General features: G+C 43.6%; 1 protein-coding gene across 1 annotated transcript; it reads right to left on the reverse strand.

The window, feature by feature from the left end:
- Window positions 1-3412: 3412 nt before the first annotated feature.
- MUC5AC (mucin 5AC, oligomeric mucus/gel-forming) lies at window positions 3413-90036 on the reverse strand. The gene is made up of 49 exons (XM_084851325.1): window positions 89928-90036; window positions 86268-86399; window positions 80196-80267; window positions 78389-78650; window positions 78085-78199; window positions 76476-76566; window positions 75532-75641; window positions 75099-75315; window positions 74274-74399; window positions 70724-70841; window positions 67858-67996; window positions 67185-67295; window positions 65776-65845; window positions 63601-63738; window positions 63334-63498; window positions 62199-62293; window positions 61230-61356; window positions 59811-60063; window positions 59089-59141; window positions 56849-56949; window positions 55868-56019; window positions 55628-55766; window positions 55411-55524; window positions 54135-54317; window positions 51733-51972; window positions 49692-49848; window positions 47341-47469; window positions 46087-46237; window positions 43330-43376; window positions 43012-43230; window positions 30354-39944; window positions 29878-30089; window positions 23950-24121; window positions 23539-23789; window positions 22184-22367; window positions 21439-21643; window positions 19800-19978; window positions 19050-19119; window positions 18449-18549; window positions 17181-17212; window positions 15675-15855; window positions 15213-15317; window positions 14095-14135; window positions 12459-12581; window positions 12229-12327; window positions 10431-10562; window positions 8291-8339; window positions 7420-7534; window positions 3413-4726 (listed from the first exon to the last, which is right to left on the reverse strand). Exons 1-49 carry the CDS (start codon window positions 89998-90000, stop codon window positions 4477-4479), a joined length of 16191 nt encoding a protein of 5396 aa, XP_084707451.1. The 5' UTR covers window positions 90001-90036; the 3' UTR covers window positions 3413-4476.
- Between the last annotated feature and the right edge of the window lie 54143 nt (window positions 90037-144179).

Here is a 144179-nt window from a genome sequence, read left to right on the forward strand (position 1 = left end):
CACAGTGAGATCAAAGCCTTAGAGGGATCCTTAACACCTGCCACCCTGAAACTCTAAACCAGACCCCTTCAGTCTCCTCAGCTACTCATTATTTCTGGGCATCTCTCCAATAATTATGCATACATAATATGCAATTGACCACTTATCATTATTTGCCCTTTGTGCTAAGATTTCTGCCACCACCACCACTGCACCTGACATCATGAGAAAAGCTGTGGCTGAGTGGCTTAAGTCTCCCCATAGAAATCAATGAGCCACAGGCTTTCTGCATAAATCCAGTGCGCACGCACACACACGCACACACTACCTATAGGAACAATTATTGTTTCTGTTAAGCCTTGGTGGCTAGCTGAGCCTCCTGGATCTGGGTAGAGGGCTGTTCCCTTTTGTGCAGGTGAAGGTGGGCTGGTTTTGCCTTCAGAATTGGGCAAGTTGGTTTTCTCCTCCTTGTTCTCCACCTGCCAAATCACTGGGGAATGATAGATAAATCCTGGAATAGAATAAAGCCCACATGCTTTCTTTTCATTTCAGTGGGAGCAGGGGAACTGAAGTAAGGGCCATTCAAAAGTCCTGCTTTCAAGTGTGTAAGGCAGGACTCAACAGTTCAAAATTTAGCATTATTCATATTTCAGATGAGCAGAAAGCATATGTCTAGGTAACTGGAAACACAGAGCGCTAAAGGTCTGGATCTTGACAATTTATTTCCCAGGATGGAGAAATAATTGTAACATGTGCAACTGATTATCCTAGCTTTCCCTTTGCTTGAGTATGTGGTTAGGGGTAAAAAGTAATGGAGGGACAAGTACAAGCATACCTCAGCCAGAGGATTTCTCAGTGAAGGATTATGATATACACTTAATTGCAGCACCATTGTGAATGAGATGCCAGGTGTTGGTCCATGTGACCCAAAGGGCTATGGGGAAGGTGACTTCCCAATCAGGACAAAAGGTAGATAAGGAAGTCCCAAGAAAAGACAGTATTCTGTTCAGTGGTATTTCCCCAGAAAAAAATTGTAACAGCCCAATCCTGTGCTTGTTTACTCAGATATATGTTTTCCTGAGTTCAATGGGTGTTAAGTAAGTATGCCCAGGATTGGAAACTGCAACATCACTTTTGTTCCTACTAGAGGTGCTGCTTCTAAGTAGCAACTAACAAAGGCAAAAGATTGCTTGGAGGAGAGCAGCAAGTTATCTGCCTCACCCTTCCTGCTCCCTGCACATTGTCATGTCTGTAACACAGGCATATGCTTTAAAAGACAAAGATAGCCATGTTGGTCCATACAGGGTGAGCCCTAGGAATAGGATAAAGAGCGCCCTGGGTGAGGAGTGCCGTTAGTCTCCCCCACCTGCTGTAGGCAATTTTGCAGGGTCACCCAGAGGATTTATGGGGCCTGGTGCAGGTGTGATGTCCATCGAGAACGACATTGCTCAAAACCTTGATTTCTCTGCCACTGTCCTACAGTTTGCACATGCCAAAGTTCGAAAAGCCACATTCTTATGCAACACAGCAGAACTATCACAGGTTTTACTGATCATATATATATATATATTTGTAGCCATTCCTATCTTTCGGTAAGCATTCTTTATTTTAGAATATCCATTATTTGTATCTTTAAAAATAATAAAATAATAGTTATAAATAAAAAAGGTATTCAGCTGACCTCTTGCAGCTTTTGGCTTTATTTTATTATTATTTAGATAGTGCTTATAGTGTTTATAGTATTTGAAATGCTAAATGCTTGGTATCGTTGCCTCAAAGAAAAGCTGTGTTCCACTGATTTTTACCTAGCACAAATGATATCAGAGTGGAAACTGAAAAAGAAACATCCTTTAAAGCTAACTGAAGGAAGATCATTTTTGTAGTTAGTGCCCAAACAACCTGTGGAACCTTGAAAGAAAGGTTACAGACCCTTGCTTTGTGCCACCCTAGCTCACTGCAGACAGTACACTGAGCTCAGCTTGGCGCCCCCCTAAGCTCGGTGCCCCAGGTGACTGCCCAGCTCCCCCACCCCTAAAGCTGGTCCTGGATGCATAAGGAAAAAAATTCCAGAGTCTGGGTGGTATTCCATTGGACACTAATGCTAATACAAACGATGTTGCTCTAGTGCAGGGGTGGGCAACTTGTGGTCCTCCAAATGCTTTCATCTACAACAACTCTGCACAGCCCTAGCCAGCAATAGTGAGGGATGATGGGAGCTGTATGTCAAAACAGCTGGAGGGCCACAAGTTGCCCACCCTGCACTAGAATAAGGGACCTCTAGTGGAACGCCAATAGTGTTAGCCCACACAATGGGATTCCCCGGAAAACCCTTCAGTCCTGCTAACGCTATTGGTGTTGCATTGGAGGACCCTTATGCTAGCACAACATAATTTACGTTAGTGTTAGTGTCCAACTGGATACTGCCCTCTGTCACCTTTAGCAGGACCAGCCAAAATGCCACAAATGTTATGTGCTCATTATCCAATGACATGGTTGTTCTAAATATGGGCCTCTTATTCTCCTGTAATTCCCAGGAGTGCTAACAACTTGGCAGAACAGAAGTGGGTTTCATTACTGAGGGCCAAACTACACAGTACACCAATGGGAGCTTTTCCCCTAAGCGTAGGAACAGCGTGGGGGTGAGTGATTTTCATCCAGAGCATGGTGGGGTTTTCAATGACACCCCCCCTTTGCACCTGCTATTAAACAGAAAGAAAGAAAAACCATTGCCGTGCTTCCAAATTTAGCATAACGTGTAGTTTGGCCCTAAGAACATGATAAGGGTTACTTTTCATTTCTGCCTTCCCTAGCAATGATCTCTCTGTTCCTGAAAGGATATATAGTACTTATCAGAGATTCACTCAAAGCTATTTAAGAAGAATAGTCATGATGCACTACGTGGCTTCTTACACACCAAGCTCAGAACAGCATAATTCTAAAAGAAAAGAAAGGCCCGAGGAACTGCAAAGCATATTACCAGCCTTTCTAGAAACAACTTCAAGCCACTATAGTTCAAGAATGCTGATGTTTCCCCCGCTGGGTGCTTCCTTCCACAATGATGGTAACTGGATGGAAGCAAAACCAGCAAACTTCATGAGTCATAAACGAGGTGTGTGTGTGTGTGTGTGGGGGGGAGTTGGCTTTGTGCAATAGTTGCTGTTCCCTTTGTGCTGATCTGCCTAGTTACATTTGGACTAGCAGCAGTCTGCATGGGCCCAACTGATGTCTTCTGTACTGTTGTGACACTCTAAACATTACTTGTAAAAGCACTACAACTGCTGGAGGAAACCGAAGACTTGACTTCTCCTCTTTGGGGTGCTTTTCTAGTAAAGTTGAATAACACACTGAATTGGCACAGTGTGCATTACCAAAAGAAGGCACACAATTCACAAAGGAGGCACAGAGTACCTAAACAGATGAAAAGACACAACAGCTGCAAAATGCTAAAATTTTATTAATCAGTGTAACTGTTCTTCTAAAGAAACAAATACAAATTGTAAAAGGTGGAGTTATCCCTCAACCAGGCATTAGTTGACAGACCGTATAAATTCAGAAGAAAATAGCCCCCGAAGTCTATTTTCCAGAAACAAATAAATAGTGGTACAACATTAAAAAAAACACACACCTCACTGTGCTAGAACAAAATTTATATTATTTTTATTACTTTGGTTTACAAAAGTTCTTCATACGACCCTTTGGCAAATATATCTCTATCTATATTCATTCTGTAAACAGTTATTAAAAAATTAAGATCCTCATACAATTACTATGCTGATGATATCATGTAAACAGAGAGTCCTCTTCAGCAGCAGCAGCAGACAAACTTCGTCAGGTTTTTCTTTATGCACAAGAATAAATCTACAAATAATCCCCTAGTATTATAGCCCCATATCTTTGGAAAGAGTGAAATCTGTAGAAGAAGTGATTTGCAATGACAACTAGGGAGAACAACTTGGGAAAGTGAAAGCTACATTTGCAATTGTGGTAAAGAGGAACAGACAGCCTTGCCAAATGAGAATGGAATGGAATGGAACGGGACTCTGTGAGTAGCTATCCTGCTCCAAAACCATGTCTAACTTGGGCCAACTGGTGGTGAAGACTCTTGTGCCTATATCAGAAATGTTACTATCCATAGAAGGCTTGGTTGATGTTGCAGTTGTAACTTCACAGGAGAAAAAAATCAAGCCAAAGGCCTTTTACCTCCCCACCTTCAAGGCTTATGCCATGGGCTTCTCCCCCTTCAGTTATATTTGCAACTGGATAGGGTAGTCTCACTCAAGCCTAAAAGTGACACAGACAGAATTCCCTATCGTTTGGCATCCCAAAGAAAAGAAAAACAGCCTTTTCTGCCAAGAGTAGATAGAGAGAATATTCATTCGTATTCACAACGCTGTTTTGGATACGTTTCTATCTAAAACAACAACATTTATTTTAATTTGTCTTCAGTTTATTCTTGGTCATTTCCTAAAATGTCTCAGCCTGTCCTTGCTGCTGCCGTTATATCTGCCCTTGCTGCTGCTCTTCCTGTTGGGGCTCCTCTGGCTGTTGCTGCTGTTGCTGCTGGGCTGGTGTAGGCGTGGGCCTCGAAACACATTCCTTGCTCACACAATCACATTCTTCAACATAGATATAAGAATAATCTATGGTGGAGCCATCAGGGCACGTCAGGGCCACATGCTTCCTGCTAGTCTTGCTTTCCAGACAGCACGAGCAGTTGTGATCTATTGCATTACCCTCATAAGAATATCTGAGAAGAAGAGACAAAGAAAGGTTTCGACTAGCTGATGCAGGATCAAGTGTGACACTCACACCCACTGCTGGGGATGGATGAATCTGTCAAATTCGATTCCATTCAGTGTCTCATTTTTCCTGCATTAAGTTTGTTCCGTCCTGTTTCCACATCAGTTTGTGAATTCATATGTATTTTCAGGCACATTTATTTAAATGTACAACTTTTTGTACACACTTTTGTAAATATACTCATACTTTTGCAAGTGATTTTCTCTAATATGATGATGATAATATAATCTTTGTAAACTACCAGAGAGCTTCGGCTATTGGGCGGTATAGAAATGTAATAAAATAATAATAATAACAACAACAACAACAACAACAACATAATTTTGTTCTCACTTTCCTTCAATATACTCATTCTTTGTGCACATTTTTTTGATTTGGAAACTGCTGCAAAAATGCGAGAAAGTGCAAATATGAACTGCATTCCAGTTCATGTGTAGGGTTGAGAAGCACAATTTGATACTTTTGCATTAAAATGCAAAACCAACACATTTCTCATCCTTCCCTACCCAAACAGTTCATCAAAGTTTTGTCTGTACTGGAAACAATCAGTTTGACTATTTATTTGTTTAGGCAATCATATGCCACCATTCAGTTAAATTTTAACTGTTAAAAAAAAGTCTCCCAGGTAGGGATGGTGGAGAATTCCGCCACAGACTCCAGTGAGGCTAGATTCTAAAGAAATCCCCAGAGTCTGTGGCTGAACGGACCACTCCCCCCCCCCCGCAAAATTCTCCCTGGACGGACCCTACCTGCCGCTGGCCAGTCCGGTCCATCCGCAGCTGTCCGCTGCTCAGGTCTGCGGCCACAAATGGCATCCGGCATAGCGGATGCCATTTGCGTCCCTGCTTTATCCCTGATAGGCTACAAAGATATTTACGTAGCCTATCATGGAAAAGAGCAGGGACGCAAATAGCGTCTGCTACGCCATTTGCGTTGCTACCCTTTTCGTGATAGGCTATGTAAATATTTATGTAGCCTATCACGGCAAAGAGCAGGGACGCAAATCAGATTGCCTCCCCCCCCACGGATGCCCCGGATCAGAACGGTATGTGGCTTTCTTACACCCCTACTTCCAGGGTGGCTCACATATTGAAAGTGTAATCCTATGCTTGTTTGTTTAAAAGGATGCCCTGCTGTGTTCAATGGGATGTGCCCCCATATAAGCAAGCATAGGATTTCAGCCTCAAAAAGTAAAACAGGTACAGTTCTTCAGGAGCACAGAAAATATGCCAGATGTGGTGCTTTGGCTTCCTGAGAATTTTGTTCCCCCCAAAGCAGGTTTGAAAGTGTATGGGCATTGCCTCCTGAAATCTCAGAAGCCACAGAGGTGGCTAAAAGATGTCCACTGGCCTAGGATCAGGACTCATTGCCCATCGCTATGACTAGCAAACCCAGAGTAAATTATGTAAAATAGTAAAAAACACAGAGTAAATTAATGGAAAGTTAGATACATTACGCATACTTGTTCAATTTGCATAATATATACACCTTGCAGCACTCAGATTTTCTTGCTACAGGATTTTAATAATTATTTTAGTGCACAGCTCACAGAACCCTGATGATGGGGAAGTGGGTTTTCATGGTCAATACAGGACTATTTTGGGGACAGCCAAGAGGTTCTGTCCTAATCTTTTCAGCCTAGGCTAGCCTTCCCCAGCCTGCCTGGTGCCCTCCAGATGTTTTGGGCTATACAACTCCCAGGATTCCTGACCACTGGTTATGCTGGCTGGGGCTGATGGGAGTTGAAGTCCAAAATATCTGAAGGGCACCAGGTTGAGGAAGGCTAATCTAGGCTAACCCCACCCTCTAAATCAAACTGGGATGATCCAGATCAGGGCTAAAACAGAAACTCATAGATGTTAGAAGGTTGAAGGCAGTTGACATGCTTAGCCTACAGATGAGAAGACTAAGGAGAAGATATGTTGGTAGCTTTCAAGTACTTAAAAAGGATGTCGGAAGATGGGGGTAGGGTCCACTTAGGACAGGTAAAGAAACAGCTTTGTGATCCAGCAAGGGCAGCTTACATATGCAAGCAAAAATTGCTGTTTATAGAAAACAACAACAAAATCTATAGGGTAGCGGAGTGTCATCTGCCATGAAAGGGAAAGGGAGATCATGAATTTATGGGACTCTGGCTAGTGGCCTTAGATTATAAGAGGGAGACCTAGGTTCTTGAAGAGATTTAAGGACATTCTGGCCAGGCAACTGGAAAGGATGTTTCAGATATAGGCTCTTTAAGGCAAGGGATTGAACTCAGTGACCTTTGGAGTACCTTGCAACTCCATTTTCTGCGAGCAAAAATGTCCTAAAAAATCTGATCTTGTATAAATACTCTTCATTTACATTCCATAACTTTTGAAGGATTGCTTCACAATTCTTTTGAGCACAACCATCTTGCATTTAAAAAAAATACAAAGTGCTAAGGTTATACCATTCAGACCAACAGATATTCAGGGTCTAAAATGGACTGTTCTGCCTGCCCTGACAACACATTTTCCCATGTCCTGCTAATCTGGAATTCAACTGAATGATTACTGGGCTGTTTACTAGATGCCAGCCATTAGAAACAAATAGGACTTAAGAGATCGTAAGTGAAAGTTACGTACTGGGGGAGTGAGCAATATTCTTTCTGCTACTTACATCGAAATGCTGCCACATGTGCCTTCACAATACATTAACTCAACAGATGAAGATGTTTCACAGCCCTTGTATTTGATGACTCTTGAGATGGGTTTTGGTTCACAGATGTTGAGCTCTGCGAGGGGGGAAACAATTAAAGAACAGCATCAGTGTGTGGTCACAAACGTTATGTAATAGAAAGCCAGGAAGGTAAGATGGTGTGTGCGTGTGCACGTGTGTGTGCGCATGGACACATGCATACATGTATGAAGAGGCAGGAAGAGAGGAACGGTAGGTCCATCTATTTTAATCAGAACCAGATCATCTGTGCTTCTGGATGCTTTGGGATGTAAGGAAGAGATGAAAGGGCACGTTAATGTTTGTCTTCTTTGAGCACAGTTGGGGAAACAGTGGCCCTCCAGATGATGTGGGACTACAAGTCCTATCAGCCCTAACTACAGGCCATGCTGGCTGGGGCTGATGGGAATTTGCATCTGACAACATCTGGAAGGCCAAAGGTTCCCCACCCCTGTTTTGGAGTATATTGATGGAAGATCTACTCTGATGCCACTGGCATCTAAAGACAATATGTTCAGGAAGCCGGGGGGGGGGGGGGCTTATTCTATTTGTATGTTGATTGGTATCCATCAGACATGAGGGACAAAGAAGCTCTACATTTCAACACAAGGACTTCTCTTTTCACATTAATTATTAGTTTCATGCTTGCACCTATGCTACAAAGGCACAGTGTTTACACATCCTCTCTGCTCAGGTTACTTACTTGCCCACTTCCTACTACACCAATGTAGCTAATATGGCTGAAGAGTGAAGACACACACTAGTACATTGTGTGGATATTTGGGAGCTTTTTTTCTTCTTCTTCATAACTTACCAGCTGTGCATGTCTCGCAGCAGCCATCATTTACCACTTTCCCACCATGCTAGAAAGGGGGAAAAAGTTTAGAATTTTATTGACAGATGCTACAACAGTCACTTTCCCCTAAACAAAGACAACTTCTTTATGCCAGTGACAGATTCACACTGGAATCAGAACTCTCCAATTGAGTGCAGGCAAAAGCAGGAAAACGAGACTTGACCGCACAGATCCAAAGAACATTTCCCAAAATAAATGCACTGCTATCATTTGTTATTATTTAATAGATTTATATAATGCTTACCATATTTAAAAATATCTTCTATAAATAAGAAGTATAAATATTAAGTATAAATAAATACCTTCTATAAATATTAAGTATGATAAGAATAAGTACAATAACAATATTAAGTACTATAACAATAAGTATATTGTTTCACTACATGAGTACTTCCACTAGCTCTGTTAAGAATATCTAGCGATTCACCCTTTCCCTCACTGAAGTTGGGTGGCAACTCAAGCCAATTATTTCTCATTATTTGTACAGATTTCAATGAGTCTTTAGTGAGAAGCCTTTGGAAGGAACAGTTTGTGGATTGCAGAGTTTGAGGATTGCCTAGAGTTAAATTCAAGTGGCAAGCAATAGACTTAACGCAGGGATGCAAACAATTGCTAATATCTAAGTTGCAAACAATTGCTAATATCACAGTGCCATTATACAAATCTTTGGTACAACCACACTTGGAATATTGTGTACAGTTCTGAACACTGCACCTAAAAAAGGATATTATAGCACTGGAGAAGGTGCAGAAAAGGGCAACCAAATGATCAAGGTGAGTGAGCAGAGACATGATAGAGATGTACAAAATTATGCATGGTGTGGAGAAAGTGTATAAGGAGACATTTCCTTTCTCTCTCTTTCATAATACTAGAAACTAATGGGGCATCCCATGAAACTGAGTGGTGGGGAGTCAGGACAAATAAAAGAAAGTACTTCATCACACAGCGCACAGTTAAACTATGGAATTCACTACCACAAGATGTGGTGATGGAAAAAGGCTAGTAAGGGGAGACCCACCTGAAAGAGGTGTATAAAATTTTGCATGTGTGGAGAATGTGGATAGGGAGACATTTTTCTCCCTCTCTTATAATACTAGAACCTGGGGTCATCCCATGGGAGATGGGTGGTAGATTCAGGACAGATAAAAGAAAGTACTTCATCACACAGGGCACAGTTAAACTATGGAATTTGCTACCACAAGATGTGGTGATGGCCACCAATCTGGATGGCTTTAAAAGGGGGTTAGACAAATTCCTCAAGGATAAAGCTAATAATGCCTACTAGTCCTGAGGGCTGTATGCTGCCTCCAGTATTGAAGGCAGTATGCCTGTGTACATCAGTTGTTGGGGATCATGAGTGGGGTGATGCTATTGCCCCCATGTCCTGCTTGTGGGCTTCCCACAGGCCGCTGGTTGGCTACTGCGTGAACAGAAGGATGGACTAGATGGGCTTTTGGTATGATCCACCATGACTCTCCCTATGTTCTTAAATTGTTAAGGGATTTTAAAACATGGAACATTTGCCTGTCTTCTAAAAGCTAACTTGAAAGGAGAGAGAGTTGGAGGTCTGAGTATGTCAGTGAGAGGGAAGATCGTGTTCTGACTGGTGTGTTCTAGTCTAATTGAGAGGTTCCACAGCTCAAGCCTACCTGGAAATCAGTCACTGGTTTGAGAGTTGCTGCGTCAGTATGTGGCTGCTGGCTGGTAATAGGAACGAAGGCAGTGGTGAGTATGTGGCCAGGCTGTATGCAAAGCAGCATATGTGGGAGGAAGAGAAACTTGTTTGCTGCCTTCTTCAGCTACCAGGGACCAGGATAAGCCAGATCTTTGTTTAAATATTGAGGCTTGGACCCAGACTAAGTTAGTTGAACTTGGATGCCATCAAAACCAATGGGACAAGTTAGTCATAGGTTAAGACTCATTGCTTTCAAGAGGAACCAGCTTAGTCTGGATCCAACCCACTGTGTATGGTAATAATTGTAAACTAGCTAATGAAGGCCAAGTGTGATTCATTTTTGTTTAAGATAAACTCTGCTTTCACTGGGTAGCTAATCAAACAAACAGACACAAAGACCTGTGATTGTTCAGGTATACTTACAGCTGTACAGTCAGTTGAGTTAAAATCAAGGCAGGTTATCTTGATAGTGACAAGTTGATACTGGCCGTCTTCAGTACGGTCACATTGATAGGAGGTACAGTTGTCTCCTGGTTGGTGCCAGGTTTGTCCTTGCTGAAAACAGTCACAGTTTCATTGATATTAATAGAAGCTCACATGCTGTTTTGCTGTCCTCTAGTCTAAAGGCTTTCGTTTGCATCACCAAGACCAGCCGTCCCCCACCTGGTGCCCTCTAGATGAGTTGGACTACAACTCACATCATTCCCAAGCCAGCATGGCCATTGGCTGGCTGGAGGATGATGGGAGTTGTAGTCCAACACAACTGGAGGGCACCAGGTAGGGGAAGGCTGACCAAGACAATATAGTCTGGGTGAAAAAGCCAGGAAAGTTTTTGGCAAGTTACTATTGAAAAGTTAGTGCGGAAAAAAAAAAGTCTTCATTAAGACTACATGGAAGAGAAAGAGAATACTCTTTTCCCTACAGTCTGTTATGTCTGTTATGCTCACAGCTATACGATACACTTATCTCCACTCAGCTCTGTTGAACTACCATGATCAAACTATAACAGAGAATGTCCTTTGCTTTTGCCACCAGTGTTGAGTGTGCATGTTGCACAGTGTGAAATTGGTTCAAACTGAGATCCTTCTTTTGTTGTTTTCTGGTCTCTGGTTGCTCAAAAGCACAAACATGCGCACAAACATGCACACAAACATGCACGCACGCACGCACACACACAGACACACACACAGGCCCTCCACCTCCTCTTCGATCTGTCTGGTCCCTTCACAATTTGCATTGCAAGACAGCTTGGTATCACTTCACCAAACAATACAGTTTCCATTGGCTTCACTGTCACAAGAATTTGGGCTTATGAAATTTCCACTTACACATGCTGAGGCAGCATTTTGCCCTCTAACCCAAATGATGGTATCTCAAAGAGAGCAGCAGGTTATATGCTAACATATCTGAAGGCAGAACCTGATGACATGTGGCACCTACACCATATTTTTTACAATTCTCCTTGGGGTGGGATGGTCCAGAGCTCTTTGGCAGAGCCTGTGCTTTGCATACAAAAGGCCCCAGGTTCAACTGCTGGCATCTCTCAAGGATCACAGGTTGCAGGATGGGGAAGGACCCCTACCTGAGATTTTGGGGAGCCCCTATCAATTTCAGTAGGCAATACTGGCAGACATGGATTAATATTCTGATAAGGCAGTCTCATATTACCTACACAGCATCATCTAGTTTCACAAGCAAAAAAATGGACAGGTCGTGACCCTCAAAGGGAATTTATACCATAGGAAGGGCAACAGAGAGGCAAGGGTAACAAAAGGGGATTGTGAGCATTTATGCCAGGGGTGGGCAACTTTCAGGAGTCTGGAGGCCAATTTCACCACCTAGAACCCACTGGGGGGCACACCTTGCCATTGAATTTGCTGCCAACATTCGGCAGTTCAGTGGCGCAGCAGCAAAAAAGGGCTGGTTTTTCTTCTTTGCTGCTGCACAGCCAGATTTTGGTGACAAGCCGTGGCTTGCATTCCCTAAACGCCAAGGAAAATTGGCCCTTTGGGGCTGCCACAAAAAAAGGGTAGTGGGGGCCACAAAAAAGAACAAAGGGCTGCATGTGGGGCACATGTTACCCATCCCTGACTTATGCAGAACTATTATACATTAGGTTAACATTTATACCCTTTTTTGATCTAGCACAAGACACATGAATGTGATGAAACATGAACCTGGCACACATGAAATATGATGGTGTTCACAAAACATTAGTTACCTTGATAACCTGGAAATCCTTGGGGCCTAGCTTCAGAACACAAGCTACTGGGACGCAATGGCCACAGCATTGTCCAGGTATTTCTTTAAATTCCTGGCCCTGTTTGAGAGAACATGGAAAGAAATTCAGGAGATCAAGCATGGTTTTTTTTGTTTTTTTCAGAAGGTAAAATAGCTGGGTGGGCAAACAGATGAAAAGCAGACAAATCACAGAAAGCGTGTGTTACTCACCACTGGGCAACTTCTGTCACATACTTGTGACACACATACCACCACATTTGATTTGCTTTCTGGATCTTCTGCATCAGAGCATCTGCATGATTCACAGAAGCCTCTTGGAATGACTGATCCAGGCTAAAGGGTAAAGGAGAAACAGTAGTAAATAATTCTAACCTGATTTCATAAATCAGAAATATCATAAATTTTCTGATGGTGTGCTTCTATGGAAGTGATTTTTAAAAATCACTCAGGAGATCTGAAAGCCCAAATTAGAGTTTAACATTTTGCATAAAGAGAAGTAGAAAGTGAATCCTCTTCATCCCAAGCATCTGAGGAATCCAAGGGAAGCCAAATGAATTTTGATAAATCAGCAAAATGTCTTAGAGGGCTTCAGCACATCCCTAGGTGATATCTCCAGATGTTGCATAAGGTGAAATTTGAAGGTCCTTCCTTGGGCAAATCACCAGAGGAATTTCAAGGGCAGTCAAAGGAAGCTTGCTTTTAAAAAAAAGTACCAACATTTCTTGCTGGTGAGGTGAACTGCAAAATCACAATCCAAATATTTTATTTTTGACCAGAAAAAAGTTTGGACACAAAAATGATAACCTAAACGACTGTTAGTATTGGTGGATGTTATTAAATGATGTCATTCTTGCATGCTTCACTTGTTTTTCAGCCAGAATGTCCAAGGTCTAGCAACATGTTTTAAATGTACAAAGCAAAGATACATACTCAGGATCTTGTCACAGAAGTTACGGTTCTTTTGTATTGAATCCTGAGTATGCAGGTTCCTGAATATGCTTAGAACCAAAGAACTGAGTTGCTTCATCTAGCTCAGCCAAGTGGATGCTTGCAAGCATCTCAGCAACCAGCAGCTGCTAGGAGACTCACCCTAAATTGGCCACCCTTCCTTCCTTCCTTCCTTCCTTCCTTCCTTCCTTCCTTCCTTCCTTCCTTCCCTCCTTCCTTTATTTATTACATTTATATCCCGCCTTTTTTCCTCCCAGGTGAATCCTCCTTCTCTCCATTTTAGCCTCACAACAACAACCCTGTGAGGTAGGCTGGGCTGAGAGTCTGTGACTGGCCCAAAGTCATCCAGTGAGCTTCATGGCTGACTGGAGACTAGAACCCGGGTCTCCTGACTCCTAGTCCAACATTCTAGCCACTACACCACACTGGCTCTCACTTATGGGCTAAGCCCTCCCTTCTTCCCACCCCTAATGCATCAATGTTTGCATAAAGGGGCTGTGCTTCTCCCTGGGTTGTAGAATGGATTAGGCATTGCTAATTTGAGATGAAAATAATGAATGGTTTTTAGTCCATTCCCTTAGTTTTAATCAGCTGACAACCGATATATAGTAAATAGCACCGTCCATCACTACAGGTGGCATTCTGAGGATACTGAATCCTCTCTTGGACGGATAAAACACTTCTGTTGGGCTAGAGAGCTTACAATGCATCCTTTCAATCCAGTGAAGATATGCAGGGTGCTTAGGGTAACATCATCATCTTTGAAAGCCTTTTGTGAGGAGTGGGGTGGGGCGGGGTGGGGCAGGGGAGGCTTTGCTTAAAACACACATACACACACATTTTAAATCTGTGTCAATCAACTGATTGGTGCTTCTAGCATTCATCATTATGTACTTACTTTGTAGAGGGTCTCATTGACAACACAGCCTGCCAATTTCTCTGTGAGACAGAAAGTAAAATTTATATGATAAATCTTCACATTTTCTCTTGAGTGATCAGAACAGAATAAGAAGGGAACACAAGCATAAAGTACTGATGCAATCTGCTAATAAAGGGTTGGATCCAGATTTGGATCCAGATTTCAACTGGATCAACTGTGCTGGTGGAAGTGGCTTTTCCCACACCCTTCTTCCCGTGGCAGCCCCTTCAGCCCTCGGAAAATGCTACTCAAAGAGTCAAGAGATTTTGATGAATGTGGGGGGAGGGATCCCCCAAAATCAAGTGGAGGGACCTTCTGTGAGTGGAGCCCTTCCTTGCATGGTCTGATCCTGGATCCAACCCAAAATCTTTGTGGTTTTGAGAGGGTGCCGTGGGTCCTCATAATAAAACTGGTTCGGAATGCTTGACAAATTTGATATTTGCGAATACCAAACTGAACTGGCCTGACTGAACACACCTCGTGGACTAATGTGCAGATCAGAATTTAATTATCTGCCAGATTTCACACTTCTCTGTGAACTGCAAAACAGTTCACAGCAGCATAAAACATTTAAAAGTTTGTGTTTTTTGAGAGGAAATATGTTTTGAAATGTGTGTTTTGACATCTTTAAATGTACATTTTCATGAGGATTTAATTAAAAAAATAAGGTGGAAATTGAGTGGAACAGATTTATGAGTGAACACATGTGAAAGTGATGTGTACCAGGAATACACTGATTCACCCATTCCTATCATGTACTATTATGAATCTTGCTAGAATCATGCATGCAAGCAGCAAGGGAATTTCTTGAGGATCAATCAGTTCACTACAGTCTTCTAGCAAACCTCACATTATAAAATTTGCAGAAAAAATAAACTTGGTTACAAAATACCCTCTCCCAAAATACTCTCACAAAAATTTTCTGACCCTTTGGGTTTACCTAATAAAGGCATTACACTAATATGGGTCTAACACCAGATATGGTATACACAACAAATCAAGTATGTTCTACTTTAGAGCTAGCCCCATGTTCTTACTCCAAGAGCAAGACATTTCTGTGAGATTTCATGGTTCTCTATGTATGGCTCAGTTCTTACCACAAGTGGTGTTTATACAGCAACCTCCTGGCAGGTTTTGTTGTTTTAATTCATATCCTACTGGGCAGGTCTCAGTGGATCTGGGACAGAAAGTAGTGTTGCACACTGTATAATGTAAGACAAAAAGGAGAAAAAAAAGCGCCACGAATGACATTAAACTCAGGATTTCATATTAACAAAAGAATCTGCAGGGAGTTTCCCAACATTCTAATTTTGTCCAATGAAACATCAGCATCAGCTTCTGATCTTGTACAGAATGGTAAGATTACCTACTGCAGCTCCGATTCCTAGTAGTACTGTTGTAGCATGGACAGATTAACTATGTCACTAGATTATAGGGGCCTCAGCCAAACTGGAGCATCTACTGTAGTGTAATTAATGGGAGTTTCCCAAGGTGAAAAAGGTGCCTGTTTTGGAAAGGTTTGTTTAATTTATTTCAAACATGCATAGGATTGCACTTACCACATTTTGTATGAGGACAGCATTTGTCTTCAGGTGTTATTACTGAGACAGGTACAAATCCTTCAAATGGACAGTGCATTGGGGTAGGTGACACATGACATGGCTTTGGTTTACACTGCACTATAAGAGAATATTTCTCACAAGTACACTCCTGGCAGTTGCTGATCCAGGTTTCTCCAGGCTGTGAAAAGAGTTATTTAAATGAATATACATTTTATGCTTCAGACATTCCACTATATGGTGGTGGGAACAGGTCTTGCACTTTCTGTCTTGTTTGTTGTGCACTTCTTAGTTCCAAAGAAGAGGGCTCACGCATCTCCCCTCGAAGGAGAGATGCATGACATCCAGAAATGGAGATACCTCACAGCTCTCTACAGGGGAAGGTGCAATTCCCGTTTCAGATTCCTCGCTCACGATGAAACATGCAAAACAACTCTGTATATGAGGGAAGGACACTTAATGAAAAGAGAACTGTAGTCAAGTCTCTGAATATGACCACCCTTTTCAAATAAACGTATTTGTTCCCCAAAATTTGTTTTGGTCTGAAGATACATTAGACTAATCATCATGTGATGATGCACAGCATGATGTGTACGTATCTTTATGACTTGGAGGATCCTTCGGAAGGCAAGTGAAGTAGGTCCAGCTTGTGCATGTTAGTTCCATGTAAACCCCATGCAGATGTTAGCCTGCAACATGAGTAGGGCTAAAGTGGGGACTGGACATGTGGGAGAACAAATGCCCTGCTCCCAAACATCTCTGCACCTTTGGCCATGGCATAGACCTTCATGTGTTGAGCATGAAGGTCTGTATAGGGTTTTGTAAGCTCATTCAGCTGAACATGATTACACAGCTCCCACAATCAGGAGCTCTGATAAGACAGAGTTCCCAATCGTGGGAGCTATGTAACCCCTATCCAGACCATCACACCCAATGTACAAAGATCTATGAGGCAGCCGGGGGCACATGGAAACTTGGGGGTGGGTTGTGCATGCTCACTTTAGCCCAAGGTGTGGTATTGGTGAACACCTGCATAGACCTATAGTTGCAACTGCAACCAGTTAGAATGCTCTCTGTGTATAAGCAATGCAGTTTTGAGCCAGTACAGATGGCTCTGTGATAGCCTTTAAGACTGTAATACCTTACTGAGTCTTTCTATACCTTACATATTGCCAGATTCCAAAAGTTGTTCAAGCAACACTTTAAAAAATAAATTTGAAGTCCAAATATCAGGGAAGGAAGGTTATATTCTAATGCCTCTTGGCTTCCAAATCAGCAGTTTCAGATCAACATCCTACCTGTGCTATGCATACTTCTCATTTATGTGCTGTATACCAGTGCATAAGTGGATTCTGCTGCTGCTGATAGCTGTTAGTGGCACAAAGGCAGCAACCTTTCCTCCCAAAGTTGTAAAAGCCTTTAAAAGGCTGCATTTTCATAAAGCTCCCTCAACCCTCTCAGCTCACGCATCGACATTTTATGAAATATAGTAGTTTTGATACTTACTGCTTTGGGCAGCCCATCTGGTCCTGTACAACCTGAAAGAAATGTAAGAATTGAGATTTTGCACTGATGTCATTAAGGAGCTCTGGAGCTAATTTAGCTTGCTGAAAGCAAAGAACAGGCCATTGACTACGGGAGCGCTGTGAGATCTAGCATAGTTATCTATGTCTTCTGAGACAAAGGGTAGTGGAAGCATTAGAAGCTGTCTAGTCTGAACTATTCAAGGAAGTTGCAGCAAATACCAGTAGCTATGTTCAAAGGTTTCATGTGTAATTAGCAATGGAAGTTCTTCATTCCATAAGGACTCCAATACTTTGCCTACTGAAATGTGTGGAAAGGCTACTGTATGTTGACCACACAGTATTCTCCATGTAAGAGAACACTTTAGAGAATGCTCCATGAAAGAAAATCCCACTGCTTTGAACAGCACCCTTTCTTCTGCATGCTTTTCTTTGGTTCATCTTGCATATCATTCACAATTAACGTTACAAAAAATATCCCACTTCGAAACTCAAATGCACTCTTTAGCACCCTATGCCTTATCCAGCAGCTTATTTTAATTGTTTTGTTATGCAGGGCAGTAACTGAAGTCAAATATCCTTTATCCAAATATAATACTGGGAACATTACTTAGCTGATCATTGCAGTTCATTAGGGATGTCCATCACTGAGATATCCAGCCCTTTTTGGCTCAGTGGACTCCCACCAAGCACAAGCTCAGCTCACATTTGTGGGTCAAGCCACAGGGGTTTTCCTGGAATGCAGGGGCTTAATTTTTTTTTTGCATAAATAGAAATGTGCACAAATTGCAGCTGCAATCTGTGCAAATTATGCAAATTATGACTGAAATTTGCATATTTTATTTGCAAATAAAATATGCAAATTGTGGCTGAAATTTACGCACATTTCTATTTACGCAATTAAAAAAACAAACAAATGGAAAATCCACAAACTGGCACAACTTTATGCAGATTGAGTCGGGCCAGCTCATGGGGAAACAAGCTGAAGTCTGGGGGCTAAGCTGATGAAAGCGGGGTGAGCTCCATCCCCCAGACAGATTCCTCCAACATCCTTACTGTTAATGAATAACTCTTGGAGTTCTTGGTTACTGGAAATCACTGTCCCTTTGGTTTCTAAGGCTGTTTACATCTTACTGTTGCGACTTAGATCAAGGTGACCGAGACTGCAGCCTAACTGGTGAGCTGTTCAAGAATTCTCCATGCAGCGTTTAGTGCAGTAACATTTTCTGACCAAAAAATATGAATGCTTACCACACTCAGAGACACAGATATCCCTGTAGGTGTTAAAGAGCTTAGTTCCGTTACGGCAGAAGCAACCTTCAGTTATTCCACTGCTATTATGCAGAACATCACTACAATGAAAAAGAAGCATCGTTAGAGTAGTACAACACCATTGCAACATGAACATCCAGTTTGTGTCTTAGTTTTCACCATCCTAATCAAGGCTAAAAGGAGAGGGAGACCGACAGAGTTGAATGCTGTTAGCAGACGTCTGTGAGAAATTAGAAAAATTCAGTCACCAAGTAAACTTTGTTATGGTGAATAACATAATAATACTATTAGATAGTTTCACCTTATTTATGTATCGTATTTATAGCTCCATGCTTCCTTGAAGTGGCCCAAGCCAATGTAAATACACTTAGTTATGCCATTTTACCCTTGCAATTGCCCTATGAGGGAGATGAGGTAGCCTTGATGAGAGATGATGACTAATCCAAAATCATAGAGTAAGTTTTATGGCAGAGCAGGGATTTGAACTCATGTTCAAATCCAGCATAATACCCAAAACATTGCATTGGATATAACTAGTAGAATAAAATAGACTAAAACAGCTTTCCTGATCTTTCCTTACCTCTTATCACACGTGGGAGGGTTGAGAGGGCCACATGGGTCATATACTTGGTCTGTAGGACAGTTGTATGCTATAAGTGGGTAGAAAAATGAAGCAATGTAAAAAATAAAATAAAGATGTATTTCCATACACCTAACATTTATAGCTAGCTTCTGTATGACCCTTCCCTCATTTTTCTCTCTCTCCTGTTATTGACAAAGTCACTAATCACATGGGGAGAACAGGCCTGCCAGTGTTCATCTGTATGTGCTAATTTGTTCAAATTTGCTTATATGCTAAGAAGAGGAAAAAATAACAGGAAGCAATCAGAAAAAGGCAACAACAAAAATTCCTGCCAAGTGGCAACCACAGGGAAAACTGTTAGCTGACATATCCTGTTATTGTACGTGCTTCTCCTCACGTAATAGTTTTTATTAAATATGCTTCCTACCCTGATGGTACATGGCTGTAATTATGAAGAAAGAACTTCATAGTTAAAGCAACCAGAAGTCTCTTCTAATGGCCCAGGCTCTAGATACCATTTGCACAGACTAAGACCTCATAAAATCAAATGTCTATTTGAAAAGGTTATCAGCCTTGAGAATGTCCTCTCTGTGATGCTCCGCATTGCATCACAGACAAACAAAATCTTCTGCTTGGTATTTCCATATTTTATTAATTAAACTCACAATTGACAGATGTGAGGTATTTCACAAATTACCATGTTATTTGTGAATCAACTGCGGCATTGATTGACCCTCCTGTACTTACGGCATGTGCCATTGGTCTTTGCCCTCCAGTTGATACAAATGCCTTCAGAAGCACAGAGAGATGCATATGTCTCTAATGCAGAACACTGCAGGGAGGTATTTTTCATGTGGCAAGCATCAAACCCGCAACCTTGGTAGTAGGACTCTGGGGCGATGGTCCCATGGCACTCAGAGAAGACACTGTAAAGGTACCAGAAACACTTGATGGGAAAATACATTTTTGAAAACGTATACAGCCTCCTTCTCATTTGATAGGCATTTCCTTGAGATCGCTGCATATTTTAAATGGACACAAAATGAAAGGGAAAGACCAGGGGTTGGAATGTGGAAATTCTCAGAATTCTCTGGATTGAGTGCTTATCGTGTAGAATATTACTAGAGTAAAAGTCAGCTTCTACTAACTTAAAATTCAACTGTTTGAAAAATATGTCTTGAGAGCATGCTAAAGAATTGCGGGTTGTATCCAATTGTGCCCTTCCACTCACAGAAGGCTCTTCAATCCAGCAGAGGCATCTGTCAATGGAAAGGGGAGAAAGCAATTTTCACTGATTCCTCCTTACCTCTGCAGCCCCCTGCTCCAATTTCTTGCTATTATTATTATTATCCACCTTTTTTCCTCTTGCGAAGAATGCAAGGCAGCTTTACATGGTCCCTCTTCTCTCCATTTTATCCTCACAACAATACTGTGAGGTAGGTTAGGGTGAGAGCGAGTGACTGACCCATGGTCACCCAGTGAGCTTCATGGCCAAGTGGGGAATAGAACCCAGATCTCCTGAGTCCCAGTCCAGCACTCTAACCACTATACCACACTGACTCTCACCTGCTCCAGAGGGTCAGGGGACGCTTGGGAACAGCATGGGAGGTTGCACAGGGGACTGCAGGATTGCCTCCCTCCCCCTTTCATTCATGGAAGCCTCTGCTGGAGCAAGAAGCTTTTAATGCACAACACAAATGTGCCTTTAATGCACATTAAATTGACTGAGTGGAAAGACTCTTAAGAGTCTAAAGGAAAATGGACTGTACTGTGGTTATGTTATACCACATTTTCACAAACCAAGTTTCTAATAACAACAACAGGAATATTACAATCATAGCAATAGTAAATAGGTTTTTTGGTAATATATCAGACTTCTGACTTTCTCCCACCTAGTTCTGTGTTTGTGGGTTTGATATGCAGATCTGAAGAAATGAGAAGCTAGATGTGTTACACCCTCACCCTACCCCATGTATTGGACAATTTGGACTGAAGGCCTTTGACGTTAGAGGTCAAAGTGTTCAGAGCATGAAGTGAAGTACCTTTTATATCATTCTGCTTTCATGCAATGCAATCCTATGCATGTTTGCTTGGAAGTAAGTCCCACTGTGTTCACTGGGGCTTACTCCAAGAAAACGTGCATAGGATTGCCATTTTGGACTCCCTTGTGTTGACAGCATAGAATTCATAGCTGCACAGATCTGAGGCCATGCAACTTTAGTACTCCTTTATACATCATGTCCCACTATGTCCTCATATTAGGATTAAACCTTTCAATTAAAAAAAGAAAGAAACGCAGAATGTTCTCTTCCACTTCTACAGGATAACCATTATCATTATATTCTCTAGGGAATAAAGAGGAAATTAAAATAGTTTTCCAGCTTACTGGCTTGTGATCATCTTGCAAAGAGGGGTATCTTTACAGCCTTCTGGAATTGGTGTGGGTGTACTAGGTGGAGTTGTTGGTAGTGGTCCTCTGCAGTAGTCTTTCTTGTCATCAGGAACTCTCCAATGGGTGGCCATGTGTGTACAACTAGTTATCTTGCCACTTGGTAAGCGACAGTCATCTCTTCTATTGTTTGTGCAGGTGCCTAGATGAAACAAAATGGAATGAGAACACAAGGCATTATTTATTTCATTTCATTTCATTTCATTTCATTTCTATACCCCCCAATAGCCGAAGCTCTCTGGGTGGTTCACAAAAATTAAAACCAAACAACATAAAACCAAAGGCATGAGACTTTTACATCCATGAGAAACTATGCTGGACTTTACATTCAGATCAAATACAATGTTGGAATCACTGGAATCCAGACCATTTTAACAATTTTATTGAGAACTGATGGGAGAGTCACTTTTCCTTGGAAGCAGAAGCCAGATCTATCTCATGCTGCTGTACTTTTCAAATTCTACATCCATGCTCAGGATGTCCAGGATGTGGATGAAAAATCATAGATGGGATTTTGAGAAGGCAGTCAAAGGCACACCAAAAAACAGACGCGCTTTTTGAAAACAACAGAAGTGAAAATGAAATGAAAAAGATTGTTTTGGCTCAGTTTTAATTTGGTAATTGGTTGCAAAGGCTGGACGGAACAAGATGGGTTTTGATGGGATGAAAGCATCTTTCTTACCACATTGTCCTTCGGTGTTGTTGCCAAATTTGCTATATGGAAGCCTTATTGAGAAGATTAAGCCACTGAAGGAGATGGTAGCCTCAATCTCAGGAATCTTAACTACCATATTGATGCCAGTCATGAAGATATAAATGCCGTCTTTCTGGAAACCTGGGTTGACGGTCTTACCGTTGAAATAGATCTGCATATGGGATTAACTTTGCATCAATGAAGGATTCTTTTTGATTTGGTGTGCTTTTAAAAAAGTAATTCATCTGACCATTTTTATACACAATTTATCTATTTAGAAATATATTTCACTTACTTCATAAAAATAAACTCAAAGTACATTACTTGATTGTACATGAAAAGTGTTCTGTGTGCCGATTTCCCCTTCTAATGGTAGCCCCTTGTGCCTCATGGAATTCCACTGCAGAGAGTCTCCTGATCTTCTGGGATAACTTTTAGAAGGGCATGGGAGACTTGTTGGGAAGAGCAAGGTTCAAAATCCCACTGAATCCCAGCTGTGCTGTTTAATACGTACATTGTTGCTTCTAATATCTGATGCTCGGTTTTTTTCACAATATGAGCTGATCACCCTTTCTTTGCTTCCTTGTGTCACCAACCAAAGCAAACTGAGTGAGTAGCACATAATCATTATCATCTTGGTGTCTCAGTCAGCATGTAACCTTCGAAAGCTCTTAAGCATACCTAATTGTTCTCCCCTGTGTCTTGTCTCAGGTCTCCCTTTACTCCCTAAAGAAAACATGTTTGGCTCCTTCAGTGTTTTTTTAATCCTATATATATTGGGTTGAATCCAGAGATCCACCCATCGATGGGCAATTGTCCATACTGTTGTCTCCCTGCTAGCCCACCAGAGTGCCTTGGAAATGCAGAGGAGCTGTCTCTGCCCATTTTTGCACAAACCCTTCCTTCTCCCTCAGCCTCCTGCACCATAATTCACCCTAATTAGCAGAGTCCCCGACCCTCCGGAGGGCATTTTTAGGGATTGGGGGTGCTGGCAGGGAGAGGAGGGGGCAGCAAAATTAGTTTCTACCCACCCCCATATAGATCGCTGGATCCAACCCCCTGAATTTGCTAGAAATTAGTATACTAAGGATGCAATCCTATGCATGTTTAACAGAAAAGGCCTTCAACTCCCAGCATTTCCCAGCCAGCCTGGCTGGGGAATGCTGGGAGCTGAAGGCCTTTTCTCTGTCTAAACATGCATAGGATTGCACCCTAACAGTGCAACCCTGTACAGGTCTGTCCAAAAGTAAGCCCCACAGAGTTCAATGGTATTTACTCCCAGTTAAGTGAGTACAGAATTGTAGCCTAAGAGAAACATTTCAAACATTTGACATAATTTTTACCTCGTTAGCTTCCACTCCATTAACGCGCTGGCGGGTTAGCACTATTACGGAAGATTTGTAGTAAGTAATAATAGATTGAGGACAGGAAAGTTTATCTTCTGAATCACAGTAGTAATTATCAATAAGAACTCGGAAGTCGTCATATTTAGGTATAATCTGCTGTACGAGCACATAAGTGCAGTTGTCCAGGAAGGTGTAGTAGACTCCATCAAAGGTGATATAGTGAGGATCTCCCCAGCCACTACATACACCTAATAAATTAGGGGGGAAAAGCTAGACTGAGAATTTTTACTTAGAAAGAACAATTAATCAAATAATAATACCGTTGAGGTCATGGTTGCACAATGAAAAACTGATATGTATATGATGTTATTGCCACAAGTGCCATTATGAAGATTCATTTTCACTTACATTGACATTCATAGTGGTAACAACAGCCATCTTCACTGTACACCTTTATTGGTGGATACCCATTTTCACAAACAAGATGCTTCACTGGTGGACACTCCACTTTTCTTACAGCAATTTTGTTGTTTCCCTCACATGTTTCTACAACGCAGTTTGTTGTCCATGTCTCTCCTTTCTGCAAAACAGAAATGTGTTTTTGCCATTGAAGCTTTCTGTAAGGCCTGACTTAGCTTTATACACACTTTCAGTTCGATTATAATATGGCAAATAGTGTTACGACTTTAAGGAGCAAAGAGTTTCCTACTAATAAGCACTTGGCTTTTGGGTCCCTGCTTATTTACGCCATACATTTTATAACAGTTAATCAGATTTTTCCTGGCACCTAGTTTCTTCAAAACAATCTAAGCAGAGGCAAAGGCTAATCATGAAAGCTTTCAGACTATATGAAGGTATTTTGCGTAAGTAATGATTAGTTATAGGCAGCCTGACAGAGATGCACAAGGTGCATTTAGGACCAATGATTTGACTCAGTATAAGGCAGTTTCCTGTGTTGCTATCCTGTTCACCCTGCTATTTCTCATTAGGTGTTCAGTGCTGTACTTAACATAAAAAGGGTATCTAGTCCATAGACCTTTCCACATATTGGTACATAAGACAGTAATTAAAACAAACAATAAAATAGGAATAAATTAAGAAATGAAAAGTAAACAGAACAGAGTATATACATACACAAAAGGTTTCATCAGAAACTAAACACAAATACACACAACATAAAATCAGCAACCATCTTTATATTATAAACATTCCCCATATCATTTACCTCCCAATAACAATTACAATTAGCCATTAATTAATTGTGATCTCATCTTAATAGCCACAGCAAAATATTTGGCAGTTTGTTCTATTTCAGTCTTATTTATGCAGCCACCAAATATGAAACATAAAATCCTTCCAAGCAGTTAAATAAGTGGTGGGGTTATAAAATGGGCCCTAATATCAATCTTAAAACTACATTCCGATAAATCATATTCCACTATTTCAACCTGTCCTGACTGACAAAGGCACAACATTTCAATTTTTTAATGCAAAACTTTGCACTTGAAATTTGAATGTGAATTTTCACCTCAGAATTCAAATTTCAGTGCCTAAGAATTGTTGCCATCTTTTAGTTATTTTGGTGTTGGCAGCAAACAAATACGAAGTCTGGTAAGCTTTCAGCTATCAAATATTATCCAACACTATATTGCATACTACCTATCAAATATTATCAGATATTATGTACCTTTGGAATGTCACCTGCTGCATACTGCCAAATAAAGAGGCATACAGAAAATCTCTAAGCAGCCAGTGGATTCCACCTATATTTTCCTCAGGGAAGTTAGTTAAGGGAGAAAAGTGTACTACCCCCCTAATAATTAGATTTAAATCTGATGTATTTTCTTTCTTTCTTTCTTTCTTTCCTTCTTTCATGTCTTTGGATAATTAATAAACAAAACAAAATAAACCTTTCCTGCCCCTTTTCACCCACCAAATACTGTCAAATATTAATACCATTGCATTCCTTCTATCATATACTGTCATGTATCAAATACTATTTGATGAATATTCAGTAAATATTCAAAGAATATCCTGTAAACAACTGGCATTAAGATTTGCAGAAGAGAATTTTCAGGATAACTTTTTTTTTTGGGGGGGGGGATCAATTTAATTTCAACTCTCTAGCACTAAAAAACTGCTGGTCAAGAGTAATCCTTCATTATCTTCACCACGCTTCATGCCTTGTGGTACTATCTTGGCTGCCTGTACTGATTCAGGCAAGCCTACCCACAGCTGGAGCCTCAAAGTCCTCCCTGGACATTCACCTGACAGATAAAGCTTGTGAGGGCCAAGCACCTTCCGCCACCTGGCTGCAAAAGTCTCAGTAAGCATGTCTCTCATGCTCCAAAATCACTGCATCCTCCTCAGTCCCATAGCCTCTTAACAGTTATACAAACACAAGGCATAAGGCCGCCTAGATGACACCTTACCCCCTGCACTAGACTTCTGAAATCCCAAGACCACCTCAGGCTTTAACTAGCTGGGGGATGTGGCTTTTTTGCATACTCAAAGCTCTTACATTGTCTGATTTAAACATATATATTGCTTTGTGATTATATGCATTTCCTTTGCCCCTGTTCAAACACACTTTTCCATTTACAATACCATAGTATTTGGGGGCGGGGGAGCATCAGTGGAATAACGTCCTTTATCTACAAAGGAACCTGAAGGGGCATTCACACATTAACATGATTTATAGCCCAGGATATAGCCCAGAAGCATTAGTAACAACAAAGCTAGTGGAGATGACAATATTCCAGCTGAGCTATTTAACATCCTAAAAGATGATGCTGTTAAAGTGCTGCACTCAATATGCCAACACATTTGGAACACTCAACAGTGGCCACAAGACTGGAAAAGGTCAGTTTACAGTCCAATTCCAAAGAAGGGCAACGCCAAAGAGTGTTCAAACTACCGCACAATTGCGCTCATTTCACATGCCAGCAAGGTGATGCTCAAAATCCTACAAGCTAGGCTTCAGCAGTATGTGACGTCTAGGGATGTACGAAAGTCACTTACCTTCTCACGAAATTGATTCGTGGTGGGGGGGAGGCACTCCGTCCCTCCCCCCGAAATTCTGGCCGGGGAGGGAGGTGCTCCGTCCCCCCCCCCGAAATTCTGGCCGGGGGGGTGCTCCGTCCCTCCCCCCTGAAATTCTGGCCAGGGGGGAGGCGCTCCATCCCTCCCCCCCCGAATCCTGGCTGGCCGGGTGCGCAAATGGCGGCGGCCGTAGCCACCGTTTGCGTCCCTGCAGTTAGCTGTGATAGGCTACGTAAATGTTTGCGTAGCCTATCACGGCTGAGTAAAAAAAAAACCGCGCGTACGCAAATGGCGGCGCCCATGGGCACCGCCATTTGCGTTCCTTATTTTGGCACGTGTAGTCTCCGTAAACATTTACGTAGACTACGGCGAAAATAAGGGGAACGCAAATAGCATAGACGCTACGCTATTTGCGTTCCCCTTATTTTCGCCATAGTCTACATAAATGTTTACGTAGACTACATGTGCCAAAATAAGGAACGCAAATGGCGGCGCCCATGGGCGCCGCCATTTGCATATGCGCAGTGTTTTTTTTTTACTCAGCCGTGATAGGCTACGTAAACATTTACGTAGCCTATCACGGTATTTTTTAAAAATCTAGCCGTGATAGGCTACGTAAATCTTTACGTAGCCTATCACGTTTTTTTGTTTTTTTGTGTTTTTTTACTAGAAATGGTGGCGGAGGCAGCAGCAGGTCGGAAGACCCACCTCCGCCGCCGCCGAACCGCCACCGGAGCCGCTGCCGCCAGGAGGATTCGCCCAAGGTAAGTCCCGTCCTGGGAGGGGCGGGGAGGGCAGACCGTTTCGCCACCGATTTTGGGGGGGCTGAATGCGCTGGCATTCGGCCTCCCCGAGATTCGTGGCGAAATTCACTGACATCCCTAATGTGAACCGAGAACTACCGGAAGTACAAGCTGGGTTTTGAAGAGGCAGAGGAACTAGAGATCAAATCGCCAACATTCGCTGGATCATGTAGAAAGCAAGAGAATTCCAGAAAAACGTTTATTTCTGCTTCATTGACTACGCTAAAGCCTTTGATTGTGTGGATCACAACAAACTCTGGCAAATTCTGAAAGACATGGGAGTACCAGACCACCTTACCTGTCTCCTGAGAAACCTGTACGAGGGTCAAGAAGCAACAGTAAGAACCAAACTTGGAACAACCAATTGGTTCAAAATTGGGAAAGGTGTACGACAAGGCTGTATATTGTCACCCTGCTTATTTAATTTATATGCAGAGTACATCATGAGAAATGCCAGGTTGGATGAATCACAGGTCAGAATTCAGATTGCCGGGAGAATTATCAACAATCTCAGATACGCAGACGATACCACCCTAATGGCAGAAAGCAAAGAGGATCTAAAGAGCCTCTTGTTGAGGGTGAAAGACGAGAGTGCAAAAGCTGGTTTGAAACTCAACATTAAAAAAACTCAGATCATGGCATCTGGCCCCATCACTTCCTGGCATATAGAAGGGGAAGAAATGGAAGCAGTGACAGATTTTACTTTCTTGGGCTCCAAGATCACTGCAGATGGTGACTGTAGCCATGAAATTAAAAGATGCTTGCTCCTTGGGAGGAAAGCTATGGCACACCTAGACAGCATAGTAAGAAGCAGAGACATCACCTTGCCGACAAAGGTTCGTATAATCAAAGCTATGGTTTTCCCAGTAATATTCTTACGAGTCCCCTGGACTGCAAGGAGGTCAAATCAGTCAATCCTAAAGGAAATCAACCCTGACTGCTCATTGGAGGGACAGATGCTGAAGCTGAAGCTCAAATATTTTGGCCACCTAATGCGAAGAGAAAACTCCCTGGAAAAGACCCTGATGCTGGGAAAGATTGAAGGCAAAAGGAGAAGGGGACGGCAGAGGATGAGATGGCTAGATAGCATCACTGATGCAATGAATATGAACTTGAGCACACTCTGGGAGAGAGCGGAGGACAGGAAGGCCTGGCGTGCTATGGTCCATGGGGTCACGAAGAGTTGGACACGACTTAACGACTGAACAACATAGCCCAGGAACTGAATTGTTAGAGAAGGTGGAAACATTCTCATCATGAAGGGTTATTAGAGAGTATTCCTAAAATAGCTGACTGCTGGTGGGTGGGTTGGCAAACAGCGTGCCTGCAATAAAAATCAATGAAGAAATCCTCACACTGAAACCACAAACAATGTAGGGGCCTCAGCATACTCAAGTGGACCTCCCAGGTAAAAAGATGGAAAAGCCTTGACATTCACTAATGTGGGGTGAAGGTAAAGAACAAGAAAATGGGGGATGACTGCAGAGCTTGCTATGGCAGTAGCTTGAAAACCCTCTCTCCTCTACAGCATAACAGCACTCAAGTTTCATGCACGCATGCATGCATTTTACTTCTGTACTGCCCAACAGCCAAATTGCTCTGGGCAGTTCACAACATAATAGAACAGAATATAAAACCTTTAACATACAAGAATTTAAAACAGTTTTAAAAAGTTTAAAATAATTAACAGTAAACTACTTGGACCCAATAAAAAACTAAAATGAGAAAGCCTCCTCATATGCTCTCAAATGCCTGGGAGTAGAAGGAAATCTTAACCTGGCACTGAAAAGATGACAATGTTGGTGCCAGACAGACCTTGTGGGGAACAGCATTCCACATGTAGCTATGCAAAGTTTAGGACGGGTGACTTATAATGGGGAGGGGGAGTTACTTAGGGATGGATGAACCCACCCCTGTCTGGTATCAGTGGGTCCCTGCTAAAGCGCTGCCCCCATTGGAGCCCTCTCAGACATGCACTCAAGCCCCCATGAGCTCGCCGAGCCACCCACACTCACTCTGGATCCCATCCATGAGTGCCCACCATTTTGCCAAGCTTATTTTTAGAGAAAAAAGGGGGTCATTAAAATGCGCATATTTAAATACATGCATTTTTAATGACTTCCTTTTCCCCATAAAAATAAGCTCGGCAGAATGGCAGGTCCTCCTGGATGGGTCCAGGTGAGCGCGGGGAATGTCTGGGAGGACGTGATGGGGGGGCAAGCGAGGCCAGGGGCTTGCATGGTCCAGGGGTGAGGGTGGTGGTGGGGAGCCCAACAGACTCCAGGGCCCAGTAAGGCGTCCTCACCATTCCTAGAGTTACTCAACTTCCCCAAGTTGTAATTCTTAAGCTAGTGCCACCTGTACCATCCATCCCCACCCCCGAAAACCATGTTAGGAAGAAGGAAGGCTAAGCCCCCTCCCCTTGTAAGTAACAGGATTGCAACCTGCCACTCTATGTTCACAGCCAGAAGAAATATCAAACTTTTTCTACCTTTCTTGGTGGCTGGGCATCAGGACAGCCAGATGGTGGAGTTGTGCCAACTGTGGTAGTAGTGGGAGTTGTAATGACAACAGGTGGAGTTGAAGGTGGTTTTGGGGTTGTTGATCTGCACGGCCCTATTGATCTTTCAACAGAACATGTTTCACCACAAATGGCAGAGAAACGGCAACCATCGCTGTCTGTTTTGTTGTAAATTATTTCACCTACCAAAAAATGAAATAAAAAACAATCAAGCACTTAAATAGCATCAGAGTAAAATCTGGTAGAGAAATAAACATGAAAAACACTGACCTGTATCTATCTACTTTAAACAACGAACAAGAAACATGAAAACATTCCACAACAAATTCCTCCACTATCACTATCGCTCAAAACAAGCTTCCCACAAAAGGAATATTAAATCATATAGAGTTGCCCTACCAATTACATAAAATAATAGAGTAGAAAACACTACATCAAATACATACCGGGTTTATAAATAATTTCTCCAATTTGGCAGAAACAAGGAGTTGTGTGGCTTCCCAAGGACGTTGGGGTTGTTGTTTGTGTAGTTATAGGTGAAATAGTGCTGCTTGATGTGGTGGATATTGGAACTATGGTGGTTGGTTTACTAGTGGTGGTGGTTGGGATGGGTGTGGTTACACAATCTGGGTTTTCTTCACAGCACAACACCCGTATCTCATAATTGAAACACAGCTTGAATTTCCCAATTTGGTCATTATTCCTGCACACCAGTCCAAAATTTACATTGCACTCAATGACTTGACCCACTTGGTCAAGGTTTAGCTCAGGGTGATTTTCAGCCCTACATTGGATCTTTGCAGGCTTCCCACAGATTTTGCCTCCTGCAGCTCGGATGTTATTGTAGGTTTCAATGTCTCCGCCATTAGGGTCGGAAGTGGGGAAGTCCATGTCAAACCACTCTGACCACTGGCAGGAGATGGGGGCACAAGTTGTTCCCAGAGGAGTGGTTGTACTAGTAGTTGTACTTGATGGCAAATGTGTAGTAGTGGGCAAACTTGTGGAGCTTACGATGGGAGTTGGGGTGGTGGTTGTCTCTGTTGTGGTGGTTGGGGTTACAGTCGTTGTCACTGGTTTGGGTGTGGTCGAAGTGAATGTAGTAGTAGAAGTGGGAATGACGGTAGTTGGTTTACTAGTGGTGGTGGTTGGGATGGGTGTGGTTCTGCAATCTGGGTTTTCTTCACAGCACAACACTCGTATCTCATAATTGAAACACAACTTGAATTTCCCAATTTGTTCTGCATTCTTGCACACCAGTCCAGAGTTTACATCGCACTCGACGACCTGACCCACTTGGTCAAAGCTTAGCTCAGGGTGATTTTCAGCCCGACATTGGATCTTTGCAGGCTTCCTACAGATTTTGCCTCCTGCAGCTCGGATGTTATTGTAGGTTTCAATATCTCCTCCTTTCGGTCCAGAAGTGGGGAAGTCAGTGTCAAACCACTGTGTCCACCGGCAGGTGATGGGGGCACAAGTTGTTTCTGTACGTGTGGTTGTAGTTGTACTTGATGGCAAATGCGTAGTAGTGGGCAAACTTGTTGAGCTTACGATGGGAGTTGTGGTTGTGGTTGTCTCTGTTGTGGTAGTTTGGGTTACAGTCGTCGTCACTGGTTTGGGTGTGGTTGTAGTCGGTGTTGTAGTAGAAGTGGGAATAACGGTAGTTGGTTTACTAGTGGTGGTGGTTGGGATGGGTGTGGTTCTGCAATCTGGGTTTTCTTCACAGCACAACACCCGTATCTCATAATTGAAACACAGCTTGAATTTCCCAGTTTGGTCATTATTCCTGCACACCAGTCCAAGATTTACATTGCACTCCACGACCTGACCCACTTGGTCAAGGCTTAGCTCAGGGTGATTTTCAGCCCTACATTGGATCTTTGCAGGCTTCCCACAGATTTTGCCTCCTGAAGCTCGGATGTTATTGTAGGTTTCAATGTCTCCTCCATTAGGTCCAGAAGTGGGGAAGTCCATGTCAAACCACTCTGACCACTGGCAGGAGATGGGGGCACAAGTTGTTCCCAGAGGAGTGGTTGTACTAGTAGTTGTACTTGATGGCAAATGCGTAGTAGTGGGCAAACTTGTTGAGCTTATGATGGGAGATGGGGTTGTGCTTGTGGTTGTCTCTGTTGTGGTAGTTTGGGTTACAGTCGTCGTAACCGGTTTGGGTGTGGTCGTATTCAGTGTAGCAGTAGAAGTGGGAATGACAGTAGTTGGTTTACTAGTGGTGGTAGTTGGGATGGGTGTGGTTACACAAACTGGGTTTTCTTCACAACACAACACCCGTATCTCATAATTGAAACACAACTTGAATTTCCCAATTTGTTCTGCATTCTTGCACACCAGTCCAGAGTTTACATCGCATTCGACGACCTGACCCACTTGGTCAAAGCTTAGCTCAGGGTGTTTTTCAGCCCTACATTGGATCTTTGCAGGCTTCCTACAGATTTTGCCTCCTGCAGCTCGAATGTTATTGTACGTTTCAATATCTCCTCCTTTTGGTCCAGAAGTGGGGAAGTCAGTGTCAAACCACTGTGTCCACCGGCAGGTGATGGGCGCACAAGTTGTTTCTGTAGGTGTGGTTGTACTAGTAGTTGTACTTGATGGCAAATGCGTAGTAGTGGGCAAACTTGTTGAGCTTATGATGGGAGATGGGGTTGTGCTTGTGGTTGTCTCTGTTGTGGTAGTTTGGGTTATGGTCGTCGTCACCGGTTTGGGTGTGGTTGTACTCAGTGTAGTAGTAGAAGTGGGAATGACGGTAGTTGGTTTACTAGTGGTGGTGGTTGGGATGGGTGTGGTTACACAATCTGGGTTTTCTTCACAACATAACACCCGTATCTCATAATTGAAACACAGCTTGAATTTCCCAATTTGGTCCTCATTCTTGCACACCAGTCCAAAATTTACATTGCACTCCACGACCTGACCCACTTGGTCAAGGTTTAGCTCAGGGTGATTTTCAGCCCTACATTGGATCTTCGCAGGCTTCCCACAAATTTTGCCTCCTGCAGCTCGGATGTTATTGTAGGTTTCAATGTCTCCTCCATTAGGTCCAGAAGTGGGGAAGTCCATGTCAAACCACTCTGACCACTGGCAGGTGATGGGGGCACAAGTTGTTCCCAGAGGAGTGGTTGTACTAGTAGTTGTACTTGATGGCAAATGCGTAGTAGTGGGCAAACTTGTGGAGCTTATGATGGGAGTTGGGGTTGTGGTTGTGGTTGTCTCTGTTGTGGTAGTTTGGGTTACAGTCGTCGTCACCGGTTTGGGTGTGGTCGTACTCAGTGTAGCAGTAGAAGTGGGAATGACGGTAGTTGGTTTACTAGTGGTGGTGGTTGGGATGGGTGTGGTTCTGCAATCTGGGTTTTCTTCACAGCACAACACCCGTATCTCATAATTGAAACACAGCTTGAATTTCCCAATTTGGTCATTATTCCTGCACACCAGTCCAAGATTTACATTGCACTCCACGACCTGACCCACTTGGTCAAGGTTTAGCTCAGGGTGATTTTCAGCCCTACATTGGATCTTCGCAGGCTTCCCACAAATTTTGCCTCCTGCAGCTCGGATGTTATTGTAGGTTTCAATGTCTCCGCCATTAGGGTCGGAAGTGGGGAAGTCCATGTCAAACCACTCTGACCACTGGCAGGAGATGGGGGCACAAGTTGTTCCCAGAGGAGTGGTTGTACTAGTAGTTGTACTTGATGGCAAATGCGTAGTAGTGGGCAAACTTGTGGAGCTTACAATGGGAGTTGGGGTGGTGGTTGTGGTTCTCTCTGTTGTGGTAGTTTGGGTTATGGTCGTCGTCACCGGTTTGGGTGTGGTCGTACTCAGTGTAGTAGTAGAAGTGGGAATAATGGTAGTTGGTTTACTAGTGGTGGTGGTTGGGATGGGTGTGGTTACACAATCTGGGTTTTCTTCACAGCACATAACCCGTATCTCATAATTGAAACACAGCTTGAATTTCCCAGTTTGGTCATTATTCCTGCACACCAGTCCAAGATTTACATTGCACTCCACGACCTGACCCACTTGGTCAAGGTTTAGCTCAGGGTGATTTTCAGCCCTACATTGGATCTTCGCAGGCTTCCCACAGATTTTGCCTCCTGCAGCTCGGATGTTATTGTAGGTTTCAATGTCTCCGCCATTAGGGTCGGAAGTGGGGAAGTCCATGTCAAACCACTCTGACCACTGGCAGGAGATGGGGGCACAAGTTGTTCCCAGAGGAGTGGTTGTACTAGTAGTTGTACTTGATGGCAAATGCGTAGTAGTGGGCAAACTTGTGGAGCTTACAATGGGAGTTGGGGTGGTGGTTGTGGTTCTCTCTGTTGTGGTAGTTTGGGTTACGGTCGTCGTCACCGGTTTGGGTGTGGTCGTACTCAGTGTAGTAGTAGAAGTGGGAATAATGGTAGTTGGTTTACTAGTGGTGGTGGTTGGAATGGGTGTGGTTACACAATCTGGGTTTTCTTCACAGCACAACACCCGTATCTCATAATTGAAACACAGCTTGAATTTCCCAATTTGGTCCTCATTCTTGCACACCAGTCCAAGATTTACATTGCACTCCACAACCTGACCCACTTGGTCAAGGTTTAGCTCAGGGTGATTTTCAGCCCTACATTGGATCTTTGCAGGCTTCCCACAGATTTTGCCTCCTGCAGCTCGGATGTTATTGTAGGTTTCAATGTCTCCTCCATTAGGTCCAGAAGTGGGGAAGTCCATGTCAAACCACTCTGACCACTGGCAGGTGATGGGGGCACAAGTTGTTCCCAGAGGGGTGGTTGTACTAGTAGTTGTACTTGATGGCAAATGCGTAGTAGTGGGCAAACCTGTGGAGCTTACAATGGGAGTTGGGGTGGTGGTTGTGGTTGTCTCTGTTGTGGTAGTTTGGGTTACGGTCGTCGTCACCGGTTTGGGTGTGGTTGTACTCAGTGTAGTAGTAGAAGTGGGAATGACGGTAGTTGGTTTACTAGTGGTGGTGGTTGGGATGGGTGTGGTTACACAATCTGGGTTTTCTTCACAGCACAACACCCGTATCTCATAATTGAAACACAGCTTGAATTTCCCAATTTGGTCCTCATTCTTGCACACCAGTCCATGATTTACATTGCACTCCACGACCTGACCCACTTGGTCAAGGCTTAGCTCAGGGTGATTTTCAGCCCTACATTGGATCTTCGCAGGCTTCCCACAGATTTTGCCTCCTGCAGCTCGGACGTTATTGTAGGTTTCAATGTCTCCGCCATTAGGGTCGGAAGTGGGGAAGTCCATGTCAAACCACTCTGACCACTGGCAGGAGATGGGGGCACAAGTTGTTCCCAGAGGGGTGGTTGTACTAGCAGTTGTACTTGATGGCAAATGTGTAGTAGTGGGCAAACCTGTGGAGCTTACAATGGGAGTTGGGGTGGTGGTTGTGGTTGTCTCTGTTGTGGTAGTTTGGATTACGGTCGTCGTCACTGGTTTGGGTGTGGTCGTACTCAGTGTAGTAGTAGAAGTGGGAATGGTGGTAGTTGGTTTACTAGTGGTGGTGGTTGGGATGGGTGTGGTTACACAATCTGGGTTTTCTTCACAGCACAACACCCGTATCTCATAATTGAAACACAGCTTGAATTTCCCAATTTGGTCCTCATTCTTGCACACCAGTCCAAAATTTACATTGCACTCCACAACCTGACCCACTTGGTCAAGGTTTAGCTCAGGGTGATTTTCAGCCCTACATTGGATCTTTGCAGGCTTCCCACAGATTTTGCCTCCTGCAGCTCGGATGTTATTGTAGGTTTCAATATCTCCTCCATTAGGTCCAGAAGTGGGGAAGTCCATGTCAAACCACTCTGACCACTGGCAGGTGATGGGAGCACAAGTTGTTCCCAGAGGGGTGGTGGTACTAGTAGTTGTGCTTGATGGCAAATGTGTAGTAGTGGGCAAACTTGTGGAGCTTACAATGGGAGTAGGGGTAGTGGTTGTCTCTGTTGTGGTAGTTTGGGTTACAGTCGTTGTCACCAGTTTGGGTGTGGTTGTAGTCAGTGTAGTAGTAGAAGTGGGAATAATGGTAGTTGGTTTACTAGTGGTGGTGGTTGGGATGGGTGTGGTTACACAATCTGGGTTTTCTTCACAGCACAACACCCGTATCTCATAATTGAAACACAGCTTGAATTTCCCAGTTTGGTCATTATTCCTGCACACCAGTCCAAGATTTACATTGCACTCCACAACCTGACCCACTTGGTCAAGGTTTAGCTCAGGGTGATTTTCAGCCCTACATTGGATCTTTGCAGGCTTCCCACAGATTTTGCCTCCTGCAGCTCGGATGTTATTGTAGGTTTCAATGTCTCCTCCATTAGGTCCAGAAGTGGGGAAGTCCATGTCAAACCATTCTGACCACTGGCAGGTGATGGGGGCACAAGTTGTTCCCAGAGGAGTGGTTGTACTAGTAGTTGTACTTGATGGCAAATGCGTAGTAGTGGGCAAACTTGTTGAGCTTATGGTGGGAGTTGGGGTGGTGGTTGTGGTTGTCTCTGTTGTGGTAGTTTGGGTTACAGTCGTCGTCACCGGTTTGGGTGTGGTCGTACTCAGTGTAGTAGTAGAAGTGGGAATGACGGTAGTTGGTTTACTAGTGGTGGTGGTTGGGATGGGTGTGGTTCTGCAATCTGGGTTTTCTTCACAGCACAACACCCGTATCTCATAATTGAAACACAGCTTGAATTTCCCAATTTGGTCATTATTCCTGCACACCAGTCCAAGATTTACATTGCACTCCACGACCTGACCCACTTGGTCAAGGTTTAGCTCAGGGTGATTTTCAGCCCTACATTGGATCTTTGCAGGCTTCCCACAGATTTTGCCTCCTGCAGCTCGGATGTTATTGTAGGTTTCAATGTCTCCTCCATTAGGTCCAGAAGTGGGGAAGTCCATGTCAAACCATTCTGACCACTGGCAGGTGATGGGGGCACAAGTTGTTCCCAGAGGAGTGGTTGTACTAGTAGTTGTACTTGATGGCAAATGCGTAGTAGTGGGCAAACGTGTTGAGCTTACGATGGGAATTGGGGTGGTTGTTGCAGTTGTCTCTGTTGTGGTAGTTTGGGATACAGTCGTTGTCACCAGTTTGGGTGTGGTCGAAGTGAGTGTTGTAGTGGAAGTGGAAATGGTCGTGCTCAGCAAACCTGTGCTCACTTTAGGAGTTGAAGTTACTTCAGTTGTTATTGCAGTTGTTGTCTTGGCTTTAGTAGTTTTTAGAGGAGTTGTTTCTTCTGGTTTGGCGGTAATGCTAGTTGAAATCCCCTCTGAAGTAGTTAATATTGATTTTGTAGTTGTTGGTGGCATGGTTTTAGTTGTAACTGTTGCAGAAGTTTCAGGAAATGTAGTTGTTTGTGTTCTTTCAGTCATTCTGGTAGTTACTTTTGGTGTTTTAAATGTTGTGGTAATTAGTGGTGACGTTCTCGTTGTGGCTGCTGTAGTTTTTGGAGCTACAGTTGCATTAGGTGTTGTATATTGTATTTGTGCTGTAGATGGCTGTTGAGTTGTCTGTAATAATGTAACAATAGGTCCTGGTGTTGTAGTTACTAGTGTGGTTGTTGATGGAAGTGTAGTTGGTGCTCTTGTAGTTGTTGCAGTTGTAGTAGTCATTTTTGAGGTTGAAATGGCAGGTTGTGTAGTTATTAGAGTTGTGGTTGTTGGGCATGGTATTATGATTTCTTTGCAGCATTCAATTCTAATCACGTAATTATAGCAAATTGGTGGAAGTTGATCTTTGTTAAAACATATGAGTCCTTCTGTTTTACTACATGTAACTTTTTGCTTTAATTCATTTAGTGGAGTATCAGGAAATCTTTGTGCTCTGCATTCAGTGTTCTTTGGTGCCTTACAAACATCATATCCTTTGGCTCTTATATTGTTAAATGTCTCTATATCTCCATCATCAAGTGCAGATCCTGGATAACTTGTATCATACCATTGGGACCATTCACAGACTTCCTGCATGCAGTATTTACTTGATGTTGAGGAAGGTAAAAGTGTTGTTGTTTCTGTATGTTTAGTTGTTTCTGGAGTGGTTGTTATTGTTACTGTTGTTGGTGTATGTGTTTTAGTTTGAAAAGGTGTTGTGGTTAATACTGTAGTTGTTTCAGAAGTCATTGGCACTGTGGTTGTACCTTTTGTTGTAGTTTGTGAGGTTGTGGAAGAAGCAACTATGGTTGTAAATTCAGTAGTAGAAGGAGAGGTTGTTAATGTTGCAGTTTCTGGGGTTGTAGTGGAAGTTGTGGGTACAGCAGTTGTAGTTGTAAATTCAGTAGTAGAAGGAGAGGTTGTTACTGTTGTAGTGGAAGTTGTGGGTACAGTGGTTGTGGTTGTAAATTCAGTAGTAGAAGGAGAGGTTGTTACTGTTGTAGTTTCTGGAGTTGTAGTGGAAGTTGTGGGTACAGTGGTTGTGGTTGTGGTTGTAAATTCAGTAGTTTCTGTTGTTGCAGTGGAAGTTGAGGGTACAGCAGTTGTAGTTGTAAATTCAGTAGTAGAAGGAGAGGTTGTTACTATTGTAGTTTCTGGGGTTGTAGTGGAAGTTGTGGGTACAGCAGTTGTAGTTGTAAATTCAGTAGTAGAAGGAGAGGTTGTTACTGTTGTAGTTTCTGGGGTTGTAGTGGAAGTTGTGGGTACAGTGGTTGTGGTTGTAAATTCAGTAGTAGAAGGAGAGGTTGTTACTGTTGTAGTTTCTGGGGTTGTAGTGGAAGTTGTGGGTACAGTGGTTGTGGTTGTAAATTCAGTAGTAGAAGGAGAGGTTGTTACTGTTGTAGTTTCTGGGGTTGTAGTGGAAGTTGTGGGTACAGTGGTTGTGGTTGTGGTTGTAAATTCAGTAGTAGAAGGAGGGGTTGTTACTGTTGTAGTTTCTGGGGTTGTAGTGGAAGTTGTGGATACAGTGGTTGTGGTTGTAAATTCAGTAGTAGAAGGAGAGGTTGTTACTGTTGTGGTTTCTGGGGTTGTAGTGGAAGTTGTGGGTACAGCAGTTGTAGCTGTAAATTCAGTGGTAGACGGAGAGGTTGTTAATGTTGTCTTTGGAACTGAAGAAGTTGTAATTGCTGTTGTGGTAGTTTTTGGTTTAGTTGTAACTATTGATGTAGATGTTGTTCCTGAAGTTGTAGTAATGGATGTGGACGTTGCTGAAACTGTTTTTGTACCTGCAGTTGTAGTTTCTGGAGTAGTAGTCAAACAATCAGCATTGCAGCAATACACTTTAATTTGATAGTTATAACACATTTGCAGTATTCCTGACTGATCTTCATTTCTGCAGACAAAGCCAAATGACACGTTGCATTGAAAAATTTGACCAATTTCGTCAATAGTTTTCTCGGGGAATTTCTCTGCCCTGCATTCTATACGTTCAGGATTTTGGCAGATATCTTTTCCTGCAGCCCTAATGATGTCATATGTTTCAAAATCCCCTTTATTATCCAGTGTGGGAAAATGCACATCTAACCAATCAGTCCATTCGCATGTGGGTTTACAAGTAGTTCTGCTTGTTATTTCTGTTGTAGGAGATATGGTTTCTGTGGTAGATCTGGCAGTTGTTCCAGTGGATGAAGAAGTGGTTTCTGGGGTTGTAGTTAAGATGCTAGTTGTCTCTGGAAGTGTACTTCTGGATGTAATCACAGTAGCCAATGTGGAGGTTGGTGTTGTAATTGTTGTAGGCTCTAGAGATGTTGTAATCTTGGGTGTGGATGCTGTAGTATAACTGCGACATGGTACGAAGCTACAACATAGGATTTTGATTTGATAATTGTGGCAACCCACTGGATGCTGGTTCTTATTGTAACATATTAGTCCCACTGTTGCACTGCATTCTACTTTTTGGCCCAGTTCATTTAATGGAGTACTGGGGAATTTCTCTGCTCTGCATTCAACAGCCTTTGGAGCTTTGCAGATTTTATAACCTTCAGCTCTTAGATTATCAAGAGTCTCAAAATCTCCACCATCATTTCCAGAACCAGGTTGACTCCCATCATACCACTGTGACCAATGGCATTCTTCCTGAACACAAAGTGATGTTGTTGCAGGCACTGTGTGTGGGGGGGAATTAAAAGAATATGTTAGCATAATCTGGGGTTCCAGTAGATATTTTATTTTTATACATGTTGAGCATGTAAACTACATGCCACCTCTAAGAAATAAGGTTTTTTTTAGGGTGCAATCCTATCTGTGTTTAGACAGATAAAAGTCATACAACTCTCAGCATTCCCCAGCCAGCCATATTCCCCAGCTAAAGATTGCGCCCTTAGAAGATTATTTAGGAATTCAGTGGCTCCACCCATGCCATTTAGACTGATAATCAAGTGGACTTCTCTGGAATTTGTGGTCTGATTTTCTTTTTGAGGGAGACAGTCTTTTAGGTGTCACTATGCTCTATTTTAAGGGGTGTGGTGGGGAAAGTAAAATCAAAATCATATACTCAGTTGAGGTGGTGAGACAGAAAGGTAATATTGGATGTTCAGATCTGCATATCTTACAGATCTGATCAGGAAAAGATTGTGGCCAGTAGCCATTCCAGATGGGAGAGACATGGAGCTTCTCTACATTAAGCACCCCCCTCCCACATCCTTACTGGGGCTTTCTGCTTTCGGTTTCTTTGTGGGATTACAATGGGCTCCTTTACATGGCAGACAGTGATTTGAATCGAGGAAAGTCCTTCTTGGTAAGTTCTATATGTTTCTGTGTATTTCAATTTACAGCCACTAGATGGCACTGTCATTATAGTGCATTATAGCACTACGCCGGCATTTCACACAGCTGATAGATTGGAATAACATCCCTTTTCATGTTATCTCCTATCTTTTTGTAAGTGGAATAAACTGGGAAAAGTGCAGAAGATGGTCTGGAGGTTGACAACTTCATGTAAAGGACCACTAATTTCCAGGAGTGACCAATCACGAGTGTGCAATAAATCACTCATGGATGCCTAGGGACTGCTTGGCTCAGTCTGGGAGTCCAATGGACTCCCCCCCCTCACACCTCTGGGCTGTGCCCACCGAGATGCTGCCCCTGCTCACCCCCCACATGCTCACCAAACTGCCCGCACCTACCCATAGCCATTTGCGAGAGCCTGTCATTCCCATGGCCACCATTTTGCCAAAAAATATGGTGACTCAGGAACTACCGGAAATCTAATATTGCACACATTGTGGCTGTAAAGGCCCCATCGATGCAATATTACAGGCGTAAATGACCCATTTACACCCATAATATTGCATAGATGGTGACTTCATTGCCGCTATGTGTGAAATATTAGATTTATGGAAGTTCCCAAGTCGCCATATTTTTTTCACAAAATAGCAACCGTGGGAATGATGGACGCTCGCAAACAGCTCAGGGTAGGTGTGGGCAGCTTGGTGAGGCACCCAGAGAACCCAGGTGGGGGGGGCGTGAGTAGGGGCAACAGCTGGGTGGGCACCCAGAGAACCCAGATGGGGGGGGCGTCCATCCATCCCTACGGATGCCCTTTACAATCACCATATGTAATGATCAGCATCACACCTATGAATAAAGAGGTTACTCAGGGATGTCCAGAAATTAGGAAAGCACAGAAGGAGAATGCGTTGTACAAGTCCCTCCCTTTTTCTCCTCATCTCTTTGGGCAAGAGGAAACACACCATCGGGGCCTCAGTCTACTGGCCTTGTACTCAATAGTATCCTATGAGTTTACTATGACTAGCTCCTCCTATCAGACCAAAATTCTTATAGTCTGCAAAGACTGATTCTATTGTAGGTTTTAAAATGCAGAGGCGCAGGTGTTTTGTGCTGCTGCAGTTGAAGCATGATAGGTAGCACAACAAAGGCAGCTGTCTCTGCCTGGTCTCCCAGGATAGACCCACCCATTCCTTTATTACATGCATAGTTGGCATTCATTTTTACTGGGTCAGAAGACCCTATGGGTCAAGAAGGCTCATAGGAGACTCCACCAGGATGCAGGATGGGACCATGAGCCCACTGCACCCTCACTATACTAAGGCACACTGAAGTTGTACAAAAGCTGGGGAGGAAGCTGCAGTTCCTGAGTGCCAAAGTAGCTTGCTAAGCCAGGATAAGATTCTAAGAAGGGATGAGTTGTTCTCTTGTGGTAAGCTTGGGACCCTCACACTGGGTTGCCTAAGATATGCCACAGATACGCTTCCTTATGCCACAGAAGCTAGGGGGAATCAACCCCACTGGTGTTGTAGGGGGAAAAATACTTTAACAGATAGCAATCCCTTATGGATATTAAACAAAGAAGGGGGGATTCCATACAAAAACTCTACTTTTCCTTTATTCTACATTATTCTGGAGATTTTTATAGGATCTTTCTGTACTCCGTACCTGCACTGTCTCTTCTTTTCTACATTGTTAATTACTGGCTGTACATAAGGAGAGTTTTTGCTGCCCTCTGTGCTTTGTAAAAAAAAGTTAAACCACCTTCAAACTTGTGTTCTTCTTCCCCACCCCACCCATCCAGTCATTGCTCAATGGACAGCAATGGCATGTTTTGAATGGAGTTCCACCCCTGCATCCCCACCCCATGTTTAGCAGTATGCTGACAAAAGGCCCTATTGCAGTCTTGGAATGCTTTGGCTATTTTTATTAATGACTTCAGAGGTTACTATTTAATCAAAGTCCCCCCATGCCCACGCCCACTGCGCCTTTGGGATTAGGCTCTCTTGTTTCTCCTGTTTAGCCATGCAGCCCTGTGTGGGCATGTCTGTGTTACAGAGTGAAAATGGTTTAATGGTCGTTCCCTCTCCCCAGGTATCCTGTAGTTCTGTGACAGAGGCTAGGGACCTCTAACAATATTGTCAGCATCCTCACCAAACTATAATTCCCAAGATTCCTTCAGAAGAGCTACAGTCACTAAAGGGGTATTCAGTTAATATCAGTTTGTAATGAAGATGTACCCCTTGTATTTTCTGCTTCTTCTGATAGCAGACAACATTGTACCACACACACATTAGAAATCTACACATAAAGGCAAGCAGCAATATTTTTATTGTTATCACACAATAGTTGGTTGTGTGACAATCAATAGTATGCTCCTGCTTTGGAGATCAACTTCATTTACTAAGAAAAACACAGGATTGCAGGGGTCATTAGAGTTTGTACCTGTAGTAGTAGTTGCTGATGAAGTGGTATTACTAAATACAAATACAGTAGTGGCGGATGCAGTGGGAGTCGTTGTGGATGTTTGACATGGGAAGATATTCCTCTCTATTGTTCCATTGCGACTACAGATTGCAACGATGCACCCTCCAATGCCATCTGTTGTGTTGTAGATGCTATCTCCGGGTTTGAATATCTTCCCTTCATAGATGCAGTGGCATTCTGTCATTCAAAAGGAAGTGTCAGCATTAAGCATTTTAAAATGTAAATATCTGCTCCAAATCATCACAATCCATATAAAAACCTGCATTGTCAACCTACCGTTTTCATCGTATACACAGTCCTCTCTGCTGTCCATTGAGCAATGACTGGATGGGTGGGGTGGGGAAGAAGAACACAAGTTTGAAGGTGGTTTAACTTTTTTTTACAAAGCACAGAGGGCAGCAAAAACTCTCCTTATGTACAGCCAGTAATTAACTATGTAGAAAAGAAGAGACAGTGCAGGTACGAAGTACAGAAAGATCCTATAAAAATCTCCAGAATAATGTAGAATAAAGGAAAAGTAGAGTTTTTGTATGGAATCCCCCCCTTCTTTGTTTAATATCTTCTTCACAATTCATAACGTTTTCTAGTTCCTATGATGGGATTTTTGTGATATATGTACAACAAATCACACCTGCACTATTTTGACATTTTCTTACATAATGTAAAAAACAAGCATATTATTTCACATCTTAAACACACACACACACACAATTCCCTATCATGTTGGACAGATATCAAGTCCAATCAACTATGTAGATTCATTGATTAAAAACATTTGGCTCAACCAATTAATCTGGGGGCAGATTTTTAGGGTTGGATTCAGATTTCTTAGCGTAGACTCATTGAAATCAGTGGAACCAGTTGGTCATGACTCACTTAAGTACCATTGATTTCAATGGGCTACTCCAAGTATGAGTAAATCTCGATCCAATCCTGACTGTTTAATTGTAATAAAAGTACTTACAAAAATTGCAGAAGGCAGTCACCATCTTAAAAGAGGCATTCCCTCATGTGTGAAAGAAGGGTGAATGCTTCTTCTAAGGGCTTCATCACATGGAGCGTTTATCCTGAGATTGAGATCGCTCCTTGTGCGGGCTCTTTACATAATGCCATGACTTTGCCGTGACCCTCCTGCACTAAATGCCCTTTGTTCCGTTTTTAAATAGATCACAGATAATGAGCTATCAAATTACCCCATTGTGTTGCACTTCAGTTTCCTCCATGAAAAGAGTTAAAGTGGCAAGAAGAGGAGCAAGATCAATGAAAGATATTGGAAGACTTAGATATGGGGAGAAGGAGGGGAGAACGGGATGGGGGAAAGGAAGCATCTGTAAAGGGAGCCAACTGAGCAGAAAGCCCCATTTTCAATGCAGGATTTTAGGTTGGTGTAGAAATGCCCTAAGATGATGCCTATTGAAGTGCATGTACACATCATCTAAAAGCAAAAACAAGTATGCTTTTCCATTAAGGACTATTGTTTTTCCTCAGTTGCACATATATGCAAATTTATTTAATTTGTTGATGGATCAACTATAACTCATACAACAATCCACTAAACACCTTCCTCAACCTGGTACCCTCTGGATGTTTTGGACTACAACTCTCAGCATTATTGACCATTGGCTATGCTATCTGAGGCTGATGGGAATTGTAGGCCAAAACATCCAGAGGGCACCAGCTTGTGGAAGGCTGCACTAACATTTCTTGGACTGGGTGACAGCCCTAATTGAGATCCATATGAATAATATAACACTGACTAGGTAATATTATGGAGATCTTTAAAAGCTGCTAAGGCATCATGGAAAGTTGCTCTCCACAAAGGCTGCCTTACAGCATTATCTGATGCATGTTGGCTCAGAACAAAGTCCCATTGCGTTCAATAGTGCTTATGCCCAGGTGAGCAGGCACAGGACTGTACTTTACCTGGAAGTAAGTTCCGCTGAAATATATACAGATTATACTTCAAAGTAAATAGAGTTAAATTTTAAACGTTAGTCTTCTTGGTTCTACAGGAAACATTAAATGACTAACACTACTTTTCTTTTGAAAAAGCAGATATCCCTCCACACCACACATATGGATCTGGGCTGTAATATGGAAGGGGGACCTAATCCTTCCCCATCCCCCATGCTGCAGTCCCAATCCAGATCACCCCCCAGCTGCTATTAGCTGTGGAGTGGGAAATTTGTGAGCTTAAAATTTTGAAGGCAAAATCCTATGCATGTTTAGACAGAAAAAGTCCTACAACTCCCAGCATAGCTGGCTGGGGAATGCTGGGAGCTGCAGGACTTTTTTCTGTCTAAACATACATAGGATTGTGCCTTAAGTTCACGTGTTTATCTCTCTGCAGCTAGTAGCAGCTCCAAGGGGATGGTTTTGATTGGGGCACAGGAGGAAAATATCAGCTCCTCTTCCCACTCTGCCACAAACCCAATCCAATTTGTCACCCCCACACACACACCCCCACACACACTTGCTTTTACAAAAAGAAAATTACACCGGGAGCTCCAAACATGGGGACCCAAGTGTAACGTGTAGCTCGGCCCTAACGCACTGGTTTCAACAGGCTTAAGCAAGCTTGCCTGTTCCATTTCGAAAGGTCTCTACCCCCAAAGCTTATTTGTTGGTAATTTATACTATTAAGCAATATGAAACAATATATCAGAATCTGTTCCTAAACCAAAGAAAGAAGATATCATAAAAAGAATAGCACGGAGAGGTATCATATCCCATGGAATAAGAACAACCAAGTGGTTGAGTGGGGATGAAGAACAACAGGTTTCACTAAAGCCTTGAGCAAACATCCGTGTTACTACAGTAGAAATATAAATGGGCTGTGGGGTTGGATGGGGAGGGCAGCGGATCCCATAGAATAATATTGTGTGAAATGCTTCAGGAAATTAATCCTAAGGAGAACATTTCAAAACTTTGCCTTCTCCTAATTACCACATCATGGAGTAGGATTTTCTCTTATGATATGCCCCATCACAATTTTAAAATGCACACTTCCAGCATTTTAAAGATAAGCATTACCATGACTGACAGTCCCTTTCTGAAGGCATTTTTTCTCCTGGCTTATAATGGTTTCCTTTGTCATCAAAGCAGCCACACTTTTCCAGAGGGACACACTCCATGTCATCTTCATCAAAATAGGGCTTATTGGCTGGACACTTTGGATAGCAGCCTGAGGTAAGAAAGAGAGCTTGTCTTAAGTAATGATATTTGATCTTTTATAGCACCCTGTACAACTATCCGAGTTCAAGCTGATTTCTTGTAGATTTTCAACTGATTTCTTGTAGACTCTCATCTGTTGCACTCTAAACTTATTTCACCATTCTAAGGCATATATTGATCTTATATGGTTTGGTAATCACATCATAACTAAATTCATCTTTCTCTTCCTCATAAGACATATTGTAGTATTTCCCATTTTTACTATGCTGAGGTTCTACAACACTTCATTACATGAACCTTCTTCCCCACCTCCTAAATAGGGGGTCATTGCGGTGTGCTATGCCCAGTCAGCCAAAATCATTTAAAGTTTATAGTCTTCATCTGAAAAAGCACAAAGGAGTCTACTGATAAAGACAGCTTAGCCAATGTAACATGACATAAGTAAGCCTTCTCCATCTTGGTGCTAAACCGCCATCTTGTTGTTTGTCTTTCTGTCAGAAATGCTGTCCGTGCAATATACAAAAAGAGTGGTGGATATCATTTTATTTTCTGTGATGTGACAGAGTTGGTGCCAAAGACCTAAGCCTCAAAGCTACATGGAAAAATTAGTGGAAAGTTTTTAAGATTTTGCAGAGCTTTACTTGCAGAATAAATGTTGAATGGAGACTGGATAAAATAAGTTTCTTTTGAGGAGTATTGCTCCTATATAAATTCAAACTACTTGACTTCTTCCACTTGATAGTAGGCATGTGCAAAACTGTATGTATGCTCTAGTTGTAAATGTTAGTAACTGAACTATTCAGTTTTCAGTAAATTTAACATTCTGCTTATGAACCAACGGACACATTGTGAAGTTATATTATATCTCAGCCCTTAAACAAACGGAGTCCTGGTGTAGGGTGGCCCTCCCTTTATACCCTGACCCTTCCATATAGTTTCGGCTACATTTATGATGAAAAAAGGCCAAGTAGCTTGACTTTCCCTAACCACTGACATCCCTCACAGTACACCTTGGGCTTCCCATATTCCCATAAATATTAATGAGGTTTTCAGTTTCCTGTAATGAAACTTTGTATATCAAATATAACTTATAAGGTCCACAATCCTTGTTACCTTCCAAGCCTTGTAACTCATGTGAGCAATTTCCATGTGGATTTCTGCAAGTCGTCATACAAGAAGAGCCACAAGGTTGGTAGTGCCACTCACATTCCCCTTTTAGATTGTAGTAGTCACAGAATAGAGCTGGAAAAAGAGGAGAGAGGGGAAAAATGGCAGTTTCAAGCAAAATGAATTTATGTGATACCCGCTGATACATATCCTTCCCCTTCTGTCATCTCTGCACTCCTGGATGTGATGAATAATGCTAAGTTTTTATTCCTCATTTGACATCTTTCTCCAACTAAGACTGTAATCTGGGAGCATCCCCATTGAACTCAATGGGACTTACTGGGGAGGAGCCATGTCTAGTATTGTGCTGTAAAGGTATCCTATAAACTCTTACCTGGGAGTAAGTCCCATTGAAATCAGAGAGTTTTTCTGAGTAGACATGTATAGAATTACACTGAAAGTTATCTTGCATCCAATTGTACAGTGAACTAAGTGGCAAGATTACAAATCAACAGGGTCTTCCTGAAATCTTGCCAGGATGAGCAAGAGAATTAAAAATATTGAATTGGGGTGTGTGTGTGGGGGAGAGACAATAATAATAATACAAGAACTAAAAATAATTACCCAATTTTTAAAAGGTTCAAATTGATTTTTTTAAAGGTCCCATCTTAAACTCTGTTTTGGAATAGTTAAATCACTATGATGTGACTTTTACCTATCTTTATATGGCTGGGAAAATTCTTTCTGAATGTGCCAACATGTGGTGTGATGTCCACTGTTCAGAAAGCAACTTGGTTGTGGTCTCTCATGACATCATCCAATGCTATTTCATTAACATGGGAACATTGAGATTGTATGGGAGGGGCCAATTACATGGTTACTTCTTAGGCCAACATCTTGCCATTCCCAGGGAAGAATGATACTGGTGTTAGAAGTAATCATGTTGTTTGTCCCTCCAGTGTGACCTCCAGGGTTCAGATTAGGAATGCATGATCTTATTGTTGTTAGTCTCATATCACAAATTGTGATCAGTCTTGCAACCACCCAAAAATGTTTCCCCTCATTCTTTTGTTAGGTTCTAATTTCCTCAGTATTATTTTTCTCAAGCGTGCTTTCACACCACTATTTGGCAATTGTAGTGTGAGGACAGGGAGAGACAGCATATTGCCTGGGCAACTGCACAATGCCCCTCCACCCCCCTCATTGGTTTTACACATCTGCCTGGCAACCAGGGTGCTTAGCTTGGCCAGGAGGATCAGATCAGTCAGAAGGATAAAGCTATCAATGGCTACTAGTCCTTATGGCTATGTGCTACCTCCAGTATCAGAGGCAGTATGCCTATGTATACCAGTTGCTGGAGAACATGGGTGGGAGGGTGCTGTTGCACTCATGTTCCTCTTGTGGCTTTCCTGTGGGCAGCTGGTTGGCCACCGTGTGAACAGAATGCTGGACTAGATGGACCTTTGGTCTGATCCAGCAGAGCTTTTCTTATGTTCTCATGTTCTCATGTTCTCATGTTAATTTTTTCTTCCTCTGCTGTTCTAGACAAGTGAATTTACCCACCTAATGAAGATGAACATGATATGAGTCTGACTGAAACCACACTGGACCAAAGAACCTAAGAAAAAATACTCTCAAATATGCCTTTGAAATGATATAATATTCATAAAAAGTTGTTGCTCAAGAGTTATTTTTTCTGTTTCCAAATGATCCAGTACACAACCCCAGCATGGAATTCCCCAACTACCTGGATTTACATTTATAAAGGTCACCCTGTTTATATGCCTTACCCTGAAGATATGTGAAGGAAGGAATGGCCAGGCCGTTCTTCTGTGAATTACAGAAGCTATGCTGTATCTGATCAATGCCAGGTGCATAGATGCAAAATCAGAATAGCAATTAAAAATGCCCCATTATTAATTGTGACTGGGTTCCTAGTACTGGGGGGCGGGGCGGGGGAGGTGCTTATTCCACAATGAAACAAATATTGTGAGCAAGTTGGATGCACATAATGAATGCAATATGAATGATCCTCATTGGCATTCTTAGTCAAACATTGCCAGAACAGTGTGACATGAGGGTGTAGCAATCACATGAGCCTTTGAACTTAGGAACTGGTCCTGAGATCTGGAACATTCTGAAAACCTTCAGCTCTTCCAGTGTTGGGATGTGTTTAAGGTGTTCCTCCTATGAAAGTGACAAGTCAAAGTCACACTGTGATGGTTTCACTGACTCAAAAAGTACCTCGGATGCCGTCCTCGGAACCTAACAAGCTCCAAATATATGTGTTTTCCTACTCCTTATTCCCACTAAATCAGCTTTTTAAAAGTCCTTCAAAATATATGGGCTATACGTACGGCAGATGGTCGGAGTTCTCCAAGAAACGCAAACGCCAACCTCATTGCATGCCTGAGCATAGGCAGCTACCGCTGTGCAGAAACATTCACAGTCTCCCCCAGTGTCACAAGCACAGGCATCAGATACGCAGGCTTCATAATATTTAGTTGGTTCAACCTGTTACGAAAGGAATAAATCTAGCTTTAGTTGTCTTTCAGTCTTAGTGAACCATAGTCAGAGAGGGGAGGGGGCATTTGTGTCTTTCTAATTCCAATTTTCTTTTCGCCAACAAATTCAGCATGGAGAATTTGTGAGGTTAGTCAATGTTTTTCTTTTCATGTTGCACAATTCGTGGCAGTAACAGAATTGCATGCAAATGTAATTTGTTGTAATACAAATTACAATGATGTACAATGTAATGATGGTTTCTGAAATGTCAAATAGACAGGAAAAGGTTATGAAGCATCTAGCGTTAGTAATTGCCAAGGAAGCAATTTGTCAATGAAGCAAAGAGGGTATTGTATGCAACCACTGAGAAATAAATGCAACAGGCAGGCAACCCCCCGTCACATTATCTATTAGGTGTGTTAATATCAGAATTTTACTATGTTTGGGAAGCCTAACCATCCTAGGGTCTACTTCTGATTTTCTTTTATGCAAATTAATGGCTGAAATGGTTGCAGCAATATAAAAAAGTCTTTATTTACACAACCTAAAAAGGAGACATTACAATCAACATTTGGGAAGAGCAATCGGAAATTACAAGCAACATTTGGGAATTACAAGCAACATTTGGGATGAGAGTGTCCCAGGGACTGTAGGATTCTTTGGAGTCCACCCACTGAGGCTATACATACTGCTATGACCTCGACCTCGTAGGAGGGACTCTGGGATCTGATCCCTCCCCCCTCCCCCTCCCCCCCCCTTGCAGCCGCCACTTAAAGAGGCACACACCAGCTTCTTTCTGAGGTCACAAAAGTAAACTCAGAGGACCTCAGAGAGGTCTGTAAGGGGGCGTTCTGGTGGGTGGGGCAGGGAGAGACCAGGATATAATGGCCTCTCCACCCCTGCCAGCACACCTCCTTTAGATGGGCTCAGAGGCCCATCTAGAGCAAAAAAGACTCAGTAGGAGCACAGAGGGGCAAAAATCACCTCCTTCGCTCCTCTCATTCCTTGGCAGCAGCCTGGCAGGGCACTGGATACTCAGATGCCTCCGAGTTCGGAGGCTTCCATCTAACAGGGGTGCAGCCCACAGGATTGCGCTCTTAATAGCCTACAGGTAGTTAGTGCTAATGTGCTTTAGTCATTAAGGCTACAATCCTATACACACTTACCAGGGTGTAAGTCTCATGGAATGCAATGGGACTTACTTCTGAGTAGACATGTATAGGATTGGTCTGTAAAAGTCTTATTCAACATTGGTTAAAAGTCATGAAAAAATATTAAAGAGATTTATCCTATGTTTAGGAAGCCTTTATGTATTGATTAGGGCTACCCTCAAAGCTTCATTACACAGAGCACCCAGATTTATGAGATTCAGTTATTAATATTCAAAGATTCTTTGTGCTGATGTTTCTCAAGACAGATGGAAGAACCTGGACAATCTGAATGGCTGCCCATGTCCTTAGCACTACCAACAGGGCCCCAAAACAATCCTGTGGATGGCAGCATCCCTTTCATATGCCACCAAGAATCATGCTAACGACAGTGCTGTGGAAGGAGTTCCATCCTATGACAAGGTGAGTGACTGCAGCTTATTTTATGTTCTTACCATGCCAACAGTGCCAGAGAATAAGCATCAGCCATAAATATAACCTTGGTAGTAAGAGAAGTCCAGTTACAAAGGATCCATCTTTGAGAACTACAAAATCCTGGAACTGATTCTGGAGCTCCTGCCTAAATTCTTGCAAAGGCAAAGTGACATCCTATGTCTATGTTGGTCTTGTGTAGCGGTTGATGCATTCTGTCCTAAGCACTTATGTGCAGGCACATCATGAAGTCATAGGATCAGGGCTGTTAAAAGTGTCCCATACATTCATCTGAAAAGACTTCTATCCTTACCTGAGAGTGGCAGAGTGCAAACGTTTTGCTGTTAATGATGCTACACTGCTTCTGGGCCCAAGAACTCCTATATGGGTTTGCAATACAAGGATTCCTGCTGCTTCGGACATCTGGGCAAGTGGGAGACACCTTCCAGCTGTTACCAAACTCCAGCACATCTCCTACTACAGACTGGCTCCTAGTGGTGAAGTCGTTAATGTCATTGCTGTCATAGTTTCCACAGAGGCCGCATACCTGACCCTGCAAGCACAAAACAAATGAGAAGTGGAAGATTTATTTTTCTGATATCAGAGACCCTGAGTTTTCAAAACTGAAGAATATTTTGGGTTTCTTTAGGCACTGTCATACATTTTGAGTTTATGAAGTCTCCCAATCACAGGAGGGTTTTTAAATTAATTTCTGTGGAGGAAACTTATCAGTGTGTCATTCTTTCACATGCATTTATTTGCTGTCTCCTTTGAAATGAATGGAGAAGCCCATGTGCTTAAGAGCCACTCATGCATATCAAACACATGTAGGGCTCTGAATCAACACATGCGTCTAAATGGGGTTTCACAACTAAATAATACATTATATCTTTTAAGCTTCTATAAAGAAATTGCTTTTTATTTACACAAAAACGATTTCTTTTTTCTTAGCAATGAAATGGATATGACTATTTTTCTCAGGATTATATATTTTCTTGAAAGCCACTAAAGTCCCAAAAGGCAGTTGGGTTATGTTTTATTCTGTGAGTGATGTTCTATGAAATATGCAGTTCCTCCAAAAGAAATCAGATGTTGCTTGCCATCAAAACAAAACAAAAAGAAACAAAAAAAATGGAGCAATCTTGCTATGTGGATTTAGGGAATCCTTTATACAGAGTAACTTTGTTTCCAAACTGAACAGCTGGCCTGCTGGCTAAGTGCTTGAATGGGACTCTTGTATCCTTAAGTGTTCTGAAACGGGGAGAAGCTTCTGCCTTAAATGGTAAACTCCCGTCACTCTCCTCCCCTCACACAGGCAGGAGGTTGGGCAGCTTTTGCTTCTGGTTTTGGTTAATTACAGCTTTCTGCACTTGCCTGACACCAGAACTGTAGATGAACATTAACTATGGTTACTATAAACAAACTGATCTTGTTCGCATGAGCAGCCCATAGGCTGTTGTGGGTTATTGGAGGGTTGTTTCCCCCTCTAATAAGTCATGCAACCTGGGTTCAGATGGCATGACAAGCTGCACTTGGCCAGTGTTTATGGAAATCATGCCTGTCACACAATTATTCTGATCGTGCAAACTGGGCCACCATCTTGAGAAACCATTGTTATTTAATGTTAGCCATAGTTCATCAATTCAGGCAACGTAACAAACTGTGGTAAACCAAAAGCAGAAACAGAAGCTTCCAATCTCCTTGTCTTGTCCATGGGGGAGAAGGAGACAGGAGGTTAAGGCCTGGGGAAAGCTAGGCTCATTCATGTCTCACTAAACCATAGTTTAGTGTGATGTCAAATGTGGCCTGTGCTACATGTTGACAGTTGCCTCAATGTGATTGTCATCATTCGCTTACATCTGTCAGAAAAGTGAGAAAATATACATATGTCTATATCTTCAGGTTTTTACAAAAACCATCTGGAATGGCCAATGTTTACAAGTGAATGTCAACATTCACCACATTTTAGACATTCACTATAATAACAAAAGTGTAAAATCCAGTGAAGTAGTTCTTCCAATGGAACTGTGATAGATCTGGGAGGGGGGCAATTCCTGTCACCCCTGCACCCCTGTGCATACTCAACATCTGCTCCAGAGGGTTGGAGGACCCTCCAGGGCAGATTTGCAGGGGGATGCAAGGGCGGAGAAGAAAGGGAGGAACTACCACCACACAAACAGACATGTGCATGCATGACATGGATTTTTGCCCTATATATGTATTAAAAACCCTCTATGTGTTATAACGAGCTATCTGTGCACTTATCATGCAAAACAAACAAACAACAAACCATCTAGTTCCTCAATAAAAATGCTAGCTAGAACAAGATCACACACAAAATTATCAGTGGTAATAACTGTATTTATTTTTTTTTCATAATGTGAAGTTCGTACATTGTATTGAGCTTTGAATTTAACGTGAGGAATTTCTCATACCTATCAATTGCTCTTCATATGCACAAGGAGTTCTGTTAAATTGACTGTGAAGTGGGGGAAGTACCAGAATCTGTTTGATAAACCAGCTGACAGAAGTATTTGTATCATAAAAATATTTGTTCCTATGGCTTGTTCTATAGCTAATTTATTGGAGGCATGTTATAGCAGCACCTGTTTCATTCTTCTGTCTGTCTGTCTATCTGCAATTTTGACTTTCTTCTTCAGAAATGAATGAAGGATTTCTGTTGTTTTTACCGATCTCCTGGCATCCACAGCTCACCTTAAATTCTGAATTAAGTTTGATGAAGATACTGGTTTTCTTGTCCCACATCAGGACCAGTCCAGCTGTGGTGTCAATTACTACGTAGATGCCCATATATCGGATCCTGTATGGCACTTCACCTCCACCAGGGAGTCTCTGTATCACTTCAAATTTTCCATCAGTAAGTATTAGTTCATAGTTCTGAAAGATGAAGAACAACCAATAGATGAGTATCAGTGTCATTAGACAAACTGGAATTCTTCAACAGGGGTTTCTCGCCATCAGCAAGCTCTAGTCTGGATGGATGACACATTTGAAAATATAATGCTGCATGTTTACAGTATAGCCTACTTTGTAGAACTTACTCTTAAGATCTATAGGAACTTGTTTCCTAGAAGATACTAACTGTGTTCCAAATAGCTGCTTCAGGCAAAGGGCTTGCACTAGCTCCACTGAATACTAAACCTCTTTTCTTCTTTGAAGAACAGATTCCCATGCCATATCACAAACTGTTTCTGAAATTCCCACTAGTTTCCAAAATAGTTTGCCATGCAAACAAGGAGGGTGTTGGTTTTCTACTTTTCTTAAACAAAGGTGAAAGCCCCATTGGGCTCACGGAATTTATTTCAGAGCTCTCTGGTTCTTAACTAGAGCTGTGGACAAATGGCCTCTCGAAATTCTCCACCCTATTTGCAGGCAGGGAAACTGGGGAGGAGAAATTCTCCCACAATTTCTCAGGGGTGGGGTGCACCATTACTAGTGGCAGTTGTACAGCTTCTTCCTTTTTCCCTAGGGTTATTTTTCTGCTGCTGCTGCTGCTGCTGCTGCATGTGGCCGCAGCAAGAACTGTGTTGACAACCTGGCCGCCATTTTGCATCCTCCACAATCCCCCAAATCTAGCATTGTTCTGGGGCACCATGTGGGGGGGGAAGGGGGATGGAGGAAATGGCGGCTACCACACACCCAAACGGTGAAGAATATTCATAGAAAATTCTGCAAAGTAGCCTTTTTCTAAGGGGAAGAAAAAAAGAAAGAAGTGTCAAAACTTTTCTCGGAAAAAATGTTTTCTGAGAAATTTCAGCTCAGCTCTATAGTGGTGAAGTGAAGCGAAACCTCACTTACCCATACTTGAGTCTTTCCATATATTGCATTGCATTACTCATGCCCCCCTTTTAACCTAGCTCCTTTGTGCTCCACTTCAAGATGTTCTCCTATTGCAGGTTGACATCGTATATTCCAATTTTGTTGTGCCTACAAGTCACATTGTAGATGTTCCCTCAGTGAAGCTACTTACCCCCATGAACACTTTAATGGCTTTTGAGCAGGTTGTCCCAGTGGTTCCACAGGGGATGTTCTCCGTGATAACTCTGAATGTTCCTGCATTTGTATTGTTTTTGCTGCAGTGATCCTGCAGAGAAGTGCCTTATTTAGAGTTCATGAACACACTTGCCACATCAAGGCTAAAGACTGGTAGTTGCACAAAATTAGGCGCTTGGGGAAACTTTTAGTACCTGGACCAGTGTGTATTCGCAGTCTCCACTGAAGCTGTAGCGTTTGCCATCAAAGGTGATGTAATGGCCATCTCCATAAACTGAGCAAGTTGCCATGCAAGGTTCTTTGGTACATTCCCACTTTCTGTTCTTACATGTACTACACAGACAAAAGCGTACTTGAATTTAGTGTGTTGCTTTGCTATAGAAGAGTTCGATAGTTTTAGTTCAGCTTGTAACCAGTCATCACCCGGTACGTACCAAGTGTTACAGTTCACCTTGATGGTTTCCCCTGGACTGTACGTGGCTTCATTGTGAACACAAGGACATTCGCCGGAACTTACACATTCACCTTTGCCATCGGATATCAGTCCGTTAGGACACAGGCAACCAGAAACACACTCTGTGCTGTACTGTAATAGAAGAGGGGCAGCCAAAAAGATGATGAATCAGCAGGATCCTGGACAGGTTACTAAGATGGCTCCACATCCCATAAAGATGGGACCAGGCTACATAAATTGATAGGCTACATAAATTAAACAAACTGGTTTAAGGCAAATTCGAATTAGCATCACCCTCCATCGGCGAGCCAATTCATCCTACCATTTTAATGTGTGCAGTGTTGCTTCAAGTTTATTTTCTTCAGGGGAGTTTTGTTATGGAGAACTCTTGCTGAACTCTTTTTGAGAACACTCTGAAAAGTCCCTGGGTTGTGACTTTTCACTTTCATGGTGACTGCAGAAATGGGATGTGCGACTGTGCTGACCCATGGTCATGATGTAAGCTGGGTAAAGTGGTTTACCATATCAAAACCCTGGCCCTGCCCCTCCGCATCCCCACCCCACCCCTGAAAAAACTTCTGACAAGCTGTTCATACATCTGTTCTGTGGTCAGCACTCATTTATTACCTAACAGCTTGACTCCTATTTTGCAGTATCTGCTTCAAGTGAGAGGAGGTCGGCTTGTGCACTGAGTGGTGCTAGCAGTTTCACACATTGAGGTAATCAAGTGATAACTGCAATCACCATTAATATGTTAGCTGGACAGGCTATAAGCTAAGACAGGGTTACAATGTATAGCAGTTGCTGGAGATCACAAGCAAGAAGGTGCTGTTGCACTTATGTCCTGCTTGTGGACTTCCCATGGGCATCCAGCAGGCAACTGTAAAACGGTGAATGCTGGACTAGATAGGCCTTTGGTCTGATCCAACGTGGCTCTTCTTATACTCATATGTTCACTTACGCATCCCATGTCGAGTGTTTGACAGCTCTTCTGACATTCAGCTCCCGTGGCACCTGCTGTGGCATTGGCGCAGTCAAAGTAGGCCATGGGGGCATCACACACTGACAGAAAGAAATGCTAGGTGTAATCTCAGTTTGAGGTCAGATATTAGTGATTGCAACACAGATTGTGCTTTATGAAAACAAAGGCACACCTTTATCAACAACAACACTTCCAAAATGTAAAGAAATCTAGATATTATTAGACATTCAGGATACTGAGAAGCCCAACATAGTCACGATTCTCTGTCTCCAGCATGGCAGTCATGGTTATGGAGCTCAGCAGATAATATTGTTCAGAATTATCAGTTGCATTGGAATCACATTACTCAAGGTTGGAAAACAGCTCCTCGTAGTTGTAAATTGGAGGAAATAGCTGGGATCTTTTCAACTGATTTTTGGATTTTTCAAAGGATGTCTAATTCAATGTTTCTGCTTCAGTTTTACGAACTTGGCTGGAATTACTGGCCTGGATACAGGCTCTCCACCCACAGACAGGCTCCTGCCATCCATGGAAGGCTTCCATGCAGCCTGACTGGTTGAAGTCAAGATATTTGCCGATTCCCCCTCCCCCTGCAGACCCCTAAGCCTAGGAACAGGTAAATCTGTCCATTTCAGTTCTGCTTAGTTTATCAGTTCTTGAACCTTAAGATCACTTCCTCTGATTTCCACGTCAGTTTGCAAATTGTTTTTAGAAATACACATGAACATTCATATGCATTTTTATGCACATTTCTTCAAGTATATGCATTTTAAAAGCAATTTCCCTGAATTTAATGCATTTTCATATGTTATTTTCCCACCAATTTTTTATTGTGAGTTTTAACAAAACAAAACATGCCAAACTGAAAACATAACAACCCCCCCTCCCAATAAAAAAATACAGCAACACATTCTAAAATCCTCTGGTTTCTCTTCAGATCATATAAATCTTTTGCCTTTCGTGTGTTATTTTTATGAATATACACATTTTTCTGTGCTGTTTTCCTTAATATATGTATGCATTTTTTTTTATGAAAGAACCACATTGCAAAATTCAGAAGAGTGCAAATATTGATGTATAAGTAACTGTGTTTTGCTTTGCATACTAGTTGGGGAAGTGTGCATTAAAGTGGGAACAGAACAATTATTTTCCCCATTCCTACTTAGGCTCCCTGAAAATCTGTTCCTCTGGAACAGCGTGGGAAGTAGCGCTGGGGGTTGCAGCGGGAGAGGAAATTGGTAAAGATCACTTCTCCCTGCCCCCCCCCCCCCGCTCCCAGTCCCACTGGACTGAGTGTCTTGAGTAAAACTACACTCAGGGAATGCTCCCACTGGAGGGGAAAACACTGGATCCGACTCAATGTATTTTTCTATATTTACAATTCAGGTATGTAGTTTGTACATATAGTATCATTTCACATGCATGTTGTCTGTTGGATGTGTAATTTGAGCTTCACTTGAGATGTCAAGTGTTTCACCAGGACAAGTGAGCATCTTGAGTTCAAATGACAAACTTAAAAGTATGCTACTGAAAAAATAACTTACAGTACTTAATCATAATCCTCCCTCCCTTCTCTGCGCACCCCCCCCCCCCACACACACACATTGACTCAAGTGGAAGTTTTGTGAGAGGAAACTTTCAAAGTGCAGCTGCTGTGTTTTTTATGAACAACCTTGGTGTAGAATTCACTAATGGAATTTGTCACATACTATCTCTTGTTTCTTCTTAAGAATGTTGGTGAATGTTCCTCTCATAGGGAAAGATTTCTTTCCCTTTGTGACAGTGTGTGACCTGATCTTAGCTTGCAATTTGAACAGAGATGGTTTCAATTTACTATCTGCATTTTTTCAGATTTCACAACAAAAATGCTCAGTGCTGTGCAAAGAGTTGCCAATCCATTCGTTTCAGGCTATGCTGGCTCCAGTCCAGCTCTAGTCACGTACAGCTACTGATGCACAAGAGCTAATGGCTCTGGATGCCAATGCATGTTTCCATCTGCACTGAAAGATGTAGCCAGTCCATTCGATGGGCATGAATGAGCATTGCACTGTGGGTGTGCATGCACATTCAGATGTGTCCCTGTGTCAGCCTCAGCTGTGTGAGGGGTAGCTGCCTTGCTTCCATGTGCAGATTTCCCTTGCTTGGTTAGGACAATTATATTCACCGTTTGGGCAGGAAAAAATATCATAACACGAAAAGAAATAAAATGATGGTTTTACCTGGCTGTGGCTTCACTTCTCCAATGCACAGAAGTTCTCCTTTTGTGCAAGTGCTGTAAGAGAGTAAGGAAGTGTCTTACATTTTAAAACAGAACTAGTTATAATAAGAGCAGGTGTTCTTGCCTAGTTGAAGCAAACAATAACAACACTGAAGAAGGACAGATTTCCCTACTTCAGCTTACCACTGTTCAATTGTTTTTTTTCATGGACAGAAATCCTGCAAGTCTGCTATGGAGACAGACACCTGTTCTTCTTGATTCCTATTAGGTCATTGTAATGATAAAAGTCCTGTCTAATTTTCACAGTTGTGCCACAAGTTGTTTTTTCTCCTGGACAAAAGTGTTTCTGGAACTTGTATCAAAATAAAACCCAAGCTTTCCACTGTTTTCAGAAACAACATGCAAATAAAGAAACCACAAAACCAAATACAAGAGTTTTCTGAGTCTTCAAAACAGAAAGTCTGGGGCATTTAGAAATGAGTTTTGAGGCACAAAATATCTGATTTGTTGTCAGACATTTAAAAAAAATTATTTCAATTCAAGAATATAAAAATGACCCAGGGCAGCTCACAATAGGGCCAAATTATCCCCCTTTGATAATGCTTCTTCCTTTGATTATTCCTAATTTCCATATAGAATTCCTAATTTCCATAAAATTTCCACAAACAGATGTTCATTATTCCTGTCACTTCACAACAGTGCTTATTGCAAGTCACTTCTTACCACATGATTCCATTTTCATGAACAACTTCTCCAGGTAGTAGGGGAGATCCTTTGTAGTAACAAGAGCAGCCAGGAGCAGGTACACATTTGCTATTTTCATCCATGTACATCCCTTCTTCACAGGTGCATCCATCCACAGGGGTAAACTTAATGTTGCAGGTGACATCCGGCTCACTCAGAGCTCGGCAGGTGGGTTGGCAGGAATCAATGATGTAACGGTATGCCAGGGACTTGGGACATATTTGGTATTTGGCTTGAGAGAGGGAAGAGAAACAAATTATTCCAGAGGTTTATGTAAGGGCTACTGCGGCTATACAGTACTCGATGTGGCAGGGTACAATGTCAATGTATATTTGCTGTGTGCATATAGATGTATATTCTGTCTCAGGGCAATAATAGTCTGAATTAAATGTAGCTTATATAACATATGTTACTGTCTTGGACAGATTTATGCAAAAGAGGCCTGTTCTGGTGTGACCATTCAATGTTCTTTATTGGCCTGTGAATGAAGCCGTGTGGTTCCAGATTCATCTTTAAGGCACACCTTTTAAAACTACCTACTTCCCCCATATAGGCTGCTCCAGTCTCTACATTCTGAGGGGGAGGCCTTGCTTACCATATCATGGCCTACTGATGTGTGAAGCGTTTCTGCTGTGCTGACAACTTAAGACACATTCATTTGCCTGGGTGTTTCCCTGACCACTAGCACTGCAAGGTACCCCTGGTTATTTTGATATGATATTTTATTATTTTATTTATTGGCCCAGTGGAGGCTGGTGGCTCTGATGACAGTGGGGTGGTGAATCCACTCTGGGTTTCAATCAGAACTAGTCAGAAGTCTAAAGGACCACCTTGGATAGCTCCTTTAGAATTCTGACTGACACCTGGAGCAGATCCACTGCCTTGCTGACATTGGAACCACCAGCCTCCATTGGATTTGCTTTATGGTATTTTATCATGATTTTATCTTGTGAACCACTTTGGGATTTTTAAAAAAAATGAAAAGCAGTATGGAAATTTTCTGAAACAAACAAACAAACAAAGTATCTATCCACTCTGAAGAATATGAGTTTTACTGCTCACTGCCTATTCAATGCTGTCAAGATTACTTTGGCTTGTTTACTCATGCAGCAGTGTGGGGGTTTTGTTGGACTTTTGCCACCTTATGGTGAGCAAGAACTTTACTTCCTTCTGCCTCTTTTGCAGTTCCTATGCACCTCATCCACATAAGCCCATCCTCATACTTTGGAGGAATTGCTGGCACCACTGTCAGATATAAAAACAAAAATAAAAACAGAGGAGACCTCATACATGTCCCAAATTCTCCTGAAGTTTTGTCCAGGATAAATCTGACAATTAATGTTCCTCTGGCCAGTCGTATTTTGGCTGCAAAGTCTGTCTGATAGTTCTATAACTTACTGCAGATAGTGGTCCTCCATCCACTCAGCAGCACTCCTTTGGCCGCACAGGCTCTGACATAGGAAGAGAGTGCAGCACACATGCAATCCTCACTCCTTTCACAGTTGCAGGTGTCAAACATACAGTTCTAGGAATACAGAGAACATTCAGTTCATATTCATTGAACTCTCCCCCCACCACACCCTTTCAGAGACATTCCATTTTAAGCCCTTCATATGCACACATCATTGACTGCTTAGATTGGATTGCAACATCCCACTTTGATCTATGTGCTTTGCAATATGATGGTTGGGTGGGGTGGAAATCTGCTTTCAACATACAGATATAAGGGCTTATGTCTCACACATCTCCTCAATAACAGTAAAAGGAAAGCATGACCATGTCATCATGCTCAGCATTTTCCTACCTATCCTCTCATTCATTGGCTGCCCCTTGTAAGGGGATGGGAAATGCTGAATATCATATTATGCATTTCATTTACTAGATTTCCAGGAAGCTCTATAGAGGCCATGCAAGTTAGTGGCAGCTATGCATCCCCTGCAATGTCTGTCTAGTTAAGCCCTAACTTTATTATAGATGAGTAAAATTACATGGTCTTTACACATTTACTGCAGAATTTGTGCATACATCTATGAATATAATCTGCATATAGGTGTATTTCTCTTTGTATTTTACTGGTTACTTTAAACTGAGAGAGGATTTAAACCACTTTGTCAGATGTTAGCAAACAATGTGGCCAAGCATGCAGAGTAGAACGACATGTTTATATTTCGTAGTGGAACGAGAAATGTGTATGTTGGATTACACATTATGAGAATTAATAATGAACATTAATGGCATTTGGGAAGCTTGGCAGAAGGTAAATTAAACCTTGGAGTGGTTTATCCATTTTGGCAAGCAATTCCCCCCCCCCCCAAGTTATTTTCAGATTGTTATTGGCACTCCAAAGGAACAGAACTTGTAAAGTACCGTGTGGTAAACAGCTGGATCTACTACGGCGTGGCACTTCTGAAAGGGCCCCTTTTTGTTTGTCAGCAGTCCACACCAGTGGGAAGCATATTTTTCTGTGAATACAGAAGACAACGTGATTTATTTCATTTCCTTATTTGGTGATATTTTCTCTGTGGCACATTTTGTAATAATACTATGTACTCAGTGGGATTTCAGCAATGTAACAGTGCAACCAAGCCACTGTCAATCAGGGGTGGGCAACTTCGGCGGGATCAGGGGGTCACTTCTGACCCCACAGACCCACTGTGGGCTGCCCTGCTGGATTTGGTGGGAGAAGCACCAAAAATGGGTATTCTGCTGCTTAAATTGGCTTACCACTATGGAGGGATAAACAGGACAAATCAAACTTGCTCTCAAGCTAAATTTGTCCTGTTTACCCCTCCGCAATGGTTTGCCAAATTGGGCAGCAAAACCAAAACATCAATTTTTTGTGCTGCCAGCCACCACCAAATTCCAGTGCAGCCCACAGTGGGTTCATGGGGTCAAAAGTGGAAATGAATTTCAGTGGAGTGGCAGCAGCTGCATGTGGCCCGTGTGGTGTGTTGCTCACCCCTGCTGTAACCCAAAGCACACATTACTTGAAAGTCATAGCAAGCAGCTATGTCTTTTCTTCTTTTTCACTCTAGAGATAACATGGGGGCTCCAATCTGAGAGACGGCTTAAAATCCTCACTCAGCCACAAAGCTCATAAGAGATGACATACAAGTGGACGTCTGCTGGTGGATGGACCCTGCTGGTGATCTTGGGCCAGTTACTCTGGTACGTGATCATAATGGCTGGTGATCTTTGGCCAGTTACACGGTCTTAGCCTAACCTATCTCACAGGGAGAGGAAAGAACCATGTATTCTACCTTGAGCTCCTTGGAGGAAGGGTGGGTTCTTTTTTAACGGTCAAGATGACCTCTACATCCCTATCAGCCCTAGATATGGGCAATTTTAATCTCATAAGAGTAAATATTTCAGAATCCTTCTAGGTTTCTATTTTCTGTTAACCAATGCTAAAGAGCTTCTAACAGGATTTTTCTTTAAAGGATTTCATTATCATTATGATCCTAGGAGAAAAGCAGGAAAATGTTTTCTGCCATTCACTTACCATTTTCTATGCTGAGAGTACATGGATTCTCAAATATGTTCTTGATGTTGGGGCAATCAGCCTGTGTTTTCCAGGTGTTGGCAAAAGCAGCTGCAGTTCCTTCTACAACTCCACTGATAGCTTTGAAGTCATCTGTCTGGGCACTGTTGAAGTTTCCACAGAGACCTGAGACAAAGCCAGGAAGATTTTTAATCCTTCATGCCATATCAAAGTAATTTCACCAAAGGTGCCCTCTGTGTATTGAGAAGAACTCATTGACTCACTTACCACATGTCTGCCCCTTGTGGGTTGGGTCCAAGCGCACAAAGAGTTGCATGATAGGTATAATCTGGATCTCCAACCAGACCCCTATGTTTGTGCTGACTATGATGAAGAATGATGAAGGCTTGAAGATGGTGACGTTGGCTGTGGAAACAGAACACAATTAAGCAGTTTTCAAATGGAATCCAACATTTCATTTGATGTCAACTAGGGATATAGGGATTTTGTAAAATCCATTCCATCTGTGTTTCACGGATTGTCTGGTGCCTCTTGTTCCATTGTCCGAATCTGATCTTTTCCAATTTCCTAAATTCGCCAAAATTTGCATCCCTGCAAATTCACATTTGCACAAATTTGCACTTGCAAAATTGCACAAATCCCACCTCCCCAAATGCACTACCTCCCCCTCCCCAAATGCACATTTCATGCTTTAGCCTATGGGGGAAATGTGCATTTTTGGCCAGTGTTTTTTATTTTACATTTTTTTCTATGACTAAATTTGCATAAAATTTGGGGAAGTAAAAAAGAAAAATTGCCTGCAAGTCTGTGGAATCCATGCAGCTTAGGAAAAGCTGGTCTGCTGTGGAATCTGTGGGTCGGATTCATAGAAATCTGAACTCATTTGATTCCGTTGTGGATTTCTCTGACATCCTAAGTGTCAAGTGATGACTCATGAGACTGTGGCAGCTGCTACAGGGGGTGGGATGGGGAGTGCTGTGTGCACTTGTATTTTGCACACTTGCCATCGTTAACAACTGCTTATACCAGACATATTAACTATTTTCCATGATTAGTAAATGAACTTCTTGTCAGGAGCGCTCTAGTGGCCTCTTTCAGTCTACTCCAATAGCCAACTCAAGACACAGACAAAAGGATTCTTTTCAAGGCTTTAATCCTTTTACAACTTAATGACTCTTTCAGATGCTAATCACCAGCGACTAAGCAATGAACAGCAGAGTAGCCTATGCTCCGGGTTAGGCAGTTGGTCCCCGTGTGAAGGAGAATCACTTGCAGACCCTGAACTTATGGGCTAGGGAGAGTTCCTCCCTCTTTCCCTTGAGTCCATGGGACATGACCGTTGCTTGCGCACCAAACGGGCACTATGCCTCCTTTCCGTGCCCTCCATTGCTCATCGCTCCCTGTGTCTGCGTCAAGCATCTAGCAAGCCCCCCTCCCACACTCTCTCACTGCCAGGGTCACTATCTCAGGAATGCTGGCAGGAGGAATCTCTGCCAGCTGCTGTGCCTGTGAGAGATGAGCGGGCTCCTCTCCCACAGATTGCTGTTCCTCAGAATCAGAACTGCTCTGGGGTTCTATGGGCTCAGTTTCCACCCTGACACTTCTGCTATAAGAGGTTAGTAGTAAACTTGGATTTAAAATCCTAAGAATGTAAGAAGAGCCCTGCTGGATCAGACCAAAGGCCTTTCTAGTCCAGCATCCTGTTTCCTACAGTGGCAACCAGATCCCATGGGTAGCCCAAAAGCACGACATGAAGGCAATAGCTTTTCCTGCTCTTGTTCCCCAGCAATGTTCTTGTTCCCCCACAATCCTATACATTGTTAATCTGTGACTAACACTTTTAGTGCCAACTCTGGCAAAATGCTACATCTTGATGGGACTAAAAGAAAAACATTCCATTTTAAAAGTACACTATTGGTAATTGATTCTATCATCTATGTAAATGCAGTATTATGTGTACTAGGAATTTGTTCCTGCATCAGATAGTTAACTATCACAGCACCCCTGGTTTTCATTTTCATTGAAAAGCAAAAAGAAAATCCAGTTCCTTATGGCAGTTTCTGAATTCAATGACAGCATGTTTGCAGTGCTATAAAAGATGGACTTCCAACATGAGCCATCTTCCCAGTCCCACAATTGCCTACTGGAATGGAGCTGCTTTACCCATAAGGCTCATCCAGTACATTTCAATTTACAAAGGAATGTGGGTGTGGCGTAAGTCCCTGAACTGTAATACATTTGGAAGCCTGGTTGGGCAAGCAGCTTAGTGGTAACTATCCATCTATACACCTTTGTGGTAACTATCTTCCAACAACTACTTGAAGAAAGGTGTCACTGGGATGGCATATACTGTAAGCTTGAGTAAACACGTGAGACAGAATTTTGCTCTTATACTGACTGTAATTGTAGATTAAAAGTAAAGTAGAGAAAAAGAGAGCTTACATGCTGAGATGGGCAGTTGGGTGAGGATCATATTCACATACACAACGCCAGTAGACTTGATCACAGCTACCTGACAGAGAAGAAAGGGTAAGGTAATGATGAGCAAGGATGGTTAGAAATAGGACTTCTTCTACCACAGTACTCCCTTCAACCACACTGATTTCCATTATACAAAAGAAATATGTGCTTGTTCCCCTTTTGCTGCACTCTTTTTATGTGTGTATCAGCAGCAAATAGAGTTTATATTGTATTGCGCTTGTGGCAGTGAAGCTTTGGACAGGAACCGGTTGAGCTGGCGATGGATTGTTCACTAACATCCCAACTGTTCAGGAAACAAAGAAAGTTGGCAGAAAGTTTGGAATAGCTTTTATGAGGGAAAGGACAACAACTGTCAGCTTTCTGGATTAAATCATCACCTATGGACCAGAATAGCTTTGTGGAGCAGTAATGGACTAACCAAAAGAATAAGAAATAGGAATGTGAGGGAAGAATAGATGAAGTAGGAGACCAGAGGAAAGGGGCAGAGGAAAGAGGGAAGTGAAGAAAGGTGGCACGGGGTGGGGTGGGTGAACGTACAAGAAAGGAAGTACGGAGGAACTACGGTTGTGGGCCAGAGGTCCTGGGTTATAGAGACAGTCTAGAACAGGGGCGAGGGGAGGAACCTTGTACCTGATGGACAGATCTGGTCCTCTTGGGATCCCAATCCAGCCCTTCAGTGATCCCCAAATAGCCATGCCCCATTCCCATGGCTCCACCCCCTTTTTCCTGGCCACCAATCGTTTGGTGGCTTCCCAGGTCTTGTGTGGGGTTTTCCCCATCTGAAAAGACTGAAATGGCTCTCTGAAGGGCGGCAGTAAGAACTTTAAGCTACAATATGGCTGGTATTTTTTGCATTTTGGCCATGCCCCTTTTGCTGTCAGCCCTGTCAACCCTGGGAATGTTGCCCCCAAGAGCTTCTCTGAAACTGAATTTGGCCCTCAGACTGAAAGAGTTCCCCACCCTTGGACTAGACTGTGAGAGACCTGCTGTAACTCTGAAAGATGCATAGAATGGAAATGGAAGAAGTTGTGGCTCCTGTCACTGAACAATTATTTTCTGGCAGCCCTAAAGGGGAAATGATGGCCAAGAAGCAGAGGAACATCCCACAAGGAGACAGAAGTTTACATACTCTTTGGAACTGGTCAGTCATGTCTTCTGCTGCAGGTTTCTAGTTTAACTTAGTTGTTAGAAAAAGGAATTAAAAATAGGAGTTCAGCAGAGAGCATTTCAAGATAGAAGAAACATCAGTAGGATTCCTTTCGATACATCTGAAGAAAGATAAGCAGTCCCTGAGGAAGGAAATTCCTGAAACGCATTGGGCAATTTATCTTTAAAACACACATTTGGACTTCATTGTTTTTCTTACTTACTGTCTGTCCTCCAGCTATGCTGATTGCTATGCCTTTCAGGCATGTCTCAGTATCTGTCAGGCCACACTTTCGAATTTCTCCCAGAACAGTGAAGAGATTGCTGTCACAGAGCTGGAAGTGAAGAAGCAAAGCATTAGCAGCTTGCATCGTCTGAATGTTATGCATCAATTATCATAATGCTTTTGAGCAAATTGGCTGATTTATTTAAAATTGTTATATCCTATGGATCAAAAATAATGTCTGTTTTGGCTCTGATGGAGCATACTGATTCCAAGGGAGAGACCCATGCAATTAGCTGTGTCAATATGGCTGTCTCATTCAGACGCAGCCTGCAGCTAAGACCATGGAGAAACCGGAACTCAGGACTCTCTAGGCCTCATTCCATCTCTCTAGCCACTAGACCATTTGCTTTCACAGACTGTGAAATAAACTGTTATTCTTCCACAACAATGAATGAAATAGTCATTCTACAAGTGAAATCTCAGAGGAGTGCCAAACTGCAGTATTTTATTATTATGGATCTACCACAAAGGTTTACTGAAATCATTTTTTAAAAATTACTGAACTTATTGGAAATTTCATTGTAGAGACAAATAATGTTGATGTCAACAGTTTGAACAAGGTTTTCAATTCAAAACCTCTCCCCAAAGTTGAAAGATTCCATTTTGATTACCTTAGTTACGACATAGCTACAGTCGCCAAAGAAGGAATAGCGTTTCTCATCAAACGTTGAGATGTGGGAGCCTCCTTCAATGGAGCAAGTGCCAGGGCAGGAAAGGCTGACACAGGTCCATTTCCCTCCAGTACATTTACTGAAGAAAAGACAGAAATGTTGCATCAGGTTACGTAAACAAACAAAACAATTAAAAAGTAGCGCAATAAGTAAGGCTAGATTATTTTAATATGCTGATTTTTATTTTATTTTTATATTTTTAGTAAACTGCATTGGATGCCTTGGCAGAAAGGTGGTATAAAAATGTACTAAATAAACAAATAGTAATTAATAACATTTTAATTAGTTATTAAAAGTTATAAACAAATATTAATTAATAACTTTTCTATAGGTGTTCTGATGCAATGTAGTGTTGTTCCTTAAGGGCATACAACCATGTTAATAATTTTATGTTGCATCAATGGTCATGGGATCATAACCCCTGTATTCCTTAAGGCTCCATATTTCAAAATAGGCTGTCTAAAAAAGGAGTCTTATGTTTAATTTGGTCTACAAAAGCTGCTTTAGCATGCACATGGGCTTGAGAAATAACCCTTTTCTTTTCTTAGGGTGCAGTCCTATGGGCTGCGCCCTCATTGCTCAGTAGCCCCTGAACTTGGAGGCTTCTGAGACTCCTATGAGTTGCTGGGCTAAAGCCAGCAGGGCGGGAGGAGCGGTGGAGGCCATCTTTGCCTCCCCGTCCTCCAATCTCCTTTAATAGAAGGAAGCTGGAGGAGGCTCAGGATAAATTGCATCCTGGCCTCTCTGGTCTGCTCCCCTCCCCACCCACTGGAATGCTTCCTTTTCCCCCTCTCTGAGGTTGTTTTCAACCATGGAGAGGCAGCCGGTGCAGTTCTCTCTGTGCTGGCTGTGAGGGGTCAGCTCTCCAACTCCGCTTCCAAGGTTGGGGCACTGTCTCTGAACTCAGAAGAGGTTTTCAGATCCATCATGTGGTCCCTGGGACACTTGCTCAGGGACCACAGTATTGCTTTCTCTGAGCTGACTAATCTGCTCCCCAAATTCTCCTTCCTCTATTTTGATGTTGGAAATTATCTAAATTCTAGAATATTCTAATATTTGATACCTGACAGCACTGGTATTTTTGCAGTATTTGATAGCTGGTATGCAATGGCATTTAGTATTTGACACTGATGATCACTGATATTCAGTGGTATATCACGGTGATTTTCAAACTTTCTGTCTTCAGGGAAGTTTTTCCACATCAACATCTGCCAAGGAACCTTTGCAGATTTGCTGTAGAATGCTGGCATGTTGCAGAATATTATGAGTGAAGTCCTGGGGTGCACACTCAGTATACATGGGGCAGTGCTGGGCCTCACTGTCACCAACTGGGCACTAGGAATGTGTCCTGGAACACACCCAACGTTACTGGGTGGCTGTGCATGGTAAAGGAAGCTTAGTAGTGGTGGGAAAAACTGTCTTTAACCTGTTCTTCTAATTGAGGACCTCCTGACAAACTTCCAAAGAACATGGGGTTCCCTGGAAGACAGTTTGAAAATTGCTGGAATATCATTTGTGACATTTGATTGTTGGCAGGGATGAATAATCAGCATTAGGTAGTATTTGATAGTTGCCATGGAATGGTATTTTTATCATAGCTTTCATTCATTCATTCATTCATTCATTCATTCATTCATTCAATTTCTATACTGCCCAATAGCTGAAGTTTTTGGTAGACATGCAACAGTAATTAGTAGTTGACAGCTGACAGCTTATAACATTTCATTTTAGAAGCCTGCCAAAATCAAAACAATCAAGAGATGTCAACAATCCCTAAATTTTGAGTTAAAAAATCACATACAAAACACAAAATCAAAGTTGCGGTGAATTTTCTCACTTGAAAATTGGAACAAAGAGATAGAAAAATGTGTTGAATTTGGAATATTTGTAAATATTTGTTTCAACAGGTTTATTTTGTTTGTGTGGGGCAGAGGGGTTTGCTACATTGCAAGCATTTGTAGGATGTTTCAGAAGCAACTTGCAATGCAGCACAAGGGAGTGGCTGCTCAGAAAAGAAAGGCAAACATTCCTGTTGCGTATGTGGATCATCTTCTACACTCTTTAAAAAACAGTGTCATTGCCTTTTCTTTCTTTCTTTCTTTCTTTCTTTCTCTCTCTCTCTCTCTCTCTCTCTCTCTTTTAACTTCTACTTAAATTTTTGTTTTTAATCTGCATTTTCTTGTCAGCCATCTTGAGTACCACTTTCTGGTGGAAAGTTAGGATATTGATTAAATTGTTTAAAAATAAAAAAATAAAAATTATCAAAAATGTGGCATCATATAAGAACTGAATTCCAGAAAAATTCCAGCTTTTTAACCTCACTTATTTTGAAAGAAAATGCAATTAGATTGAGATTCTATGATCCCAAGGAGAGTATCCTAGGGGCCATGGGATTTTTTTGGATCTCCCCCTCTGAGTGTGGAGAGAGAGGTCCATCCTCAGAGAAGGAGAACCAACCTCCATGAGGCTGCAGAAAGGTCCACAGCTAGTGCTACTCTGATGTCAGAGCTCCAATGGCAGAGAGGCAAAAACGAGGCATGCCCAGAGAGGCATTCTGTGGGCATGCCCAGAAAGATCTGCAAGATCTATTGCCTTCTCATGCCTCCAACACATCCCCAGAACAGGGGCAGAGTTACACTGGCCTTGGAGCTGGCATGGTTCACTTCCCTTCCATTGGAATCAGTGGGAAGGAAAAGTTAAAAAGAAGGAAGAAAATGTCTAAAAATGGCCAGCTAAAACAAACAAACAAGCTAAGTAGCATTCATTTTTCAATAACTCAGTATGAATGAATCAATGGGCTTCTTACCATGAAGTGCACTGGGATGAAAAAGAAGCTCCAGGAGAATAGGTACCCCCATTGTAAGTGCAGTAACAGTCCTTATTTGGGATGCAGCCAGAGTTGTTAATATCATCAAACACAGTGCCTAAAAGAAGATAAATCCACTGCTAAGTTACTCACATAGATTTCGTTATGTTGAAGAACAGTGGAGCATATGATGTCATTCCACACTGACGTTAGTGGTGTAGTCTCAGTATTAATGACTCCTGCCAGGGAGTAATTGTCCTGTTACACAGGAAAGCAGAGCTGTGGAAGCTGTGCTAAAACATATCCTGGAGGAGGGTATGCAGGGGACAGGGAATCAGGTGTGTTTTCCTTGTTTCGTTTTGCTCTGTTTTAAGAGCAAACTACCCTGCCAGGTCAGTCTGTTGATCCATGTAGCTGACCATTCTGTCCTCTTATTACTGGCCGGGTGCCTCAGGGATGTTCCACTGGGATTTTCTCCTCCTCCCTCTCTCACAGCACTAGAACTCAGGCCATTGGCTTAGATGGCTTTAATAAAAGCAGGTAAGGCAGATTCATGGAGGAGAGGTCCTATCAATGGCTATTAGCCATGGCAACTAAATGGCACTCCTGTGTTATTTTATTCATTTATTTTTAATCCGCCAAACAACCCATGTTCTTTGGGTGGAAGACTGAAAAACAACAGATGAGGGGCAGTCCTACCATTAGACAAAGTGAGGCGACCACCTCAGGCAGCAGATGTTGGAAGCACTGTAGGAAGCAATAGGTGGATTATTGGAGATCAGAGCTGTCTGCGCCCAATGGCTTGCCCTGCATCCCCTAAGCTAGCCTGTGTGCCCTCAGATGGGGCAGATGACACTGTTCTATCAGCAGTAGTAAGATTCAACCACCAGTCTGCTTGGCTTCTGTACGTGGAATGGTGAGGGAGGGGACGCCAACTTGTCCTTTGCCTCAGGCAGCATCGAAATGGCCACCCTGGTGAGGGTTGCTCCCTTCATGTCCTGTTTGTGGGCTTCCCAGATGCATTTGGCTAGCTGCTGTTCTATACAGGATGTTGGACTACTCAGGTCACTGATACGTTGCAACAAGGGAGCTCTTACATCATTATAAAGTGAATTGAGATAGTGCTCTCCATCCTCTGCCAATTGCCTCAAGCATCTGGTAGTTACATAATATCAGAATGTAGGAGCTGTGTCAGGTTTAATGTACCAAATATATGCATCCTTTAGGACTTTGCCAAATCCTGTTCAAAAGTTATTTATGCTAACTTTTACACAATGCTATGAAGGAATAACTCTCCTAGGTTAATTCTGAGCTTCTTGGGCTTAAACCTACTTTCTATCATTGGCAAACCCTGAATTCCTGTAAGTTTTCATTATTTTATCAACTTCTGTCATCTTCAGATATTTGAAGCCTTTCATTGAAAGGAAGATCACAATCATTTTCGTTGCCTTTTGTATGACTTGTTGAGGTCTGGCAAAGGACCTAATCTGACAACATGCATAAGTGTCTCAGTTCATGTTGTTTTCTTTCATTGTCAGGGCCAAACTACATGTGACACAAAATGCGTCACATGGAAGCATGTCACAGTTTGTTGTAATTGAATCATAGGTGTGCCCCCCACCCCCAATTTTCATTGGGACCACAGAATGTGGGGAAGGGAGATTTAACCCTTCCCTTCCCAGTCAAGATCCCAGTGAAAATTGCCCTTCTGCAAGGACACTGAAGTGTGGGCAATACATAAATAAATACATAAATATTTTCAGAGATGGAAGAAGGAAAATGTTTTTTTTTAAAAAATATATATATATATATAGCAGAATGGAAAGAATCCTACTTTGAATTACTTTTTCCTTCTGCACAATCTAGGGAGAAATTCAATCAAGGGAAATTTCATAAGCATCTCTAATTTTTATCAATACAGGATGAGTAACAACAATTATGACCACCCCATTTAAGACTAACTGAGGAGACTGCTTTCTATGGAAGGCTTTTTCTTAACAATCTGCCCCACTCACCCCTCCGGAGCCCAGTGACTGCACTGTGATTGCTGCTGGAGGGCTCAGTAAGTGGCCGATAAGCATTGTGGGGCCACCTGTCCCCATAGAGGCTGTTCCCCATTCTGCCTAAGACTGCTTTTATGGAAATAGCAGCTGTTCATGTCATCTTTGCTAGTGTACCTCACCGCTTCTCTGATGCTTGTGTTACCTCACAGCTTGAAAAGTGCACATAAAGGGAAAAGCGGGTGGTGAGCTATAGGATCCCAAAGGAGCAGAAATCCCGTGTGCACCAAAAAGGGGGTGGTGGCTATAAAACCTTGGAGGTTTGCAGGATCAGGACCAAACGTTACACACAGCCTCCCCTAGTCAGAAGGCACCTGATGCACCATGAAAACCATGTGCAAGAGGAGGGAAAATCCCACATGCAACAAAAAGGGGGTGGCACAAATAAACCTTGGAGGTTTGCAGGATCCGTGCAAGACCCTCAACTGCACATTTCCCCCCCATAGCCATTGCTGGTATAAAGCATTTATTCTCTCAAAATTGCTACAGCACTTTAGAGATAAAGTGGAGTTGTGCATTTTACCCTCTCCCAGATATTGCTGGCAGAGCTGCTTCTGTTCACTATACTGCTTTAGCGCTACAGTGAAACTGCATAAAAGCAAAATTGCACAAAAACACAATTGTGCAAAAGTATAATTGTGCACCCCCCCCCCCCACAGTAGTCATTTTGCTTCTTCATGGAAAAGTGACCAAAGAAGGTAAAAGGGGGTGGGAGCTATAACTCCTTGACTGTTTGCTGGAATGTGGTGAAATTGCACAGGCAGGGTACCCTCATGCGGAGCCTTCAGATGCTGTAGCAGATAATTGTGAAATTTTGCTTCTTCATGGAAAAGTGCACTTAACAGGAAAAGCGAGGGAGCTATAACTCCCTGACTGTTTTCTAGAATGGGGCAAAATTGTGCTGGTGGGGGGCTCTCATAGGGAGCCTTCAGATGCTACACTGAATAACTGCAGATTTTAGGTTCTTCACTGAAAAGGGAGCAGCTCTTCCCCTCTTCCCCCACTTCCCCCCATTTTGTGCATATTTGTGGCTTGGCTCGCTATGGCGACGACATGCGGCCCTGCAGCACTCGTCAGCTGCTTGTTGAGCCCTCCAGCAGAGCTCGGTGAGTGAGCAACAAGCATGGGCAGAGGTGAGTCCATCCAATCCTAGAGACACACCAGTCAATCTATACATTTAGATCACTGTATACATTTAGATACCAGGTTAAGACCTTCCTCCTTAAGCAGGCATTTAACCTTTAATCTGTTGCTTTATTAATTTTACTGCGGGCGCCTCTAAAATTTTTTAAAGTTTAATTATTATTTTGATACTTGTATTGTTGTATTATTTTTATGTATTTTGTTGTTGTTGTTTGGTTTTATGATTGAAAACTACCCCGAGAACATTTGCCAATTGGGCGGTATACAAATCTAATAAACAAATAAATAAACCACTCAATCTAATGTGATTTGTGAATGCAACAAAAGGACATAAGATGTTGACTTACCTGGGGGACAGAAGCAGCCATCCATACAGTGTTCTTCACAGAGCTGGGACCTTTCAGAATTGGTACAAGTATCAGAACAGGGGGATCCACATTCTCGGTGCTGCATGTTGAAAGGACATGACTTGGCTGAAAGTAGAAATGGATTATGAGACGTTAGATATCACCCACATACTGTGATGCTTTTTTCTTGAGGTGAAAATGGCTTAAACAGAACTTTAGCTGCTGGTGGTTTGTGTTTTGGCCTTCTGCAATGTATCATGCAGCAGGAATATGGAAAACAAGTCTTATGAGTAAAGGCTGAAGTTGCTGAGTATGTTCAATGAATCTGGAGAATGAAAGATTGGTGGTGGTGGCGGTGGGCTGCTTTTCAATGGCACTCTTCAAGGTGATGGCACTCTTCAAATACCTGGAGCCCTGTCACATGCAAGAGGGTAACAGCTTGTTCTCTGCTGTCCCAGAGGGCAGACCTAGATCGAATGGGCTTTATAGGAGAGTAGATTTTGATTGAACATGAGGAGGAATGTCTTAATGGTAACAGCAGTGCAACAATTGAACAAATTACTTGGGGTAGGGGTCAGTAGAGACTGGTGGCTCCGATGTCAGTGGGCTGGTGAATATGCTCCGGGTTGCAGTCAATGCCAGTCAGAATGCTAAAGTAAGGGTTCTCCCTAGCGGTGGGTCTTCTGTTCAGGATGCTCTAGTTCTGGATTTCCTGCACTGAGCAGGGGATTGGTCTAGATAGCCTACAAGGACCCATTCAGCTCCATGAATTTGGTTCCAAGGACTTCCTGGAGAGGAGAAAGTCCCTTTCAGAGAGGTCCTTACCACACAGTTCTGGAGTTCTCCATTCAAATGGCTCTCCACCAGCATGGGCACATTGCCTGGAGTATTCAGCAAAGGTGTCACAAATGCAGACTTCGAGCACAGACTTATCACAGTTGCACAGATCTTGTATGCAAGAGTCAATGTAATCGTGCACCTCGACAAGTGCGTTGCAGCCCATGAATGCTTCACCAGTCAGTATAGTTTGACAGATAGTACTCTGGAAGGAGGAAATGAACAATGTTAAGATGGCAGGCTTCATAAAGCATTGGTTAACTATTGAACTGCTATTGATTTTGACCGATAGTATTTATAAGTTAGCATTTATTTCCAAGAATTATTTTTTCTTCTGCATTCCATGATGAAAGAGGGATGGGAAAGAAAAAACAATAGGTTTCCCTTAAAAAGAAGATACAAAATAACCAAAAATCCTTACAAACTTATGACTGCAGTTGCTTGCGCTTGAAGGCATAGTATCTTGGCATTGCTCCATGGGTCCATCCATCTTCTGCATGTTTCCAAATTGCACAGGATTCAGCTTGACATCTGCCGTGAGCATTGCATAGTATTATTTTCGAAGTGGCCATCCTAACATTATTCATGGAGCAAGAGCAGATGGGGGAAAACCAGTCCACCAATCCAGGGTGGAACAAGCCACAATTTTATTAGCTTTATACTGGATAAAGGCCAAACTACACGTTCTACTCATTGCATTGGTATAGTTCTGCCTCCTATTTTTCTTTATGTTTGTGTAAATAAATCAATGGAGGCTTTTTTCTCTTTTTTAAAGACCCCTCTGGGGTGTTGTTGTTGAGGAGGGGGGAATTTCAGGACAAAAACAGGTGGGTAGGGGAAGCTTAAACCTCCTCTCCTAAAGCACCAGGGGCTCAAGAAAGAAAAATATCAGGCTGAACTGCACCAACATGATTAGTAGAGTTTGGCCCTTATATATAGTTTGGCCCTTATATATAGTAATAAAATTGTGGCCTATCCCAGATTGGCGGACTGGAGAAGGCTCCTCTCTGTGACACCATTATGAATTCAATGCCTGTCTCCACTTGGCACAATCTGCAGCCCCCATTCCCACATTGTAAAAAGAAATCCAAGTTTTAAAGGTGCATTGAATGTTTAAACGATTCATTACAAAAAAATAGAAGACACAAAAACAGATCAAAACCAAGACTCCATAAACTCCCATTTGCTTAAGATTACCTCAATAGATAAGCCTCAGTCCTTTTAAAATACTACACAGCTGTCAAGTCAATAGTCTTCACCAGAGTGTTTGCCAAAATAAACATTGCTGGTTTACAAATGAATTGATAAGTATCCCACTTTTAAAGGCAATAAAAACAGAACTGCCTGTATTGTTTTATTACTTACTGTTTGAAATGAATTCATTGTATGTTGGAATTCCATTGAAGTCTCCACAAAGACCACAAGTTTGATTAGCATATTTCTTGTTCAGTTCCAGCTAAAACAAGATAGAAAAAGCAAGTTTTAACAATAGTGAACATCTAAAAGTAATGAGTATCACAAATGAAAATTGCAGATGGTAGGTTTTGCATGAGATTGGTGAATTTCCAGGTGAACCACTTAACTGTACAGATGAACCAAATATTTACAGCCAAGTTCATAACAGCCCACTTGGGCTGATTTGGGCTGATTTCTAGTAATGGCTGATAGTAGGATTTTGTTTCCTCTTCAGTTTTGAAATTCTCATTGGATTTCCATGACAAAATGGCTATGGTTTAGCATGAAGTCATGTTTTGAAATCACGCTAAACCAAAGCTTAGCATGATGAGAATGAATCAAAACAAACTTTAGATGAGCACTCTTCCCCCTCCCCCCATGGTTTCCGGTTGAGTTGATCACAGGTTATTGTACTGTAACTCTAAAATGCGGTTAATGTTAACTATGGTTTGTTTCAACAAGCCAGCTTCATAATCCATGGTCTGAGAGTGGCTTGTTTTAAACAAACCACATTTAACATTAACACAGTTTGCTGCATTTGGATGACATGACCAGCTGCCATTAATCTAAACCAGAAAAGAAAGCTTCTAAACTGCTCCTTGCAACCACAGTGGAGGTAAGGGAGATTGCATGAGCCTGAGGCTTGTTGCAGCTTGTTCTCATCATGCCTAACTATAAATTAGTGTGACATCTAAATAAAGCCAATAACAAAACCAAACAAGTATCCAAGGATCCAACAGGAAATACTCCCTTTACATTTCACCTTAAATAGTTTGAATTTAAGTACTTAATAGACCTTGTACTTTCATTTTCTAAACTGTGCAACTAAAGGCCTTTCCAGAACATGATTACATGAGAAAAGCCATTTACATTTAGCAACCACTTACATTGGGCTGGATCTACACTGAGTCATACGTAGAACATACCCACTGAAATAAAATATACATGCGCGCACACACACACACAACCTTCAGTATCAGAGGCAGTATGCCTCTGAATGCTAGTTGCTGAGGAACATGAGTGGCTGGGGAGAGAGGTGTTGCTGTCATGTCCTGCTTGTGGGCTTCTCATGGGCATCTGGTTGGCCAGCCATTGTGGGAACAGAATGCTGGACTAGATATGCTCTTGGTCTGATGCAGCAGCATTCTTCTTATGTTCGTAATGGAACTTAAGTTAGATATGAAAGCCCTTTTCCTAGTGTGTACTGCCTAGTTTTTAACTTGGAATCACTACATCTGACTTAAAGCACTTTTTATTTTAATCCAGTAGATATTTCACTATATTACCTTTTCAACACTATAAACATCTGTATTACATTTTGCCTAGGGGCTGCTGAAATCAGCTGGGGAATCTGGAGATAAACAAGCTTTGAGAATGAGGCCACAGTTGAAAGCAGTACAGTAAAAATCCACCCAGCCCCTGCTGCCATTATATCTACTCTCTGCCACATAAGCAAAGACCCAAAAGCATTTCCAAAATCACATTATGAGTTCCGTGCAGAATCGGAATTGATTCTTACCAGGAGGCCATCCTCTTGGTTCCACATTAACATCAGTCCTAACTTGGCTGCCATATACACGTAACCTGACCTTCTCTCAATCAGGATTCCTGAATGGCTGTAAGGCAACTGTTCACTGGAAATAAAGCAAATTGTGACTGATGGTCAAGATGACAAATAGAAAACCTCTCATTCACAAATATTTACTTCAACTTTCTAAGAACAAAATCTTTCATGGTGCCCTCCTTTCTTGCCTCCAATGTGACTGGAATTTGTAGTAGTGAAATAACAGAAGTAAGATTGTTCATAAAGAGACTGAACTTACGGTTCACCATTGACGACAATGGTGTTTAGGGTCAGTTCAATTATTGATCCATCAAGTTTCATGATCACATGACCAATAACGGTAGCATTCTGAACCACAGAGCGCCTTATTTGGATGTTGAAATCTTCATAGGTGGATTTGCAGTTGGATGCAAAGACGTAGTTGCAAAGCCCAGGGAAATGATAGATGTCCCCATCAAAGGTCTTGAAGTGGAAGTTGCCCCATGTGCTACACACTCTCCCATTGTGAGCAGGGTTTCCAGCTGTAGATTCAGAGCAATCTGTAAGGGTCTCCCCAAAACCATGCATCTACCTATCTACCCAAGGACCACAGTCACAATTTATATTCTAAATCAGGAGTGCAAAAAGTGCACTCCTCCCCAAGCCCTGTCTGGTGGCTTCTCAGGCAAAAAGGAAAAAAAAAATCTAGGAATGGGCTCTGTGGTACGGTACCTACCATAGAAGCCTCATTCCTAAAGCATCTCTGGAGCACCTAGGAAGCAGTGCTTGAAGGCTCCTGCTTGCTTCCTAGGATCCTCTAGGAACAAGCCTTCTATGCCAGGAACCATCAAATCTGTTCCTAGACTATTTTCCCCTGTGGTGGTGGACTCTCCTCAGTTTGAAAACTGAGTTTCTGGGAGGAGTGTTGGTTTCATCTGATCAAGGCCTCTGAAACATTTTTGAGCAGGAGCTGGATTTGAGTGAGTGGTGTGTGTGTTTGGGTGTGTGTGAGAGACTGAGTTAGCTGAGTGAGTTGTATGTTGCAAATGAGTTGTATGAGAATGTGCGCGCGTGAATATGTATGCGTGCATGCCCTCAACTCCATCACAGCGGACACCCAATGCAGTCCTTGTGGCCGAAAGGTTTGTGCACCAAAAAGTTTGTTCTATAACTTTCTTTACATGGAGCATTTATCCTGCGATTAAGATTGCTCCTTCATGGAAGTTTGCGTGCTACTTATTTACTTACTTATTTTATTTATTTATTACATTTATATCCTGCCTTTTTTCCTCTTTAAGGAACCCGAGGTGGTGTACATAATCCTCCTCCTCTCCATTTTATCCTCACAACAACAACCCTGTGAGGTAGGTTGGGCTGAGAGGCAGTGACTGGCCCAAAGTCACCCAGTGAGCTTCCATGGCCAAGTGGGGACTAGAACCCGAACCTCCCGACTCCCAGTCCAACACTCTAGCCACTGCACCACACTGGCTCTCTTTACATGACACTGTGTCCCTCCAGGGCGTCTCCCTAAATGCCCTTTGTTCCATTTTTAAATAGATTGCAGATGAGCAGTCAAATTACCCCGTTGTGTTCCGCTTGAGTTCCCTCCATGAAAAGAGGAAAAGCAGCAAGAAGAGGAGTGAGTTCAATGAAAGATAATGGAAGACTCAGATAAGGGGAGAAGGAGAGGGAAAGGGGAGGGGGGAAAGGAAGTGGGTGAAAAAGGGAGTCGTTGTGATCCTGCATTTAAAACAGAAGCAGAAAGCCCCATTTTAAATGCAGGATTTTAGGCTGGTGTAGAGATGCCCTACATCTCCATTCTTATAAAATATGGCCACATAATATTTCCTTATTTGACCTTGATCTTATGTCTGTTCATTCACTTCTGCACCTGCTGATAGCTTCCCTGTCTCCTGTTTTCCCTCCTTTTCTAACTAATAAGCTAAATGGTTCCGATTGCAGTCCCCCAACCTTCTTTCCTGTAGTACAATTGCTGAAGACTTGCTGAAGTGAATAGAACTAAACTCAAGTCACTGATATGAAGATTACCATCTAAAATGCATGCGTTTGAACTTTGGCCAACTTACCCTTGACAGCCAGAGTTGTTCTCAGTGCAGAGAGGGTGGTCACAGGGCTTGGCGGAGCTAATGAGGAAAAAACTGAAGGAAAGAAACACTATTATAGCTACTAGAATAAATATATCTACAATGTAATAATAACAGGAAGAAAGTCAGATCTCTCCAAACCTCACTGGTGATTAAAGTCTTAATGCTAAGATACCTTTGGTGCTCAATACTGCTGTACTTTCCTGTTCTCACTTTTGGCACTCTCGACTGTGTGATTATGAACTGGAAGTTCCAGGGCCCTTCCGCATGTTCTCAGGTCAGCTGAGCCATGAAAAGATTCAAAATGTGATCCCAAGTGGCTAGCAATGTTGAGAGCACAGGTTGTAAGGAATGATGGCAAGCTTTTTGTGATATTAACAGCCCCATCCTCTGTGTATTTATTTGGAAGTAAGTACCATTTATTCCCAAATAAGTAGGCACCAAACTACAAATAAAGCATCTTTTAATGAAAAGAACATACAAACAGGGAAAGTTATTGATGTCACTTTTTCACGTTCGCCAGGGGTGAAATTTCAGAAGTGTAAAAACTGGTACTAAGTGCAACTTATGACATTATCTTGCCAAAACGATGCCAACTTTTCTTAAGTAATTAGGCGTGTCTCCCGCCCATGGAGCATAACTTGACTCTGATTTCAGCCTCTCCTAGCTATAAGCAGCCACGCTGATAATTAATTACTTCTTTCCCTGTACTTAATGCAAGGGACTCACACAAAATCCTTGCAAAATGAGAGAGATTAAACCCTTTCACTACATGTAGATCTCATTATAAATGGAGGAGGAACAATATATGAGGGTTTCAATGGTCAACAACAAAATGTCATTAAGTTTTATGGAATATCTCCCCGCTGAAAGCGGAAGCAAGGAGTTTTGGATGGAATGTATCTTGCCCAGGGCATGGCAAAGAACATAGCCTATAATAGCATGGTACTCTTGTGTTGCTGCACTAAGGCTCACTGAATTTGGAGTGAGGGATGGAGACATCATCCTCTTGCATCGTGGCTGGATTCTGACTCTGGGTTAGGCCTGATGCAGGAATTGCTTTCAGCTTTCCTTACACCAGTCCCTGCCCTGTGCAACACACTGCACCATCCAGGAAGGCAGGGAGAGGAGAGCTCTTCCCCTTGCAGAACATCTTACAAGTCTAATTGGCTCCTATAAGCCAATGTCTGTGGCTAAAAATCAGTAGGACTGAGGTGCCAGCCCTATGCTTTCCTGACTTTTCTATGAAAAGATGTCTACTATTTGGAGCATCAAACTCTCTGTAGGTTCCAAAACAAGTCCCTGTTTCCTGTGTTTTCTGCAAGAAAGGGATCATGAGACACAGAGGAGCTGTACTAAAGATGTTCAGCACAAGGCTTTTAAAAAAATTCCTCTGTTCCAATCTTTCACAGCTCCTGCAATAAGTTAATTGTATGAAATGTATCCCATAGCTTATTTCAAGGCCCATTTTGAGAATACTTTGCATAACGTATGCCAAAGAAATTTATCTGAAAATTCCTTAATTTAGATGAATAGTCTGTAGTTAACATAGATTATGAAACCTAATTAGTATTACATTAAATCTTAAAGCAAGAGAGAATCGTAGAGTAGATTATTCTACCAGCTTATTGCATTAAGTGATGAAAGCTGGTAACTGAGGGCATGGTGCAGCATATGTTTAACTCTCTTCCATTGAATTCAATGAGACTTTAAAAAAGTGTTTGACTTTGGCTGAATCATGCCCAGTTCTTATCTAAATTTCTTTAGCATTGGCCTTTTCCTGTCAGTTCTCTCAAAACTGTTGCTCTTACTTTAGCTAAAGGGATCCAGGGATTTGGCACATATTAGCTAAATAGAGGGTATACAATGTATTGTAGGAGGGACAATGACATTACTTGCAGGCAATGTAAACAGCTTTATCTAATTCAGGAATGCAAGAATTCATAGTGATAAAATTACTGTGTGGATATGCAGAACCTTCTGCAGCCCTTTGGGAGGGATGAATTAGTGCATAAGAACAAAGATTATGTATTAAAATACTATCATGGGTGTACCATTTGTACACCCATGCTCACGCAGACTATATTTGTACTCCTATGCAAATATAGTTCTAGATTAGATACCTGCACGTTGTGTTAGTGTTTGTGTAGTCCTTAACTGATGAAAATGAACATAATCTCGATGCAAATAGAATTTCATCCACTATACACCATCTGAGAATCTACTCTCATTGCCCTATATGGTTTCATAGGTAACCAAGGTAGTAACTTGGAAGTATCAGTGTTCACTTTAAAACAGAAAAGCACATATGCCAGGTGTGCAATTAGTTACTGCATGAACTAAAACTAAATAGAAAGCAAACAAACATTAATTTGAGTTGCTGCACAGCTAATAGCCATGAGGCTGGGATGCAAAACTATGAGATGGAAGGGCTAGAGAAAGCAAGAATACTTAAGGCTGGCCAACTGGCATTACAAACATATCCAGCAAGCACTGGACACAGGGAGAGAAGCCCTCCTATAAGCCTTTGCTCAATGATGCTTCAACATGGCAATACCCAATCCAAAGCATTGCAGTAGGTGGGGGATAATACTGTGAAAGCCATTATCACAAGAGGTTGTTGCTTTGGTCTCCTTCTACTGCTAGTTCTCCCATTCCAAACCCACACATTTTTATATTGTGTCTCTGTACTCAGCTCCGTCTTCCTTAGTTTTACCTAGATGTTGATTTCATTTTAGTGCAACTTATTAATTAGCTTTTAATCTTTTCCCAATCACAGTCTGCTTGCCTTCCCACTCCTAGTCCCTGTTCTTCCTAATATTTTCCTTCCCGAGAATCTAGCGGTCTGGAAGGCTGACTTTCCATTGCTGGGATTTCCCAAGCTGCCCTCTGACAGGTGAATAGCACACTGCCAAATCCTGAGTGAGCATTGCTACTCCTGCCCCCGTATCCTCTCTCTGAGCTCAAAACCCCTACCCAATGACTACCCTACCCTGTGTCAGGATTGAATCTGAGTGTATGGAGATAGTTAGCAGTTCAGATTCAGAAGGGGAACAGCAAGAACCAGGGGAGGCATCTTCCCCAGCCAGTTCTGATATGGATAGGCATGCTTTTCAGGAGGCTAGCACCCAGATGGCTGGGCCTGAAGCCCACCCCCCCATGAGAATCCAGGAGGAGGAGAGCGCGGGGTGTGACCTGAGGGATGCTAGACTGCGGCGCAGAGCGAAGCGGGAAAAGGTAGAGGCGGAGCTCAGACAGTTGACCCAGTTGGCAATGCATGAGGGCCGATGTAGGGGAGCATCACTGGAAGGGAAAGGTTTCCCTCCCTAAGTTATTCTAGCCAGCAAGTCCCTGTTCAAACTGTTGGCGACATTGTAGCTCCCATTTGGATTCCCTGCTGTTATTCCTTTGTAGCCTGAGAGTCTTTGGGGATTTGCATCTGTAATGAACCTGTTGATAGTGAATTAAAGGCGTGAGGCTGAAGCCTCCCTTCTTGTGTGTGTGCATGAGGAAGGTGACACCCTGCCAGCTTCCTCCTCTTACCGTTTCTCATATTTTCTTGCTCCTGTGCCTACCAGTCAGCATCTCTCTCTCTCTCTCCTGCCCCACCCTAATCTACTCCCAACACATTCTGCAAATTGAAGCCCTACCCTACCTGGGATGTCGGACAGTGCCTACCTCTGTCCATTGCTGCTGCTCCACCTGTTGCCATCAGGTCTTTCTCTCCCTTCTGACCTGCCCCCACCCCCTTTGAGGGAAACATACTGAAAGCTGAAGCCTTGTTGCAGCTAAGGTGTTGTGCTAATACTTGCTATTCCTCAGCCCAGCAGCAGCCGGACGGCTTGTCTCTCAAGCTGTGCCCAGCACTGGCAGATTCTGCCAGTTCTTGCCCTGCTGTCTCTGCGGTGCTGCCAACATTCCTGTGCCCACCTCCCATCAGCCTGGAGAAGAAACGACAGAGCACATTTGTTTTGTGTTGCTCCAGAGGGTAGGACAATGGGTTCAAATTGCAAAAAAAGGGATTTGGCTAAACATTAGGAAGAACGTCCTGAGGGCACAAGCTGTTCAACAGTGGAATGGACTACCTCAGGAAGTGCCGGACTCTCCTTTGTCAATTGTTAAGCAGGGCCCGAGTGGCCACCTGTTGGGGGTGCAGTAACAGGGGATTTCCTGCAGGGGGTGGGAGACCTCTGAGGTGACTTCCGGCTCTATGATTCTACCAGTGGCAAAAACTGTGGTGGTTCGTGAGTTACGATTGAACTGAACACACAGAAGCTGGGAAATCATTTTTCCAACCATAATGCCATCCCCCTTTCAAACCACACTATGCCTTGGACAAAGGGACCAGCACATGTGTGGTACATGATGAAGGGCAGGAGCCCACTGGGATGCACACGTGACTGTTGAACCAGAGGGCTCTGGGAGCCATTTGCTACACAGTTCAACACACACACACACACCCCGACATTTCTCCAGAATAACATCACAGAGAAAGCAGTTTGTGGCACAGCCCACTTATTGAAAGCAACGGGAAGGGTGGGGGGAGAGAGGAAGAAACCCATTTCACACACACATGCACATGCTTACATGGGAGTAAGCCCCACTGAATTCAGTGAGACATACTTCTTAGTAGACGTACATAGAATTGCTGTATATACCCCATCATTTAAAAGCACCTTGTTTGCACACACAAGCAAATAATGCCAATGTGTATTCTACCGCAATGACAATGACAGCAACAAGGGTCATCTTAAGTTGTAGCACCATAAACTGAAAAGGATTTATAGTAAGGATAGAATCCACCCACAGCAAGCACTATATACACACCTAAGAACTGATCCGTTTGCAAAGCCCGCCCCCCTGCCCTCACACACCAAGCCCAAATACATTGTTGCATAATGAGGCAGCACAGATTTAAATGCATTCCCCTTCCCCCTATTTATTCAGTCACAACCCCATGGAAACAACAACAACAACAACAACAACAAAATGGATCAGCCACCTGTCTGCAGGGGTATGGCAGAGCCCCTGTAAATCCCTCTCCTTGCCTTGATTGATTGACCTGGCCCAAGCTGCTCTGCCGTGAGGCTCCGGAGGGCCCCCTTAAATCCTCCCCACCCCCGGCTGCATGCCACAGCTCAGCATGAACATTTCGAAGGCTCCAACCAACTTCCTTCAATACAAGCAAATGGGATTTGTGGCAGCGGGACCAGGGGGGGGGAGCTCATATCTCCCCCAATCCTTGACCAATCTTGCTGGATTTCAACCTCACTGCTAGTTAACACATTCTCTCCCAGCCTGGCAAATTTGGCAGCTTTCCATCCATATTTTGCCAGACAGGTGGTTGGTTACACCTTTCCCTCTTTTTTCTCAACTTTTCACACTCAAAAATATTTTCTATCATAGCCTATGCACTAGAAGAACTCCCCACAGACCTATATCTCGAAGGGTGATGCTAACTTCCATCCATGAGGCCCTACATGAGGGGTGAATCCTTTTTCCTGATAACATCCCATAATAAGCTTTGCTATGCACCAAACCTAGCTATTCTGCTAGAAAAGTGTGTAGCTATGCATGTGCAAAATTTGAGGCAGATGGGACAAAGGGGAGGTTACCTATGCTCCAAAACTGACTTTTTGCCCCTATGGAAAATGCACAAAACAATGTTCCCAGCCATAACTATGGTGGCCCAACTGGGCCACCCACAATCAGCTCTACCTTTCTCAGTGCTAGAAGACCCCCAAGGCACTTACTATAAGGAAAAGCCCTGTAATGGCTGTGGTGCCTGCCGGCCAGCTTTCCTCCCCTCTTGCCTGCAGGTTCTCTGCCCACATGCTGCTGCCCATTTCAATGAGAGAGACACTGGTGGCTGCTGTGCCCATAGACTGCTGATCCCCCCCCACACTCAGTAAGAGAAAGAGACTGCCCACATGCTCATGTCAAGCCACCAATTCTACTCCTCTCCCAGAAAGACTGGTGGAAATTGGACATGATGCAACCCTACCCTTCAACATGCCCACCTGCCTGTACCCAAATATAACTAAAAACACTTACTGTCATGTGTCGGCTGCACAGACAGATAGTCATCATACTGTTGGTCATACTGCTGGTACTGGGATTGCTGGTCCTCAAACTGGGACTTCAGATCTTCGTATTGGGACGACTGATCCACATATTGGGCTTGGACTGTGTCAACAGTTAAAAGAGCAAGCAAGCAAGAATGGTTATGGACTTTATTATTAGTAGTATTAGTATTAGTATTAATGATGATAATAATAATAATTTATTTCATTTCTATACTGCCCAGTAGCTGAAGCTCTCTGGACTGTTCGCAACAATTCATTAGACAATAAAATAAAAATAAGCTGTCTACCTGTGACAATTCAGCAAACTGTGAACTATCAACATCCACCAAGACTATTATTTATTAATGAATTAAAATGTTTTTATCCACCCTATCCATTAAATAGTACCCAAGATAGCCAACAAAAGCACATACAATCAATAAAATATTGGATTAAAATACAGAATTCAAAGCAGCAAGCAACCCCCTAGAACCATTTTTATCCCCTTCCTCCTTCAAAAACACACATAGACAAAGTTATTTTTGATTGCCATCTAAAAGGGAAGAGGCTAGGGAAAATCCTCTGTGGAGGGTATTCCAAATTATTTCAAAGGCACCATCTTGCTCTTCCAATGTGGGAGACAGTATATGGGCAGGATAGGCATACCGATCCAATTTGATCTCTTGCTAGTAGGACTATGTGTTTCTCCCAATTGTAAATTGGCATTTCATCTATTGAATTAGGGAATTCACTCAACTGGACTCATATCATAGATGTACTACTCCAGGAATAGGTATTTCACTGCTCTTCTACCAGAGAGCTGTCTAGTTCTAACTGGGTAAACCAAGGATTGTGCCTGGGACTTTTACTTTTTACATGTAATGCACATACTGTAGTACTTTTCCCCAGCTATTACTGATAATATTGTTTTGTTTTTGTTTTACTTTCAAGTCCAGTTCACACAATCTGCAATCTGGCGATACCTTACATGTGCTGGAGCAACAAGGCCCATTCATACACCCTGCACATAGCTGCATGTCTTGTGGGTCTGCAAGCACACAAACATACAGGGTTGGATCCAGAGTTAGTCAAAAGTAGAGTAGACCCCTTGAAATCAATGGGACTTAACTTAGTCATGACTAATTTAAAATCCCGTTGATTTTAAGGGGTTCATTCGATGTATGACTAAGTCTGGATCCAACCCACAGAGTGTCCCTTAATTCTGTGATCCCTCCAACCCTTTCTTGAAGTGGAAGGATCATGGATATCATATGCACATACATCAGCATTGTGTTACTTCATCCTCATGCCTCATCAACCCTATATACAGTATTACAAGATTACAGTGAACTGCTGGCCCTCAAATTAGCATACTACTACTGCCACATGCTTACTGTAACTAATTTGAAATTAGTTACAGTAAGCATGTGGCAGTAGTAGTGTGCTAATTTGTAGGATACCTAAAACATTGATGATAAATTCATGCTCTGAGAGCTGATGGTCTAAATGCTGCACATCCTTACGTAGGACTCAGTGCAACGAAGAATAGGAGCCCTGCTTGGTCAGAGCAAGGCACCATCTTAGTGCACAATCCAGTTTCCACAATGATCAGCAGTATGGTTCCAGGAAGTCTACAAGTAGGACATGGACACGAGACTCTCTCATTCCCACATTCCACTCCATCCCCACAATTGGTACTCAGATTTGAACTGCCTTTGAATAAGGAGGTTCCATTTTGCAATCATGGCCAATAGTCCAATGACTATTAGCCATGGTAGCCTAATGGAACCTCCATGTAGACATCTCCTCTACATTTTTCCCCCTAGTCCTCTTTTAAAGCCTCCTAAGGCAGTGACCATACTTTCATCTTATGGTATCAAATTCCTTATTCATGGGTTGTGTGAGGATGAAGAACTTTCTTTTCTCTGTCCTGAATCTGTGGTCAGTTAATTTCATTCATGAGAGAGGTAGAAATGTTTATCTCTGTCCTCTTTCTTCACACAGTTCATAATTTTATCAGCCTCTACCATTCACTCTTTAGTTACCTCCCCCCCCAACTAAAAAAACCCCAACTGCTTTAGCCTTTGCTCACATGGAAGGTGCTCTAACATCTTGATCATTTTGGTTGCCTCTTTCTGCCCCCTTTCCAGTTCTTGAGATGAGGTGGCCAGAACTGTGCAATATTTATATAATGGTCGATTTATATAAAGACGTTATGATGCTAGACATTTTATTTTCCATCAATTTCTTAATAAACCCTAAGACAGAATTCGCCTTTTCACCACTGCTGCATCCTGGTTGACATTTTTATTGAGCTATCTATCAATCACCACCTGTAAGCCAGTGGAAGGAGACTTTGATGGGACCTGAACATTACATCTCACCAAGTCATTACTGGATCATTACACCTTACAAAGTCTTGAGTAAATTGCCAATAAATCAAAAGGTTAAAAATGAAAACCTAGTTGCCCATGTACTTAGTGCCACTGAGAAGCTTTGCTGTTGTCTTTGCTGTTGTGTTTAAACAGACTGATATTAATCAAACCAGAATCAACTTGTGACATCTCCCTCCTCTGGTATCACTTGGAGGACTTTATGGCTTCTTACATGTACACTTAATGTAAACCATGTACAATTCACCCTGTAAAAAGAGCACTGAATTCTATGCTACTTCTCCAGTATAAACAGGCAGGAGATAGTATCTTAACTAAGGCACTGTAGTGCATTCCATGTAGCCTACATCAGCTGTTCTGTGGTGAATACTATTAATCATATTAACTGATAAAAACGGATCATATTTATAGGTCGAAACTATTCAATTTCAATAGGCATTTGCAATTATTTAGCCTGCAACTTCCATCCACTTTTCCCGAGGCTGTGGCTAGTACATTTGAATGGATCTGGTGTTCATAGCCCTCTGGATCTCTGTGAGAGGTGCTAATAAGGGGAAGGAAGGATTTATGTGTATGTGTCCTTTTTAAGGGATGCCTTTGCTTGAAAGTATTGTCTTATTTTTCCAGGACATCTTAGCTCCATAGTAGGTGTGTCCCTTATTTTGGAATACTTCAATTCCATTGAAGGCTACAGAACTGAACTCAACTGGCATAAAGCTCCTATTTTGGTGCCTCTACTTGCTGATGATCAGAAATGCAACTGAATTTAAGTTTGAATTCCAGTGCATTGAAGTCCGCATGAACTTGGCCATAGGCGTAACAATACAGCCTTAAGGTATCACAAGGAATCCACACAACACTTAGCCCTTATTAACCCATTACATTGGCAACTTTCAGCATTCACATTTTACAAACCTCATTTATACTAGTCCAAAAAAAAAGGAAAAAAAGGGGGGGAAGCTTTGAACATAAAAAGATGGAGCCAATTTTTAAAGTTTTTATATTGAGTCTACTCTATTGACCTTTAAAAAAATCTGTCAAAGTACTTCTTTTGGGCACTATGGCAATAAAGCCTGAACACAATGGCATAAGATTGGGGGCACTGGTGATAGGTAAACAAAGGGCAAGTGTGTTTGAAGTCCTGATTAGATTTAATGAGGCAAAGCGAACAAACCCACCCTGAAGTCACTTGGACCTTAGAGAGGTCGGGCATCAGCTGTATGCACAGGAAATGAAAGTCTGTTAAAGTTCCCTACCTTTGAGGTGTGTTAAGGCGATCACTACCATTCGTATCCACAGTGGTATTCGTGCCCCCCTGCCCGTCCCCATCTTGGCTGGAATTCGGCAGCATGTACCGAACGGCAGGCTTCTGAGGAGGCACCTGTCTTTGGATGACTCTTATATAGCAGAAGTGTGGATCTTGGCTCTGTTCCCAGATGGTTTCACAAGTTCCCAGAGAGGTGGGGCTTCAGAGACTTTAGCAGGTGCAAAGGTAAACAAATGATGCTTTTTTTACTCTGTTAGGGGCTGGTCAAGTGTATTTGCATTTGGGGAGGAGTATTAATTTTTAAGAGATGTTTTTTCTAGTGAAGGAACTCACAAAGAACAAGCAACAAAGAACATCATCCCCATTTGGCCAATTTTCTTCCATCATTTTTGCAGAGCTGTGCAGCAGATGTAATTCAAGGCTCTTCAGAGTAAAAAAAAAAATTAAAATGGGTTGACTTATGATTTAAAAAAATTGTTCCATGATACAGAATGGCATCTTTCGATGTCTGGGACTCACATCTTTTTTCAGAAGAGATTTTGTGTTGGTTGTTCTGTGTCAAGGGCTCCTTGGAGGGCTCTCTCAGTCTAATCCAGTAGCCAAGTCCAGACACAAACAAAGGGATTCTTTTCAAAGCTTTATTCTTTTTTTTATAACTTAATAACTCTACAGGTAGCAACTAGATCTGAGCAGCAGCATCCCTATGCCCTAAGTTGGAGCAGTTGGTCCCCGTTTGAAAGGCAGTTACTGGCAGACCCCTGAATATAAGGACTAGAGAGAATCCCTCCCCTTTTCCCTTGGCTCCTCTGGGCGCAACCGGTCTTTGAGCGCCAACCGGGCACTACGCCTCCTTTCCGCGCTCTCCATTTGGCGCCGCTCTCTGCGTCTGCACCGCGCATCCAACCAGTCTGCTATCGGTGCTGGGTCACTCCCTGGACTGCTTTCTAATCTAGGAATGTTGGTGGGAGGAATCTGTGTCAGCTGCGGGCCCTGGGAAAAAGGGGCGTGCTCCTCTCCCAGGAGCGACTGCTCTTCCTCCGAATCAGAACTACTCTGGGATTCTATGGGCTCAGTGTCCACCCTGACATTCTGCTTGTAGGAAGGCCACAACTGAATCTTACAGATAAAGTAGTGGTCTAAACTTTTTTCTTTATTCATAAAATTTCTGAGTCACATTTTCCAACAAAGCAAGAGTGCTGAAAATGACATTCACTAAAACAATGCATATAAAGCAAAATTAAGACACAATAAAGATCAAAGCCGTATCATAGCAGCAACCAGCCAACACAGGCCAAACCGAAAACCAGCAGAGATCACTGAATGGCACAGCTAATGTTTTGTAAAAGCCTTTAGATGATGGTGAAAACAACACAAGGAGAGGGACAGTTGAAGTTTCCTTGGTGAGGAACATTAAAGGATGGCAGTCACAACCGAAAAGGCCCTGCTTTGTGCCTTCATGGTTCCTAATGGTATAAAAGACAAAATATTAAGAATGACCTTACCTGCCTATATCAAGGCATGGTCAGGTACATAGTGAGGAAGACATTCCCATATGGAAGACATGACAACCCTTCATCCTGCATTCTTAAACATTCACATTACTGTCTGGGGAATTCTGTTCAGTCACCCCTGGCAGATCAGTTCTGTGTTATTGCCAAATTGATAGCAGTATGCTCCCAGAAATATTTAGATATTGCATATATTATCTGTCTGAATTATTATTATCATCTAAATTCACCTCTTCTTTCCCCATAAAATTTTATGCGCCCTTTTCCCACATTACACAGCAGAAATATTTTATCAGTTCTGTAACTGTACAAGAATTTATTTAAGAAAGTCCCATTGTACTGAGAACAATGTAAACGCTGGACAGCGAGCATTTTTGTATGCAGGCCTGTGCTTTTATTTAAAGAACTATTAACTTTACCTAGTTGACTCTTTGATACATTACATGCCTTGCTGCATAGAAATGTTCACTTATTCAATTAATCTAACCCTGTAAGGTTTGTTCTTGATTAAGGGGACTTGTTGATACTTATTGAATTCGAAGTGGGAGATGGTGCTGGGAAATATACCTCACCCATCTCTCTTTTTTAAAGTGACAGAGAAAGTAAAGTAGATTATAAAGGCATAACTTGCTGACAGTTAGTAGAATAACAAAGCAAAAGAACTGAGCTGAATACTTACCTATGAGCAATGCTACTTATTTCCGAGCAGTCGGTCATCTTAACATGAGCAAAATGTAAGCATTTGTCTGTCAGCTATGGACACTCCTACAAGGCGGGAGGATATACATTGTACACTATATAGGACTAATTGATGTGAGCTCATTTTGCTCAGAATCAAGTGCTAAAGCATGTCTTGGACTGAACCATTTTGGGCTGTAGGTGGGGATTTGCCACAGGGGTTACTAACAGATTAGCACTGAATAACTACTTGCTCTCCAATTGTCCATATGGGGCCAAAACAGACATAACTTTAAATCTGTGTCTGGACTAGCAACTGCATCTTTTTTTTTTTTCATTTTTACTCCAGAGTAGGTGCAGGGGAACTGATCCTGATCTTAAAAGCCACTCCCATGCTAGGGTCCTCATCCAGATTGGGGCCCTGCACCTACTGTAGAGTAAACATGTAAAAAAAAAAAGACATAGCTTCTAGACACAGATTTAAAGTAACGTCCTTTTGGCCCATAGTCCATGTAAAACTGGGAGAATCTTTCTTCCTGACATGCTAGTTATTCTGCTAATGGTACTGTGAGAATTGGGCAGAATTCCTGATTACTGGGAATTCCCAATTTGTGAGAAAAGCTGCTGGTCAGGTATGGCTGGGCTCATCCTTTGTTAGAAAAATTACAAATGAGATGTTGCTAAGGAAACTAAATAGACAGCAATTGCTTCTTGAACTAGGACCATTTTGGGGGAAGTTCTGAATTGGAAAAAACAATCAGAGAAGGGGGGCATGCCTTTCTCCCCCCACTTCCAGTTAAGGGTGTTGTAATCTAAGTCTCTGTGTAAAAGGAAATGAAGACTTCTATTTGAGATTTGAACCAGAGGAAGAGACAACTGAGCCCCCCCCCCCATGCCATGTCGTTTAACAGCATTAAGTCCCATTAATTTCATTGAGGCTACTCTAAGTAGGACTTATGTTGGATTTTATCCCGTCTCCCTAGAGATCTGCTGTGAGAACCGTGGACTTCAGCTATCTGTTGGTTTAATATGTGTGCCTCCACCTATGCTTAGCCTGTATATTTGTAAGTAAAATGTAATTTTTTGTAAATATTATGAAATGCCAATAAACCTCCAGTGACCTTCTTCCAAAGGAAACCAAACCTGTCTTAAGTACTGTGCTCCTGAAACTCCTCACTGCTCAGAAAAGTGGGATGAGCGTAACAGTATAACATGGCCCCATATAAATAGGGCTGTGTGCAAAACCCAGTCTTCTTTACTTAGAATAAATGAGGCAAATTAAATAAATCTGGACACTTTCTTTGCACTATTTGCTGCTAAGGCTGGGTTCTTCTGATGTTGCTAATTGGTTCCAGGGAGGAAACCCATTTCAGCCACAGTAATGTTTCTATTTTCAGGTGTTTTCCATTCAGTTTATATCAACTTTAGATTTACATTTTTAAATATGTCATTATTTGAGGTCTTGCATTTACAAGTTTATCTTTAAATAGCTCAAAAGCAATTTTAGATCAGCTACATTTAATCCATTCTCGAAACCAATACACAAAAAACCTAAGCCAAAAAAGTTTGTATAGTGCCTGCCAATGATTCATCTCCTGCTTCCCCGTATTTTCTACTACATTTCTGACATCAGTCATCACATAACTCATCAGCTGTTGAAATGCATCCATTCAACTGTAAAGTGGAAGGCTTGTGAATATAACAGCCATTGGGCTGTTTAAGGCAACCCCTGTTTATATCTGTGGGAAAGAAAGGACATAGAAGTCAAAGCGGCTGATGGAAAGGGTGCTACAAAGAACAGAGCGATTCCCAGTACTGAAGATTTTGGCACTATGGCTCAGAGTAAGCACAGCCAGCCCCCTTATCGATCAGAATAATTACATAAGATATAATACAAGTAAATCAAACAAAATAAGAATGTAAAACTAAAGAATCCCAGAAAGCATAATCATAACCCAAGCTGTTGTTAATTATGAAAGATCTTCAGAGGATTAATAATACAAAAAGTATATAGGAATCAAGGCTTTCCCCGAAAAACCTGTGTTGATTTGTGACATGCTGTACTGAAAAAAACACACACTGTTGTTTAAGAAATACACATAAACCTTCTACCAATGAATGAGTCCAATTGTGTTAGCCCATCAGACACACGTTCAGTCAAGGCTAAATCCCATATCCTTGTGTATCACTGAGGAATAATCATATCCTGATTATTACTTTTCCATTAATTTTTAAACATGTACAACAGTAAGCAACAAGAGTAATCACGATGAAGCTATAATTTGTGAAGTCTTATAACTTTCAAGCAATTCCCAAGAAACTCATAGGACTCAGCAGCCATGATAAGTGAAAGTCAAGCAGGAAGTAAACTGGAAAAGAGGGTAAGATTTAAGGGAACAGTGCAGCAGCAAAGTGAAATGCTACTGTGTCACCAAGGCCCTGGTCTCAAGATATTCACAGTGCCAATCTGCCCAAGAGATGTTCTTCCAAGGAGAGCCTGAATGTAGTCCCCCAATTGGCTCTGTCAGTGCTGTGCACAGGTCATCTAGCAGAAGAGTGCTATTTATTTAATGCAAGATCAATATCATATGTTCTGCTTTTTAAATCCAACCACTTTGGGCCATTTGCTTTTTCCTTTATAGACTCTTGGGAAAGATTTGAAGTTATACATCCTTGACGATAAGAGTAGGAAAATCTTGTTACCACAGCAGTATGAGATTACTGCAGGTTTCCATTATTACATCGTAGTCAAGTGTGCCAAAGTATACTTCACACTGGAATGAAATCACACTTTACTAAAACATTCCTGCTCTTGACCTGCATTATTTTAGTCTACACCTATTTAGACCTGTGGAGTCAGGACCAGAAATTCTCATTGCAAAGCACATTGGATGCTAACTACTGTCCCTCTGTCAGAGGAAGGCATCTGTCAGCAGAACAGGAAGAGAGGCAATTTCCCCACCCCTCAAATTTGCTCTAGGAGGTACTCCAACCACGATACCTGATGGAGTGCCTCTCCCGACACAAACCTACCCATACACTATGCTCAACATCTAAGGCCCTCCTCCAGCTGCCTACTCTGAGGGAAGCTCAGAAGATAGTGACAAGGGAGAGGGCCTTCTTGGTGGTGGCCTCCAAACTGTGGAATGATTTCCCCGACGCAGCCTGCCTGGCATCAACATTGTTATCTTTTCGGCACCAGGTTAAGACTTTTATCTTCTCCCAGGCATTCAGCAGCATATGATAAGTTTTTATTGAACCTGGAATGGCGTATGGTTATGGTTGCCTGCTTTGAGATTGCTTGTTGAAGTTGTTTTAGATATATGTTCTTGTATATTGTTCTGTCCATGTGTGTTTTGTTTTATGTAATTGGCTTTTAAAATCTGTATATTGTATTTTTAAGTGTTTTAATCTTTGTAAACCGCCTTCTGTCTGCAAAGGAACACTACTTGGATACCACTCATTGCGTTTTCCTCTTCTCCATATCTCTTCTTTTCCCCCATCTCACCCACTTAGCTACCATATACATTGACCCACCCTTTCCCTACCATCATCAGATAATTCTTTCCTTCCTCATCATCTCCCATTCTCAGTGTCCCCCTTTCTCTTTACTTGACCTCTTCCCAGCTTCCAAGGCAATGAAAGCCATTAGACAAATGTCAATGGGCTTAGTCAGTTACTAGGGATGCTGGAGGAATCCAGTTGAGTGGGTGGAACTTGACGAGGAGGTGGAGCTTGGCTCCCCAGAGTTCAGTTCTCTTTTCCCCTAGCTCACCCAACTTGGCCTGCAGCAAGTTCTTATGTTCTATGGTGATGTTGGGGCAGCAAGGGTGTGTGTGGATTTGCTGCTGGAGCAACTGCTACATCCTATGCCTACTGTTTCTCTATGGGCAGGGTGGAAGGATGAGGGCAGCATTTTATTTTTCCTTCAGAATGAGTGCAATGAGAAGGAATTAACTACACCAGCCCCAAGGCTGGCATAGAGTCACACCACTTCCTGGGGCATATCAGGGGAAACAAGGGGGCTTAGCAGACACACTCCTGAATGCCCTGTTTCCCAACTACTCCACCAGCAGCACATAGCCAGCAGAACACCTACATTAGTGGAACCTTCCATGTATGGGCCAGAAAATGGTCTAAGTGTCATCCCATTGGTGCAACTCTATCTCCACCAGCATAGCAGATATGTTAATCGAGTAAAAATATTAATGTGACTTTTAAAGAAGTGCATACTTGCAGAGAAATCCTAACCTCAAGATTCACTGGCTGGAGGGGGTTAGGATGGGCCAGAAGTGTCCGTATACCAGGAGGGGGGCTTGTCTACCCTGGTGGTCCCTGGGACATCCATGGAAAACTCCACAGGTGTCAATCCACCACCAACAGGGTTTATCCTTAAAGGCAGCCTGAAAACAATTTTAAATATTTTTTAAAAAAAATCTACAGGAGATTCTGGAGTTGGGAAGTTGGGGAAATGGGGGGCAGTATCCAATGGTACAGAGTAGACCCACTGAAGTGGATGGGCCTAGTTTACATAGAACTACCACTGGATACTGCCCAGAGGCAGCCTTGGATCCACTGGATCCAAGTCCTCTTTATTCCCCTGAAAGGCATCAGGATTAGGCCCCTCACTATGGAAGAACTGCCAGGGTAGTAAAAAGAAAATCACCACCATTGCTTGCTTTGGCTGATACAAACCAGCTGGGGTTTGGAAGTGGTGGATGATCTGCAACTTCACTCCCCACCCACTCCATTTAGGATTGCTCTGCCTGTGAGCAAGCATAATGCACTAGGCAGGGGATGAATGTGGAATAACAGCTAATAATTAGGTGATCTCAATACAGAATTTTTGAGTTCACACCATAGGCTTGGATCCAAAGAAGCCCTTCTGCTAGTGCGACGTAACCATCACTTCCCACCTCCAACCTGCAATTCATCTGGGAACAATGCTAAACAGCACAATCATATAGCATCATTCTGTGGTGACTTTCGAGGGAAATGGCAGCCACCAGGGAGATTATTCCTTGCTGCCACCAGGGCTGGTGTATTTTTTCTCCTTCTTCTTACATTTATACCTTGCCTTTTTTCCTCTTGCAAGGAGCCCAAGATGACTGACATAGTCCTCCAGCTCACCCTTTTTTGTCCTCACAACAACCCTGTGAAGAAGTTAGGCTGAGAGTCAGTGACTGGCCCAAAGCCACTCAGTGAGTTTCATGGCTGAGTGGGGACTAGAACCCAGATCTCCTGAGTCCTAGTCCAACAATCTAATCACCACACCACACTGGTAAGCCCCACTCTGCCATTTTTGGCTTTGCCCTTATAGACTGCAAAGCATTTTGTCCATTTAAACACTCCATCAATGTTGAGTACCCATATTTTCAAGGACCAGACAAACCTCATGAAACAAAACATACAGATGCTCCAAAATTTGTTTCATAAATAGGTTTTTTTTTAAAGCCATTAATTCAGGCTCTTAAAGGTGTCATTGTCCTTGACTTTAAGAAATGATTCAGCCACATAAAGAGTCCACCTGTAAAACAGAACAAAATGAGATTGACTGAGTTATACCCATGTGGATGTGGATTTCCTGCTGGAGGTCAAGATGACACTTCATGACATTACTGTATCACATTTATCTTTACAACAGGAAGTCTGATTATCTGATCTGCAGACTGAGTGACTGCTCATGTATGTAGATTGAGATCTTCATGGTAAAGAGAATCTGAGGAATGAAAGGAAGAAAACAGATTGCTCAACCTCATCACATTTTTTCACGATGCAGTGAAATCATATAGCCAATAATATCTAGCATAGGAAAGATATTTTAATATTGGGCAGCACAAATACTGAGATATTAACTGAACACTTTCTGCAGTTAGATAATATTTAATGCTCTGCTATCACTATTTTCCATTTATGTAGGGCCAACAATGTGCTAGAACAGTTCAGAACACAGAGTGGCATGGTCCCTGCTGAGAGAGGGTTCCAGAGCTGGTCTTTATTTGCCATAGGGACTGCATCCCATTGCAACTTTCCCACTTCCCTCTCTGGCCATATTGCTTAACACACCATGAGTCAGGGTCATTGTGCCATGAGTTTCCCCTCCTCTGCTGGCAAATGCTACTGAGATGGATTGTGGGTAAGGAAACTCACTGGGTTGTTCCACTCACTGATGTTTTTCCTATTTGAGTTCCATAGTTCTTTCCATAGTTCTTTCCTTCCTTGGACTCGTCCTTTTAACCTAAGATTCAGCCCTTAGGTCTCATGATGCTACTGTTGCAGGTTGTTCCCCATGTTTTGTAATTGCTCTTCAATAAATAAAACCTTCCTTTCAGATTTGTGGTAGGTTTTGTTTTGTTGGTGGCAAGACAATTCAAGCCTTTTGTTGGCAATACTGAAGAATTCAAGGGGGAGAAAGGGAGAGTTAAAGAAAACATACGGATGTAGACCTTACAATTCCACTCAATAATGATGACCATAGAACTTCCTATATGTTTCTGAAGTAATGAAATCAGCTCAAATGGAAGAACCGAAGCAGACTGCTTTGTGGTTTTGCTTTGAATTTATTTATTTGATGTATTTTTTATACTGCTTCTCAGCCAAAAAGCCTCCCAGAGTGGCTTACATATAATCAATTAAACAAGAGAGTTCCTGCCTGAGGTTTACAATCTAAAAAATCTCTTTAGTCCCTCTCATTGTCCTGAGAAGCAAACGAAGGACAAACTTATGACAATTACTTCTCTTTGGACAAAAAATTCTGCTCTGGGGTGTGGATAATAAAAAGATTATTCTCCCTACCAGACAGGCATTAGGGCCCTATGCACAACCCAAGAATGGTGATGCTTTAAGACCTGCAAGTCTGAGGCCTTCTTCCCGTGGAGCTTTTATCTTGCTATTGAGATTGCTCACTCATGGAAGTTGGCAGGCCCTTTAGATGACATGGTTAACCTCCAGGGTGTCTTCTGCACTAAATGACCTTTATTCCATTGTTAAAAAGATCGGAGATAATGAGCTATTACATTACCTTGCTTGAGTTCCACTTGAGTTCCTTCCATGAAAAAGGAAAAGCTGAAAGAAGAGGAGCTAGACCAATGAAACATATCAAAGGCTCAGATAAGGGGGGTAGGGGAGGGGGGAAAGGGGAGCACATGTAAAGGGAGTCTGTTGTGAAGATCCTACATTTAAAATGGAAGCAGAATGCCCTGTTTTCAATGCGGGATTTTAGGCTGGTGTAGAGATGCTGTGAGACTTTGGCCAGGACTATGAAGAGAAAGAGTAGGGTTTCCCTGAATCTAAAAGTAGATGTATTGATTTTTATTTCAAAGAATTAAAGGAAGATACATCTAGTCCACACACCTATCCCTGCTGCCTTGGGGGGGGGGCATATATAAAGGTTCCTTTCCATTGCTGATAAATGAAGGCAACACCACACTGCATGATTTACACAGCAAAGTGTTACAAAAAATGCATGACACCAATTCTATAATCCATTTTTATTTCAGTTGGGAGAGTTAAACATGTGCCCATTGACAATGACGTGCTTAACTCTGGCTGGATTGTGTCCATTATTTGTAAAGGGAGTATGTTTGTTTCCTGTCTCACAGAGCTTTGGAGACATACCCCTTTTGCTTAAAACTATTTCCTAACTCTTAGCCCCCAGTGTGCTCCCAAATTGCTCTATAGAGCTAACAGGAAATGTAATCTTAATCAGAAAATTGCAGATAAAGCATAGAAGAGTGCCATAGGACAAAGGCAATATTGCAAATTAAACACCACTTGACATGTACTTACACTTTAGGTGTGTCTGTGAATGTTAATGGAGACCCCTGGAGACCTCCTTATCAATTTCCTTCAATAGTTAGCATTTATTATTATAAATAAGGTGGTGCTGGACTGCTCTGGCACACTTCTTAACTGGGAGCTAATGCTCTAGATAGATGTCATGAGTCATTCAGTTGCCATTGACCAAGGGAGATAGGGAGACGGCCTTCGCAGTTACAGTGCTGGTGTGTGTTCCATTTGTGGTGGGGGGATGTTTCTTTAATATTTATTAATATTATGTTCATCCCACTTGTCAGCCAAAAGTGGGCTCCCAAATGACTCACAATTCAAATACAATACAAAATTGTTCTCAGATGAGACTGGGCCCAGACATGATGGAAGGGTGCCTGGTTATTGCCATCCTTCCCTCTGATGGCCTCACTGATGGTACTTGATAACTGAAAGGGGTGGGGGTAACTCTGCAGGAGCTGGATCCAGGCATGATGGAAAGATGCCTCCCGGCTGCTTCCTCCCCCCTTGGTCTACCCTTGTGCTCTGCTCTTATAGCCAGTCTGCTTTTACATCCATTTATATCCAGGGAGAAATACATTCATTGAATCTAAAAGAGACATAGAATCATAGATAGAATCATAGAATAGTAGGGTTGGAAGGGGCCTACAAGGCCATCGAGTCCAACCCCCTGCTCATTGCAGGAATCCAAGTCAGATGGAGCCACAGATGGCTATCCAGCCTCGTCTTGAATGTCTCCAGTGTGGGAGAGCCCACCACCTCCCTAGGTAATTGGTTGCATTGTCGTATTGCTCTAACAGTCAGGAAGTTTTTCCTGATGTTCAGCCGGAATCTGGCTTCCTGTAACTTGAGCCCATTATTCCATGTCCTGCACTCTGGGATGATGGAGAAGAGATGCTGGCCTTCCTCTCTGTGACAACCTTTCAAGTACTTGAAGAGCGCTATCATATCTCCCCTCACTCTTCTCTTCTCAAGGCTAAACATGCCCAGTTCTTTCAGTCTCTCTTTATAGGGCTTTGTTTCCAGTCCCCTGATCATCTTTGTTGCCCTCCTCTGAATCTTCGCCAGTGTCTGCATCCTTCTTAAAGTGTGGTGCCCAGAACTGGACACAGTACTCCAGATGAGGCCTAACCAGTGCTGAGTAGAGGGGAACTAGGACTTCCGGGGATTTAGAAGCTATGCTTCTATTAATGCAGCCCAAAACAGCATTGGCCTTTTTTGTAGCCACATCACATTGTTGGCTCATATTCAGCTTGTGATCAACAACAATTCCAAGATCCTTCTCGCTTGTCGTGTGGTTGAGCCACGTATCCCCCATCTTGTACCTGTGCATTTGGTTTCTTTTTCCTAGGTGCAGAACTTGGCATTTATCCCTATTAAATGTCATGCTGTTGTTTTCTGCCCAGTGCTGCAATCTATCCAGATCACTTTGAATTTTGTTTCTGTCTTCCAAAGTATTAGCTATCCTGCCCAATTTGGTGTCATCTGCAAATCTGATCAGCATTCCCTGCACCTCCTCCTCCAAGTCATTAATACAAATGTTGAAGAGCACTGGGCCCAGGACTGAGCCCTGTGGTACCCCACTCGTTACTTCTCCCCAGTTTGAGAAGGTCCCATTGATAAGCACTCTTTGAGTCCGATTCTGTAGCCAACTGTGGATCCACCGGATCGTTGTTTCATCTAGCCCACTTTGAGCTAGTTTGCTCATCGGGATATCATGGGGCACTTTGTCGAAAGCTTTGCTGAAGTCGAGGTATATGATATCTACAGCATTCCCACGGTCTACAAGGGAGGTTACTTGATCAAAAAATGAGATCAGATTCGTCTGGCAGGACTTGTTTTTGACAAATCCATGTTGGCTTCGAGTAATCACTGCATTGTTGTCAAGGTGCTTCCAGATGGATTGCTTTATCACCTGCTCCAGAATTTTCCCAGGGTTTGATGTCAGACTGACTGGTCTGTAGTTCCCAGGTTCCTCCTTTTTACCCTTTTGGAAGATAGGGACAACATTAGCCCTCCTCCAGTCATCTGGCACTTCCCCCGTCCTCCATGATTTCTCAAAGAGAATAGACAGCGGTTCTGAGAGTTCTTCTGCCAGTTCCTTTATGACTCTAGGATGCAGTTCATCTGGCCCTGGAGATTTGAACTCATTCAGAGTAATGATCCTCATCATCTTGTCATAATTTAGGGATGTAAGAACTCACCTTAGTTTGGTTCTCCGTGTACTTGCCAAAGCAGCATCCCTGTTTGCTTCCCCCCTGAACCTGGGCTTGAGCCACCCACGTGTTCAGTGAATTCCCCAGCACTCACCGTGAACCCGTTCGGTGAGTGCCACCATTTTCGCGCCTTTGCTTTCTAGGAAAAACAGGAACTTAAAAAAATGCGCATATTCAAATATGCTCAGTTTGGAGCTGGGAAAGCTAAATAAGTGCAACATTAGAGGGATTATACCTCTAATATTGTGCTTATTTAGCTTTCCTAGCTCCAAACTTCGCATATTTGGATATGTGCATTTTTTTTTTTAACTTCCTGTTTTTCCTAGAAAGCAAAGGTGCGAAAATGGCGGCGCTCACCGAATGGGTTTGTGGTGAGTACTTTGGAGCGCCAGCAGGCATGAGCGGGGGGCGAACAAGGACAGCGTCTCGGCAGGCGCAGTTTGGGGGTCATGGGAGGGGGTTGCTTGACGAATTCCCGAACCCCGAACTGCGCTCGTGACATCCCTGTCATAATTCAAATATATAAATATAGTGCTTTCATGTTGCCTCATTTGGTATCCGGGCTGCACATTTAAGATCTGATTTGAAAGGTCTTCCCCGGTGTGAGTGGGAAGTGGGGGAGGAAAGGACTCACGTTGATTTTTATTTTCTTGACTGATTATTATTATTATTATTAAAAATCTGTTTCTTTTTATCTGGCTATTATTGACAAATGTCCTTAGAATGATGTTACCTTCAAACAACAACAAAACACAATCCAAACAGGTGGCATTAGAAAATGATGGGAAAGTTGCATGTGTGACCTTATTGAGGGTTCCCAAATTTGTTTCAAGGTCTAATGTCTATTTCTTCATCATGCTTTTTAATATTGCTTTCTTTGCCTCAGTTCCCTTTTCTGTTTCTACAATGCAGTAACAATATTTCCCAACCTCACAGGCTCCATGTTCTGCAATTGTAGACTTATTGGCTGGGATCACACAACACAAAAACCCACACTCAAGGCTGAGTGTGGACTGTTATTGAACCATACATTGTTGTTGAAACATGGGTTGTTGTGTTGTGTGAACCTAGATCTGCTAACAAACCATGGTTTGCTAACCACAAACAAGCCATGAAGAGAACCCATGGTTTGTTGTTGGGTTGTGAAACATGGGTTATTCATGGCTAAGAAACCGTGGTTTGTTAGCACAGCTGGGTTCACACAACATGATAACCCATAGTTCAACAACAACCCATAGTTCAACAACAAGCTACACTCTCATATTCAACCTTGTGTGAACCCAGTCATGTGTTGTGTGAATCCAGTCATGATCATGCATCCTGCTATGCTATATCCTACCCCATCTTCCTTAATCAAGGAAGGGGGTTGGACTCATAGAATCATAGAATAAGGTTTGGAAGTAAGGATGGCAGAGAAATCCACCACGGACCCCAGTGAGGCTGGATTCAAAGGAATCTGGCCTCCAGAGTCCAAGGCGGAGCAGCACCGCTTACCTCCGCCTCCCTCTGGAATTCTATGGAGCTGGCTCCTGTCCATGGCTAGCCTATCATGGGAAAAAACAGCTGCAAATGGCATAGTGGACGCCACTTGCAGCTGTAAAGTCCTTAGTTTAACCTAAATGCAGCCATTCATGGCTGCATTTAGGTTAATCTAAGAGCTTTATGGCTTTATGGCCACAAGTGGTGTCCACTACACCACTTGCGTCTGGATTCATTCAAAAGCGATACAGTAATGGCGGCCGTCATTACCTTATCACCATTCGGCAGGCATACGGAGCAGACATGTGGCTCTGCGGAATTGCTGAGGAATGGAGCTAGCTCTGTAGGATTCCAGAAGGAGGAACGGATCGCCTCCTCCCCGTGGGTGGATTCCCCCTGGAGCAGCAGGTAGGGAATCCACCCATCCCTAGTTGGAAAGGGCCTACAAGATCATTGAGTCCAACCCCCTGCTCAATGCAGGAATCCAGATCAAAGCATCCCTGACAGATGGCTGTCCAGCCTCATCTTGAATGCCTCCAGTGTGGGAGAGACCACCACTTCCCTAGGTAATTGGTTCCATTGTCGTATTGCTCTAACAGTCAGGAAGTTTTTCCTAATGTTCAGCCAGAATTTGGCTTCCTGTAACTTGAGCCTGGTATTCCATGTCCTGGTCGAGAAGAGATCCTGGCCTTCCCCTCTGTGACAACCTTTCAAGTACTTGAAGAGCGCTATCATATCTCCCCTCAATCTTCTCTTCTCAAGGCTAAACATGGTCTTACAGGCTCCTTCCAACCCTACTGTTCTATGATTGATTCTATGATTCCTTAATCAATCAGAAGGAGAATATCTGGCAGCCACTGGCTATAGGGTTTGGGCCCTATTGTCCTAGTCTATTGTGCTTTCCTTACCAACTCTCTTTTTGTCCCCTGGTATAGAAAAGTTACACTAACTAACCGTTTCTGCTCCTCCCAACCTTTAGAACTGACTTCCATTTTGAGAACGACTACAGTGCATTAAACAGTGGTGGACAACCTGTGGCCCTCTAGATGTTGTTGGGCTACAATTCCTATCAGTCCCAGCCAGCATGGCCCTATGGTCAGGGATGATGTGGTTTGTAGTTCAACACCCAACCTTGGATTAAAGGTTATGAGGAGGTCCAGGACTATGTAATGGAAATCTATCAAAAATATTGTGGTTATGTGGACAAAGGGTAGGTTCTGGAAGGGATCCTTTTCCAACATGAACAGAATGTTGAAAGTCTCTCTCTCTCTCTCTCTCTCTCTCTCCTCTGCTTCAGTTTCCCATCATAACATGAATATATTATATATTATTATATTAATAATATTATATTAAATGTGCTCTTAGCAAATATTATTAATAATGAATATAGAGTTCATCAGATAGACACAAACAAAAAGATATGAGGCTCAATACCTAGCTAAGGATGTTTTCTATAAAGCACTAAGGATGCATTGCTTTGCCATTACACTGATGGGCAAACGACGGACTGGCAACCCAGTCATTAGAAACTGCTAGTGTATTACCTGCTTTTTAACGCCTTACAAATGTTAAAAGCCTTACTGGAGCTGAGCCATATCACCTTTGGTGGCACTGCCTTGATGCAGAAGCTTCCCTTCTTCTCCATCCCAAGTATTTATTTTCTGATGCAAGAGTCCATAGAACTGGGTTGTAAAAATGCACCATATAGATGACTTTTGGATCTGCAAGGTTGATGCAAGTACATGGTCAGCTCCTCTGCCACCCTGGAATGCACGAAAGAAAACAAAAATGTTGCAAGACTTGAGCAATCCCATTGTTAAACATATTTGATATTTCCTGGTACACCAATAAATCATTTTTTTAAAAAACCTTTTGTGATCTGTGTTGTCTGAAAACCAGAAGCCTGTCTGCATGCTTAATTACCTTTAACCACAATTACAAGGGCATTTATCATCAACTATGTGAACAGGATTTCTAAACTCCCTTTGTTAACTTGAAAAGATAACAGAACTTAGGGATGTACGAAAGTCACTTACCTTTTGAAAGGGTGACATTCGCGGTGGGGGGAGGCACTCTGTCCCTCCCCCCGAAATTCTCTCCGGCCAGCTCCACTCTGCAGAGATTCTGTGGAGCCGCCAGCCGGGGCTACCCGCAGCTAGGCATCCGGCTGCTAGGCAGCCTGCAGGGACGCAAATGGCGGCTGCCGTAGCCACCGCCATTTGCGTCCCTGTATTTTGCCGTGATAGGCTACGTAAATATTTACATAGCCTATCACGGCAAAACAAAAAACAAAAAACAGCTAACACAGATGGCGGTGGCTACGGCAGCTGCCATTTGCGTTCCCTTTTTTTTTTTGCTGTGATAGGTTACGTAAATATTTACGTAGCCTATTATGGGGAAAAAAAGGGACGCAAATGGTGTAGTGGCCGCCATTTGTGTTCCTTTTTTTTTTTTTTTTGCCGTAATAGCCTACGTAAATATTTACGTAGGCTATCATGGCAAAAAAAAAAAGGGAATGCAAATGGCGGCCGCCGTAGCCGCCGCCATTTACGTTCCCTTTTTTTTCTGTGATAGGCTACGTAAATACTTACACAGCCTATCACGGCTTCCGCAGGGACGCAAATGGCGTCCCTGCATTAGCCATGATAGGCTACGTAGGTATTTACGTAGCCTATCACGGCTCTATGGAAGAAGCGAATGGCGGCCGCAGATGCGGACGCCATTTGCAATGCAGCGTGGACAGCAGCAGGTAGGTGCTCTGTTCCGGGCCCATTTTGCAGGGTGGGGGGGCGGGGGGCTTTGTTCCACCACGGATTTTGGGGGATCCGTGGCGGAATTCTCTGACATCCCGAACAGAAATAAACTGTTGTTGCTGCAGTGATCCAAACCATGAGATAACAGTGCTGTGGAAAAGGACAGGCCTCAAACCTTTTAAGTGTAATTGACATGAGCTGCATCTGTCTTAGTGGTTGTATTACCCTATTAAGTCAATATGAATGAAATGATAACCTAATCCTTCCTAGATCTTTTAGGGAACTTAGCTATGGGGCACAGTTTCTAAAGTGTGAGGCAGGCTTCCCAGGAAGGCTTCAGCAGTTGCTAGAGTAGATACTGTATAAACTGGCTGAGTTTGGATGATCATGGGGGGTGGGAGGAAGCCACCATGGCTTTTTCCACTGCACACATGCCACATGCATGACTACCATTTGCAAAATTACCTGCAACTCTGCATGGGTTGCCATGTCATCTGAACCCAGTGTGGTGCACGGCAGGGGTGGCTTCTTACCCCCCCCCATGACCCCTGCTACAAACCATGGTTGTGGGGTGGGTAAGAAGCCACACCTGCCGTGCACCACTCCAGGTTTGGACAACACAGCAACCCACGTGGCATCATGGGTATTTATGCAAATGGTGGTTGCGCATGCACCCTGCATGTGGCCAGGAGAAGAAGCCATGGTGGCTTCTCCCCCCTCCCAAGATTGTCTGAACTTGGTCACAGTGATGCACTATCCTTTTTGGTTTTTTTGTTTAGTTATGTATTGTTTGTTGAAAACCGTTTGAGATTTTTACAATAGGTGAAGCCCTCCTCCCAATTACAGAACATATATCAAAAAGCCTCCACTTCCATGGTTCCCTCTCCTTCCTATCTTTCCCCCATTCCTGTGTTTAGTTCTGTGACTTTAATTAAACTTAAAAAAACTAAATGATGTACAGATTTCGCCAAGCCACCACTGGAGGAATCCTCTTCAGAGGAGGAGCTAGAGACAAACAACATCAAGGAGCATCTTATGCCAGAAGACCAGGGGGAGCCTGGCCCTCAGGTGAGATGGTCATGAGCCCATCATGAGAGCCAGTGTAGTGTAGTGGTGAGAGTGACGGACTGGGAGCCGGGAGATCCGGGTTCTAGTCCCCACTTGGCCATGGAAGCTCACTGGGTGACTTTGGGCCAGTCACAGACTCTCAGCCCAACCTACCTCACAGGGTTGTTGTTGTGAGGATACAACGGTGAGGAGGAGGATAACGTAAGCCGCCTTGAGTTCCTTGCGAGAGGGAGAAAGGCGGGGTATAAATGCAATAAATAAATAAATAAATAAATAAGAGGAGGGGGCTTCTGCCTCTGAGAGCGTGGCTTCCTACTGGCCCCCGAGATTGGCAGCAGGCCAGAACAGCGCCTGTGAGAAGGGGTGCCTGTTTGCAAAGGAAGACTCCTTATAAATAAAGGACTCCTCAGGAGAAAGGACCTCCTCATGAGGATGATTTCTTCCAGAAGCCTCTGATGTAGGGCTCTGCGATGCTGGGAATTCTGTCCCATTTAGGCCAGGTGGGATTTTGCAGTGTTTCTGTTCCGATAAGCAGGCGATTTGAGTGGCTTTTCATTTTGTACATTTTTTTCTCTGGGTCCCATGATTTGCATACATGGGCATTTGTGCGAATTGTTATTTGCACGATTTGGATCTCTTTTTTCAGGTCTTTGAATCTGTGCAAATGAGGTCATACTGTTCTAAATATTCTTTTAATTGGCAATCTTGCGCATGTGCACACGACTGCAAGCCCACCTGTTAAAATTTTCAAATTGCAAGTTTTTTCCATCCTGTGCATGAAGAAATTTGCTAATTTTGTCAAATTCTCATCAAAAACAAATGGCAACAAAATTCTTACCCATCTGCACTGGCCAAATTCTATAGGTGCAGCTATTCCCAGCATAAAGACCAAGTTGCACCTGCTTGACATGTGTAACTCTTAAACATCAGGAGTCTGTCAGAAAAAAAGCGATAGCAACCCGACTTCAGCACCACAAACATTGGTGAATGCGCAGGGAAACAAACTCGGACTTAAGAGCGAGGCACTTGTAGCCCTCTGCCTGAATGGATGACTCTGCCAGCTTTGGTTTCCCGTTCTTTCATTTTTTTTTTTTAAACTCAAGTTCTTTCCATCCTGTTCATGAAGAAAAATGCAAATTTTGTTAAGTTCTTATCAAAAATCAAACCGAACAAAACTTTCACCTATCCCTACATTTCACACATTATATATTCCCTACAAGGATCTATGCGTGTGTATGTAAAGAACGAATATTAAGATCCCATGTGACTGTTTTACCAGCTGTACACATCTTGGGAATCCACAATTAGTAGCGTGGTCAATCATATGCAAACTGAACATATGATTCATTTTTTGTTTAGGTTTGTGACTGTTTGGGCTTGCCCTTGAGGAATAAGCTTCCCACTTTACGCTGCCATTGTGCTTAGACTGCCTACATAGCTCTTAAACTCTCACATCGCTTCCAGTATAATTTTGTATGCCTTAATCAAGGTGCATTGAACTCTTAACAGTCTCATTCATCTCAAAAACAAATGAGACAATCTAAGAACTAAACAGTATACAAAACGCCAGATCCAAGCACTTGAAGTACACCAACCTCTTTCTCAGGCTAATTGTGTAGTGTCTTTGAAAACACAGACACAGGGCCAAAACAGACATTACTAAGATGCAGCAACCTCTCCCCCCATTTTTATGCTTGAGTAGCTGCAGGGCCCCCAGTCCAGATGAGGACTCCAGCATGGGGGTCTAAAGTTGAGACTCTTAACTAGGGCTGTGCAGGGACCCCCCAATCCAAGTTGGGCCTGATCTGGCTCAGGCAGATCCGGGGCGGGGGGCTGACCTGCCTCAACCCCGAACCCAAAGCAGGTTTTTATTTTTTTTTATTTACAATATTTATATACCGCTCCTCATCAGAAGATTTCGGAGTGGTGAACAACATGATAGGAATAAAACAATGGTTAAAAGAGTTTTAAAAATTAAAAAAAAATTAAAAAGACAAATCCCAACGAAGTAGAATTCAACAAACCACAGCTGGTCATACAAGGAAGGCCTCTTGAAAGAACATCTTCAGGAGGCGCCGGAAAGAACACAATGTTGGCGCCTGCCTGACCTCTAAAGGCAGGGAATTCCACAGGAAGGGGGCCACCACACTGAAGGCTCTTCTCCTGGTGGACTCCAACCGGGCCATATGTCCATATGGAACCACTGGAACATGCCCTCTGATGACCTCAGTGACCGGGCAGGTTGGTAGGGAAGGAGGCGCTTTCTCAGGTATCCTGGTCCCAAGTTGTTTAGGGCTTTGTACACTAGTACTAATACCTTAAACCTGGCCCGGTAGCGAATAGGCAGCCAGTGCAGTTCCCTCAGCAAAGGAGTTACACGCTGAAAAGGGGCAACTCCTGACAACAGCCGAGCTGCTGCATTCTGCACTAGCTCCAGCTTCCGGACCAGCCTTAAGGGCAGCCCCACATAGAGCGCACTGCAGTAATCCAGTCTTGAGATTACTAATGCCTGTACCACCATGGTCAGGTTCCCCCCTGATGCCCTCATGCAACCCCTCAGCTCCTTACCTGGGTCACCTCCTCCTCCTCCTCTGCTGCTGCTGCCCCTGCTGCACCACCCACCACTGCCATGCCGCCGCCCGCTGCTGCTGCCTCTGCCACCACCCCCGCCCGCCTCTGCCTCCAGAGGCCTGGGCATGCAGTGACTGGTCTTCTTCCAGGGAGTCGACATTTTAAAAATGGTAACTCCCTGCAAGAAGAGTCGCCACGCGTCCAGGCCTCAGGAGGTGGCAGTGGGTGGCAGCAGTGCGGCAGCAACAGAGGAGGAGGCAGCGGCCCAGGTAAGGAGCTGGAGGCGCCAGGGGGGCTGGGCTGGGGGCTGAAGCGCATTGAGCCCCTGACCCACTCCGGGCCGCTTCGTGCCCCCTCCGCTTTGCCTCAGAAGGGGCACAAAGTGGCCGGAAGCAGCCCACTTCAACTTGGGGTTTGGGCCGAAGCGGTGCACAGCCCTACTCTTAACTCTCTCCACCGCCCCCCCCACTATGGGTCTGATTTGGATGGGGGGGTACATCTGCAATTTCTATTGCAAAATAGTGATGCATTTGCTTTATGCCTTATCCTCCATGAATTTGCCTAATCCTCTTTTAATAACAACATAAGAAGAGGAAAAGAAGATATGAAGAGTGGCAGGAGATGCATGTAAAGAGCATCTTACTTTTTATTGTTGTTGTTGGTGGTTAGACTTCTAATGTTAGACTTCTGTTAATTTTTGAAATCTTAGGAAGTTACAGAATAGGTTTTTGTGAGGGGGTGACTTTCTTGGCAGCAACCAATGCAGCACACAATATTGCCAATAGCCATTTATGAGAGGTTTATCTCGTATTAATATTGACAGAAAGGGCTGGTTGGAGTTATTCACCTTATCAACACAACACCTTACTTGATAAAGCCCCAAAGCTGGCTGCAAGCATTCCATTGTTTCTGACACCTTTGTAGGCAAAATGATTTATTGTGCTCCAGAAAGAAGGAAAATACAGATTTTTTAAAAAACTTGAATGTCATCATAGGAATTTGGATCATGGGTGATGGCTGTGGTGGGGATGTTGAGACCACTCTGGCTGGCCCACCATAGTTCTCTTTTTTCTTTGCTTCCTCTAAACCTGAGAGAGAAAAGGTAAATTTGCTTTAATGGTGTGGGTCTAGATGGTTTGGAACACCTTTGTATGCTCATTCATTCGCTCTGAATCATTAAAGCAAATGGGTGGGAAAGCCTTTCTGTGCTGACAAATGCTTGGTTTCATTTCAATACCTCCAGAGGATTTCCATTAATATCAGTTGGCTTCAAGGGGAACAAATGCAACATTTGTTGACCCTCATCTGGAAAGTACAGAGTTTATGTTTGGGGGACAGGGGCACTTAAAAGATTTGGGGCCTAGGCCCATAGGATACAAATTAGCATAAAACCCCCATATGCTAATGCATATCTATATATGGATATTTAGAAATAATTACTAGGATTTACATTTCATACGAGGTAAAGCCAGTTACTTTATCATCCAAATCACCTCAAATAAAATTAATTCCTCAATTAATTTGCATGTCACCCCAGATTATTTCAAATTAGTAACCCCTCTTTAATTACAATTAATTTGCAATCTCGCACTGTCTCTTCCCCACTTCTCTTACCCCCTCTGTCTTTCCCTTCTGTAGGAAAATTGCCCCCACCCCATGCAATTAAGCTTAAAAGAAAGCATCCATTGGCACTAACGGAAGTTTTTCCTAAGATTAATTGCTATATAGGACAGAGTCTTGGGGGGGTGGGTACAGCATGCAGGGAGGGAAGGATTAACCCTTCTCAGCTGGGACGGTCCTGGTTAAAGCCCATAATGCAAACTAATTACGTTCAGGAAAAAAAACTCCCATTGGCATTTGGCACCAATGGAAGGTTTTTAATAAGCTTAATTCCTTCCTATGCAGGGGAATCTGGGTGTGTGTGTGTGTGTTCCAGCCTGTAGAGAGGGGAAGGTTCACCCTTCCATCCCCAGCTGCAATCTCTCTTAAAATTCCCCCTGCAAGGTAATTAAGCTAAGGAAAAAAATAGGGATGTCAGAGAATTCCGCCATGGATCTCGGTGAGGCCGAATGCCAGTGCATTCGGCCCCCCGAACTCCATGGCGGAATGGCCTGCCACCCCCCCGCGCCCCCGCGGATCCCCCCCCGGGACGAGACTTACCTGGGGCGGATGTTCCGGGCGGCAGCGGCTGGTCTTCCAACCGGCTGCCGCTACCACCATTTGCAGTCTTGATTTACATAGCCTATCATGGCTGGGTTTAAAAAAAAACAAAACACATACGCAAATGGCGGCGGCTACGGCCACCGCCATTTGCGTTCCTTATTTTTGGCCGTCTTAGTCTACGTAAATATTTACATAGACTATGATGGCGAAAATAAAGGGGAACGCAAATAGCATAGTGGGAGCTATTTGCATCCCTTTTTGATTCACCGTTTTAGCCTATGTAAATCTTTACGTAGGCTAAAACGGTGAATCAAAAAGGGACGCAAATAGCTCCCACTATGCTATTTGCGTTCCCCTTTATTTTCGCCATCATAGTTTATGTAAATATTTACGTAGACTAAGACAGCAAAAATAAGGAACGCAAATGGCGGCGGCCGTAGCTGCCGCCATTTGCGTATGCGATTTTTTATTTTTGTTTTTCCCAGAGCCCTCCGCGGCCAGAAATCCGGCTGCGGACGGCTCTGGCCTGGCTGGGCCTGGCCGGCTGCTCCGCGGAGCTGCCATGGAGCACAGCTGGACACAGAGGATTCCGGGGGGGAGGAACGGATTGCCTCCCCCCCGTCGAGGATTCCAGGGGGAGGGACGGAATGCCTCCCCCCCCACCATCAACATAATCCGTGGAAAGGTAAGTGACTTTCGTACATCCCTAGAAAAAAACCTTCCATCGGCTTCAATGGACACTCAGGGCTCTGTGGAATAGATCCGGGCCCCAGCGAAATAGACTTCGGGCTAGGGGCCCAGGCCTAGCAATGGCCCTGGTCCCTAACCTATGGTTTTCTAGATGTTCTGAAATGTGTTCCAAATACCTTGTTTGAAAAGCTTATTGAAACCATTGTGAAAATTTATTCAATGGAGTCTATCACGTGCTTCTGCCTTGTTCATTTTTGCATCAGCTCCAACAGCTTAAACTAGCTGATGCTGGGGAACATGGGCAGGAGGCTGCGGTTACACTCATGTCCTGCTTGTAGGTTTCCCACAGGCAGCCGGTTGGCCACTGTGTGAATAGAATGCTGGAATGGATGGACACTTGGTCTGATCCAGCAGGGCATATGTTCTTGTGTTCTAGATCACATCTCTCAGAATTGCGGTGCAAACTAACTTATAGGAATGCCCATGGCCCATCTCAAACACCTAATAATTGGAAATTCAAATAAACAACAGCTATTTATTTGGCCTGTTACCCAGTTTGGCAAATATTTGCGTATGCATAAAGCAATTGTTCTTCAGCACAACTGCTTAAATTCTTTCTTGAAAGTACATATTACATACTGCCAAGTGTGAGTAAGGTTGCAATGTGCAGGCAGTATGATGCAGAACCTGCCACACCTCTCCCTAAACTTAACTCAGTGGCCAAGAGTGATTTTAATCTGAAATAATATTTTTTACAATTGTACATGTCATTCCATGAATAGAAACTTGTTAAAAAAGCAAAGCTAAACTGAAGTAAGGATTTGCATCTCCCTAGGGCCGTCTCACGTCATCTCATATGTCAGGGAAGAAACTGACAGACTGGGTCTCTCAGTGAGAATATTTTTTTTACACCTTTCCTTACCATCTGCAGGTTCCTTAACTTGAATTATCTTGGAAGGGATTATTACATGCTCCCTCTCTAGCAAACAAGTTGGCCGGTAAACACTCACTGGCAATTTCTGCAGTGTAAGGGTAGCATTGAAAAGCTCTCTGTCCTCTCTCTTCTCTTCAATATTAGGTTCATGCCACTGGCACGTTTGCTTAGCACACCAGAAATGTAGCATTTAAAGAGGGTTATGATTTATGCCAGTTCCCAGTTTAGGGGCAAACATCGCTAATGAGAACATGATCCTTGAGAAACTTGGTTAAAGCCCATGCCGAATCAATAAATAAGCCTCAATAAATAAATTGTGCTAAGGGCATTCCCTGCTCCTATATAACCAGCAGCTACTGATTCATGCTGTGAATCACTATAAAGCATGAATAGAGGAGATTAGTAAGGGCAAACCCTAACAATATCTGAGATACACAATCACAGCAGTCAATCATATAATAATAATGGCTGTGGGTTGAACTTCAATAGAGGGTGGGAGCTTGAGTGAGGTTGACTATTGTCACAGCCCACTTTAGCTACTGGAGGGCAAGTCACTTTCCGTTCTTGCTGTATCCTCAGAACAAGGCATTTAAGCTGCTAGCTCTGTGTTTCATGGTGTGAAAGCAGTTCTTTCGTGAAATATTGGGCATTTGAGACAATGCTCTTGCTGGTTGGCATCAATCTGTACTTTGTACCTGATCAGCCTGTGAAAGAAACTTCTGCTAAGTGTACTGAAATAGGTCAAGATAAAGATCTCCTTATGCCAAGTTCCCCTGCTGCCCTACATTTCCATTCCAATAGCCATAAAGTATAAAAGTCTACACTTCATTTAAGTGCTATTTGAAAATGGGGAATGCTGAGGAAAACTTAACTAAAAGGGATGGAGTTGGGCAAGTCAGGAGAGGGTGGTTGGTTACTCTTTTGCTCAAGCATTGGGGGGGGGAATTAATATAATCCAGCTTTCCCCATCCTGGTGTCCTCCAGATGTGTTGAATTACAACTCCCTGCTGGAAGTTGGACACATCTGGAGGGCACCAGGCTGGGGAAGGCTGATTTAATCCATGGAACTGGGATGCTTTCCAGCCAATGTATGTATGTCACAAATACATACGCAAAGCTATGCTTGGGTGTCACAAATAGCCCATGCAGGATAGGTTTGTGTCACACCTGGACAGGAGGAGGAGGAGCTGTGGTTCTGGCTGTGGGATACAATTAGACCTGCACTCTTGCTTGCCTGCCTGCCTCTCCTATGCTGGACTGCTGCCTGTTCTGTTGCTCAAAGGCACACTGGGCTGCATATACTGTAATGCATATTCGAGTAGCACCCTCTTGTATTTCGGATATGATTTGTGACACGATTGCCAAAACATAATATGAGGTGAGTCAGGAAGTGTAGGTAATGTTCGACCTTACATATATAGTCTATTCACACCTTTGGAGCTTGACTTAATCCATACAACTGCTCTGTCTGTCTGCCTGTCTGTCTTTCCAGGTACAGATTCAGATTGTGAACATGGCTCCTTGGTTGCATGATTAGCTCTCCATGAATAAAATTGTCAGTATGCCAATAATGAATTAGGTGACAAATTCTGTATAGCTCATTGCAGGCACACAGGCAATGTTCAATTGTGTCACATTCATGTACACAACCAGTTTGCTCTGGTATACAGTGAACTTTTGCTATTGGGTCAGATTAATGTATATGGCAAGTTTGCTATGGCACATATTGAATCTTCGCAGGGGAAAATGATAGAGCAGATTGAACAAACCCAAAATATTGACAGCTGAATTGAGCCAAATTGTTGTCCAATTCCAGGGAGGTTTGTACAAAAAAAGACCATGAGAGTACTGATTGATGTATGTGATATTAACCCCATCTTTAGATTAGTTTGCACATTTAATTTCAGGTTTATTTCATTTCAGGTTTATTTTGGCTTTGTGTGGTGCTTTCTGATACTCAGAAGGGAACACATACAAAGCCAGACAGATCGTCATGCTGTACCAACACACTTTTATTTAAAATGCCTGTGAAAACCAGTCACATGACCACTACCTGCTATCTTGTTAGGCAAAAGTGTGTTGGTTTAAAGAGACGTGTTTCTATGCTTTGTATGTATACCTCCATGGGTTGTGCACACCACAAAATGGAGGTGAATGCAGAGGACCTGAGATCTGGACATGTAGCTGGAACCAATACACAGTGGACTGCTAAAATTAGGAACAGGGTGGCATGGCATTGCACCTTGTTACAACAACTTCACTGGCTGCCAGTCTGTTTCCAGGCACAATTCAAAGTGCTGGTTATGACCTATAAAGCCCTATATGACTTGGGACTAGGCTATTTGAAAAACCGCATTCTCCCATATGAGCCTGATGTCAGGGTGGACACTGAGCCCATAGAACCTCAGAGCAGTTCTGATTCTGAGGAGGAACAGCTGTCCGTGGGAGAGGAGTGCGCTCATCCCTCCCAGGCCCTGCAGCTGGCAGAGATTCCTCCTGCTGGCATTCCAGACATAGATAGCGGTCCTAGGAGTGAAAGAGTGTGGGAGGAGGGCTGGCTGAATGCTCGACACAGATGCAAAGAGCGATGAGCTATGGAGGGTGCGGAAAGGAGGCGTAGCGCCTGTTTGACGCGCAAGCAATGGTCATGTCCAGAGGACCCAAGAGAAAAGGGGAGGGACTCTCCCTAGCCCATAAGTTCAGGGTCTGCAGGTGATTCTCGTTCAAATGGGGACCAACTGTTTCCAACCTGGGGCATAGGTTACTCTGCTGTTCATAGCTTAGTCGCTGGTGATAGAGTTATTAAGATGTAAAAGGAATAAAGCCTTGAAAAGAATCCTTTGTCTGTGTCTGGAGCTGGCTACTGGAGTAGACTGAAAGAGGCCGGCTAGGGCCCCCTGACAGCTTGGTCCCTGTTACTCTTTTCTCTCTCTCTCTCTCTCTCTCTCTCTCTCTCTCTCTCTCTCTCGCTCTTCTCCTACTGCCAAATGGAGGGTGCCAGAGACCCGACGGTGCAGGCTCTGGCACAAGAGAACCAGATTCTCCACGATCAAATGGCTCAACTGACGGCTGCCATGCAGAATCTACAGGCTGTGGTTCAACCCCCGCCACCTCTGATTCCCCCCCGCTGCAAGTGCCCGGTGGCCTTGCCAGAGAGGTTTTCTGGGGAGAAGGGACTTTTTCAGATTTTCAGGGCCCAGTCGGAGCTGTACATTAGGGATGGGCGAAAGTCCCTTACCTGTTCTCGAAGCTTGCTTCGCGGTGGGGGGGAGGCGCTTTGTTTCTCCCCCTGAAGTTCAGGGGAGGGGGGGGAGGCACCCCGCCTCGCCCAGCTGAAATTCAGGCCGGGTAGAAGCACCCCGTCTACCCGGCCGCGAAAAAAAAGTAAACAAAAAACAAAAAACACACACACCCGTGATAGGCTACGTAATGATTTACATAGCCTATCACGGCTAGATTTCCAAAGCCAGCCGTGATAGGCTACGTAAATCATCACGTAGCCTATCACGGGTGACTTTGAAAAAAAAAAGCACGTATGCGTTGCCCTTATTTTCGCCATAGTCTATGTAAATCTTTACGTAGACTAGATGTGCCAAACTAAGGAACGCAAATGGCGGCGCCCCATGGGCGCCGCCATTTGCGTACGCACTTTTTTTTTTTTTTTCAAACTCACCCGTAATATGGCTACGTGATGATTTACATAGCCTATCACGGCTGACTTTGGAAATCTAGCCTTGATAGGCTACGTAAATCGTTACATAGCCTATCATGGGTGTGTTGTTGTTGTTTTTTTTACTTTTTTTTCGCGGCCGGGTAGACGGGGTGCTCCTCCCCGGCCTGAATTTTGGCGGCGAGGGATGGGGCGCCTCCCCCCTGGCCTGAATTTCGGCTGGGCGAGGTGGGGTGCCTCCCCCCCCCTCGCCTGAACTTCGGGAGGAGAACCGAAGCACCTCCCCCCCACCGTGAAGCAAGCTGTGGGACCAGGTAAGTCCCTTTTGTCCATCCCTAGTCCCACGTTGAGCAGATTCAGTTTCACTTGGCCAAGGTTCCCCTATACCCAATCGTGCTGGGTGTTTCCTGGCTCTCTAAGCATAATCCTCAGATTTCTTGGGGGCTTCAGAAGGTGGAGTTTGCGTCTCCCTACTGCCGGGAGCATTGCCTCCCAGTCGAGGCGCCAGTCCCAGTCCAGGCCTTAACCCTTTCCTCCCCCTCCTCATTTGTTTCTGGCAGTTCTTCTGCTACCGTCATCCTCCCAGAGAAGTATGCAGCTTTTCAGGATGTTTTTGACAGGAAGGAGGCCAACCAGCTCCCACCCACACTGCCCTTTTGACTGTGCCATTAACCTCATTCCGGGGGCGACCATCCCCACTGGCTGGCTGTATTCAATGTAGGGATGGGGGAGAATTTCTCCCCAAAACTTCGGGGGGCCGAGTGCCAACGTGTTCGGCCCCCCGAAGTAGTTTCGGGGAGAAATTCTCCGCCCCCCCTGCCCCCCGGACCCCCTCCCCCGGGACGGAACTTACCTTTCCCGAATGTCCCTCCCGGTGGCGGGTCCCGGCGGCGGTTCATCAGGTCTTCGACAGGGGCAGAGGCGGCAGCCGGTCTTTCGACCCGCTGCCGCCGCCGCCATTCCAATAAAAGTAAAAAAAAAAAAACGCCCCCGTGATAGGCTACGTGACGATTAATGTAGCCTATCACAGCTAGATTTGCAAAGTCAGCCGTGATAGGCTACGTAAATCATCACGTAGCCTATCATAGGTGACTTAAAAAAAAAAAAAAGCGCGTATGGCTAATGGCGGCCCCCATAGGGAGCCGCCATTCACATTCCTTATTTGGTCGCTGTAGTCTACGTAAAGATTACGTAGACTACGGAGAAAATAAGGGCAATGCTATTTGCATTGCCCTTATTTTCGCCGTAGTCTACGTAAAGATTTATGAAGACTGCAGCGACCAAATAAGGAACGCGAATGGCGGCTCCCTATGGGGGCCGCCATTTGCGTACATGCTTTTTTTTTTTTTTTAAGTCACCCGTGATAGGCTACGTGATGATTAACGTAGCCTATCACGGCTGACTTTGCAGATCTAGCCGTGATAGGCTACGTTAATCGTCACATAGCCTATCACGGGGGCGTTTTTTTTTTTTAACTTTTAATTTCGCGGCCGGGCAAGGCGAGGCGCCTCCTCCCCGGCCTGAATTTTGACCTGGCGAGGCGGGAAGCCTCTCCCCCGGCCTGAATTTCGGCCGGGCAAGGCGGGAAGCCTCCCCCCCCGGCCTGAACTTCAGGGGGAGCAGCGAAGCGCCTCCCCCCCACCGCGAAGCAAGCTGAGAGACCAGGTAAGTGGCTTTCGTGCACCCCTAATTCGATGTTGGAGCTGGAACTTTGAGCTCTGCATGAGTTTTTGGACACAAATCTCAAACATGGCTTCATTTGCCCTTCCTCCTCCCCCGCCTGTGCCCTTACCTTTTTTGTTGCCAAACGATCTGGAGAACTCCACCCGGTGCATGACTATAGAGCCCTCAATTTGGTCTCCATCCCTGACAAGTACCCCCTCCTCCTCATACCTGAGATGCTGGAGCGCCTGGGGCGAGCCAAGATTTTCACAAAGTTGGACCTGCGTGGTGCCTACAATCTGATTCTCATCTGGGAGGGGGATGAGTGGAAAACCTCTTTCGGAACCCAGTACAGAGCGTATGAATACCTAGTGATGCTGTTTGGGCTCGCCTGCACGCCCCCCCCCCCTTTTCACGTTTTATGAATGCCATCTTCCGGGACTATTTGGACACTTTCCTCATTATTTATCTCAATGATTTACTTATATTTTCTGAGGACCCCCACGCTCATCAGCATCATGTCTCTGCCGTCCTCCAGCGCTTCTGCGAAAACCATCTGTCTGCCAAGCTGGAGAAATGTGCATTTGACCTAACCTCTTTGGACTTTCTTGGCTACATTATCTCAGCTGATGGAATCAGGATGGATCCTGAAAAGGTTCAGGCTGTCCTCTCCTGGCAGGCTCCATCCACCAAGAAGGACTTGCAATGTTTTCTAGGTTTTGCAAATTTTTACAGAAAGTTCCTGCCCAGCTTTGCTTGGCTGACATCTCCTCTCACAGACCTCCTTAAGGGCAGGAAATCTCCTTTTCATTGGATGGCATCTGCCCAACAGGCTTTTGAGGAACTTAAGAGGCTTTTCAGTTCTGAGCCGATCCTGTTACATCCCGACCAGAGGAGACCTTTTGTAGTGCAAACTGATGCCTCTGACTTTGCGGTGGGGGTGGTGCTTTTTCAGCCAGATCGGGCGGGCGGCGGGTTGCAACCCTGCGCTTACCACTCCAGGAAGCTGAACATGTCTGAGAGGAATTATACCATCTGGGAGAAGGAACTGTTGGCCATCAAGTCCGCTTTGGAGACCTGGCGTCATCTTCTAGAGAGGGCACAGCACCCAGTCGAATTTAGAACTGACCATCGCAACCTCGAACATCTTCAGACAGCCCATGCCTTAAACCAGAGGCAGATTAGGTGGTTGCTTCCCCCCACCCAGGTTCCACCTTAAGATTTGCCATGTGAAGGCCTCTGACAACCTACAAGCAGATGCTCTTTCTCGTAAGCCGGACCTCCAGCCAGGGGGTTAGAGAAATCCCCCCCTTTCTGATTCTTCCCCTCCCCCCACCCAGAGTGTGGCGGCAGCTGCAGTGCCTCCCTCTTGGGAGGAGCTCCTTCACTCTGCACAGGCTCAGGATGCTTTTGTTTGGACAAAGGTGGAGGAATTGGGGCTAGCTTCTGTCCCCCACACACACCCTACCCCCTTCTCTTTGAGAGGTGGCCTGCTTTACCATTCTGGCTGGGTCTATGTGCCTTCTAGACCCCTCCACGAGAATGTCCTCCATCAGTGCCACGACTCCCCCACAGCGGGGCATTTTGGCGTCGCCAAGACCCTGCATGGAATGACACAAGATTTTTGGTGGCCTCGTGTGTGTCGGGACGTCAAGTCCTATGTCGCCTCCTGCCCAACCTGCCAGCGGGTGAAGGCCCTCTCAGGCAAGCCCACAGGCTTGCTTCACCCCCTGCCTACCCCCTCAAGACCTTGGAAACTGCTCTCCCTTGACTTCATCACTAACTTGCCTCCCTCACATGGTAAGACCACCATTCTGGTGGTGGTGGATTTGTTTTCTAAGATGGCCCATTTTGTCCCCTGCTCTGGGTTGCCCACAGCCAGGGAGATGGCGGAGTTGTTTTTGGCGCATGTTTTCAGCTCCACGGATGGCCCGAGGGTCTCATTTCGGATAGGGGGGCCCAATTCACTGCTCATTTCTAGAGGGAGCTACTTGGGCTTCTACATGTGATGCTCCGTCTTTCCTCCGCCCACCATCCACAGACGGACGGTCAGACCGAGTGCACCAATGCGACTCTGGAGCAATATTTGTGCTGTTATGTCAATTACCAGCAAGTTGACTGGTTTTCCTTGCTGCATCTCACGGAATTTGCTTATAACAATGCCTGCCATGCTTCCACCCGCCAAACTCCATTTTTTGCCAATTTTGGTTACCACCCCAAGGCTTTCCCATCCACCTTAGCTCCCTCTTCAGTGCCAGCAGCCCATGACCTTTTAGAGGAGCTGCGAGCAGTACACCACCTCTTACGGGACTCCCTCGAGCAAGCCAAGACAGCCTACAAGGCCTCTGCGGACCGGCGGCGCCAGCCGGGTCCGTCTCTGCAACTGGGGGACTGGGTTTGGTTGTCCACCCAGTACCTCCCCTCTCACTTGCCTGCAAGGAAGCTTGCACCTCACCGCACAGGGCCTTTCCAGATTACTGCCCAGATTAACCCTGTTGCTTTTTGCCTGGCTCTCCCCCCCTCCATGAAGATCCATCCTGTTTTTCATCGGTCCTTGCTGTCCCCCCTGGTTTCTGGTGACTCATTGCTTGACTGGCTTCCCCCCCCCCCCACTGCAAGTGCTGGTGGAGGGGGAGGAGGAATTTGAGGTCGCAGAGATTCTGGATTCCCGCCTTTCTCACGGACGCCTGCAATATCTGGTGGACTGGAAGGGGTACAGGCCAGATGAGTGATCCTGGGAACCTGCGGAATATGTACATGCTCCATTGCTGCTGAGGCGTTTCCACCAGCTGTACCCCCACAAGCCCGGGGGGGTGTCATGGGAGCGGGGATGATGTCAGGGTGGGCACTGAGCCCATAGAACCTCAGAGCAGTTCTGATTCTGAGGAGGAACAGCCGTCCGTGGGAGAGGAGTGCGCTCATCCCTCCCAGGCCCTGCAGCTGGCAGAGATTCCTCCTGCTGGCATTCCAGACATAGATAGTGATCCTGGGAGTGAAAGAGCATGGGAGGAGGGCTGGCTGGATGCTTGACGCAGATGCAAAGAGCAACAAGCTATGAAGGGTGAGGAAAGGAGGCGTAGCGCCCGTTCGGTGCACAAGCAACGGTCATGTCCAGAGGACCCAAGAGAAAAGGGGAGGGACTCTCCCTAGCCCATAAGTTCAGGGTCTGCAAGTGATTCTCGTTCAAACGGGGACCAACTGTTTCCAACCTGGGGCATAGGTTACTCTGCTGTTCATAGCTTAGTCGCTGGTGATAGAGTTATTAAGTTGTAAAAGGAGTAAAGCCTTGAAAAGAATCCTTTGTCTGTGTCTGGAGCTGGCTACTGGAGTAGACTGAAAGAGGCCGGCTAGGGCCCCCTGACACCTGCCTGGGTTTTAAGATCTTTGGGGGAGGCCCTTCTCCCACTGCCATCAGAGCCACAATTTGTAGAGACACAGGACAGGGCCTTTTCCGTGGCTGCTTCCACACTCTGGAACTCCCTGACAAGGGAGGCTAGGTGGGCTCCCTCCTTGTTGTCCTTCTGCTGGCAGGCAAATACTTTTTTTATTCAAGCAGGCCTTTGGCATGTATGCTGGTCTGTTGCTGAAGTGGATTCTGTTGGACTGCGTGCAGTCTTTTATTGTTGTGTTTTTTAATTGTGTTTTAATCTATTTGTTTTATGATTGTTTTAACTAAGTTTACTTTAATCTTGGTTTTATTAGCTACTTTGAGCGCCTTTTTTTGGTGGAAAGCAGGATATAAATCAAATAAATAAATAAATAGGACTCAATAGTAGTGTTTTGCTCATAGTTAGATTTTGATTCATTGCCATGTAAGGGTTGGGGAAGAATTTCCCCTCAGATCAGATAGACTGGAGCTCCTGTGCTTTCCCCACCCCTACCTTCCTTTGTAACATGGGAAAGCTCACCTGTACAAGTCACTAAGAGCTATTTGCTGTGCAAGCATTTCCAGGGCACCTGCTTTCTGCTTGTGGCACACTGAGGTCTGGATTTCTCAGTTTGATTCTGGAGGAAGGGAGAGCTGGCGGGTAGATAGCCCCTTTGTTCAGTGACATAGAACCAAAGCTAGCAGAATGCACTGCAGACAATATCCATGAGCACAACTTGATGGATGGCCAGCATCTCCTACTGGACATATGGCATGAAAAAAAATAAAAAGAAACACACCTACCACCACTTACTACTTGTTGACCAGACATTTGATACTTCCACACTCCTGCTGACAGTGTTAATGCGAGGATTATTTTTATACTACATAATTGGTATAAAAGCACACCAAAGTACTCCAAGAGATAGATATACCTCATCCAGGAAGATATTCACAAGGGGATATTGAGAGACAAGAATGTTAAACCAAATATCAATGCAAGCCATGTCTGGCATCTTTATATCTTCATCCAGCAGCAGCATAAGAAAAACTGTATCAAAATGTTCTGTTAAATAAATCTAATCAGTTAACCGACACTGGAGGGGATGGAGAACAATTTAGTACATCTGGACTATGTTAAAAAGTTATCAGACCATGCAAAAGACTTGATGTGTAGATACATATCCATAAATCAGAATATTACAGGAATATATATATATATATATATATATATAGTGTATATATGATTAATTTCCAAACATCTAATTGCATAGTATTTAGGGTGTTTTGGATAATTAAACCCTCCTGAAGAGCAGCTTTGGATGTTAATGATATACATGAATACAGGAAGAACAAGAGCATTCCACTGCTCATATCTGCACATATTATTAATAGCAGGGACTTGCACATCTCTAGGAGGATATGCCTATGCGTTACATGTGTTTGAGAGCATATGCAACTCCCCATGAGGATACACATCAATACAAAAAGCATAACTCATTATCTCTTCCTGTATCATGCAGATCATTAACTCCCTGACTGTATATAATGGTATATTTTAACTGAACACCATCTTTTCTTCTACCTCTCATAGAGCATAAAAAGTGGCAGTTTTACCTGCCCTGTATCAACAGTTATACTTATTTTTCAGTTGTCTTCAGACCTTTCATTTTGCCATTGAGTTTTCTCACTTTCTGACACCAGCTAGCCTGATTTACTTCTATAACGTTCACCCCAACATCACCCATCCATGCAACAGGTTCACTTTCTGGACACTACTGCACAACTACATAATGGGCAGGTAAGCACCATGTTATACCAGAAACCTACTGACCACTACAATTTCCACCCAGAACACACCACAGAATCCATTGCCTATAGCCAAGCTCTACCATACAACCATATCTATCCAGAATCATCATACAGAAACTTTAAACTAGGCATTTGTCAGACTATAATACCAACCCAAGGAAGTGAAAAAACAGATCAGCAAGGCCAGGCTGGTACCCAGGGCTAAGCTACTACAGGACAGGCAAAAAAGAGAAAACAGCAGAACACCACTTATTCAAAAACAGTGAGGGAGCACTTCAGCCTCCCAGGACACTCTGTCAATAACCTTAAGGAGGTCATTCTTGAATAGGGATGCCCATCACTGGGAAGTCTGTCCATCACACATCACATGTGTTAGTTAGCTCACCGATATAAAGACATCTGTGTTATCACATAATAATTGTTTTGTGGATGGCACTGTCAGTATTTTCTGCATTTTAAATAGCTCTGACCTCATTGTTTACAACTCCTCCCCCACCCTCACATATATATCCCTGCCAAGTGAGGATAACACACTTTATGCATCTGTTGAAGTGGACAGTGTCCATAAAAGCTTATGCCATAATAAATGTGTAAGTCTTTAAAGGTGCCACAAGACTCTGGTGGGTTTTTTTTTTTTTTTTGCTGCAACAGGTTAACCTGGCTACTCCTCTGGAAATTGTGTTCACAGCTGAAGCTCAGAACATAGCAAGCTACTGAATCAGCTCTTAAGATCTATTGTTAAATGAATGACGCAGACAAAAAATCCCATTCTGAGTTCAGGCTTTCTATTTAAATCGCTATGTTAACCTTTTCCAGGAAATACTGCTGAGAATGTTTTTATTTGGCTTTTTAAATCACTCCTCATCTAAACCTAAGTGTTGAAGGCTGCAATCCTAAATACAGTTGGACTAAGCAGGACTAGTTTCTAAATAACTGTGCAAATAGGCTAAAAGATGTTCAAATTTGGTAATATGGTGCAACAGCAGCAGAGGGGGTGTTTATTAAACCATTAAAGAATGATTAAAGAAGCTGGTGAATGTAGATGCACTCCCTTATTAAATGCCTCATTAGTCATTAGATACTTGAGAGCTAGGTTGAGATGTGTAAACTTTAGTCTTTGATGGCTCACAGGCTTGTAATTCCATCTTCCCTCAGCAGAATAGAGAGAAGAATAACTCTTTTCAGTCAGTATTTGTCTTAGGCCAGGTCTACATGGCAGATTATCTCTCTCCTATTTGAGTTTGTTTCCATTGCTTACAGCATTTCATTTGTACATGGATTGTCTGCTCTTTTCTAGAAGAAGACCTGAAGACATAAGGAAGTACTGATAGGTATTCATAAGGAGCTGTCAACTGCAGCATTCCGATTAGGAAAATTTGAACATGACCTCTTCCCTACTCCATAATTATAGCACAGAGCTTTGGCTAAATGGATACAGGCACCTTGTTGAATGCATCAGAGATTTATTTTATAGGACCAATTGAGTGCTAACACCAAAGCCCTTAACATCTGTATTTCAAAGATGGGAAATGCAAAGTTCACAGCGCAATTCTGAACATAAATATTTCGAAACCTCAAATTAAAATAAAATGCATAATCATCACTTACAGTATAAAAGAATTGACATTGCAAAAAAAAATCTTGTATTTTGCTTGGCGTTAATTTTGTCCTGGGTTTGTATTAATATAGCTTATGCCAGCCTGGAGGAAACCAGGTTGTGGAAGAGTGGTCAAGAGTGATTTGGTTGAATAATAATAATAATGCTAATAATAATATGTTGTCCAGAAAGCCTCTTTGCAAATGAACCTTTGCAGATCATTAAAGGATCTGAAAGTGTTTGTGTTTTTTAAGGGAGCAATCCTATTGCCACTAGACAGTGTCTGCGGGACCATAGGATACTTCAGTTTCCTAGATCCGAGGTAAGAGACAGTGCACTGATCTTGGACCCAGGAGTCTGTGCTCCCCGCCCCCTCCCCTCCCCTCCCCATCAGCATGGAGAGAATGCAACTTTGGAGAGGAGATAAAAGGGGCATTCCAGTAAGTGGGGAGGGGACTAGAGAGGCTGGTTTATGTGGTATCCTGAGGCCTCTCCAGCCTCCTTCCCTCCCCCCTGGAACACCCCAGCTAGACAGGCGAAAAAGCCTGTCTAGCACTAAATGCAGATGGGAAGCCTGGAGGAGGCAAGGATCACCTCCACTGCACCTCTCGCTTTGCACTGGTGTTTGGAGTCTTATGAGCATCAAGGGTGACAGGATTGCACCCTAAGGCATTGGTGAGCACATTCTGAACACTGAAAAGAGATTTTTGATTCAACTATCAGTGCCCTTTGCTGCACCCTTTTCTATGAAGTGATCAGAAAGTAAGCATTGTAAAATGTATTGTTATTTACATTTGTATTGAACCTTAAAAAGGGCCAGGGTAATTTCTCAGCTCACAACAAATTAGATTAGGGGAAGAGATGGTGTCTTGCTCAAGGAAACCCAATGATTTTGACAGATGAGTGAGGTATAAATCTGAATTTCCCATATCTAAGCCCAGCACAGTAACCACTATATCAGAATTCCGTGTTAGTTTGCATTACAGCAAAAACAACAGGGTCTTGTGGCATCTTAAAGACTAACAAATGTATTATGGCATACAAGTCAATGGACTAGTGTCTACTTCATCAGATGCATGAGATGTTGTCCTCAGTTGCAGGTATATACACATGGGCTTTTGGGTTTGTTTTTTTGCGGTGTGTGTGTGTAATTGTAAGCAGTGAGGTAAGAGGGAAATGAAATGCAAAAGGTACAGACAGTGACAATTAGACCTTGAATGTAAGCAAAATTGCCACAGTGACTCTTTACAACAGCAGTAGTAGGGAATAACACAATCATCTTAACAATGCTGATTAAATTAACATATTTAGTAGGACAGGAAACCATTGTCTCAATTCAGACCTAAAGCTTTGTTAGTCTCAAACCCCCAAGAACGCTATAAAAAGAGAATTTATTCCTGTATATATCTTGTAAAACAACAACAAACGATTCTCTCCTTCTGGTAATTTACAGTCTAAGATGCTTATTCAGGATGGGATTAGCTGTGTTATTTATTTAGTCACCTGCTGTTAATGTCTCTCCATAATTTTGGTGGGAAGTTCCTCCCACAGACTTGGGTGAAACCTTACATCTACCAGATCAATGAATCAAACAAACCCCATCCATCGGTCATGAACAACCATTTTTCTTCATTGGACCAAGCAAATGAAAAATGTAGTGCACTGAGATTCCAGTAACTGAGGCTAACATTAGCATTCTTTAACTGATGGCAGTAAGAAAAATACAAATGACATTAGAAACAGACTGGCATGAAGAAGAGCTGAGACAGAACCCCACAAGATTGATAGGCCTAACTGTCTGTCACTAGCTGAATTTCGCACTCCCTACTGCACTGCCATGATACTGTTGCTGGTATTACTTGTTTAGCCTGAAACTGCAGATGATTTTCTACCACCCAAAGATGGAACTTTACCAAAGGGATTTACAACCCCTTCAATCATTAGGTAATATTACCCAAATTGACTTTTAACCTAGTGACCACTTAAAATTTATCGCCAGCTTTGCTAATATAATAACGCTCACATTTCTCTTTACTTCTGTTCTCTGCTTCTTACGGGAATTGTATGTTCCAATTCAGGCTGTAGTCAGATCTGAATAATGGCTAGATAGTATAGCCATTTTTGTGTCTTTTTCCCAGTTGCCCTCAGAGCAGCATGAAAACCTGTTTGACACCAGCAGAGGCTAATCTAATTAAGATTGCACAACATCTCCTGGAACCCATTTTAAGATTGTTTCAATCTGCAGACTTTGTGTTTAACGTTACGCTACCCTACACTCCCCCCCCCCCCGCCAGTGGCTTAACATCTTGCCTGAGGTAAGCTTGCTCACTGTTTTGTGTCTTTTGGTTTGGTCCTACTAAATGTACTGGCCTACAGGGGATTTAGGATTTTCTATATGGACCAACATATTTGTATGCCTTTTGTGTACTTATTACAGCAGATTTGCACTAAGGGGATGTGGACAGGTTGTTACTTTTCCTGAGGTGGGTTGAAGAAAAACTAGTCAGACTGCTTTGATGCTGGCTGGTTGAGAACTGGAGCTTGGGAATTGGAGCTGCAAGTCATGAACGTTACTTTATCTCTGTGCCATGCAGGTTATCTATGTATACATTGCCTGTGCCAGCAAATTGGCATTAAGAGAACTGTCTATGCAGCGGAGGGTGATGTTGGAGAGGTGGTCCAGGGCAGGCTCGCACACCTTTTATGATGGCCAGGACTCTGCCAATGCCTTCCAAAGTTTGGGTTAGGTTCAAGGTCATCCTTGACGACTGTGGAAGACTCTGCTTTGGAATGTCCCAAGTTCAACCATAACTTTGGGAACTTAGAAATGGCACAGCTGGTCTTAGTGTTGCAATACTTACCTCTTCCGTGCCAAATGGTTTTTGAAAAAAATGTTTCTGGGGAGAGCAAAATTATTGGAGGCTGTATAGGGATATCAATAATATAGTGAAAACAAAGCTGGTAATTCTTTTTGTTGTTGTTACTTCATATGTAGAGTATCCTGATTCAAAACATTGTATTTCTCTTCAGGGTATTATACATGGAGAATTAGATCTGGGTAAGCTCCTTGGGGGTTCAGTTTGAGGCTAGCAATTACAAGCAGAATCAAAGAATGTTCAGGGGGAAAGTTTTTTTTTCCCAAGAGTTCAAAATTTGCTTGTAATTGCTGCCTTGTGAGCCCACAAATCTCTCTACCCGGTGACTGTTGTGTAGCAGCAGGTGATCCTTCAGTGATCGCTTCTGCGCCTCTTCCCCTCTTCTCCATACCTCTTCCTTCTCAGTGGCTGCTGTGACTGCAGTGTCAGGAAGGAAGGGAAGGCACCTCTTCTACTCTTTCTCTCGCTGTTCATTCTCACTTCCTGGTGCCTGGAATGCTGGGAAATGGGAGGCTTCCCATGGACACCTGACACTGTCAGGCACCAGAGATACTCCAAGTGCAATGATATCATTCTCACAGTATATACTCTCAGTGAATAGGTTGGTGCAGGTTATTGGCAGCCACGTGTCCACTGTAATGTTTAGCTTGATGGTAAAGGTGATTTCATAATGTATATATTTATTGAACAATATAAGTATATCCTGCCTACTAGAAGTCTTGTCAGTGTTTGATTTTGAAAACAGTGGCCTCTGGAAGATGAGTTTGGGTACAGGGGCAGAAGTCCTCAAGGGGCCCTTAAGTGGCTTACAGAGACAGTACAGTAAAAATTAGGGCTGTGCACATACCTCCCGCTTTGATTCAGATGCCGCTTTGGACCCTCCAACTCAGCCCCGCTTTGATTCAGACTGATTTGGACCCCCTCCACTTCGACTCAGATCCAGAACCGAAGTGAGATTTGGATATCCGGACCACATGGTTTGGGCGTTTTCCCATTGACTTGCATGGGAAAACACAAATGGCCATAACCTTTTCAGATTCACGAAACCTGGAGGCTTCTCTAGGGATGTACAAATCCCTTACCTGGCTCCGTGTCGGGGCATCCACGGTGGAGGGGAGGCGCTCCTTCCCTCCCCCCGGAATCCTCCCCGGCTGGCCCTGCTCCGTGGAGGCTCCGGAGGGGTTCGTGAGGGGCTCCGGAGTTCCGGCCACAGCTAGGCTGCTACGGCCGCAAATGGCGGCCACCGTAGCAGCCACCATTTGTGTCTTTGCAAGCACCCGTGATAGGCTACGTAAGTATTTACGTAACCTATCACAGCAAAGAGCAGGGACGCAAATGGCAGCTGCTACGCCATTTGCACCCCTGCTCTTTGCCATGATAGGCTACGTAAGTATTTATGTAGCCTATCATGGTAAAGGCAGCCACGCAAATGGTGGCCGCTACTCCATTTGCGTGGCTGCCTTTACCATGATAGGCTACGTAAATACTTACGTAGCCTATCACAGCCTCAAGAATGCAAATGGTGGCTGTAGCAGCCTGGCCACAGCTGGCCAGGACACCAGCCAGAGCCACCGCCGGAGCCACTGCCACCGCTGTATCCGCCCCAGGTAAGTTCCGTCCTGGGGGGATTCTGCGGGGGGAAGGGAGGCCGTTCCGCCACGGATTCTGGGGGGGGGCAGATTCTAAAGGATCCGGCTTCACTGGAGTCCATGGCGGAATTCTCTGACATCCCTAGGCTTCTCTGCTGACATGGAGGGGATCCCACCTGTTGAATTTCAGATAGTTTGGCCCAGTACTCTTTGTGCTAGGTGCAACTAAACTTTGAGTTTTTCCACAAAATCTCTCAAAGCAAAAAGCTATACCTCCCAGGGCTGTGCCGGAGCCGCTCCCAGCCTGCTCGGCTGTCTATGGCCATGTTTCCATGACAATGGAAGGAGAAGCTAAGGGAGGAGTCCTGGCTTTTGATTTAAAAGGAATCAGCTAGGCGACAATGTGGTCCATGTAGGGCTCCACAAGCAGGTTCTCCGCGCCAGTAAAAATTGCTTCACAGAACATACCTCCTGGTGGGGGAGGGGTTGGCGTGAACAGTATCTAACTTGCAGGGGCTGCTCAACCAATAAGAGAGGCTTTCCCCCTCTCCCCCCTTTCTCCTTTCCCCTGAAAGTCCAGATGCACCTGCATTTCAGGAGCAAGCCTCATTGACCACAATGGGAGTTACTTCTGAGTAACATATGCTTGTGCTGGGAAAGAGAGCAGTAAACACAAATGTGACTGGGTAAAACAAGGATCCAAAAAATAAAAAAGGATCCTCCTGATTTCATATGATTTTTAAAGGGGAGACCCACAAAACCACCATCCAATCACAAAGCACATCTGCCTCCGCAGACTGAAGCAGAAAAATTATGGATCCACCACTCTTGCGTGCAGCCATGGTGGAAAAAATTGGATTTTGAGGCAAAGATCCTTAGAGATCCTCATGATTTTTACAAGAAAGATACCCCCAAACACCGTCATATCACAGAGCACATCTATGCCCATGGATTGAGTGACAAAAAACATAAATTTTGGGGCTTCATAGCACTTTTATGTTATAAAGCCATGGATAAGATGCCCAATTCAATATGGATCCTCTGAATATTTACATTGGGTCCCCCCAGCCCAACACCACCACCACCATCAAAGCACAGAACTCATCTCTGTCCAAGTATGCACACTAAGAATCCCAGATCTGCTGCTTCCCAGCAGATCCCAGGTGTTCTCCTTCACCTCAAATGGTGAGAAAAATCATATGAGATCAAGAGGATCCCTGCCTCGGATCCCTGTGTTTGTGCCATGGCTTTGCCCATGAGAGGCAGATCCGTGATTATTCTGCTTCAGTCCATGGAGGAAGATGTGCTCTGTGATTGAATGGTGGTTTTGAGAGTCTCCCCTTTAAAAATCATATGAAATCATGAGGATCCCTTTTTGATTTCATGGATCCTTGTTCTACTTTCTTCCAACACAAAGACAGAAACCAGCCCCCATAACCCTCAGGATCTCTATAATGAAGGTACACTGTGCCTTGTCAATTGAGGGGGCAAATTGCTGGTGGAAACACCCCCAAGGACTGCTAGCTGTCTCCTGCTCACAAGGAGGAGACAGCTCACAAGAGGCAGGGACATGTGCCTCACCTCCTCCACCTGCCTGGGCGATTCATAGCACTTTTTGCATATAAGTCTATGTCCACATAGACTTCCAATCGCCATGTTTTTTAAGAACATGGGGATTGCGGTGGAGGCGGAGGAACCGGCGAGTGGAGCAGGGGCAGGTGGGGTCGGGGGGCTTTCCCAAATCTCATATCCCTTAGTAACACCACCAGAATGATCTCTGTCTCTGAAACACAGATGTTCTTCTCCAGTTATTCAATCTTCCCCCCTCCTCCACCACTGTCTCTGATTGGAGACTGCTGGGTTACGTTCAGCCCTGATTTGGCAACTACAGTTTCCATTCTCCAAAGTTCCCTCCCTCCCTCCTCCTCCTCCTCCTCCTCCTCCTCCACAACCCTTTGCTGAACTTTCTGAAGTTGATACTTTTGGCACCAGGCTGTCTGGGTTGCTCAGAATGAATCACCGAGTCAGACGAGGCACTGCGTATACAAGCTGCTTCACTCTGGGGTGCTCTGTTGCTTTTCTGCTCCACCTCGTGCCACATGGAGGCACCTCTGAAACAGCTCACTTCAACTTGCTATTTGGGCTTCAGGCCAAAGCGGTGCACAGCCCTAGTTAAAACCATCACAAAAATGTAGTCATATTAAAACCATTTAACAGTTGTAAAATACCACAGCAGTTGCACAGCCAAGGCAGAATAAAGAAACAAGGGCAACAGTTAAGTAAAGGCCTTTCTCAATAGAAAGATTTTTGCCAGCCTATGAAAAATATAGGGGTGGGCGGATCACTTACCTGGTTCTGTTCTGGGGCATCTGCTGGGGGGGGGAGGTGATCCGTCCCACCCCCCGGAATCCTCCCCGGCTGTCTCCGCTCTGTGGCAAGGCCACGGAGTGGCTGGCCGGGCCCATCCACAGCCGGACTTTTGTCCACTGCCGGGCTGCGGGCACAAATGGCGTCCCTGCGTTAGCCGTGATAGACTACGTAAATACTTACATAGCTTATCACGGCTAAAGCAGGGACGCAAATGGTGTAGTGGATGCCTCAAGGCTGCTGAGGAAGTGAAGCTGAAAAGTCTCCAGTTTTTTCGAAGAGCCTAGAGGGGGAGGAGGAAAGAGCAGGGAATAGGGACCCCTTTAAACCCGGCTAGATGTGAGGGGCAGTTGATATACCTGGGATTGCTGCAGCTACCTGGGAGATCACTGAGGAGCCTAGCAGCCATGTTGCCCCCCCCCCCGGTACATTCTTGAGCTGAAGTGGCTTATGTTGCTACTGTGTGTGTGTGAGAGAGACAGACAGACAGTTAGACATACATACATACAGACAGACAGAGGAGCACTATAGGTGGAGAGTAAATTTGGAGTTTCTTCTGTCTTTGCACTTGTAGGACATTTCTGAACAAAACCTGAGAGTTTTGGGAGTCTGAGACAAGGACTCCCAACCAATCATCTGGCAAGACTGAAGCAATAGTAACCAAGTGAGACTGAGGGAAAACTCACATGTCCTAGGGACAGAAGACGTTTTGTGCAGTTGGAATGAACACACAGGATTTTTTGTAGGCTGGAGGACTCTGGGCCATGGAATGCAAAGACGTGGGCTGTTGCTGGAGGGGACTGAATTTCACAGATTGATTGGCATTCAGTGCTAATACATGGACTATGTGCACAGGTGTTGCAGCTTGATGCATGGTCATCTGTTTGCTTTACCATATACTCATATTGCTGTGAAAATGTTTACTGAGCTTATCGTGCACTGAGTGGTGACTTGGGTACATGGCGAAGCACCCAAATGAAGTGCACATCCATGACCCACCTGCACAGGTGTAAGTGTATTTGCTCTCAGTTTCTGGTATATCTGTTAATAGCTTGGGTTCCGATGACCTGGTTCACTAGCATCAGTGCTTCTGCTCTGTTTCATCTCCATCCCCACCCCCGCACCTAGTTCCATAAATTACAACCAGTGTCATGCTCTGTCACTTAGCATGTATTTTCATCACATCAGCATTCCTAGAATAATGTCATCACTGAATGTCCATGACGGAATGTCCATAAAAGGGTGGGAGGCAGTGCAAGGAAATGGCACATTGAACTACTTTTGGAACGTTGGCTAGACAGAGCTGCCTAGGAATGTACATAAACTATTCCTTTATTTCAATCAAGTTTTCACCTTTTCCACCCCTCTGTCTTGAATCCCCAAGGAAACTCTGCAGAGTGTCTCGGTTAACTTTGCTTTTAGGAATGGCAGAAGAAAATCAGATGAACATTGGGATTTACTTTACATTACTTTCTGTTGGCTGTACATTCCAGATGTGCATCTCCAGGTGCTGCCCTTTGCTTTTGACAGCATGCTCATTTAGATGCACGATGTGCACAATTTTAAACTCTTCAGTAGAATATGCAAGAATTTGTACTTGTAGCCACTGGTATTGATTTCCTGATGGAAAGTAAATCAGAATCAGAAAATGGTAGGGATGTCAGAGAATTCCACCATGGATCTCGGTGAGGCCGAATGCCAGTGCATTCGGCCCCCCAAAATCCATGGCGGAATGAAGCCCCCCGCCCCACCACCCCGCAAAAGGCGCGTGAAACGGGACACTTACCTGGTGCCGTTCGCGCTGCTTTGCGAATGGTGGCCACATCTGCAGCCGCCAATCGCTTCTCTATTTTTGCTGTGATAGGCTATGTAAATACTTAAGCAGCCTATCACAGCTAACGCAGGGACACCATTTGCATCCCTGTGGAGGCTGTGATAGGCTACATAAATATTTACTTAGCCTATCATGGCAAAAAAAGGGAATGCAAATGGCGGCTGCCATAGCCGCTGCCATTTGCGTTCCCTTTTTTTGCCATGATAGGCTACGTAAATATTTACGTAGCCTATCACAGCCAAATAACAGGAACGCAAATGGCGGCCGCCGTAGCCGCCACCATTTGCGTCCACAGGCTCCACACGGCGCCTGTGAATGCACCTGGCTGGTGGCTCCGCGGAGTTGCCGCAGGGCGGAGCCAGACGGGTTAGGATTTTGGGGGGAGGTGCTCTGCACCTCCCCCCCACCGCAAATCACACCATCAAAAAGGTAAGTGACTTTCGTACATCTCTAGAAAATGGCTTTGGAATAATTGTCGACACCAGCAGTAGCATAATATGACCCAACCCGCTGACTTCATCAAGTCTGCTACCTTAACATAGCACCCCCGTTCTACCAGGTTTGGAAACACCTTGTCTCATTCGATAACAACCAGTAAAATGTCACAAACTTGGAAACTGACACATACACATAGTAAAACCATTTACTTACAATCCTGAGTAAATAGCATGGGAAGTATCAGTACTCTTGCAGGCCTTGTCCTATCTGGCTGATAATAATAGTTCAGCAGAGGTCCAATTGCATTACATAGGTAAAAGAGCAATATTATGTACGGACCATGTTCTTTCTTATTGGTGTGGAAAAAGAATTTCCTCTTTCAACAGAATGCTACACAGGGTGCTTTTGTGTTAAAATAATCTAAGTTTTCACACCTACTTTCTCCTGCAGGGGATCATGTTTTACAATCGCTATTTGCCATGTGTGTAATTTTAGATGTGGTAGGCAGCACATTATGTCCTGAACACTGAAGCTTTAAAAGGCTGGGATCTGGCAGTGGATTGCAACTAATTGTAAAGAAACGTTTGGTGATAATGTATGAACATTCTCTCACACTCTAGAGCTTCGGTAGGCTGTCATTCAAGCTTTAAAATACTGGGATATTTCTGTCTGTCTTTCTACCCATTTATTTTCTCTCTCCCCATATCTTGTTTCTTTATCTGTATAGGTACCTGTCCTTCCTTTTCCCTATATACACAATGAATTAAGTAAAAATAAAAGTGAAATAACAAGAACAATGAGTTGGATCCAGATTTAGATGCATGCAACTGAGCTGGCAGAAACAGACTTCCCCACCTTGTCCTCCCTACAGCCCCCTGAAAATGCTGGGGGTGTGGGGTGCGGTGCTGAATGAGGTGAGCTGTGCTGCAGGGGTAGAGGAGGGATCCCTGAAAATAGGATGGAGGCACTTTTCATAATCTGTCCTTCCCTTCTGTCCATGGAAGGAATAATATTAACAACAACAAAATACATAAGAAAGAGCATTTTTGAGGAAATATGGAAACACTTATGATATTTCGAGTCATTAACAAGACTGTTTCTAAAATTATTAGTGACATCTAAAGAGCATAATGGGGTAAAATCTGTGCATCCAAGGGATGAATAATATTCACCCATTTTGGATTATACAGAAAAGCCTAAAACAGTGATGCATACTGTGGGTCAGATTGGACAAGGCAGGAAATCCCTTTGAATCGGAAAATAATGAACATCATCATTATTTAAATTTCTATACTGCCCTATAGCCAAAGCTCCCTGGGCAGTTTACAAAGGTTAAAACATTAAAAATACAATATGCAAAATTTAAAAATATAAGGAATACACTGACAGTATACACAAAGACATCATATATCTAAAAACAACTTTGAGCAATCAGCCAAACCATAAAACAAACCCAGGATCAATTAAAAATCAGACAAGTTACTTGTTTGCTGTTCAACATCTTAATGCTGTAATTAATAAAGGTTTTTGTTTTATAAAATCCTACGCCTACTGCTCATGGTGTAGGTACGATAAGTAATAAGTAACATTACTACTTATGTTTCTTAATATTGTGGGGCTAGATAAGAAGAATAAGGCTGCAATCCTGTACACATTTACCTGGGAGTAACAGGGATTTACTTCTAAGTAGACACGCAATAGGATTGCACTGTAAGAGAACGTTACTAATAGCCACTGAAGTTCCTCCAGGTGAGAATTTGCTAAACACTCAAACTGAGAACAATTGTTATACTTGTAGGATGGGATATACTTTGTCTTTGTCAGCCTGAAGACTTCATGTTTACATTTCTACGTCAATGGTAGTTCTAGAATATCTCCCATCTATAAAATCTAAAATATTGCCCATTTATATTGGTTATGTGGTGGGACTCATGTGCATTTCCCACATACTTAGTGAGCTATAAATATGCCAGCAAGAACCAACTGCAAAAAACGAAAAAAAAATCAAAATATGCAAAGTATTGTTAGCTGCCTGTTACAGAACATTAGGAATGCCATATAAAGCTACCAGCTCAGACTCATGATACAAGGCACCTCATGCTTCAAGCAAGTGCCTGCATACAATCAAAAGGCATATCTGCAGATCTAAAGGGGCAAATTCCATATTACCTGCAAATGCTGTAACAAACCTCTCCAATAGCTTATAACTTTTTAAATGAAAAGCAGCTTGAGGAGTGGGCAACTCTGAGGAGTGTTCAGCCCTTTTTCTGGCAGCCGTTTTGTCTGCTCCAAATTCCCACTTCCCCCAAGCTATTTTTTCTCAGGCTTTTGGGGATGTGTAACTTCCCTTTAATTGTTGACTTTTCTAATTATTTGCCAGTGATATCCTGGCAACTGGCAATATTGATGCTTTTCTATATATTAGGGCTGTGCAGGGACCCCCCGACCCAACTTGGCCCAGAACCTGAAGTGGGATTCAGATGCTGAACCCTGTTTTGGGCCCCCCCCCAACACCCCCCAAACCCCGCGCAACCCCCCAGCTCCTTACTTTGCTGCCGCCGCCTCCGCTGCCATCTCAACCATCACCTTCTCCGCTGCCGCCGCTGCCACCTCTGCTGCTGCCTTCTCCTCGCTGCTGCCTTCGCAGCCTTCACCACCGCCTTCGCTGCCTCCTCTACCTTCTCCTCGCTGCCACCCCTGCTCCCAGCTCCTGAGGCCTGGACACACGCTGACTCTTCTTGCAGGGAGTTGCCTTTTTTAAAATGGCAGCCTCCTGGAAGTTGCCATTTTTTAAATGGCGAGTCCCTGCAAGAAGAGTCAGTGTGCGTCCAGGCCTCAGGAGCTGGCAGCAGCGGCGGTGGCAGCAATGATGACGGCGGAGGAGGAGGAGAAGGAGGTAGTGGTGATGACAGCGGTGGCAGTGGAGATGGCGGTGATGGCGGAGACAGTGATGACGATGGTGGAGGCAGAGGATGAGGAGAAGGCGATGGTGGCGGCAGAGAAGGCAGCGGCGGTGACAAAGATGGCAGTGGAGGCGGTGGCAGAGGAGGTGGGCGGCTCAGGTAAGGACCTGGAGGTGCTGGTGCAGCTGGGCTGGGGGTGTTGAAGCTTTGAAGTGCACCAAGTGCGTCGGAGAGCCCCTGACCCGCTCTGGGTCGCTTCATGCCCCCTCCTCTTCGCCTCGGCAGGGGCTCAAAGTGACCTGAAGCAGCCCGCTTCGACTTGGGGTTCGAACCTTGGCCCAAGCGGTGGACAGCACTATAGTGAACCTTTAATCTATCCAAGGAACATTTCTTCTTGTAGAAAGATAATTTCACAACCAAAAATTGTTTGCACATTTTCCATTTTTTTCTTTGCCACATAGTCTAGCATATTTATAGTTCACCAAATATCTGGAAAAAGGCACATGGGTCCCACCACATAACTAACGTAAATGGGATAGATTTTGCATAGTCTCCCGGACTTATAATACCACTAATGCAGAATAAAAATAAATTCTTGGAAGATGAAGTATATACCATCCTACCAATATGTGACCATTTTCTAGCTGTAAATGATATATACTCAATGCAGCATCAACACAGGATCGAGGATCAGAGTGGTGTCACCTATAGGACAGGAATTCTCTCTCTCTCTCTCTGCTTCCTGTCCAGTTGGACTCCAGTTTTGAGTGCTGGTACTTAGTGTTGGACATCTTTATTGTCAAATGAGGAGGGAGTTCTCCAGCTCCTTCTTCTAAAGATGCTAGATTGTTTACTGGGACTGGGTGTTAGCATGTTGTGCTGGTGCTTCTCCAACTGCACCCATTCCCTGTCTGTTTTTGGTCCCATTCAAAGTGTTGGGGGGTTTCTCCACAACAATGGAAGGAGAAGTGAATGGAGGATTACCTGGATTTTTAAAGGAATTGGCTTTGGTCCACACAGGGCTCCACAAGCGAGTGCATTGCACCAGTATAAGTCACTTTACAGAACATACTTCCAGGTGGGGTGGCGTGATTGGAGTAAACATCATCAGACTGGCAAGGGCTGCTCAACCAATAAGAGAGGCTCCCCCCAGCCCTTGTTCAGGCTCTCCTTTCTCCTTCCCGTGATACTCCCATAATGCAGTGGATTGAAGCTTAGCATTAATTACTTCCTTACATCAACAAAGCAAACAGTAAAGAAACACAGCTGCAGATCCTTTGTTAATCAATAACATCCTAGGAGGTCTCCTCCTGTGCTATAGTCTTGTCAAAAAAATCTCTTTCTCTCTCTGCCCCCGCCCCCATTAATACTTCCTTTCAACAAAGCAAACAGTAAATACATGCAGCATTGGTATTTAGGGGACAAACCGCATTGACCACAATGGGAGTTACTTCTGAGGAGACACCTGCTTCCCCAAGCCATACCTGATTCAATTTTTTAAAAACTTCCTTCCCCTCTAAAACTGCTATTTCACTTTGTCACTATTGTGGATTTGTCCAGCAACACCTACACCCCCTATCTTGCTATCTCAGTATGCCACTATTGCGTGATAGTACTAATGCGTGGGGCCGCATTAATACTAATGGGGCCGCGGTGGCTTAGTGGTTAAGATGCTGAACTGCAGACTGGAAGGTCGGCAGGTCAGCAGTTCGAGACCCGAGTGCTGCGTGACAGAGTGAGCTCCCGTCTTCAGTCCCAGCTTCTGCCAACCTAGCAGTTCGAAAGCAAGACATTGCAAGTAGATAAATAGGTACCGCCTCGGCGGGAAAGGTAACAGCGTTCCGTGCACCTCGGTGTTCAGTCATGCCGGCCACATGACCACGGAAGCGTCTTCGGACAGCGCTGGCTCTTCGGCTTAGAAACGGGGATGAGCACCGCACCCTAGAGTCAGACACGACTGGTTGGGGACACCTTTACCTTTACCTTTTTACTAATGCGTGAGAGTGGCATAGTGAGAAAGGGGGTAGAGGTATTGCTGGACAAATGAGTGACAGTGACCCAGTGACATTCAAGCCCCCTTTGTAGGTGTGATTTGTTTAACTCCTTCCTTTCAGGATGGGTGATTTCTACCATCTCACTATGCCTCTATCATGCAATTGCTCTATCGTGTAATTGCATCACAGAGCAATTGTGTGACAGAGCAATTGTGTGATAGAGGCATAGTGTCAAGGGCTCTTTGGAGGCCTCTCTCAGTCTAATCCAGTAGCCAAGTCCAGACACAGACATAGGAATTCCTTTCAAAGCTTTATTCTTCTTTTACAACTTAACAACTATACCGTTTGCAACTAGATCTGAGCAGCATAGTACCTATGCCCTAAGTTGGAACAGTTGGTCCCCATTTGAAAGGGAATTACTGGCAGACCCCTGAACTTAAGGACTAGGGGGAGTCCCCCCCCTTTTCCCTTGGATCCTCTGGGCGCAGCCGTTGTTTGCGCGCCAACCGGGCACTACGTGTCCTTTCCGCGCCCTCCATCTGGAGCTGCTCTCTGCGTCTGCGTCGCATGTCCACCAAGTCTGCTATCCGTGCTCCGTTACTCCCTGGACTGCTATCTAAACTAGGAATGTTGGTGGGAGGAATCTCCGACAGCTGTTGGCCCTGGGAAAGAGGAGCGTGCTCCCCTCCCAGGAGCGGCTGCTCTTCCTCAGAATCAGAACTACTCTGGGATTCTTATGGGCTCAGTGTCCACCCTGACACATACTGAGATGGAAGAAATCACCCATCCTGAAAGGAAGGAGTTAAATCAAACCTATAAAAGGGTTTTGAATGGCACTAGGTCACTATCACGCATTTCTCCAGCAATTTGTTGTTCAGTCGTTCAGTCGTGTCCGACTCTTCATGACCCCATGGACCATAGCACGCCAGGCCTTACTGTCCTGCACTCTCTCCCGGAGCGTGCTCAAGTTCATATTCATTGCATCAGTGATGCTATCTAGCCATCTCATTCTCTGCTGTCCCCTTCTCCTTTTGCCCTCAGTCTTTCCCAGCATCAGGGTCTTTTCCAGAGAGTTTTCTCTTCACATTCGGTGGCCAAAATATTGGAGCTTCAGCTTCAGTATCTGTCCTTCCAATGAGCACTCAGGGTTGATTTCCTTTAGGATGGACTGATTTGACCTCCTTGCAGTCTGGGGGACTCATAAAAGTCTTCTCCAGCACCACAGTTTGAAAGCATCAATTCTTTGGTGCTCAGCCTTCCTTATAGTCCAGCTCTCACAGCCATACGTTACTCCTGGGAAAACCATAGCTTTGATTAGACGGACCTTTGTCGGCAAGGTGATGTCTCTGCTTCTCTGACTATGCTGTCTAGGTTTGCCATAGCTTTCCTCCCAAGGAGCAAGCGTCTTTTAATTTCATGGCTACAGTCACCGTCTGCAGTGATCTTGGAGCGCAAGAAAATAAAATATCTCACTGCTTCCATTTCTTCCCCTTCCATATGCCAGGAAGTGATGGGGCCAGATGCCATGATCTTCGTTTTTTTAATGTTGAGTTTCAAACCAGCTTTTGCACTCTCCAATTTCACCCTCAACAAGAGGCTCTTTAGATCCTCTTCACTTTCTGCCATTAGGGTGGTATCATCTGCGTATCTGAGGTTGTTGATAATTCTCCCAGCAATCTTAATTCCGACCTGTGATTCATCCAACCCGGCGTTTCTCATGATGTACTCTGCATATAAGTTAAATAAGCAGGGTGACAATATGCAGCCTTGTCGTACTCCTTTCCCAATTTTGAACCACTCGGTTGTTCCATGTGTGGTTCTTACTGTTGCTTCTTGACCCTCGTACAGGTTTCTCAGGAGACAGGTAAGGTGGTCTGGTACCCCCATCTCTTTCAGAATTTGCCAGAGTTTGTTGTGATCCACACAATCAAAGGCTTTAGCGTAGTCAATGAAGCAGGAATAGACATGTTTCTGGAAGTCTCTTGCTTTCTCCATGATCCAGCGAAAGTTGGCGATTTGATCTCTAGTTCCTCTGCCTCTTCGAAACCCAGCTTGTACTTCCGGTAGTTCTCGGTTCGCATACTGCTGAAGCCTAGCTTGTAGGATTTTGAGCATCACCTTGCTGGCATGTGAAATGAGCGCAATTGTACAGTAGTTTGAACACTCTTTGGCATTGCCCTTCTTTGGAATTGGAATGTAAACTGACCTTTTCCAGTCTTGTGGCCACTGTTGAGTGTTCCAAATTTGTTGGCATATTGAGTGCAGCACTTTAACAGCATTGTCTTTTAGGATCTTAAATAGCTCAGCTGGAATACTGTCATCTCCGCTAGCTTTGTTGTTAGTAATGCGTCCTAAGGCCCACTTGACTTCACTCTCGAGGATGTCCGGCTCAAGTTCAGTGACCGCACTATCATGGCTATCAGGGACTATCAGATCTTTCCTGTATAGTTCTTCTGTGTATTCTTGCCACCTCTTCTTAATCTCATCTGCTTCTGTTATGTCCCTGCCTTCTTTGTCTTTTATCATGCCCGTCTTTGCACAAAACGTTCCCTTGAGATCTCCGATTTTCTTGAAAAGATCTCTAGTCTTTCCCATTCTGTTGTTTTCCTCGATTTCTTTGCATTGTTCATTTAAAAAGGCCTTCTTGTCTCTCCTTGCTATTCTCTGGAACTCTGCATGCAGTTGGGTATATGTTCCCCTTTCTCCCTTGCTTTTCGCTTCCCTTCTTTCCTCAGCTACTTGTAAAGCCTCATCAGACAGCCACTTTGCTTTCTTGCATGTTTTTTTCCTTTGGGATGGATTGAGTTGCTGCCTCCTGAACAATGTTATGGACCTCCGTCCATAGTTCCTCAGGCACTCTGTCTATCAGGTCTAATCCCTGAAATCTATTCCTCACCTCCACTGTATATTCATAAGGGATATGATTTAGGTCATACCGGAATGGTTTAGTGGTTTTCCCTACGTTCTTCAATTTAAGCTGAAATTTTGCAAGAAGAAGCTCATGATCTGAGCCACAGTCAGCTCCAGGTCTTGTTTTTACTGACTGTATGGAGCTTCTCCATCTTTGGCTGCAAAGGACATAATCAATCTGATTTCGATATTGACCATCTGGTAATGTCCCTGTGTAGAGTCGCCTCTTGTGCTGTTGGAAAAGAGTGTTTGCTATGATCAGCATGTTCTCTTGGCAAAACTCTATTAGCCTTTGTCCTGCTTCATTTTGTACACCAAGGCCATGCTTGCCTGTTATCCCGGTGATTTCTTGACTTCCTACTTTAGCATTCCAATCCCCTATGATGAAGAGGACACCTTTTTTTGGTGTTAGTTCTAGAAGGTGTTGTAGATCTTCTTAGAACTGATCAACCTCAGCTTCTTCGGCATCAGTGGTTGGTGCATAGACTTGAATTACTGTGATGTTGAATGGTTTGCCTTGGATTCGTACTGAGATCATTCTATCATTTTTAAGATTGTACCCCAGTACTGCTTTTCCCACCCTTTTGTTGACTATGAGTGCTACTCCATTTCTTCTAAGGGATTCTTGCCCACAGTAGTAGATATGATGGTCACCTGAATTACATTCGCCCATGCTTGTCCGTTTTAGGTCGCTGATTCCCAATATGTCGATGTTCAGTCTTGCCATCTCATGTTTGACCACCTCCAGCTTACCTTGATTCATTGATCTTACATTCCAGGTTCCTAAACAATATTGTTCTTTACAGCATCGGATTTTCTTTTCACCACCAGACACATCCACAGCTGAGTGTCCTTTTGGCTTTGGCGCAGCCGCTTCACTCTTTCTGGCGCTACTTGGAAATTCCCTCTGCTCCTCCCCAGTAGTATATTGGACACCTTCCGACCTGAGGGGCTCATCTTCCAGCGTCATATCTTTTAGCCTTGTGATATGTTCCATGGGGTTTTCTTGGCAGGAATACTGGAGTGGGTTGCCATTTCCTTCTCCAGTGGACCACATTTTGTCAGAACTCTCTGCCATGACCTGTCCGTCTTGGGTGGCCCTGCACAGCATAGCTTATGGCTTCACTGAGTTACGCAAGCCCCTTCGCCACAACAAGGCAGTGATCCATGAAGGGGCAATACCTATACCCCTATCTCGATAGTGACATAATTAGGGATGGGGGAGAATTTCTCCCCGAAACTTCGGGCGGCCGAGTGCCAACGCATTCGGTCCTCCGAAGGTTGTTCGGGGAGAAATTCTCCGCCCCCCCATCCCCCCCGGGATGGGACTTACCTTTCACGAATGTCCCTCCCGGCGGCGCATCCCAGCGGCGG

This window comes from Heloderma suspectum, chromosome 1 (assembly GCF_057233095.1).
Source record: "Heloderma suspectum isolate Gila_16-S chromosome 1, 16-S_ref, whole genome shotgun sequence".
NCBI lineage: Eukaryota > Metazoa > Chordata > Lepidosauria > Squamata > Helodermatidae > Heloderma > Heloderma suspectum.

Excerpts from the sequence above, each read along its gene's own strand:
- MUC5AC (XM_084851325.1), bottom strand. The coding sequence starts at position 90,000 with ATGGGGACGGGCAGGGGGGCACGAATACCACTGTGGATACGAATGGTA. Across the intron at positions 78,200-78,388 it reads ATTGTCGTCAATGGTGAACC|TGAACAGTTGCCTTACAGCC; the intron begins GTAAGTTCAGTC and ends CTTTATTTCCAG. Across the intron at positions 75,642-76,475 it reads CAATGAATTCATTTCAAACA|ATGTCAAGCTGAATCCTGTG; the intron begins GTAAGTAATAAA and ends TGCTCACGGCAG.